The following is a 144,179-nucleotide window of genomic DNA, read 5'->3' as shown; positions in this document are numbered from 1 at the left end:
CAATACATTAAAGGCTACCTTAAGCACACATTTTGGATATTAAAACTGATCAGTTTGTTCATGATGCTATAAAATAGTTTCGTATTTGCAAGTTTTATTAAAGAGGATTTTCTATCTAGGAAATTTAATAGAAATGCTGCATAAAACATCCCCTAAAATCTGTAAGACTGATTATTTACTTATCCAGACTAGGAACCATAACAGATACATACTTTCCAGTTTTTTTCTTTTTTTTTTTCCTTCAACACAGGAAGAGACTATATAGGGAGAACAATCCTAAATCTTGTACTGGGTGGTCCTTATTTTTTCAGCTAGAGAACTTTCAGTCTACTCCTTTTATTTTTTAAGTACTAAAAAAATCCCAAAATCTAATTTCTTATTAATTGCCACAAACAAAATAAAGTACCTGCTTATCATGGTATATACTGAATGGTGCCTGTATTTTCTTATGCTTAAGTTTTATGTAATCCTGGAAAGTTTCATGACTGATTAGGTAAGTCATTTGCAAGAAATGCAGTTTCAGAAGACCTGCACACTGATCAATACATTAGGTAAGTTGCTTGGTGTTTTTTTACCCTCAGACCCAGCAGAACAGATAGGACAGATCATTTATGCATCTCAGATTGCTTTTCATTTTGCCACACAATGCCCCTGCCAGCTTATACTTAATTTGTGAGCCAGTTATAAAAATCAGATTATCCTTTCCCTCTACCCAGAAATTTATTATTAATACTCACAAGCAGCAAATAAAACAGCAGCTGGTGTAACCAGAATTGTAACAATAGGCTTATCTATTGCATTGCAAATACAACCACCACCATGACAGTGGTGTGAGCAATAATGGAACCTGTCAAGGAAACTTTTGAATACAGATCTACATAAGCTTCAATTAAAAATAACACCCTTTGCACAACTGGCAGGGGTTGTGCTTCAGCCTTCAGATGGATGGGATGCAAATACAATGCACATACCACTGAACACAAGGTAACAGAGTTAACAGAGCCTTAACCTGGAAGTACAGATAACATATCTTCCATTCCTCTCAAAGTATTACTGTTGAATTGACACATTCATCTAGAACACTTTTGAAGATTAAGGTAAACCTTGTGTTGACTGTCAAGATTCAGCCATCCTCCATGGTTGAACCATGTATCTGCAGCTGTGAAATACTTATTTGACAAAGTAATCCCAGCATCACCCTTTCCACAATGCAACAATTCTGGCAGACAAGGCAAATGTGTCCTCAACCTGGGGTACAAGATCTGTTTCTGTTTAGCTCACCATCAGCTCATTCTTGCTCCAATTTAATCTGCACATATTTTTAGACTGTTATGAAATGTGGTATTGCTTGATATGGAGTACAGTATCCAGCTTTAAAATCCAAAATGCTGCTGTTTCCTCAGCAGCACTGCCCCTGAAGGTACTCAGGAGGTGCTGGGATCTGAGACACAGCAATACTGATGGCAGGATGTGAGCTTTGCTGCCTGGGGGAGGCAGCAGCAGCATGCCTGAGGCAGGGTGGCATTGAGCCTCACAGTGGTACTGAAGCGCTCTGAAGTTCAACTCTGTTTCCATTTATCCTTCACTCTCCTTGGCCATCTGAGTATTCATAACAGGGATCACACAAAAGAACAAAGTCCTAGCAGAAAAGATATCACATTCTACATCAACTCAATACACATGGATTTCTGCATAATTGATCATTTTATTGGAATTTGTTAAAAGATGTTTGTTCAGATCACCTGTTCAGCAGGCAGTTATGCTGCTTCTGTTCACTGTATACATACTGAGCAAGTCTCCAAGCATACATAAATATGTCTGACAATACATAAATATTGTCTGACCCCATACTTAAGTATCATTACTACAAAAAGCAGCTTCTCCTCAACAAAAGTTGTATCCATGGGACCAATGTGCATTTCTTCTAGCTATGACTTGTACCAAATCCGTATCAACAATCGTAGGTTAAATACATCAATGCATGGTAACAGAGCTTTAACAGTAAAAAAAGTAAGAAAGTTAAATACTGCAACAGCTGAGATACATACTGCATTCAAATGATAGAACATAGTCTATTGACCTAGTTAATGACAGTCACCAAAACACAACATACAGAAGCAATGTCAACTGCCAGTACTTGTCTAAGCATTTTAGAGTTTCCCTTTTCCCTTCAAATAAAGAAGGGTTATGTACATCTTGAATGTGAACTTAGGCATCATTAACCTTACAGCAATATTGATGCTGACAGGTAAGGTTAGGTAGAGACATACTAAAGCTGCAGGCCACTGAGTACACACAGCATTAGTGAGTTTGAGGAGCCAATGTTTACTATAGCACAGGTTCATTGTTCAAACTAAGTGCACCCTACGGACAGCAGCATTATTTGGCAAGACATATTTAGTAAAAAATGCCACTTTAGAAACCTAGCATATTTCAGTTCAGTGTTGATTCAACAAGCTATGATGAGGGCTATAGAGATATTTTAACTGAAACACCTTGGTAAAGTGAAATAAGCTGACCTATCATTGTTCTCTAGAACCCAGGAATAAATGTGTTCTCTCAGTCATCAAGGACTAGTATTTCAGCAGGCATTTCAGGTTTTAACCTAAGAACAGGTTAAAATAAATCTGTACACAATGCAACATATCTCAAATTGATGCAATGATGACCAATTAGCTGTCAGTCTCTACTTTTACCATTACAAGCCCAACAATTTTGGCACACAAGTACAGCCAATCTTTTAAAGTTCAGATCCAACCATTCCAAGCCAGAGAGACCCATTTCAGAGACTGCTCTCCAATACTATTCTGGACTGTAAAAACATGCATATACCAGCTGCCCAGAAACACACAACTAAAGAAATTGCTAGAAATAGCCACTGAACATACACATGCATGCCAGTCAGCTTCCCAATTAAAATGCTATTTACAAGCCATACTTCAATTTTATTGTAATTTGTAGTTTTTCACCCAACTTACACATATGAGTTCAAGTTTAGGACATGTATTGTGACCTTTTGAAATATCCAAAGTGAAAATGAACGCAAGTTACAAAGCTATAGAGGTTAGCAATGATTTCCTGATCTTTTCAGGTGAAAAATTATTTAGTAGATAAGCAATACCAGGGAGAGGTGGCGTCCATGAAGGACATAACCTTTAGGAAAGCAAACACAGCCTTAACCAACAATACTGACTTTTCAAAAAAATCTGAAAGTTTCTTCATACTGAAAACTGAAGTCCTCCATGAAGAAATCTGCTATCTTGCTGCATGTTGTAATGTGTTATTGCCCTACAACTTGTGCAGAAAACCACAGCCAAGTATTAATGCATAAGAAATTTAGGAATTACGGTGCATAAGATATGATTAAACTGTAGCAGTATTGATTATGGCTTAGACCTGCCTTGAAAGTCAACACTTAGACAAATATCCTTATGTGAATGACACTGTCCATATGAAAGTGAGACAACTTTGTTACACTGAAGACTTACTTGGTTCAAGTGACCTTCTTAGAAGAAGCTTAGAAGAAACAATAGACAATATATTCACAGATAACCATTGCAAGAATAAGCCCTGTAAAAAAATTCAACAATACTTTTTACTTATCTTTTCCTTAAGTGTATATATTTGCAGATATTTTATAAGCAAGCTGTTTCTTGAACAGCCAGATCTTGGACAGTTAATTCTTTATCCTATTTTCTCCCTCATCCAAATTTGCCAAATTCAAGATATTGTTTTAGCAGCATTCATGCAATCAATAGTGCAAAGTTGTTATAAAAAGCTCTCTTTTCCCAAGCTAGGACATCCTCTTCAAGTTCTGTATTGGGTCAATAGCACTTCCCATGCTTCTAGATCTCTGGGGAAAAGCAGGAACAATAGATATGCTGAATCTAATAAATGAAAATCATTTGCCAAAGGCTTTTTTAAATTTTATTTTTGGGTGGATCTTTTAATTTGCTGCTCATACTGGCCCTTGTTACAACTTTAGTAACTAGTTCACTGCACTAAATTCACAATTCCTCATTTTGATATGCGCCAATAACATGTGAATTGAACTGCACCACAATAATTGTAATGTCATCTCTGTACATTCGAGCCAGCTCTTCTGGAAGACTAAGCATCTTGGACAGCCGCTCATGATCCACAGTTCCAAACTCATTGTTACCCACTGCATGACGGATCAGGTGAGTTGCTGCATTCTGATCTTCAAATACTGAAGAGATTCTTGCTCTCCTTTCTGTTAAGAGACCATGCATCTGTCCCAAAGTTACCTTATAGCCACCAACAGCTATTGGCTGCTGGTGGTGAACACCGGTGAGGTACTCCCCCACAATTCTAGCCACATCTTGCCTGTGCATTGTCTCCCACAGCCCATCTGTGGCCAAAACCAGGAACTTATCCTGTGGCCGTAACCTGTGATGTATGACTTCTGGTTCAGCTGTGAGGTATGGGGGAGTGTAATAGTTTGGAGGAATAAACTTTGTATACTCGTTCTCATTCAGCTGATCTGGGCCTGATTCCACTACTCTCTTCTGCAGTTCAATACTCCATTTAAACTTCACGTCACCAAAAGCTCTGAAAGGCATCAAGAGACCCAAGAGACGATCTTGTTTCACAAGACTTTTCTCTTCAGACTTTGGATGCTCCATTTTCACACGTTCCACTTCATGTTCATTTTGTGCATTGTGGTCATAGGACAAATTAACTGCAGACCAAGATCCATCTTCTTCCTGAACACCGAGCATTGCTCTGCTGTCACCTGTGTTAGCAACGTGCAAGTCGACACCATCCACATGGGCTACACAGGCAGTTGAGCCAGAAAATGCTACTCGCAGTACCAGGTAGTTGAGAAAAGAATTTGGATCTCCTACTTGAGCTTCCAAAGAAATATCATTATCAAGCCTCTTAAAGGCATTAACTAAAGCTTCTCTCACATCAGTAGTCTCTCCGCTGTTCAGATCAATCAGCTCCTGCCAGTAAGTTCTTAGACTGTTGAAGTAAAGTTTGGAAGCCTCTTTGCTAAAATAATCATTGGGATGCTTGTGCCACTGTAAAATGGGCAACAGAGCTCTGCCACTCTCCACAGCATTTTCTATTTCAAGTAAAGTTTCATGAGGTAACAAAGAGACAGCAATGTAGTAAAACAGTCTTTCACTAACAGCTTGAGCACAAGCACAGCCTGCATGGCCATCAAACACACCTAGAAGCATCCCTCTTGTCTGTAAACAAGTGGCAGCACTCCTCCGGTCCTCTATCGGAGCATTAGCAGGCAATTGGTTGCTGTCAAAGCCAAGAACAGAACTTACATTTTTACCATCAAATTCTGGGACTTTGAAACTGTATTCATTTGCCTTCAGGATGCTGTTAACCTGTGGAGGGGTGAGGTAAAACCTCTGTGGCGTAGAAGCATAATCCCTTGCGTGAATAAAGTGATTAAAGTGCTCCTTTGGCCTGTAAAGTGCCGCAAATTTCTTCTGTGGTGCATATCTGAAGTGACTGTGAGCAAAATGAGATGACAAACAACACAGATGTTTATGGTGGCAGTAACACGCAGTACTGCCTATTCTGCTAATCTCACAGTTACGAATCAATGGGAACAGATGAGCTGGTGCTGGCATGGCATCAGACAACAATGGCAGCCTGGAGCTTCGGACTGGAATTGCTGAAAGACAAGAGAACAACTATGCTTAGTGGGACAGCTAAGAGATTTTTTTCTCCCCAGAATTCTGCGTTAAGATGTTTACAGCTCCTAACCAAGTTGCTTATTATATGGAGTTCATAGCTTCAAAGGACTTGACAAAAAGGCATTGTGAGGTGCTTGTTTATAGACACTACATTAGGCTGTAACAAAAAAGCTAAACCATACTTCAGCACAGGTATTTTAGCTCTTATACCCACTCAGACAGCAGGCAGGAAGTAGAAGCATCACCCAGACAGTCAATGAACCTTCAAACAACTTAGCACAATAGTTAGCATGGAGCACTCTACAGAATTGCCACAGGACTTTTACAGCTATTTGTTTTCCTGGTGATTTCATAGCTGACAGAGACAGATGTGGCACACAAGGAAGAAAACTTTTTCTGTAAGGCTGAATAAGAGAAAGCATCTAACAGGGAGACTTCAGAAACAACTCTGAGATGACATACAATGAAGATTGTTTAGACAGCAGAAGAAAGAAGTAGGTGATAGAACTGATACTCTTTATGCAATCAGAAGTCGGTAGCAGGTTTTGTTTCTTTCCCTTCTTTCACATGTAAAGCCTAAAATTTGTGTTACATATATAAAACAGCTACAGCAATCTATGCAGCAATTTTCTAGCTTAAGACGTAAGTACCAGAGGTAGAATGGAAATACAGCTTTTGAACAGCTATTTCATCCCAGTACATTTTAAGATTATAAAACACCTTGAAAGGCTACTCAGTTGAAGGCCTATATGCGAATTGTTTGCCTCCTTGACTAGAACAGAGGCTTGCTTAATCCTCTAAAGCTAGTTTAGTGTTAAGATAAACCACTCGTATCTGAAAAAATATTCTACTGCTACTTGCCACACCTAAAAAGCTTTCTGTATTGTCCCCGTTTACATACCAAATCACAACATTAGTGAGAGTGCCTCTCAAAGGCCTTATTCACTCTGCCTCATTAGCAGGAAATCTTTTACAATGTAATACTTGAGAAGCAACTCCGGAGTGAAGATGGAATTGAACTGTGCCTTGTGTGAAGTACACACATTTAAGGCAAATTCAATTTTCTCTTTTATGATCAAGTTTCATTGCAAAAGCTTTTTCTCAGAAGAGGCCATTAGAAGGCTTACTGCAGTCATAACCACTAATCTATCAGCACTGCTAGATGTCAAATTGTTTTACTGAAGAAATGGATATTGCTGTGTTATGCAAGGTGCTTCAGTCAGTAAATGGATTTTTTTTTTGCCAAACAGGCATACCAGTATTTCAGAGGAGACTCAACCCCAATAAAATATGCAACAAGCCCCAATATGCCATCTAAATGATCATGCAATATAGGAGAAATTGCATTTTGCAATTTCTATTAGCTTTACATAGCTTCAGCCATGATCACCTGGGCCAGCTAAGAAGTGTCTGGAAACATAGGAAGCTTCAACCCATTCTCCTTGTTTCAAGAAAGGGAAGCAAGCCATATTTTCCCTTCAAGCTTGTTTGCTCTTTTTAAGTAAACCAGAGAAGAGCCCGTTTCTGTTACGTGACATCTAAGTACTGAAAGCAGAGTAGAATTCATGTTCCTGTCACTCCACTGACTCCCCAGTACTAACGAGTGACTGTTGTACATTGACAAAAACTCTCCTGAGTCCCCCACTGACAGCTGAAGATTGAAGTTTTCTGTTGTGCAGGTACCAGGAAGAGCCTGGGCTGTAGTCCAGACACCCAGAAGCAGTGAATTGGCTGAAGCTTCCAGATGCATACTGAATTTATGGTAGCCATTTGCTACTCCAGTCCAGGCTTCACATGCACACAGCATGACAGCAGTAGACTGTAACTCCAAATATAGATTTTAAATTCTATTCACTGCCTTCTAATTATATAGAAGCTATTTTGGTAACAGTTATGCATATTTCTTCACAAGACATTTAAAAGCAACAAATTTGCTTAAGGTTCTATGGATGTGCCCGGCCTACAGCAGCACCTCAGCTTCAGCACTGGTCTCCCATTAGACTCCACCTGGATCAAGCTGTCCTGACTGCTCTGCGTTTATGTTCAGTACTGACCCACAGTGGTGCCTCAACTACTAAGACACTTTTTTGCTTCATGATGAAGCAAAATTACAAATGTATTGCTGCTGTAACAGTTCTGCAGTGCCACCAGAGGATATTTTTATGATTTTTAATCATTAGCTTATCAAATGAAATCCAAGAGGAAGTAGTAAGAAGTTGACCTCACATTTTCCAAGGCTCATATCATTTACAGTAGATCTATGACAGCTTACAAGATCAGTCTGGTGCACATACCAGCTTCAATAATTCCAAGTTAATTAAGTAAATGCCTAATTCCAAGTGTCCAAACATTAATTGAAATTAAAGTCTCTCCCACTTATCCTTACAACAGAGCTGCCCCAAATATAACCAAACACTTCAGCTGCCCTTTAAATAATTAAGATCCCAAGATCATTATGGTTGATAAAAAAATGGCAGAGAAAAAGAAGTAGAAATGGTACCATTCAATCAAGACGTGTCAAGATATTAGAATCAATCCAGTGCAAATATCTCTCCAAGCCCGGAGCAGGGTACAAGTGCTATTTTTCAAAGCTGTAAATACGTTACAATCAATAGTGAGTCAGACAGTCAACTAAACAGGTTTTGTAGTACTACACTAAAAAAATAGAAAAACGTTCCACCTTTCTTTAAAAAAGGCTCTTTACAGCCATACTGTTAGGGCTAATTGACACGGCACAGACAGGTTCCTCCGAAACACTATGCCAAAGACACCCATGGCTTCAGGTAAAAACACTCAGGTGCCTTTCCTACACTTGACAAACCTGAATGAGGCAGCTGGAGAAGCCGGGGAGGTAGGGAGGAGGAATAAGAAGCATTCAACACAAGCAGCACCGTTAATCCTTCCTTCCGGCCTCAGCCCTCAGACACAGCCCAGCCTCGCAGCCCCTTCCCCGGGTCCCATCCGACCCCCGAGCCCGTCACTCCACGAAGGGAGATACATACCGATCCGCCTGGGCCCAGGACATACACACATTCTCCTGTCACAACATGAAGCCGCCAACATCCACAAAGCAGAAGCCCGGGGGGCGGGGGGAGAAGCAAGGCAGAGAGTTTGTTAGAGAAGACGTAGAGCTCCGGCACGGAGGTGGGACGGCAGACAGGAGGAGACAAGCACACACAGCCCTTCCGCGGGCGCACGGCGCCGCTGCTGCCGCTCGCCCAGCGATGGGACCGAACCAGCTCCGCAGGGACCGCCCGAACCCGCCGCCCGCCCGGGCACCGAGCCCCGCCGGCTCCGCTCTCCCTTCCGGCAGGGCGACAGGCAGGGCCCGCTCTCGCTGCGCGCCGCCGCGGAGGATACTGCTGTCCGCTCAGGCGCTGCGCGGCCCCGACATGGCCGCCCCTCCCCAGCCGCCCGCCCGCCTCCGGCACGACCACCTCCTCCTCCCTCCGCCCGTCCCGGGCACAGACCTGGGCCTTTCCCGGGCGGCTCAGGGAGACGGGTGGAAAGACCGTGCGGCACAGGAAGGGGAGCGGGTGGAAGGGCAGGACCGCGCCGCCCCGAACACACGCAACACTCCAAACCCCCCGACAACCACCGCCTCACGCCCGCGGCCGGCGCGCCTTTATAAAGGGCCCTGCGGCGCGCGGCGCGTCGCCCATTGGCTGCAGAGGAGGGCAAGGCGGGCACGTGATGCGGAGGCTGAGGGAGCGCGCGGGGGGCCGGGGAGAAGGAGGAGGCGGTGCGTGCGCGCGCACCGCGCAGGAGCGGGAGGGCGTGAAGGCGGCGGCGGCGGCGCGCGCTGTGTCCGGTCCCCTCCCCCCAGGGGTCCCTGAGGGCTGGGAGAGCTCGCGGAGCGCTTTTGGAGCGGGAAATGGGGCTGGGGCTGTTTGCCCTGGAATGTTCGTGAAGTGCCTTTAGCAGGTACGAGGCACGGTAACTCCGCAAGAGACCGCTACAGTCTATCCCCTAAGCCCTCTCTGCCTTGAGAAAAGCCCCCCATACTCCTTTGGTTAGGAGTCAGAGTCAAACAACTTCTAACTGTTATGGAGACCCAATATGGGAAAATGTCTAAGTTTTGTAGAGTGTATTGCCATTTACTCTGAATTCCTTTTAAAGAGTGGCGCTTTTTGGATTTTTTCCTCGAAATGTTCGAGTTGACTTGCAGTCACAAAGCTCGCTTACTCCGCGAGAGACCACTGAAGCTTGTAATGCAACATGGGGGGGTTATGTTTGGTTTTGTGGGGCGTTTTTGTTTTGTTTTGGTGATTTTTTTTTTGTTTTGTTGGTTTTTTATTTTGCGGTTTTTGTTTGTTTTTTTAATTATTTTGCCCCATGATGTTTTGTCTTCTCCAGGATCCTTCGGGTCAGAGCAGGCTGCTGTGCAATGGAGATCAGGGCCCTCTCTGCCCTCACATCGCCGCGTTGCTGCCCTCACATCGCCGCGTTGCTGCCCTCACATCGCCGCGTTGCTGCCCTCACTGCCAGCAAGGAACTGTTTGAGGGCAGTGGCTATGAAGAAGGAGCAGCCCTTCCCTAACAGGGCTACACGTTCCTGCAGGTGCAGCAGCAGCAGCCTCCCCTCCCTCCTTTCTCTCCCCTCTCTTAATTACTGTCCACATCTCTAGTGCAACACTCAATTTTGCATGTTCTTCTGAGGTACTCTGATCCAGACTTACTCTCCATGTACATTTCTGAATATGAAAAGTATGTAAGTTTGACAGTATTTTGATTTCTTTGATCATCTCTCTGTTTACAGGTGCCTGTGCTCTCACACCTTACTTTTTCAGGGTGTCTGGGATGCCACTTTGCTGTGTGTTGTTGGCAGCAGATGTTAGCAAGCTTTGGGGTGTTGCAATTAGCATTCCCTCAGCAGCTGTAACAAAACATAGATTTTTGACTATACTTTGGTCTTTACTCAGTTGGTAGGATGTGTATAGCTGTGTACCAAAACCAGGAGAAGAAACAAAGGAAAAACTGCACTTAGTGCCAAGAAGACTCAAGAGCTCTACTTGAAATGTAAGAGTATGGAAAGTACTGCTCTGTGACCCTCTGTGTGAAAATCAGCTAGAAAGATAAAATTATGCCATCATTAGAAATGCAAGTCTTTCATGGTAGTAGTTGAAAACACAGAGTATTAAAATTTTCATTTATTGGTGTTCTAGGTGATTTTTGAGACATTTATTTGTTTATCCAGAATGGTATGCCATTCTGGATAAACATTCTTCTTTTTGAGGCTTATTTTAGAAGTGGAAAAAAAAAGGTATCTGACAGACACCATTATACATTGAAAACTTCATTAAACAGCATGGAAAACAAATTATTTGCATTCCTTTTTAATGGTAGTATATGGTTAAAAATAGATTGCCAGCATGTGCTGAAATAACAACCATTTACACAATTTTCTACTTGAAGCAAGAGTGACTGTAAGGCCCGCAAGTTTAGAAATTTTCTTAGAGACTGTGTAAAGGTGCACTATCAAGCCTCCTTCTTAGCTGGTCAGAAGGAAGAAGGCTGTGGGAAGACAGACCTCTGCCTGGGTGAATTTGAGTCATCATTCTAGGAGTGGATACACAGAGATGGACTGGGATGAAATCACCACCGATCACCTAATATTCCGCTAAGTGAGGAGTTTGTAAAGTGGCTTCATGTATGACTTTCACAGAGAATGTTGCTGTCTAGAGTTGCCTACCTACAAAAAACATTCCACAAAATAGATTTAGCGCTTTTGGTCTTCACAACATCTTGTGCCCGTTAGTTCAATTCTCTGTAATTTGCTGTGAAATTGAAAGGTTAGTGATAAACAGCTCCCTGTTTATTGAATTAATTATCCATTTCTTCCTGATTTAAGGGCAGGAGAGGAACTGCTTTTAGAGCTGGTCTTGGAATTTGTAGCTCCCTATCTCACAGTATCCTACTGATATATCTGAACATTAGAGAAAATGAGAATTTTAAAATACTGAGTGAGAAAAGATTGTGGTCTTAGCAGCCACATATAAATCCCACCAATTACAGATAAAATGCTAAAATTTGGCTGACATTTTGCTCCTTGAGCTTATGTGAGTGTGCTGGTGTGCTGCCAGAAATTGGATGTTGCAATTTAACTGGAGAGTTAGATTTTCCTTCTCTTCATATTGCTGTTGCCAAGACCTTTCTGTGCAACTTTGAGCAACAGTCCGTTTTTGCTGATTCTAAAGAATAAAAAATATTCCAATGAATAAAAACATATTGTTCCACATTTAACATTTTACACCAGAGAGTGATGGAAAAGCAATTACTTGTAACTACTTCAAGGTATGCAAAGTCTCCCTGTTTCCCTGGATGAAAGGATTATCAACAGAGTGAAATAAGAGGCATCAGTTCTTGTCTTAATGTGCCTGTTGCCAGCAGTGGCTAATTTTGCACTGCAGAACCAACAGGCAGCTATGCATTATCACTGCAGCTAAAGTGCTGCAGTACTTACCCTAACACATATTTCCAGAGAAACTATTACAGATCATGAAAATCCATTTTCATTTGAAATCAAGTGTTTGCAATAACCTTCGAGTTTAAATAGGTTCTTGTGTCTGATGTATAAATATTTTATTGATTCATTTTTACTGACTCATTTTTACTGAAAGTAGTTCAGGAGCAGAGTTTTTCACCTGCTTTTGTATCCCTTGGCTCCTTAACATTCTTATGATATCCTTGCACACAATGTTACAGAAAGGCCCTGTTGCTCCTGTGCTTGTTGAAAAGAACAGTTGCTCATAAAACCAGTCTTAAAACTGAGTGCATGGATCAAACACTTCCACTTGGCAGGCTGCCATACCAACCTGTAGCAGGAGAAAAGGGCAGAAGAATCATAGAAGTTTTGAGAGCAGAAAGAAAAGCCTAACAAGGGAGAAAATAAAGGAGACAAAAAGGTATGGAATAAACAGGAAGGATTGGACAGGACTAAACTGTTTTCTTTCCTTTCCTGAGAGCATTACAGAAGCAATGGTAGCAATCTAAGTATGCTGTTGCACAGAGCAGCAATTTATTTTTTATTTTTAGCAGAAATCAGGAGCATTATGTGGCAAAAATAAATGTGTTAGTAGAGCTCAGAGCAGAGGGAGTACCTGCAAACAGCGGCGGCCTGTGCTCTTCAGTCTGTTTCAAAGGGAGAGTTGGGTTGCACATCCAAGTGTTCTGCTGCCCTCTCAGGGAGTGGTTGCTGGGGCTGGTGCATCCATCCTGCCTCAGCACAGCTGGGTTCCTGAGTACAGTGAACGTTTCTGAAGTTTTACAATGAGCCCTGCTAAAGGTGATTTTTAAAGAACACTTAAGAGTATCAGCATTAGAGTAAGCCAGGGGCACTGAGCCACATGATTCATCTCTCCCCTGTCCTTTCTAAAGGCAAGTCCAATGGCGAATCACAGACAATTGCTTTCAGTGGGTATTTTGCTTTCACTGTGGGATTCACGGATAGTTTAATTTATTTTGTCTCCCCTGGAGGCCCTTTGTATCTCCACTCTTAATTCCCTTCTGAAATTAAGCAATAGGTCTGACTCATTCAGCAGTTCAGATCCAGCTTCCTAGACTCAGAGAGTAATTGAGGTCAGACAGGACCTGCTGAAAGCAGGGCCACCTTCAAAGCTAGGTCAAGTTGTTCAGGGACTTGATCAGTCCTGTTGTGGACATCTTTGAGGACTGAGGTTCTCCAGTCTCCCTGGGCCCCAGTTCCAGTACTTCATCGCTAACATTTTGAAGATTTTTAATTTTTAGTTAATCAGAATCTTCTATCTTAAGCTTGTATCTGCTGCCTCTTACCCCTCAGGACTTCTTTGTACCATCCTATATGTTGATTCCCATCTCATTAGCAGAGAACTAAATGCATTTTTTTCATTTTATAGTAGTTGTGCACTAGTTTGCAGTCTTCACCTGGGCTGGTTTTTCAGGTCCAGTTTGGGGAATACAGCATTCTGACAGCTTGATGAAGTGAAGTAAATTCTGTAGAAAATAAGCTTTTGGCCAGCTTCAAGAATGATACTGAGGACATTATCAGTGTCTGACTATGCGGAAGTAGTTTCAGGATATCAGGAAGTTGGATCCAGCAACTACTTTGCTTCTGAAGGGTCTGATCCCTTTTCCATCTGTAGTTCATCATGTGCACTTTTCATATTTCTTTGTTTCAGTCATTTTCAAAAGTAACTACATTTACAATTATAATGGCTGCCTGCAAAAGATTCAATAGACTTCAGGGGAAATAGTGGAGATTAAAATTGGGAGGGAAATCTGCTCGCATTTTTCCATAAAGAGAATAGCTCACACTTTTCAACAGATAAAATATTGTTTCCCTAATGCTGCTGAAACAATTATATCCTGGGTTCATTTCATCAGATATAATGTCCTGAAATAAAAGATTGCTCAGATGCTGGTAATTGAATACAGCCTTTTGTCCTTACTTGAGGTCACTGGAGTCAAGAGATGGAAGCCAATGGTTGGTCTGTAGAAACAGCTGGCTTGAGATCTTTCTATGCAAATGTGAATGTTAAAAACTAGTAATTTCTCCAGCAATTAGGAAGAGCAACCAGTGCCAACTACTAGAAGTACCGGTGTTATTGTCTTAGCACGAGGGGGGTACTTTGAAGTAAAAAGTAGTTATGGAAGTACAACTAGAAAATGCAATTTAGAACCAAGAGTAGGCTCTGAACCAGTCCCTTAGGTGTCTACATTTCCACTTGTAACAAGGAAGTTTAGAAAGAATACCAAAGTGACCTCCTTCTCATTCCTCTTTGCCTTTCTCAGTTTAGCTTTACCTAAATGCTGGCTGGACCTTGTATCCTTTGGGGTTTGTATTTGACCAAAAAATAAGCATTTGGGTTTTTATCTGTAGAAAAAAAGATGAGTTAGGTTACTGGTTTCCTTAGCTGATAAATCAACTTACTATCTCAAGTAACCCCTTCTACAAAAATATTTACCATTTGCATTATACTATATATTTCATTTATATTTTTAACAACAAACCAAGCATGTAATTGTTCTAACCTCTTCCCTTCCCTGACTAGATCTAGTATTCTGTTCTTCCAGGCAGGTGTCTCAAACAGAAGGTTACAGAGTCTCATTTGCTGCCTCTGAGCCAAGGAGTGGTGGATTCCTCTGTGAGTGACCAGTCTTCACTGCACGGTAGGGCATTGCCCTCACCTCAGTTGACCTGCAGCCAGACAGTAACAGGACTCCCTGGAAAAAGAGGCAGTGTGGAATGAAGGTGACAATTATACCAGCCTTTTACAGTTAAAAGCTTTAGCCGTTAGGCTGTTACATGGTTAAGATAGGAACAAGCAAAAAGAGCAACACTGTGTCTTAAAAGTGGATCTGGAGCTTTGTTTATGGTATTCAGGAACTGGAGGCAGCCAACTCCCTCTGAGAGATCCTAGCCATGTCAGCAGAGCAAAGCTGTGGTCCTGTGCCAGGCTTTTAATCCAAAGAGAAGGCCTGACAGTGATAATTTCCAGCAGGCCTGCTTTAGGGGTGCCTTTCTTCCCCTGGGGAAGTTTTTATAAGGTCATTTAGAGATCCCCATTCTAATTTTGCCCTGCATTGGCACTGGGGTGCTTTCCTTGAATCTGGATTCCAGCCCAGGGCTGGATTTGGCTTGCAAGTCTGAATAACCTGCACGTTCAGTTGCATAGGTCAGTGATGTCCCTGCGGCAGAGGCCAGGGAGGTGGTGCAAGATCACATGTTCCCCCACAGATGGGCTGTGCCTCTGGGGAACCACCATGAAGATCTGAGAGCACTGGGAGGACATTCAGTAAGCACAAGATGACCACTACCCCACTGCTTCTCAGGACGCATGTTTCCTGCAAACCTTTGGGGCTTACAAGTTAGCAGTGCAGGCACCTTATTCCTTCCCCATGATCATTTTACTCAGTGTGTTTCAAATGCCCTGGAGCAAGTCCAGATTGCAAGCTAAGTGTTTTAGAGTAGTATTTTAAGAAGAAGGATTATTTTTTCTATTAGTGTTGACTAAACACTGGAGAGAAACACCAGCTGCATCAGGCTGTTTCTTTGAAACTTCTTTGAACTTTGGATGCATCTCTGCAGCCTGGAGCCTTGAGTAACTGCAGAGGTTTGTTCAATTTGTCTGGATGTTATATAAGCTGTCTTTTATTTTCCTTTTGCTTGTGATCATGTTATGTAGGCTGCCTTCTTAAATTTCAGAAACCCTAAGGCAGCCTGAGTCATATGTATGAGGCTCTTTTTGCACTGTTGTGTAAGGTAGTGAATTGCAAAGGTCATGGGAATGAGTTATTTAAAAACTGAAACATGCTGGGCTCTATCCAGCTCAGAATAGATGAACTCAGAAAGGCATTTACGTTTTAAATTACAGTTTGGGTTATCAAGGACTGATTCACCTAACTCACTATTTCAGTTTCTTTAGCAAACTGCTATAGCACACAATATTTTCGTTTCTTTTAAATGTGCTGCTAATATAATCATGCATTCCCATGAGATAGTGAATAAAATATTTACTTTCAATATTAGAAAACAAATGCATTCACAAATATTGTCATCATAGGCACAATCTTCACACTCATTCATTTTCGGTGCTCACAGCAATTAATCTCCCTTACCATTTGATCCCAATGAGAGGTTCACGTTCAAAGTGCACAGGGGGCTTGTCATGTGTCACTGAGCCCTTGTGTAAACTGGCTCAGTCATACTGATGCTATGCAGGTTAAAGGTACAAGAACAGATAAGCCTGGACTCTCTAAGGCAGATTGCTGTGTTTCTGTTCACTCTGTCTACTGTCTGGTTTAAGCCATCCAACTGTACCCTCATTTATAGAAAGACCTTTCTTGCTTCCTATTTTATGTCCCCTCTGAGGCCCTCCAAGTCATCATCCATAAAAAATGGATCCATGCAGTAATCTGTGTTTTTCCTGGGCCTTATATGAGTCCAATCCTGTTGGCTTAAGACTCTAGCCCAACGGACCCGCATAGACGAAAGTAAAAGACGAGAGGCGCTCTTCTCCGCGTGGGTGCAAGTATCCTGTTTACTGGCTTGGTGCAAGACACAGGTGATGGGGTCACCCAGGTAGAAAAAGAGGGCATGGAACTCTCACACAGGAGATTTTATACCCTAGGGGATGGGGGTGGGGGAGAGAGGACCGGAGCCAATGGGATGCCATTGGGGAGGGGCAAAGTACCTATGGGACAGACCAGGTGTGTATAACAGGGGGGTGTGGGGGGGGGACCATGTGATGAGGGAGGGGGAAAGCTTATCTACTTGACCCAACATGCTCAGTAGAAATTTCTCATCACCAGTGCAACAACAACAACTGAATAAACTATTTAGTGCAATACAACAGATCCAACCATACTTTAACGTAGAAGTGCTCTGAACTCTCCCAAAAACAGTTTTCAACCAACTGCTCAGCACACAGAGCAGGGCAGGCAGCAGTCTCTGGCAGCACAGGAGGACATTGCAGCGGGCGAGGGGAGCAGGAGGGAATACAAACCCACACCCTGGAAGTGATTTTTGTTCTCTCCATCAGCCTGTAGAGCTATCCCAGCATCATTCTGGCCATTTGCAAAATTAATGTGTGCAATTGTAATTTACTTCCCTTTTCATGCACTAAAATGTAATCAACTTGTGATCACATCAACTCTTGTTGAAAATAGTAAGAAAAAGCTATGTGATGAGAAAAAAATACATTAAATTGCTTTGGCATGAGGAAGCAGTTAAATGATTCTGATTACTGAAACACAAACCAGTACAACCCAGCTCCCCAAATATTGCACCAATATCACAAAATTAAGTAATAGCATGTCCCCATATAGGCTTGCAATGCAGTGTACTGGTAAATGATACACACAGAAAGTGGTTAACCCAGAAATTGTGGAGTCATATGTGTGCGTGTAGGAGAGGGGGGAAAAAAAACCTATTAAAAAAAAAGGGCTAGAAATGCAAAGAGCACAGTAGACTGTGTTCAGGGACATGATACTGAAAGGAAGGAGAACACTGGAGCAAAGAACTTCCTGGAAAGGGCTTGAATGTAAATACAAGTGAGCTCTTGCTGTTTGCCTGCTTTTTGCTGTGTTCAGAAAAACAAGAACTTTTTAAATACAGGAATTGTACATGTGAGTCTATTGCATTATATCCAGCATCATGACTCAAGGTGATTGCTAGGAACTGCTAAAAGAAGAGCTGGAATAAGGGAAGACAGGGTCTATGAAGTGTAAGGGTTTAAAGATTTTAGCAAAAAAAAAAAAAATCTCAGGTATTTTCCCATATTCAAGTCATTCTGGTTTGTGTTTGCATATATCAGTGGGTAAAATATATGAGTCACAGGGTGGGGTTTTTTTCTTGCATGTTAATAATGGACATCTTGCCCTGAGTCAAAAAGCAGTGCCTTAGGTTAATCCAGGAAACACTTCTTGAATCTGCCATCATGTGAAAACTGGAAATGAGCTCACTTTCCCCAGAAAAGAGGTATAAAACCAAGCAAGAGAAATTGCAAACATAAAGTCTGTTCACTTCTTTAACACTGCTCTTGACCTATTGGACTATCTTGGGTCGAGCAGCTGGAAGACAGCATGTTCTGTAGGCAGCCAGCTCCTGGCAGGCAGTCAGTACAGCTGCGAACACCACACTCTGTGCCAAACATGAGTCTGTAATTTCTCTCCAATGGTCAGCTTTTTGAGGATAGCATTTAGTCATTTCCTGGGAAGACAAAGGGTGCCCATCAGAGCTAATGATACTTTACTTGCTCATGCGTTGCCACGTGGGAGGTGGCTATAAAGCGCACTTGGAAAGTGAGCGCAACTGATTCCAAATTACAACAACGGTGTTGATGCAGGAATTCGCTGCCAGGCAGTTCTCAGAATCCCTGCACCCTTTGTCAGACAAGGAGGCATTTTCTTCTGACTTACTTTTCTCAGCCATCTGAATAGGAGAGCAAATGTGCCTCAGGAGAAGTAAGAAGTGTGTTAGTTTTCATTAACTTTTAATTTGAAGTCTGCATTAACTGAATGAAACCACTGTAGTAATCTGGAAAGGGTATCTGAAAGCCCTGTTGAATCAGAGATAATTCCTCCCTTCTCTCTGAAAAGTACATATTTAAAAGGTGCTTTGTTCAGAGGCATAGTATCCCTGCCAGTACTTGCAAAGAACTCAAACAGTGGGAGCAACTCTAGAAAGTCATTTCAGGCTGCTGCAGCATTCCCAGGGCTGTAGTAAAGGTCAGTGTGTGTGTGTGTCCTTCAGCCATGTGGAGTTTTGATTAGCAAATCTGCGTCGTTGACAACTCTGGACTGTTTCCAGACAGCCAAAATCAGAGCTCCCATGTGCACAAGAAGTGCACTCCCTGTGCCCAGCTTGTGCTCAAAGGCATGGGACTTGCTGCACAGTGTTTAGCCTGTAACACATACTGCAGCCAGGCTCACAGCCAAACATTCCAGTCATGTCAGTAAAGAAAAGTTTAAAAATGTTGTTTTGCTGATAGGTCTTTCTTAAAAAAAAAAAAAAAAACTTTCAAAGAAAGCTTAAGGGGAAAGGGACTATAGCATAACTGAGTCTCTCCCACATTGTACCATTTTCCACGGTTATTCCTTAAAGCCATCTTTACAGCACTCACAGTGCAGACTGTCTCATTTTCATGATTTCTTGCCTGCAGCAATTATAATTCTGCCAATGCTTTACTACCTGTGCCTTTTGTTTTTCTTACTGTGGCCAAACCTGTTCGGTCTTGCTACCAAGGCCAAATCACCAGATGTAGTGTGATATTGGGAAGCCAGATGTCCCTGACCCTGTTGGGATTCAGTGATGACTCCTGCCAGAAACATGCCCATCCCTGTAAACTAGAAATGCCTTGTTTGTTGCATCCAAGCACCACTGACCAAACTTGTGTGGCCATGGATTAGCTTGTTTGTCAAACACATGTATGGTGCATTTGCTCTACATGATGCACTGGTATAGTGAAGGTTAAAATACATACAGCATCCAGAGCATTCTCTGGCTTCTCTTGGACATCAATAAATAGCAAGCAAAGAATTGTTCCCTGACTGTCTCAAATAAAACACTTCTATTAACACTTCTATTAATTCACTTTCTATTAAGAAAGGTTTGTTTGAAAATTATTATTTTTCATCCTTTTGCTTTATCTTCTGTCAGTTACTTTCTGTACCAGAAGAATAGAGAAAAATGCTGTATGAAGCAGAGATGAACAACAGGCTTGTACCACCAGGGAGCAGCTGGTGAGTGAAGCACTCCCTGACAGCCCAGAACATCAGGGGAGCTGGATGTGGAGAGGAAATGTGCTATATTGATCCATTTATTCTGTTTTGTTTTGTTTTCTGTTAATACCACACTACTCCTTTATTTGAGCTTACATATGGGGAGCATTGGGAAATGTGACAGTGCAGCAAGCTGAGGCTGCTGATGCCAGTGAAGGTGGGAGGGAAAAACACACATATTAGTGAGAGAAGAATTTGGCCCAGTGTCCCCTTTTGACTTTATACAACCCCAGAAAGGTAAAATACTGTTGCTGACAATACCAGCTTTTTACAGCAATTGCACAGTAACAGATCATTATATTAGAATTTATGTTAATACTTAAATTTGGTTGGTTTGGGGATTTTTTTTTTTTTTTTGCCTGTCCTCTTGAAATGAATCTCCCTTAATGCTTGGCTATTCTGAAAAAACAAGTCCCTGTAGTGAACGTGAACAGGCAATGAAGACATAATGTCAAAATCTCTTATAAAGTTTTTTTTTTTTTTTTTGTAAAAGTTAATCTCTTTGAAATGTTTGTAAGCTGGTGAGGTAGTAATTTATTCAAGCTTGCTGAGTGCACTATTATTCTACAGTCTCAGTTAAATACTGTGAATGAAGATTGCCATAGTTACAGCTGAGTTCAGAAATTGCCACTATTGTATTGTAATTCTGGTTTCTTACCTTGCCTCTCTTGCTCTGGTACAGTGAGAGATGCATTTCCATCTCTGTAATTAACTGTGGTGTGAAAGATCCTGCACATTCACTTAAAAATACTTGAGAAAATGTGAGATGAGGGACATTTTCCATTGTCTTGTTTTCCCTAAAACCAGTGAGCAACATGGTACTTCCTGCATGCCTTCTGTGCATATCTTAGCCTAGTCCTTGAAATTCAGTTTGGCATTTTAATTCATTGCAAAAATATACACCGCCAAGTAAACAGGTACACCAACGTCTTCCTTTTATATAAGATATATTCCATGTAAAGAAATTGGCATTTATGATGATCTTGGCATTTATTTTGACAAAAAAACAGAGGTCCCGACATGACTGCAGCAGGCAGGTCTTTACACTGACTTCTGTGTGGTTTGGATAGGTCTCAGGATGGTGGCTGGTAAGCAGGAATTGTCAACGACTTCATGTAATATCCTCTGAAAATCAAATGCCTTCTCCCCTAGCTGAGGAACAATAGGGTATGTTTTAGTGTCAGAACAACTTGTCTCCATGAGCTGCTTTCCAACATATCAAAAATGACACATGAATAATTGGCAATGATTCAGGCGTTTTGTCAGGCTCCTGAGTCATTGCAAAGCAGACTGGGAGCTGGGTCGTACCGCCCTGCAGTAAGTACGCCAGAGCTGTCACATCTGGGTCTGCCCAGTGCTCACCGGAGAAAGCGACGCCTCCCCTGCTCACGGGCCCGAGCGGGGCAGGGGATCCGCGACACAGCAGCGACAATGGATCCTCACCGGTCCCGCATTCCTCACCTGCAGCCCAGCCCCCTTCCTTGTGCCGGCTGTCATGCTTCACAGATCCTTTGCCAGGACAATACAGCAATTTCCAAAGCTGGAAATGGATGACTATTCTTTTTTTTTTTTTCCTCTTCTTTTTTTTTCTTTTTTTTTTTTGTTTCATCCTGCGTTGTATGTTGCTGGCTCAGGTTCAATGAATTGATACTGCCCATAGAGGAGGCAGGGGGTGGCTGGGCTGGGGCGGGGGGAGCCATTGACCTGGGTCGAAGCAAAGGGGAGCAAGGAAAGCAGAAAAGCAGATCTGTTTGTCCTCTTGGCTCTTTTCCATCATCCAGCTGTGCCTTTTGAACTTAAAGGTATGTGTTATCATAGGATTTGTTAAACAATCAGCATCTCCTCTTTCATACAGTAGTGAGAATAAATATGCTTTACTCTCCTGAGATGGTGGGTGGGAGGGACCACTCACAGCACAAGCTGGGATAGGGCCAACTTTAGTCCTGTGACTATTTTCCTGTAATTTTTTCTCTGACAGGATCATGCAAGTATGTGCCTTACAATACGGATCCCCTGGTCATTTGGGACAAACCACTACAAACTGACATGAACAGAGCTTTGTTTTGAATAATTGATACAATACTGGTAGAACTTTAAGGAAAACCAGCGTTCACCATGCTTTCCTATTGTAATTGAGCCTTCTGAAGTTCTATGCCCAGCTCATCTGCATAGTGGACATAATAAAATATGCATTTCATATCCATAGTGAAATAAATCTTCAGTTTGCTTGCTACCTTTGATTGTGATGCCATATGCTTGGCTGAGCATTGCTCCTGATGGATCACTGTGCAAGGCTGCCTTACACTGGGGGCTGAGCTCCTTAGTGAGTCACTGCAGTAGAATGCACGGTGGAAAAGGCTCATTTCCCCAGTTACTCAGAGGTAAAATATTTCTGGATTCATGCCTGGTTTGTGCTAGGAATATTAAGGATGGTTTTGTTTTTCTGATAAAGTTCCATTAAGAGAGTGATTGATCATTGCTCCAGTTAGCACTGAATTGTCTCAAACTGCAGCTGAGTTCTCCTTTCCAAAACAGGTATGTGGCTGTGTCTGAAACATGCCTTGAAACAGTATGGCTGGTTTCTGTGTTGAACACACAGGATTGCATTTACTCTTTCATCTTTGCTTTTTCTTTAGTCCCCAGTGGCAAACTGGCATTGAGCCCTCATCTGAAACATGGACTGTAGCAAATCTATAATTTTCAAGCTTTGATGCAGTAATTAGAAGATGAAAAATCATGTTGTTGTTGTTTGGTTTTTTTTTAAGCTCTGTTTAAATTATCATAGTTCTTCAAAATTATGAGTAGAATTAAAGCTATGTTTTTAATCAAAATCAAAGCACTGGAACGATTGCCCAAATTTTCCTGTGGTGGAAATCTGATGAGGCACAGAGTGAAATAGAGCTGGACATGGAGGTCAGTCAGTAAAGGCGTGTTCTGTGCCCAGGTATCTGTGCAAGGTGTTGATCAGCTCTCATGACAACTGGCTGTGAGTGACTGAGTGCAAAACTTGCTCTGCCAGCAGCAAACACAGCAAAAGCAGACAACCAAAGAGAAAGTGGTGAAGGACTGAGCAGTCTTTTGTCTCTGAGTTCAGTAAACCTATGCCATCAGGATAGAATAAGGACAGGCCAGTCCCCAAATCAAAGTGTTTGTCTCTCCATTTATTGAATCCTAACTGCTTCTTAGCATTTTATTTTTTGCATTTTTTCTGTTTCTAAAGGGGTGACCACCTGGTTTCAGAGGGCAGCACTGTCATCTGAGCTGCCTGTGGTTCTGATATTTTCTTGATCAAAAAAAGCACCATGCTGGGCATGGTGAGGATTTCTGTTGGTGAAGATGCAATACTACAACCTTGATGCAGGTGCTTTTAATGCACAAGGTGATCTGGTAATCAAGTAATTGTAAGAAAGATAGGGTGATGCATGAGACCATGATTTATTTGACATCAGAATATTTGACATCTTTTCATAATTCCTGCTGTAGGCACAAAGCCTTGGTGGTGACAATGGGGAAGCCTTTTCTCTCCCCATCATCCTTCCTCATGTTCTCTTCTCTTGTTCCCTATGTCACTCGCTGCTTTTACTTCCCTCAAGCAAAAGAAACAGGATGTATTTAGTGTCTTTCCTCAAAACATTGTGGAACTATGGGACACCTTCTCTGCTCTCAGCTTGGGTCTGACACACTTTGCAGCTGGTGCTTCGTTATGCCCACCAGGACCATGTGAGGCTGAATGAGAGCTCTGGAGGAATCTGTGGATATCTGATATGGTTGTTAATGAGGAGTTCAAGCTGGTCCTTATAACTAAGCAGATGGTTAGGCACAGGTACTAATCCAGAAACAGCAATGGAACCACTAAAAGTTGTGAGGGAGGTTATAAGTGTGTGCCTTGTGCCTTTGTGATCTGGGAAGTGTGTCTGTCAGAGCTAGGCACCGGCATGTGTATGAAATGCCCTGAATGTCACCTTTAGTGTGAGCCCTGGGGACCAGTTTTCTCTGAGCCAAGACTGGAAAGGCATCCAAACAGCTCTGCACGGGTAAGACAGTGAGGGCTGTGGACTTGTCACCTTGCATGAACAGCCCATGGACTGCACACAGTAGCCTTTGCTCCCTCCAGCAGCATTAAATGACCCACCCAACTGGACATCCAGTCTCACCCTGGTCGTGGAAGGAAACATTTATCCAGAAGAAGAGACTATCATAGCCAGAGCAGTGCATCCCTTATCTGCCCTATCTCTGGATCTCATACGGGCAATTTCACTCTGTCATACATAAAGGAAGCAACACCTGCTATTAAAACACCTTGGAAATCATTGGCAAATAGCCGTTATAAACATCAAGCACAGGAGAGATAAGCACTTGGATAAAACAACAAATTATGTGCCCTCAATACCATGAAGGCAGCACTGAGGGAAATGTATTTTCCCATAAGAAATATTCAGGAAAACCTGCAGATACTGCAAGAAGTGAGAAGAAAGGATGGAGACTTACTTAGAAAGCACAAGCATTCCACTTTCTCAGGGGTGGGAGGACAGGTGGTGGGTCTGTTCCTCACAGACAACAAAGGAGATGTTCAATTTCAAAATGAAGTATTGATAGTATGGAATCTGAATGGAGATCCTGGGGTTTTAACTGGTTTAAGGTTTGGTGTTCCTATAAACTTCCTTTAGTCCAGGAATTTCATTGTGTATTATCCAAGTCTTTGTCAATGTGTCCAGGCTCCTTGTTCCCTGGGCACTTGAACCTTTATGTCCTTAGTGTGATAGGATGTCCAGACTTTGTCCTGTTCTGCAGGAACCTATAAGCCCTATTTGTGCTAGGCCTTTCTAGGCTTCTCATCCTTGGAAAATAAAAAGTCTGAAATATTAGCAGCCCTGTGAAGCTGTGGATGTGTGAGTCCTTGGCAACTGTGCAGCTCAAGAAATCAGAAAGGAATGAGGCAGGTCCTGAAAATAATCTGTTTAGTTAGGTTTTTTTTAGAAGTTCATTAGAAACTGCTCTGCTGGTTCAAAGCCTGCTGAATTTGATTAACTGGCATTTTCTGATAAAAACCTGTTGTTTTGACAAAAATTCCTGCCAGCTCATTATTGCCTGGTGGAGCAGCAGTGACCAGTGGGAGCCAGGCACACTCTGAGCTATAGGGTGCTGTGCAGGGAGCGCAGCCCTGCTCATTCTGCGCCTGGCCAGGTCCTCGAGCTGCCTTCCCGCCAGGCCAGCAGCAGGGAGGAGCAGCATTACAGGCAGCCAGGTCCCTCACAGCCCTGCAGCCGGTGCCTGGAAGGGCCTGGCCCTCCCCTCCTTTCTCTGTTGATATAATGGGGCTACCAGAGCTCTGTCTCTCCAGAGCAGTTTCTAATTTGTATATTGATGTTGACAAAAGCCCATTTTTACTTCTATCAGCAGAGGTGATGTGGCTGTAAATGAACAGGGTGCTCTGCCTCTGTCATTATCAGCAAAATTGCCAGCTAAGCACTAACTTCTGGACCCTCTGTGGCTGACACACAGAGCAGAGCAGCAAAACAAGTGGTCTATTTACATTTCACTATGCTAGGAATGAGAAAAAATGTGGCTTTAAGAATTGACTGAGCTTGTAACCAGGGAATGTCTGTGTGTGCAGGTGGCCCATAGTTTCATAGAAATGTATTTCTGGTCATAATTGATCTAAAATAACTGGGGCTTTGATAAGGCCTAGCTATTTTGTCTCAATTGATACTTTCTGAATAAAAGTCATAAGATACAGATGGGGATGACAACAAGCTGATAACCCTGAAGTGATTTGCATGTTGTTCCACATAACAATATATATAACATATACATAAAAGAGCGTTAACTCAGATTATTGTAGGTATGACATTACAAAATGACCATTAACTTGAGATAATTACAGGGTGACTGCTTTAATTAAGACTATACTTTCACAGTTGTGCTTCTCCCTTAATGAGATCCTATTCCTCTGCTGCTTTGATACATTTTATGCTTTTATTGGACATTTAAATAACTGGACTGGTTCAGTGGGGAGATTGTCACAAGCAGAAATGGAAGGCTGTTCCTTTGGCTTTGGTCTCGCGGCAGCCAGCAGAAAGAGAGTGACACATAGCTGATGGATAGGTGGTCAGGGGAGACTGTCACAGTTTTGTTCCCTTTGAAGAAGCATCAGCATTGAAACCCTGCTGGCAGCACTGGGATCGCTGTTGGAAAGGCAGCGTTTAGGCTAGAACTTGTCCTTGTGCAAGAACAGGCTGCACAGAGCGGGCTTGGGCCAGGGATATCCAAGTGCTTGGCAGATATTTGATGAAAAAGAGGTGATACAACATTTTGCAAAGTATTTGGGAGTATTCTGGAGTATTTCAACCACCATTCTCTGTGGGCATCCCCGACTCTCTGTGCTGCAGTTGTATCACATAAATTAAATTGCCACATCAAAACGTTCAGCATTCAACCTAGGTATTGTTTGAAAACAACAGCTAATTTCATCAAAAGGAATGTATCCAGATATTTTTACTCTCTTTGGCTCAGTCCTCTCTATCCCAGGAAACAAAATAATGTTCTGTATCAGTCCTGGATAGAGAATTTCCCTGGGCCAAGTGTAGTCTTGTAGTTCCTTTCTGTTCAAGAAAAAGCTTGGCTTTGTCTGGCCTGACTTCTGTCTTCTGGATAGGATGGTGGTGTTAGAACTGCCTGGTGGTCAGCCCTGCCCCGTGAAGAGACAGTAAGGCAGTGGCACTGCCTGCTGTGGGACACAAGGGCAGGGAGACACTTGGAGTGTTGCAGTGTGGTGGTAGTCAGAGACGTAGTGTTTGGAATAAGCAGATGCACAAGGTGAGGAACTCTCCTTAGAGAGGATGAACGAGTGGACTTGTGAGCTTAGAAGGGAAGAGGAGTTTGGGGCGACAGCCAAGCAACTCCCAGCAACATGTCCAGGACCAGCGCGACAACAGCTCCTCGTCCCTCGGGTGCCAGGCCAGCTGTCCAGAGCCTCTGCGGCTCCTCGTCCTGCAGCTGCGAGGAGTTTCTTGCTGAGCAGAGCTCGGCCTGGCGGCAGAGCCGCTGTGCGCAAGGGCCTCGATCCTAACGCGGCGCTTCCCTGCCAAAAAGGCCCTTTCGGCGGCGGCTGGGTGGCGCAGGGCTGTGCGAGCGCTGCTGCGGCTGCGCTGGGAGCAGCAGCTGGAGAGAGGAAGGGATGCCAGAAAACGCCCTTCCTCCTTCAGCCTCCACGGCTTGAACAAGTGTGTCTTTTGTCCCACGGCTTTACAGGCTCCTAAAGGTGTCCCTGCATACATCACCCCTTTCAGCTCTCTTCCGCGTTTTCGGAGTGCACTCCCTGACTCAGGAGCCAGCCCAACTCCAGCAGGGCTGCAGCACTGGCACAGCCTTCCAAGATCACTGCTGTGAAGCTGTATCTCATTTAAACCTGCATGCTCAGGTATAGGCTAAAGGGGAATTACCAGCTACTTTAATTTGCTGCTTTAATTTGTGCTTTTCCAGAGCCCTCCTTTTTTTCCTGTGATGGGCCAGTGCAGCCTTCCAGCAGAATTAATGAGCACAGACGGCTGCCTGGGGAGTGCCAACCCCTGCCACTGCCAGAATGAACCTTTACTAAGTGGCCCCCTTTTCTCTCCAGGTTGTGAAAGGAATTTAAACTTTTCCAACAGGTTACCATCAAGACAATATTCTTAAATCAACACTGATCTGGGACTGAGCAAACAAGAAGGAGGTTGTTTGAAACATTTCTGTTCCAGGTTTGACTTGAGTACAATCTTTTTATGTGTGTGTAAACCCAGAGGAAAATTGTGTTTAACAGTGTAGTTTGTTGGGAGCATGAATACCTTCTCCTGCTCAGAAATTAACCCTAAAAATAATTCTCTTGGGAGCAAACTCTGCAAGAACCTGTGCTATGACACAGCAAGGGGGAGTGGAGTTTCAGCATGTGCTCGATGGGTTTCTTTGAGAAAAACATTTTCAGAGAAACAAATGGGGCAATTTCCTCCTTCCTTTAGCTAAATCACTCCTTGGCAACAAAGGAGACACAGACCTGCAGCATCCCCAGATTTTGGACAGGGATATGACCTTTGGAGCATTTTATCATTACTTATAGCCCTCCTTTAAACTCTTAAGCAATGACTGGGGACCCGAAGGTCACTGGTCCCTACCAACTCTTGGGCTAATGGTTACAAGCAGCTGGGGGCCAGGTACCTTTAACCTGCCAGCGTGGCCACCTTGCTGGGAACCTGCTGGGAACCATCAGGTTTGTTTGCAGAGGTGGTTTGCAGGAAGTGCACTCTGGGGTTACCCAGACCCACTGCTGGGAGCCCTACAAGACATTGCTCTCTACACCCCACCTTGCTGATGTCTCCAGTCCTCCCACAGAGTTTAATTTGGTGCGTATTGCCTTCTGTACCATGGATCTCCTGTGCCTTTGTCATATGGAAAAGCTGGAAGATGGCAACTTCCTGGACTGTAGGCACTTTTCTCAAGAAATGCCTTTCTCATGTATTTGCTGGGACAATGGGAATCTGGCAATTCTTGGCTAAGGTCTGAATACAAAACCATACGAGAAGGTGTCATCACTGGGTGATTGTCTCTGCTGCATTGGCTCAGGCCCCTCACTGTAGTCCCAGCTCACCCCTGTTGGGTGTGTGGATTGTGGGCAGCCAGGGACAGGGCAGAACCACGTGTTCAGCATTCACATTTACTGCATGCTCTCCTTGTGGTAGAGGGGCTGCCGAAGAGCAGCACACAAGAATGGGCTGCCTTGTTCCTGTGCAGTGCCAAAAAACAGCTGAAAGAGCTCGTGGTCCTGGACTGGTGCCACGCTTTGCTCTGGTATCTCTGGGCAAAACCGAGGCCTGCTCCCCCGAGCACCTCTGCCCATGCCTGGCTCCTCTACTTTTTCCTCCCCTCACCTGGTGCCACCAGCACCATCCTGGCCCTGCAGGACAGCAGACCCTGCCAAGGGTCCTTTCTCACCAACAGCCCTCTGAGCCACTTGCCCAGCTAGATCCATTTCAGTGCCACTGCACAGATATTATCAGGGGCTGAGGCTGGTTCCCAGCTGTGAGCTGGGTTCTAGAGGCGTTTATTTCCAAGCACAAGCATCTGCAGAGCTGGCTTGTGCTCCTTGCAGATGTCTGTGATACTGTTCTTGAGCCGAGAGACTGACAAGGGGTCTGAAGAGCAGCCAGGCTTTTACTCTCCTGTATGTACACAGGCAGAGAATGTGAAAACATCCACCTCCTCTAATTATATACTGTGTCTTTCAGTACAGCTTTTATAGCTATGGATGGCATGGCAATCACTGGTGGGAGGTGGGAGTTTGAATTCTCTAACTTTTGCCCTTACCTACTGGATCTATTTCACGCTCTCCCAGGTAAAGCAGGAGACAGAAGTCATTCCCCAGAGCAGATAAACTCCTTTCTGTTCTCCCATCTAGATACATTTAAATGTCTGCTACTTAATTGATTCATAAAGAACCCCAGCCCTTCCCTGGCAATGGTTGCTGAGAAGGCAGCGGTTCCCTTGATGATAAGGGGTGGGGAATCAGTGTGACTGTAACAGAGGAGCTAAGAGCCCTGAGTGGCCACCAAGGGAGGTTCCATTACCTCATGGTCTCTTCTGGCTTCATGTCTGCTGAGCATGGGCAATGAAATAAATAGGGAGGGAGATCTTTCTCCTTTTTAATGACTTTGTTAAAAATCAACTCGGGTGGGAAGAATCTATGGGTCGTGCTCACGCTGCCGCTGCTTCCAAGAGTGGCACGGAGGAGAAGGAAAAGTGCAGCTTTGTCTGCTGGTCTGCAGGCAGAGCTGGGGGTTCCGATCTCACGAGAGCACCAGGAGATTCCATCTTTTTCAGTTTGACATTCAGGGTCCTCTCGCTGACGTCTTTGAGGTTATGGTGAAAGGTAAAAAAGGATTCAGTTCCTCACATCTAGACATCACTTCGATCTCTTAATTTCGTGTTGGCTCGTTGTTTTTAGGGGTTTTTGTTAGGTTTGGTGAAATATTTCCTCATTTGCATGCTAGTCACGGCGTCCCCTCTCCTTCACCTTTGGGGGGGGGGAGGGGGGTGCCATCCTCCAGGCAGCAGCAGGGTGGTACAAGAAAGGGGAATTCTCAACAAAAGGGAGTTAACGACCGACTATTAACAGGTGATTACAACATGAATGAAACTATCAACAACAAACAGTTAGAACTCCCCCCTAGCAGCAGCTGGCCCAACCTGTGAACTCTGCAACCTTTTAAAAAATGGTTAACTTTCCTACTCATAACAGGCAATGAATATTATTATTACAAAAAAGTGTGTCATCAAAGCATTTATCTGCATTTATTCAGACTGTCAGAAATAAACCACTGGAGAGCAGTGCTAGCTCTAAACAGCTAAAGAGATTGAGGAAATTGTGGTTTCTTCACAGTATTTGGGGTGAGGAAGCAAAACTTCCTCACTGAGAGCAGCCAACCTTTCCTTACAACACGTATAGAAGGGTTGTCACAGCTGCACAGTTGCAGCTGCAAACCAGACAGCATTGCTGTAGGATCCTGCTCTTCCTGTTGACAAACCAGATGGTCCTGATCCACAGGTCTCAGACCCAGCACTTTCCCTCACCATGCTCACAAATCCCTGACAGTCACCGCAGCATCTGCAACCTTCAGAGGAATTCATTTATGTTGCCTTCTGAAGGGCACAGTGCTGGGGTTTCTGCAGATGCAAAGACAGGGTGTCACCTAAGAGAAATAAGCAGTAGGGTCAGTGTTAGCCACCAGTGAGCTGCAGCTGCCTGTGCAAGCCAGGCAGCCACATTCTCTCTTTTTTTTTTTAGGAACTGTAACCATGTCTATACAGATGCATTTGTCAGGCTTTGCCTCCATCCTCATGAAAAGGTGTACCTCCCTGTCCCTGTGGATTTAGGGTGATGTGGGGAGAACCCAAAGTCTCATCAAGTTCTGCACTGAGCTTTTGGGTGCCCCATGTCACAACTCACTGCATTGTAATTGTAAAAAAAAAGAAAACATTGCAAATAGGAAATGCAGCCTTTTCCTTTCCTTTCCAGTCTCAGACTGTTGAAGTGACAGAAATACAGTTTCTGACTGTATGCTTTTAGGAGAAATGAGCACCTGAGGGGTCCCTGTCCCAGCATCATTGCTGCTCTGACCTTCTAGGATAGTGCAATAAATACCAAGCTTTCAGCACAGCTGTTATTAAACACAAAGATTTCAGCTTAACTCCTGCAATCCCCTTGGCAATGTTTCTGGGGCTTGGCTCTCTGCAGGCCTAGGTGAGCCTGAACAGGAGAAGGGCTGGTGCAGGTGGGGCAGCAGCCTGGGGGTGTGCCCCAAAGCCAGTGCCCAGATCCATCCTCCAAGAGGCTGTGGAGGGGGGATGCTGCCCCAACAGCTCCATGGAGGAGCTCATGTTTCCCCATCTAGCTCATGTGTAGCACATGAAAGTGCAAAATTTATTCATCCCAGGTTGGCTGCCAGTGGCAGGGCATGAATAGGAAGGGGAATCAGGCTCTGGGAGGTACTGAGCTGTTTGCTTGTGGAAGTCACTTGGTACAACTCTTCTTGTCCCAGGGATCAGGCAAAGCCAAAAGCAAATAACCCCATTCAGCATTTGCAGGAAGAACTGGAGACTTATTTCTTGTATGTTTTGAAGGGGATTATTTTCCTGCAGCTGTCAACCAGGATGAGAAGATTATGGCAACCATGGGGATACAGGTCATTTTATCCATTCCTGTTTCCTCCATACTGCATGAGCCTTTCTGCTACCCTGACATACAGACCTGTAAAATGGAAATTTGATAATTCCATAATGAAAGGCACTTACAGAAAAAACCCAACCAGTGAAATAAACCATCTAGATCTGTCTCTTAATTGCTGAGGTCACATCTCTCCTCATTTGCACAGGGAAGTGGAGAAAGGCAGCATCTGTCCCGGCAGAGCCTGGCTGCCAGACCTGCAGGAAGAGAGGGGCAGGATCTGCCTCTCAGTTGACAGTGATGAGGTGATGGAGGAGGTACCAGGCACTGCCTGAAGACAGTGGCTTGGGGCACAGTAGAGTTGAGAGCTTTTAATTAGTGAAAAGGTACAGGAGAAATGGGTGTGATACTGGGTAGAGAAAAAAAGTTAGGGCAAAGTAGGTAGTGTTGAGGGAGACCAGTTTTGAGAGGTTAGGCAGTTACTTCCCTCCATCATCCACTTACTTGTGATTTTCTTAGAAGTGTGTCACAATCTCACTGTCCCTTTCATCCACTGCTCAAACACTCCTGCTGAGCCTGAAGACAAACCAACACCCCTCAAGCTGGGCTTGGCTGGCATCACCATGCTGCAGCAGCTGATGGAAGGGTGGGAGCTGAGCTCCCTGCCAGCACCACTTCTCACCTCTGGTAGGGTTTACCTCAGTCACAGACCCACCTCTGCCATTCAAATGAACGTTGTAGTAAAATGGCAAGTCCTCACCACTAAATGAAAACTGTAAATGTTAACATATTTTTGAAGTTACTGTACTTAGTCTGTTCATACAAATTTTAATTATTGGTAGAAATAATTTGTTTGGTATCTAATTTGGCAAAAAACAACCATCTCATTCCATTAGTTTTGACTATCCAAAACCATGCCCTCCAGTGTTGCATGGACCACAAAACTCCTTTCTCACACTTGTTCTGACAGAGCTCCTCTGGACTGCAGAGTCAGCAGCAGCCTCTGGCCCTGCTCTCATGTGCATGGCCGAAGAAATGCTGTAGGTTTGGGTCAACTCAATTAACAAGTGGGAAAAATCCTGTCTCAAATCTTTGACCTTTTTTTATTGCTCAGAGAAACAGACAGGAGAGACTGAAATGCCATGTGGGCAAACAGAACATTTAGAAACCTCAAAGACACTCATCATATGAACAACACATCATAGATGCATATTAATGTTAAAAAAATAAAAACCATTAAGCTGGAACCACAAAGGATATTTCTTGAACAAATATCAAGCTTGATATTTCCTGAACAAATATCAAGGAATAGGGGAACAAAACTCAGCCATCCTGTTTCAAGTGTTCACTGGACAGCAAGAGTGAAGAAAAGCTTCTTTGAATTCCTGGAGCTTTTGACTCCTGTAATTATTTCCTAAATCATGTAGAGTGCTTATGTTAGGAATATTAACATTTTAGACAAATGATCTGGAAAAATAAAACAAAACATAGGACTTGCAAGTGACACAGGCTTTGCAACACCAAAAGCAAATGCAGTGAAGCAATAGCAACTGTGAGATTTATGCCCATGTTACTCTCAGTTTAGTATGATATGACATGGTACCAACATGAGAACATGTTCTTCTTTATGAAGCCAAAAATCATTTGAAATGCAATGCTGCTTCAATTCAGATAAGCATATCTGCACTGGAAATCTGCTAAGTTCAACTAGTCATGTCCTCAGTCTGTTTCAGAATAAACATGAGATGATAGTGACTGATATTTTTCTGGTATTTTGCTCCTGTAAGTCCCTTGTTGAAACATCTAAAGACAAATAACAGCTACAAACCCAGCAAATACTATTCATGTTTAACCATTTATTGAAAAAACATTAAGTATAAAAAGAGAGGGAGACTTTTCAGTGACAAGAATGGGAGGTAGACACCTCAGTTTAAGGTGATTTGAAGGCCATTCACAATCTCCCTTGGCACTTGAGTAATTATTAATCTGTCTAAATTCCAAAAATATGATGACAGTAAAATGATTATGTCTCTGTTATATATAAAGATAATAAAATCAGAAAATTAAGAGACCATGAGCATCTGTGAAAACAATTTTTAAAAATTGCTTCCATTTCACTTGTGTGGAAAAAGTGAACAGAATAATTTCTGCTGTTTCTCTGAACATCTTGCATCACAAGACAGATCAAGAACAAATCCCAAAAACTGATGACCATCTCCTCTGCTCTATCATAGCCTCTTTCTCTACATCACTGTAACACAACTGTACCTCAAATACGTGTTTGAGATGTCATGTGTAGGCCACACCCAAGAAAAACAATGATAAACTCCAAGAGAGGAGACAGTATTATACAATACTGTATGACACAAGACAGAAACATTAAAATTTCAAGTGAGAGTTGCTGCAAATAAGTGATCTTTAAAAATTCCCCCTGAAATACTAACTTAATTCAGAACAAATCCTGTGCTGTCACAGATTTGCTAAACATTACACATCAAAATAACTTAAAAAAGGTAGGTATTTTAAGGTATTTTCAGAGAATTTCAGAGTTGGCAAACTCTCCTGTCAATCAGATGCTCAAATTGTTGCCTCAAAGTCAGTGGTCCATATCTTATCAAAAGCCATAAAATAATTTTAATCTTATTCTAATAATAACAACAGTAAGTTTACTTCTTATTTGTATGTACCTTTCTTTTTAAAGGCCAATGGCTTAGTGTTCACAAATTAAAAAAACAACTATAAATACAGAAAAATAAAGCTTAATAGCACACAATATAAAATATGACAAGTTTAAAACCCATTACATTGTTATTGTTGAAAAGTGCACTACAAATTATCTGCAGGTCAGAGACGCTTTGATCATGTTCGTATTTTCCATGATTAAATCCTTAACAGTTTTTCATCTTCTCAATTAAATGAGAAATCTTTGATCCACCAAGGTTTTGGATGCCAAATTCTTCTGCCCAAGTGTAGTACGAATAAACCTAAATATCTAAGAACATTTTGGAAAACATGTATTAATGAAGAAATACTTACACTAATATGTTTCAGTATCTAACATAAACGGTAAATTCAGATCATCTTTAAATCCCAAATAATATTAATTAGGTGCTTAATTTCCTTTAGCATTTTTATAACATTTCCACTACCTTTCCACCCTAAATTATGATAGAATTATGTAAGATTAGTTTTAACAGATATTCCTGTTTTCTACTGAAAATTATTTGTAACCTCTTCATTCAGGATCACCATGTGAACAAAATTAATTTCTCACAAGTCTATTTGACAAAAGAAATAAAAAACTACTTCATAAGGTCTCAGTATAATATTCTCTCACTGCACACTGCTAACTCACTGCATTTATTATCTAGTTAACTATTTAAACTGCCATAGTGACTCCCATTTAAAAACCTTTGTTTTTAAATTGAAATTTACCTCTTGCTGCAAATATGTTAGAATAGCTGCTAAAACAAAACTTTGGGAAGCTAAATCCACAACTGAGAAAAACAGGATATCAAAGATGAGCAGTGTTGTTTCATTGCCGTAATAGAGAACGTCAGTGAAAGAGTGTCCTTCATCTATGGAAAGAGAACATTTTTTAAAAAATTAATATTTCTGTGAGTTGCAAATTTGTGGAGTTCATCAGTCCGTGTTAAGGAAGCTAATAAGAAAAAGGAAGATCAGAGACAGAGCAATTTATGACATTCTATGGCAACACAGAGATAGTCCTGTCATTCTACTGACAAATAATACAAACTTTTCACTTATAAAGTAGCATCATACCAATGAACACAATAGGTAAAACCCATGTGTCACACACAACTCTATTTACTCCTGAAATCTCAATCAGGTTAATTTTAAAAAGTTGTTTTAAATCAAGAAGCAGATGTAGCTTCCTTGTCACTGAAATTTTTAGTAGCTGTTAGCTCTAGCCCCAACTCAGCAAAATCATAAAAACATATGCTAAATGCCTTATTTAGGAGGAGGCTCAGAGCTTTGCATTATTTTTGTTTAATGGTTCTGCAGAAAATGGGTCTTTTAAGGTGAAAGTACCTTTTTCACAGCCAAAGTACTCTAGACCATTTATCTACCTCTTTATTTTATCAAAAAACATTTCTATAAGAGAAAAGAATATGTAAACAATTACAGAAAACATATCCTTTTCCCTTTTCCTACTTTTTCAAAAAATGTCCAATACAAGTTTGATTTGAAACAGTGTATTTTCATTATAAATTGTATTTCAGAGCCATGAAATCCTGATTTATATCTAAACTTCTGGGAACCATAGCAGTCTAGATTATCAAACAATGTATTTCTATCAATGTTTATGATTATGAACTTCATAAACATGTGCACATCTGTCACTTTCAACTGCCTCAAATAAAAAACATCACAGTCAAATGACAAATTATAAACAGGATTTCTATAACCTAAAGAACTTCTCTTAAATACCTCCCTCACAAGTAGTCATTCAATGATCTCTCCTGCTGTGAAGTCCATTTTAGATTGTAAGTCCTGGGAAAGAAATCTACACAGAAACCAGGATACTTAAAATAGTACAAATACCACACATCTTTTTACCATTATAAAAAATACTTTTCTCTATTGGTTCCATGAACTCCATGCCAAGAATTCGTTCAAGCAGCAACTTGTCTTTGACAATATAATCCATTTCTTTATGAACCTGTAAGAAAAAGAAAAACAACACTTCTTGTTTTATGATTTCAAATCTGCTACAAAGTGAGCACAGCTACTTAGACCTTTTTGAATGAAACAAAACCCACTGGTCTATTCCAAGACAAAAAAAAAGTACATAACAAAAAAGGATTTGTCATTTTTAAGTGCAGTCTGCACTGCTGGACAGCACTCCAATTCTTGTTTTTTTTTTTTTTTTTTTTTTTTTTTTGAATGAAGCACTGTTCTGGATGCCATAAAATCTTTAGCAAGAAATCTTAAAGCACATATGCTTAAAGAGGAACTACTGTCCTTTAGATTTACAATTTTTAGTCTGTACTTTAACTATATTTTCCTTAATATAGTAATGTCAATATACATACGTGATCAATAAAAGAACTGAGAAATTTGTTCATGGCGTTGTAGGCCCTTGTGCTTTGTTCAAAAGTATTTGCAGATGAGTCCAAAAGCCTGGCAGGACCACGTTTCTGAAATACAAGACCAAGATTTTACCAGAGAAATTTCAAATTTTAAATAAGATTTAAAGAATACCAATATCTCACTTACTCTTGTTAAGGTTTCATGAATCCAGTCATAGTTTAGTCGCATTTTTCTTGAAATGGAAATCTGAAATGTCTGGCCATCTGTGTTTGGTAACAAACCCCTCTGACTACACAGATTTTCCTATACAATTAAAGCAATTGTAAATTAACATTATTAATGTCATTCATAGACCCAAAATAGTCAAAAGCTTTTCATTTCCTCTCTTTCATGTACAGATAATAGTTAATATCTCTAAATATTTGAAATTACTGCACTCTTGTTCTACTGCAGCAAGATTTCTTTAGGACATGAAATCCTGACCCCTGCTGTCACAAAGTCATATTTCTCTTTTCACCTGTGTTCGGTTCATTACCTTCTAATAATACATATTCTGATATTTATTTGGAAGACCCTTCTTTAAGGTCTATAATTTCTTCTATATTTGTCTCACTTTTTTTTGTTTGGATTCCTGACTTTTTCCATGTTTTTTTCAGGTCACATTTAATAAATCTCAGAAACCGCAAGAAAATAAAAAATTTGACATCTCCACAGGGAAAACACCTTGTTTTTCTCAAAATCATAATAAAATAAGCAATTAGGAAAAAATTGTAGGAACACCTAAAAACATCAATTATAAGATTCTAAGATTCCTCTGTATTTCAGTGTTTGAGATTCAATTTTCACATGGCTATGTTTTTTTCCGTCCACTTAGCCTTGAAATAGCAATATCCTTATTTAAGGTACTTTCATAGCTGTCCCTAAAAATAAACAAGATGTCATGAAATTTAATGCAGTCCCTGATCTTGTTCTACACACTTTATATTTGCCTGATCTTGCAGCAAAGATATACAACATATGACAAATTAGAAAAAATACTTATGCAAATTAATTTCTATAAAGAATGGGTTGTATCACCATAGTAGAAGAGATGGAATAAAGGAATTGATTGGCAGATTACAAGTTTCTGTATTAGTGTTTCAGATCTGTCTCTTTATGAAAGCCTTTTGGCATGCATCTTTTTGAATGTGGCTGTGACCTTCTGAAAAGCTCAAATATTGAAAAGAGGGTTCTTAACTACATGAAAAAAACTTTTTAGATAAACAGGAATTTTATATCCTTGAAATGTGAAGAAGTAACAAGATGAAATAGTGAAGAAAAAAAAAACGATGAAGAGCTAGCTGAAAGAACTGCTGAGTCATATACTTACATACTAACAGCTGTTATCTTTAAGTAACGTGGTTCAGTGTAGTGCACAATTGCAAATCCATAATGCAAAGCTGTGTGGTCTTTATAGAAAATAAATAATTGAACAGACATAAACCTGAATACTTTTACTTACTGCTTCTCTCTTCAGGTTCATATTCATTTCTTCCATATTGGTATCTGCATGTCCATGCACTGAGCGACCATGGATATAATGACCAAAGCAGTTATGTGACAAGAGAAACACTGAAATCTAAGAGATGGGGGAAGAGAGAAAACTTTAATCAACAATTATAATTTTATTTTTGTTCTTCTGAATTCATAGTGAAGAAGAGACAAACTAGCCAGTCCTGCTACAAATACAAAGTAGGCAGGTACTGAAAAAATATGGGAGAAAAATATTTAGCAACTCTTTTACAAATTATTTTTTTCTATATGTAACAAGAAACACATACCAGCTTCAAGTTTAGTTTATCAACAGCAGGGATCTGCTGCTGCTTAATTCCATTGAGCCAAGAAATTAAAGCTATTAGATTTTTTTTATTCAAAGGTTATTTCTGTGCTACATAATACACATCATGATTCCAGCTGCACTTCTAAAAGATTGTATTTAACAGAACTTCATTCAGTATGATACAATGCTTATATATCACATAAACTCCAAAATTAATTCTTTTCTACAATTCAGGTACTACATAGGTGTTTCACAGAAGAGAAATAACCATGACTGGAAAGATTGATAAAAGAGGTAAATCAGTATTTTTAAGAAGTTCTGGACAAATGAGGTAATCCAGTCTGTTCTGACTGCCCTCTTCTTTGGTTAAAAGGAATTCCTGCAGTACAACGCTTCAAAACCCGTATGTAAAGAAGAGAAAGTTCAGATGTGAGTAAGAGAAAATGCATGCAAAAGGTGGTAATTGTTAAGAGGGACAAAGTGAAGTTCAGCAGTTGAGGAATAAGCACAAGACAGGAGCAAATCTGGACATATATCTATTAAATAAAACCAAGACAACTTGCAAGTCAGAAGGACTAAAACACAAACCAGTATACAGAATGGCAGTAAATGGTTCCATGCCTAATTTCTGTTACAACTTGTTATTTTTGAATTCTGTATCAGCACATGTAATCAATTTAAACTGAAAAAAGAGAAACAACCAAAAAACCTAAAAATCAAGTGTTTAAAAAAACATATTGAAACCTATGCTTCTGAAATAATTTTCCAATAAAGTTTAACTGAAATCTTGCAGAGTTCACCAATAAAATGAGCTGAAGGAAACATCAGCTTTGGCTGTTAGCTAGTAATCTAAATTAAATTAATAATTATTATTTAATATTGTTAACACTATCTTATGTACTGTTCTATTTAAAATGCCACAAATGAGACACAGAAATACTTACATTGCTCACACAACACAAATCAACAAATTGGCTTATCTTATCTTCAACAAATCTTTCATAAATCACAGCAAAAAATATAATCTGAAATAAATCAACCAAATTTTCTTTCATTAGTTCATCAAATTCAATGTTATTAAGCAATTAATTTCACTACTTAACACCCACAAACAACAGACTTCTGTAGTGGCCACTACAGAAGTTGCATTGGACTTAATGAAAAGGGATTGACATACTACTTCCTTTAAGAAGTAAAGTTCTGGTAAGAACCTGCTTTTTATTTTGAACTTGTCAGATGCTTCAAACTTGTTTAAAATAAAACAAAGTATGTGCATAAATTCACATCTCTGAGAAGATTAAAATTCTGATCCAAAGTCAGATGTCTCATATCTCAGAAGATTAATTTTAATTTCCAAAGGTGTGCTAAAACAACTAAACATAACAGTGAAGAACATACCCCATGCTATGATAAGCAGTTTGGACAGTCTAGAGATTTATTCTAGCTTCCAAGAACCAGCCTGAAATTGATAGTTCAGGATGTCATGTGTTTCACATACTTGTAGGATGGCAATGGCTACCCAGAGTGCAGCAGACACACCAAATCTTAAAATGCGGCTCCAAGGAGCAACATAGCTCTCACTGCTTCTTGTAAGACTGGAAGAAGCATCCATTAAGGCCAGGTTTGAAAATCCCACCACCTGAAGAGATAAGAAGGTCAATATAACAATAGCTGAGAATGAACAGTATTAATTAGGATCCTGCTGTTTACACCATAACAGGAAGTAAGACAAAATAATGAAAAACAGATCTGGGAATAGCAGCCTGCTCACTATGACAGAGCTCAATTGTGTGATGCAAAAGTCAATATTGGGTTCTACTGAAAAACTCCAAATGATTCTACTGCTGTACTGCATAGGTATATAACTTCTGCCAAATTTTAGCTCTTTGGTACTATATATTCCAGCGTTAAAGCAAATTTTCATGTGATTTGCAACTTTTAAAAGACTGATTTATTTTGTTTTTATTGTATAGAAATATATTTTCTTCCACCATCTGCATGGTCGAATCTATTTTAAACAAAAAAATCTAGAAAAAGTTCCAAAATAAAAAAGATGAGAGGAATACTATGTATTGAAATACTTAAGAGGTGAAAAATTAGTGAAAATCTTTCATAACAGAAGTTGCACCAATATATACTTGTGGTGGGCTGACTATTTCCTCACGTCCTAGAGCTTGTCACTTGGGAGGAGAGACACCCACCTCCACTACACCTTCCTTTCAGGTAGCTGCAGAGAGCAGTAAGAATAGGTGCTCTCTTTTCTCCCTCTCTTGTAACTGCACCTAAGTTGGTCCTGACCTGTATTTACCAACAGCAAAAATGCTTACATAGTGAATGAAGAAAATTTCTGGACTTTCATTATTTAATTTAAAGGAAAAATTTTAAAAGGACTATAAATTTGAATAAAAGTGTTAAAATATGTATAAGAACCTCACAAAAACAACTGTATGCTACACACTTTAAGAATACTTCCCAAGATAGAAAAAATTACTAAACTACAAAAGAAACAAGCCCAAACATTTTTTAAAAGCTAAAGCAGAGTTTCTCACACATCCTGAAGCTGTAACTGAAGGCATACTGCCATCGGGAACAGAACGGGCACATTTTATTTCCTGCATAATAAAAGGATGCTGCAGCAAATTAGCAGGAAGGAAGCTCAGTTCCTTCAAACAAATATGAAATAGACAAACAGACAAATATGAAATCAGAAATAAAGCTGTGGACTGTGGCAGGAGGGTGCCAGCAGGCAAATAAGGAATTGAGTGTGTACACAGATTTATCAGTCTCTTAAGCCCTTTAAGATAACTCATTACCTTAAAAAAATCCCCAAACACTACCTTAGAGATCTTTGTTAGATCTCTAAGGTAATTAAAGGTTGAATTTTTTTTTAATCTTTCTAAATTAAATATTGACCTATACATACATATAAACTAAAAAAAAAAAAAAAAGCATGAAAATAATTACTTTACTAAGTTACATGATTTCAAGTAAATTTAAAGGTGATTCACCATTACCACACAGAATGCAAGAATTAAACATCAGACCCTTATGTTACACTCTGGTTGTGAATTATAAATGATGATGATGATGATGATGATGATGATGATGATGATGATGATAATAATAATAACAACAATAACAGTAATATTACCTCTAGAAAAAAAAGAACTGCAAGCACTTGAAAGAGAGGATTTATTTTCCTCACTGTCTGAATTTCATTCCACTCATTTGCTATAAAGTATGTCCTCCATATGCTCACAGGTGCAGCAGCACTTTTAGTAACACCTTCACCTAAAAAGAGTACATACAGTAAAGCTCTAAAATTTAATATCTGAGAGTAATATCTAAATTTCACCAAAACTGCTTATACAAAAAAGCATAGTTTGAATTACCTTCAACTGCTTTAAGAACTTTGCCCTTAGGTCTTTCCCAGTCAATAAAGAAAATATCAATAGCAAGTTGTGAAACCAGCAAGTGTAAAAACTGCAGAGCCTAAGAGAGAAAAGTAAGGACAGAAACAGCATATACACAAAGATGGAGGAATAGTTATTGCATGGATTAGTCATTAAACATAACAAGCAATATCTTGATTATACTGCAGCTTTATGACCAACTTTTGATAATCTTTTGTTTGTTTAAAAGCCTGGAATAATGTTAAGTCCAAAATTATGAAGAAAATGTAGCAAAGTAAGAAATAAAAAAACCCTGACTATTTCTCCATAACATACTAACCTGGACATGAATTTCAATTCAGCATAGTACCCACAACTGATATAATATTTGTATGTGCCATGAAGACAGAGCAGTGATCTTACAATTCTACATATTTGAATGTAATTATTTGGATCTTTCTTCTTTCTAATCAGGAACTCACAGCACTGACATTCTGCTTTAAATGGAAGTACTTGCTTTCTTGATATAATGCTATTTTATTTGGGTTTCTTTATACTTTTATCCTTGAAAAAATGATTTCTCAATCTTTCTTTTGTGACCTTCTTGAGACTTTTATTTTCCTATAAAGACTCCACAAAATAAATTTCTATGGAAAAATTACTTAATTCTCAGAAGAACATAACTATTAGGATATAACATCCACACACTAGTAACTAATAACTGTACAAGATATTTAAAAACAAGCCTATTGAAAAGAGGATACATACATAGAAGCATGCTGACATGCATTTTATGGTGAGGAAAAAATTATTTACCTTTAAACTAAACGCACATGCTATGTATGTAACAAAATCTTCTTCTTGAGATGGAAGAGGTAAAAGGACAGATACAAACTGCTGAGCCTATAATTGAAAAGTTACATTGAAACAGTACACATGGCATATGTGACAACATAATTAAAAATACTTAAGTGTGAATAAACTTTTCCAGAAAGAGATCAATGAATGTGTAAAATATTTTAAGTGACTACTAAGCAGACTGCAAATACAACAAATCCTAAGGAAAAAGAAACAGATGAACACAAAATTTAAGCACACAAACCAGAATGTTACATAGAACTTGCCTCAATAGTCTGACAAGAAAAGAAAAAAAAAAGAAGAAAAAAGAAAATTAATGTCCATATAAAAATATATTTAATATTACTAGGTTTTCATACATCCAAATCTGGAAGAACACTTACTTTGAAGAATACAAGCCAATAAATCCCTGTGCCCACTGTGATGATAAAGAAAACGTTGGCAAGGTCTCCAGCATAAAACAGTAGGAACTTGAAAACTGTCTGCAATTATAAAAACACGCTGTAGACATCTGTAAAACTAATTAAGTAATGCATATGTTCACAATGCATTCATATAAAATGTTATGTAGCTCACACAGGAAACTCTAGTACTGCAAAGTAGCCCTGAACCAAAGCTTTCCACTGTGGTTATAAACGTACTGTTTTTTCACTAGTTTAAACTCCTACATGCTGGTTGTTGTTCAAGGAAGAATTAATCTCAAAACCAAGTCTACTCAACTGATCAGAATAGCCCTGTAAATACCTTTATTTTTAGAGCAGCATTTCCTGAATGACAATATCAGATTCAACTACTTCCTCAAGTGAGCCTAACTCTGGGGCACAGTTCTGTGCAGCTAGGCTAGAAATTATTTCAGTTACCTTAAGAAAATGAATTGCTATCATCATAGGGAATGTCAGCAAAGGTGCCCTTAGAGAAAGGAAGAGATGTCCCATTTCAGTTTGGCAGCTGTTCATACCTGCAAGTCAATTATAGAGCTTCCTGTCCGCCTCTTCCAGCCTGCAGTTTTGAGAAGAGACCATAACACTGCCAGTCCACCCAACACACCCAGTGCAATCTGAAAATAACAAAAAATGATTTGCAGATATTTTTAAAACACAAAATATAAAAGTAAATCATCATATCAACAAATTAAAGGGAATTACAACTTACATCAGTCTGAATCTGAGCCTCTCTCTGATTCATCTCATAGCTGACTGTGAAAGAAACCTGAATAGTAAAATACAAAAAGTAAATATGCATAGTAATTCTGAAGTGCTACAACCATTACAGATTGTGGTAGCTTTCAGTTTTAATTGGTGGGAATTCCCATCTAGGGCTACTATACAAGTACCACATACATGTTTTTTAGTGCATATGACCTGGTGTGCTCTGTTTCCAGGCTCAGTACCAGCATGTACTATGCAACTCTTACTGCAGATTTTACCAGCAGTAATGCTGGGCATGGGTGCCTGCCATCTGCAAGTTACCAGCTATAGCTATTTGTAGTTCTTTCAAATGTGCACTATTTTTTCCCTCCTGGAAGGAGACACTGAATGTTTGATACTTTCCCTTTTATCCCTGACTAAAGGTAACCTTGGTGTAGTTAGACCAACATGCAAAATCATTGTAAGCTTGCACAGCTCAGATACTGGGTTTTTTTCAGCTTGAATGAAATAAAAATTGTCATGCAGCATCAAAATTGTTCCCTCTAGCTTAAATTTAACCTAAGACCTCTTTTGACTTTGGTCTGAAAAATTTGTACATGGAAGGGAAAATGTCTTGGTTTTATAATATTCTGGCCTAAGTCTTTGTCACTGCACAGCTAAAATTACATAAGCATGATAATAAGCAGTATTTCTAATTAAGTTTAAAAGAAGCATCACCCCTACCCCCAAAACCAATCCCTCCTTCCCAACGTCTTGTGCTCCCCAAACATTTGCTCCTGTCAGACATCCTTCTATCACTGCACTTGGACTTAAATCGAAATATCCTCAGTTACTACAAGCTCAGTGCTTACAGAAACTGTAAACAAAACTCAATGTATGTTTTTAGTTGCATAAAATTTGTTAAATGCAACAAGACATCCAAATTGGTAATACCCAAATATATCTCACAGATCTAGATGTAAGGATGAAATAATGTGACAGAAAATTGAGGAACTGAAAACAATTGTTCCTACCATCACTATTTGAATGAATTACTTTCTAGCTACAGTGCTGTCTGCTTAAATAAAAGACATCACAGTGGTTACATAAAGACATCACTTAGGCAGGAAAAAAAGTCTTGATTTTTTCTATCTTTCTAATTCTCTTGCTTTCATGCAACTAATATGGAACTCAAGGAACTTCCAGCACCACAAATTTCTTCTAATCAGATGTCTATTTGTACTGGAAGTCTGAACAGTTGAAGGCTGACAAGCAGAAAATGCTAATAATATTTTTTTTTTTGTTCTACCATCCTAAGATCAGTATTTTTACTTTTTAAAGCAGTGTGATCTAACATACCAACAAGAGAGAAGAATGGGACATCTGTGCTGCTGCCCATGAAAGGGAAAGTAGGAAATGTCCCTTCTGCATCTGCTACAGCAGAATTGTGTGGCTTTCAATAAAGAAAGATGAAACACTAAAGGATGTTTTAAATATATAATCAATATTTTAACTTGAATTACAGGTGATCTGTAATGTTTGTGTTGTAACAACCTCCTCTAAATACATTGTTCTAAATAAAAATACTAATTCCTTGCATAAATTGCTTGCAGTGCTCCATAGAGTCCTTTATCTCTTATTTTGTGTGTATAATTTTATTTGAACTGTAGCCTAATTCAGCATTATAAAACTAATTTCAAATTCCAAGTGTTTTAAGTTAAAAAAGACTGAAAATAAACTGAAAAGAGAATACTTTTAACTGATTTGTTTTAAAAGGTTTTAGTGAAAACTTGTAACTTCAAAACTGATCAGAACTAGAGACTGCTCATTAGATTTTTATAACCTACTACCAAAAAATGGAATTCCAACAGAACTAAAAGTATAATTAAGGTGGCACAAAGATCTCACCATCACACTCTGGGTTTCAGGGTTTTGGATAAGCAAATCTGTGTAACCAACAGTAATTAGAGGAGGGTAGATGGTTCCTCTCTGTGTATGGGATACCAGACGGATACTGCAGAAATACAGAGTATGATTATTAATTAAAAAACAACTGGATGAGTGCTTGGGAAGCAATCATTGAATCATGTAAGAAAATACTAAATGAACAGAACAACCTGATCAATAAAATGTGAATTTCTAACTCAATGACATTGCACTTCACATTTTAAAAGTACAACTGGAGTGTACAAATGCATGTACAGAAATATAGTAAAAACGTCATGGGAAGGATTGTTTACTTGTAAGAAAATACCTGAATCAATCTTTACCTGTCTGCATCTTACACGAGGACATCACATAAAGAAGGAGAAAAAAAGTTTTTTCCAAAATGTATTCCAGCTGAGATGAGCAATCAGTACTGACCCTACAGGCAGTCTCTCAATTTTAGTTAAATGACTACAAGCCTATTCTGGATTGTATAACAGAATATACAATGGGTTGTAAAACTACTGTAAAAAAGAATATAGAGTATAAGATTCTTGCATAGTCAGCAACACACACATTGAAAAAGAATTAACAGAGGAGTTTTTAGGCCTTTCCAGACAAAACTTGCTTCTAAGAGGCAACTGAATACCTACTAACTTGCATTATGCAACCATGGTCTGATCCTTGTACCTGGGAGGGAATCATGGTGATTTTAACTCCCACAAGTCAAGGTTGTTTTCCTTCACTCATCAGAACAACCTATGGAAATTCATTCAATTTCCAAATATGCAATTGAAAAAGTGGAACATATTACATATTAGACATATTAGAAAATACATAACAAAACAACTTTAAGGCAATAAAATGCAGACTGTAAAACATTGGCTTTATTTTCTATGTACTGTATTTTATATGAATTAATCACCTTATTGTTATTTTGCTAGCAATCCGAATTACCCTTGGTGGTTTTCCCAAGTCATTCTCTTTTCCACTAAGTGCATCCACCAAAAAAAATCGACGAGTCAAAAGCCAGTTGTTCAAATTACTGCCTAGAAAACATGACAGTTTCACACACACAAAAAGAATGAAATGTATTAGAAATAACACATATAATTGTATAATACATAGTAACTACTGAGGATTTAAAATTGTTTATTTTCAACTTATACAAATATATAATGAAATGAGATTATTTTATTTGTGCATATTACTGATTAAAATGGTGTATGCAACCAAAGCTTGCACTGTAAGTTTAAGAACTTGCCCACAAATACTACATTTTTAAAATGGAAACAAGTTATGTTTGCTGTGGTATCTTTAAACACAACACAGTAACAGTAGTTACTGTGTACATAGTTTATTTGTATTTGAAGTTTTCAGATGGTTTAAATTCATAGAGATCTTACTATCACCATCTTACCTTGATTAACAAATTTTTCATTGTATTGAAGATTCAAATTTAAAACTGGCACGGCCCAAAGATGTTGCTGTCCATTGCCACCATTATATTCAAGGAACAGGTCATAAAAAACTGGATTAGCAAAATCCAATAAAATCTTAGAAACTGAAATTTTGCACTACAAGAAAAAAAAAGTGAAAATTAGAAGATTATTTTAACCTTTAAACATTTAGTTAGTTTGTCAAGCTGTGGATTGTTTCCCTACAAAATTGTTGTGGAATCTGCCCCACTTCTTCACAAAAGAAAGAATCACAGAATCATCAAGGTCTTGCTTGAGCCTCCATTTCTCTGGGCTAAACCCTCAGCTGCCTCATCTGCTCCTCACAGGACTTGTGCTCCAGACCCTTCACCAGCTCTGTTGCCCCTCTCTCCATGCTCCAGCACTCAATGTCCTTTTTAAGTGTGGGGCATTGGACACAGCACTCAAGGTTCAGCCTCACCAGTGCCAAGCACAGAGGGCAATCACTGCCCTGCTCCTGCTGGCCACACAATCCTGGTACAGGCCAGGATGCCATTGCCTTCTTGGCCAACAGGGCACATGCTGGCTCATGTTTGACCAGCTGGCTGTTGAACAATCTCAGGTCTTCTGCTGGGCAGCTTTCTCATCACCCTTCCCCACTTCTAAGCGCTGCATGAGGTGGTTGTGACTCAAGTGCAGGACCTGGCACCTGGCCTTGTTACCTCACACCACTGGCCTCAGCCCATTGACCCAGCCTGTCCAGATCCCTCTACAGAGTCTGCCTGCCCTCCAGCAGATCAACACTCCCACCCAATCTGGTGTCAGCTGCAAACTTGCTGAGGGGTGGTCTTGATCCCATTGTTGACATCATTGATAAAGATGTTAAACAGGACCAGCCTCAGTCCTGAGCCCTGGGGAACACCACCAGTGTCCAGCTGGATTTAGTTCCATCCACCACTCTCTGAGCCAGACATCCAGACACTTTTTCACCCTGTGAAGAGTGTACCTGTCCAAGCCTTGAGCAGAGAGTTTCTTGAGAATGCTGTGGGAAATGGTGTCAAATGCTTTACTTAAGTACTGATAGGTAAGGTGTTCCAGCCATCTGCAAGCATTTACAAATTACTAATGATCTTATGCAAACTTCTTGGAAATAACTGCAATTAACAAGAATGACTAATGTGGAGAACGAAGCTCTTGGAAAAAAAAAACAAATTTGGAAAAAATATCCTAGCAAACCTTACAGACATAAAATTTGAAACAGCGTAAACATTAAAGTCAAGAAACATAAATGCTGAAGTCATGAAATCTGCTTCTGGGCCCACCAGTACAAGAGAGAAATTAGACTACTTGATACAGTCCAGCACAGGCCACTGTGGTGGGGAAGAGACTGAAACATCTCTGCTACGAAGAGCTGAGGCTCTTTTGCCTGGAGGTAAGAAAGATCAGGGGATCTTATCAATCTGTACAAATACTGTACAAGGGAGGGTGTATGAGACAGAGCCAGGCTCTTTTCGGCAGTGCCCAGTAACAAGACCAGAGGCAATGGGCATAAACTGAAACAGGAGGTTCCCTCTGACCATCAGAACACAGGTTTTCACTGACACAGGTTGCCCAGGGAGGCTGTGGAGTCACTCCCTGGAGATAAGACCACATGGATATGGTGCTAGGCAACCTGCCCTACATGCCCCTGCCTGTCTTGTGGACAAGACAGCCTTCCGAGGTCCCTGACTACCTCAACCACTCTGTGATTGTGTGAAGAAGTTACATGTAAAAGCAGGTAACTTTTTGCAAATGTGAACAACCATGCATTTTCAATATTCATATAATTTGTTAACCACGTTTTCTCCAAAGATACATGGAATAAAAAAAAAAGTAATGCATATAATGGACGAAAACGACATTAAAAAATACTCAGTAAGTTACTGATGTATCTATTCAAACCTGACAATATTACTGTTATCAATACTTAACAACAGGTAATACAGAATCAACGTCAAATAGTCAAGATTTTAAAAAGAAAAAAAGCCCCATACTCAACTAGCTCAATGATCCTAAATAGAACATGTTTTCATTCTGTTTGAAATACAGAAATATGGATTAAACAACATTAAACAATATGAAAGATATTGCTGAATATCTTGATAAATAAAAATATTTTTAAAATACTTGTCACTGTTATTTGGTAAACACTTTAAATTTCCCAGAGTAAGCTTTAACAGCTATTGCTTTCCAAGACTTTCACACCACCTAAATAGCAGCCAGTTTTGTATTTTCACAATTCAACACATCATGTGGGGAATGGTTTTCAATGTTCGATGAGTTAATAAACAATATTAATATACAGGTATGAGATGCTGTGCACATATATGGAGGTGTATAAAGATGTTTCTTTCTCCACTCCATTGCCAAAGAGACTACCACCTTCCCATCTGACATATTAAGTGACAAAAATTAATGATGCGTTATCACTGGCAGAACCATTTCTGCAGCTGACATAATTTAGTGTTCTATTCCCTCTTCCTTTTCTGGTGTTTAGTAAAGTGTGAAAACCCCAACAGTGTTTTTTCACGGTTAAGACAGCTAAAGAATCTCCTTCCTCTGATGAGTCATCTGTTCAATTAAAATAGATTTTCAATCTCTTTACTGAATTCACTAAAATCAGGGCATACTATAAAGAGTAAATGGGAACAATATTCAGGCATGGCATGACTGGATTTGCCTTCTTTTCATATGAAAACTGGCCAAAGATGGTGGTAGGAAAATTTGGAGATAAGATACAACGCATATGGCTGTCATAATTCAGGAATTGTGTTCTTCCACTGCAAAGTCAGCAACTTCACAAATACAGATGCCAGTTTAATTTACTGTGATTATGCAATGTAGTAAACAAGTTTTGTGATGTAGTTAAATAATTTAAAAAACCCCACACTAAATTAATTCAATTTCCCAAGAAAGAACTCCATGTTGTAGCTTATGCCTAAACACCAAAGGTTCTTCAATATGCACTGAGTAACTAATGACATATAAGGTAGCTTAATTAAAATTTGAAAATAGCATTTTATATCTTACTTACATTTTGTTGGTAAGTTGTTCCAAAAACATAAGCTGCATTCAATTTAGTTTGGGTATCAGGACAAAGCTGAATAAAACATAGTTATAATTAGGTTAATTCAAAGGTATCATCTTCTCATGTGAAAAATATTTACAAGTAAGTACTTACGTATTAAGAGTTCTCATAAAAGATATTTTTAAATTTTTTTTTTTATTAAGAGAAGGATTTATTTTGGGGTAAACACCATTATTTTTTTCACTAACACTGATGTGCTTAAAATGCTGGTTTAGCTTATTCATACTTTCATAGGACTTTTCAGTTCCATCACTGAAATCTGTGGACAGCAGCATCCAAATAGGCAAGAATAATCTTTCTGTGGACTGAATATTCAGTGCACCGTATTGCCTCAAGTTCAATCAGAGGCTTCTGCTAAATTCAAGAATCCCATAAGAAAAGAAGTCCACATTCATACAGCCTTGTTTCTCTTAAGCTGGCATTCTCAGAGAATCAAAGTTATAGCAAGAAGCAAGATTTTTTTTCTTTTTTTAATACAGCACTTATATTTTCAGCAAAGAACAGCAGATTCAGCTGAATCCAGAAAAAAAGGGTCCAAAGTCTAATGTGGAGGCCAGAGCCATTTTCCCAAAACGAGAATGAAGTCTAAATTTGCATAAAACACTAATCTATTAGTGTGAAACTGAAATTCTGGGAATTGCTACAATTATGCACTGAGAACACTTTAGCACTGTGATGTCTTATCATCATGCACAGTCTATTACATTAAAGGAGGCTTTGAATGGAAATGCTATTCCTTTCCCATTGGCTCTTGATAGCTGTTAAAAGCTTTGCCCTAGAAAATAAATGTGCCCAAAGAAACCTAAACTTATATGTCAGAATATATAATTTTCTGTGCATAGTACCCATCTTAGTAACCTGTTCTCTTATACACCATCTTTCCTTAAAACTGGAGACACAGACACAAGATGGCTCATCCGGAGGCAATAACAAAGTAAATCCTGAATGTCAGTTGCTCTTCTATAGACACTAAAATGTTTGAAGTGATGCTCTCCAACAAAAAAGGAACCAACAATTCCCAATTGTTCTTGCTAGTGTTCCTATTGTTGTCTGTCTAGGGAAATAGTGAGAGTGCCTAGATCACCACTGGACTGCTAAATAAATTCTATTCTGTAACATGCTGCAGCTGCCCATTGTTCTCTCTGATAGACTAATTACTATTGCACTTTCTAATTGCTGCTTACTTGCATTTTTCACAGCCTAACTACACAGCGTGGTAGTGCTGAAGGAGAATGTGTGTCATAGTTTGCACTTTATATTTAAAACAAAAAGAAATAAGTAAGCAAAAAAATCCCAAGACAATGCAAAGAAAATGGTGTAGATCAGCCTTCCTACCTCCCTTGACAGTGACATAACCATTGATTTCACTGTCACCCCCATGATGGGTGCAAATAGTTGACAGCATTCAATGGGGACATACTCATAGCATCATCTATAAACACATGTGGACATAGAGCTAAAGAATACACTTTTCTCAACAAGAAAAAGAGGTTTTATAAGAAACTATACACAAGCAACTATGCTAAATGGAAGACAGAGATAGCTGGTTCTAAATGATTAACACTATTTTTCAGAACTTTCCAATATGCCAAATTTATACTGGTCCAAAGGATGAAGGCAGTGTTGATGATTTTATATTTCTGATTTTGTAGAGATCATTGTGAGCAAGAATAAAGAGCTGTTTTCCCTAACCTAGTGATACAGTTATGAACTGTCATTAGTGCAATAACAAAACTCTTGGCTTTTGTCTTAATTTGGCTAAAGGCACTCAGAACATTATCAAGAGAAGATAACTATAATCAAACATACTTGTAAGAGACCTCCTTCCAAACTTTGCCACTTAAGAAAGTTTCCTGCTGCATCAAATGAGGCTGCAATAAATTTCAGCTTTACATCCTGTTGATGGAAAAAAGATAAAGACCAATGAAACTGCCCTGAAGTGGACATACACATTTTAGAAACTGCTGTCTAATTGTTTGATGTTTCCTAAAACTTTCAGCACAATCCTTTATTTTTTTGCCCTTTTGATTTTGTTTTTAATTTTGGGTTTGGTAGTTTACTTTTTTACAAAAACATACCTTTCTTCTACAACTTCACTGGTGACATAGAAAAAATTCCAAAGGAACTTCTACATATATAGACATACCCTAACCTAATCAGGAATCTATGCAGATTTCTAATGTATACAGTGCTGGAATCTAGAGGGCTTCCAGGACCTTCAGTGTTAGGAGGAACAACAAGTATTTTAGTTATTAAAACCACTGCTACATTGCCACATTGTTTAATTTAAAACATAGCCTTGTAGAATATGGCTGAGAAAGGCATAACAATTTTATTTTTGAGTCAATAAGAAAACTCTAGATAAATTTGGCACTATAACTGACAAACAGGTTATCACTAGTACTATTTTCTGTGATTAGTTGAACTTGAATACCCTATTTCAGTTATTCGATTTTACAATGAATTTGGAAAAATAAATCACTTTACTGTTTGATTTACTACCTGATTTCTTCATAAAAATGTGCCAATTAACAAACTACTTAAGAAGTCTATCCATCCCAGGGACGTATATCTGGCTTTGTTAACCTTAAAATTATTTTGCTCACCTCACCTCACCTCATTTTTTTCCCATAATTCACTGCAGTAAGAGGAAAAGGCTGGAGTAATACACTGAATCCATCTCTGATACAATGAGCTTGTAGAGATTGTAACAGAAATATAACAAATGAATTGAGTAGGGGAGAAATGTGTGTGTAAGCAACAGAAAGCATTAAACACCACATAACAGTGATGAAGAACATTGTTCTCAGCTACAGAGCTGATAAATGGGGTGTGATAAAACCTGGCACAGACAACTTGTCAGCAAAAGACCCGGCACTTTGGCACAACAGGAGGGTGGCAGTAAAGATACAGCACATCACATTTACCCCTCTTTTTCACATGAGTTCACCATGAAATCTGACAAAAGGATGTACATATTTTAAAAAAAGACAAAGATCAACTTTGCCTCAGATTTATGAAGATGGAAGTAAACAAGACTCTAAAGCAAACGACAGTGCCAAAACAACTATGAACTCCTAAGGTGTCTAAAAGGTTTGTCTAATTACTAGTTTACCACTGCCAATCCAGATCCTTGAGGACACAATGAACAGTTAAAAGCTGGCATCCTTTGTTCCTTGTTCCCCGGTCAGACCACACAGCCAAGCACAACTTGGCCTTATGAGAATGTGGATATGAGAGTGTAACCAAATGAAGAGATCAGATATTATTTTAGGTAAATATCACCTTCCTCTGCTGTAAGATCTCACACTGAGTTTTGTTTCACTAACTGCCTAAACTTTACCTTTAGTCGTGTCACATCTATAATTAATCTAAGCCCTTTTATGTGATTATGTCCTTTTCCTAATGGATGCTTCCTTATGTCTACCACCCAACACCTACCTTATCTGCTCCCTTAAAAGTGAAGGTTGTAGGAAAATGATTTTTCTCAAGCACTTGGGATGCTAATCCTGGTTGGTCACCATAATACAGCCATGGAAGATTATGCCTCCTGAAAAGAATTACAATGTTTTCTCTAAAGAAACATAATATTTTTCATCAAAGAACATTTAGAATAATAATTTCCATACAAAGCTATTAAAGAGCAAAAGTTATGGAAAAGGCAACTTACCAGTAGGGTATTGAATGAATGACGCCTACCCTTGCTGTATTGACAAAAATATACTGAAACAAACCACAGGCATCAGTACTTGAAGAACTCAATGAATTCATATTCATAACACACATATTTCCAAGAGCTTGGCACGCTGTTAGATTAGAGTACAACTGCAGTGGAGAAACAAGAACACAGAAAAAAGTATTTAATTACTCCTTCCTTTTGTGAGGCAGTCATAAAATGTTTTAAGAAGCCACTCCTAAACCTTTGTGTTTGTTTGTAAGGAATTTTATTTTGTCAATACCTTTTCTTCCAGGTATTCAGGTACCATATTTTTATAGATCTGCAGATGGCAGCATGAAATCAATACTCTCACTTTTTCAGCTTATTTTAGCTGCATCCACTAGATGGTAAAAAGTGACAGAAATGTCAAAATCTGCACTTAGAAAACAAGGTAAGAATGAAAATGTTTAATACCACTTAGACTGTGTGGCAAAGATAACTCCTTTGAACACCTCAGACTGACAACTATAGATACATGTAGTATTTTCTCTTCAGTTTCATGTACCTTGTTCTGTCCTGGTAAACACACCAATGCCAAGTGGTATGCAGAGGTGATGCCTGGCATCTGTGTGTAGGGGTCATTGCACTGCTATTAACTTGCCACCTCCTTACCCCCATTTGTGTGGGTCAGACCAGCAGCTGCTCATCACATGCAGGCAGCACCTCTGAATGGCTGAGCAGGGTGAGGCAGACAAACAGGATAAACTGATGCCAGTGAGAATGAATGGGACCAGTGGGAGAATTCATCTCAGAGCTGTGTGTATGAGATGGTGATAGGAGCAGCTGCAAAGGTGATCTGGGAAAATTGTGAACAAAAGTCTGCTGAAATACTGACTGAGAGAACACCTGCCAGCCTGAGAACATGGCTTGGGAGTCTGAAACATCCTTGAGAAGTGCAGCTGGGTACCTGAACTTCAGTGACCTCCTGAGATACCATCAATAAGCATGAAGCCAAGGAATTGTAACATCTGGAAAGATGAAAGAGTCTAGACAAGGTTTAGGGTTTAGAAGAGGGAAAACATTCCAAAAGAGTAAGAACGGGCAACTGCTATTGATGGTTGTACATTAAAGAGTAGAAAACAGTCTGGAAAACATAAAATCTAGCTTGAGATATAAAATGTTGTCATCTCTTGGTTGTTTCAGATGGTGCTGCCCTACACCACCTTATATGTCTTTGATATAAAAATTACTTTTTACCCAAAATGGAGAGTGAATCTGTTCCTGCCTCTCATCTCTCTCTCTCTCTCAATCTCTACACACAGAGGAGGTCCCCTACACAAACTTTTCTATGAACTCCCCTAGGCAAGTTACCAGACTGTGGCTAGGGATGCCTGACTGCCTCCAGATTCTGCAATGCTGATCATCTTTGAAGTGAAACTTCATCTGTCATCAGCTTTGAGGCCTCACTCCTGGGAGTGGTTTCTTGAGTACTATACTGGTACTATTTGGAATAAAACTTGCACATATGGGTAATTAATCATAAGCACCTTTGCTGCTTTCCTAGTGATCATTTTGTAGCAACTTGTAACATTGAAATGCATGCCTGCTGCTACTATGGACTGCTGCTACCACTGGAGTACATATATACACTTGCTTTAGTAATCATAACTATATTCACTTTACCAGTAATAACTTGCAGTAATCTGTAATAAAAAAATACAGGAAATAAGACTCCATGTGGTTGTGTATTATGGAATCCTGCAAATCCATATTGTGATCTTTAGAGACTTCTTGACCAGGTAATCCTTTGGGTTGTGACAGATAGGGACAGATAGCAGAACCTGAGAAGTTAAAATCTGATCTTCAGGAGAGCAGTACAGAAGGAAAATGAGAATGTATGATGACAGAGTTGGTAAAAGGGAGGCAGAGGCACATGCCCTTCACAAGTCTCTGTAACACTGTTGCTGTAGCCATTCTTTAATCCATGTTTACAGTCACCCAGAGCAACACAGAGGTAAATAACACTTGCATATAGAAAGCAAAGCAAAGCTAAAAAGGATAGTTCCATGGTTATGAATATTTGAAAATCAACTAAGAGGTAAAGAGCATGTGCCAGTAAATACTGGATATGCTCATTTATATCCAAATACATGGATAGTAGGTCACATACTACCGAATATTGAAGGATTTTTTGTTTTACACCATTCATCTTGTGAAAATTCCAACACTATAGACTTGCATTAACATTGGCTAGCCCTCAATATTTCTAAGCATTCTGTATATATAGTTATTTCTTTTCTATTCTCATCTTAAAATAAAATTCTTCAAAAATAAACAAGGTAAGTTCCAAATATAAAAGTGACATGCTTTTATAGAGTACAATTCTGTATAAAAAAACAAACGGCAAACATTAATGAAACTCACCCAACAAGCAAAGGCTGAGGACTGGAGGTTTTTCAGAAACCATGCTGATGCCAGTGTTATACCCTGTAAATAAGGAACTTTTTCACTGTCTTTGTTCACAACAACTCCTACATAGTGTAACAGTCTGGAAAACTCTGTCAGCTAGACGATGCTACTTATTTTTTTCCAAGACCATTCTGTCATTTGTAAATATCTCAGTCTGACAATATTAGTTCAAAACACAACCATAATGCAATAATTTCTTTCATGTCACTAAATAAGACAAAGTAGGCAGGAAAAGAGCTGAACTACTTAAGCTTTGAATATGGATTCCATGATGGAGAAGTTTTTTTTACCACAGAAGGGAAGTACTAACAATTTCAAGGGTAAGATGTTGACTTGATGGAAAATCTAACTCAGGACCAAATTTGCCAAATTAATTAGCTTCTCCTTTTTATAATCTCCTTTTATTAACTACTCACATTTGAACTACACATAGCCTTCATGTGCTTACATACTGTAAGCAACTGAAAAGACATATTTTCCATCAAATATTACTTATAAGATAGCATTTTCGGGGAGAAAATGAATGTTTGATATCTGAAAAACTGAAGACTTCTTTTCACTTTCTTTCAAGTGGTAGCTTTTAACATTAGCTCGTTTAGGAGCATAATATATTTCTTAGCCACACAGCATTTCTTGAATTCAGAACTACTTGGAAAATGGTCCTAACTTTGATCAGATTTCACATTTAATGAAAGTTCATTAGCTAAAACAATGAAAACCCCTTCAAGCTTGTCAGTAGAATGTATTTTCAGCCATTAGCCAATTCAAGGAGTTCAGCAATTTTGCAGACAATCTCAAACTTTACAGTTGCTCATTTTCTTCTATAAGCTCTAAGATCAAGCAGTAAACACAAGCCTTGTATTTTTTTAAATGTTTCACACAAATACAAATTTTATATAGTAAAAAGGTCCAGAGGCATTCATGGACTCTTCAACACATTTCTGTGATACAAGAGTGTGCTTTAAATGCACACAATTAATACAAAAGGCCACATGCTACTAGTTTTGATACTAAAGTTATGTAAATTACTTCCCTTTTTCAGTCTCCAAAACGGCATGACTTTTTAAAAGCTTACTCCATTATAACAATGCTTGCTTGGTGTCCATACCTGCACTCTATCTTGATGCAAATGACCTTGCCATCACTGGGATCAGACAAAAAAAATGGGAATTTGAAATATTTACTGAAAGTAAGTAGTGAGAAAGCTTAGAAGTGTTTTAGAATAAATACACTTACTAGCTGTGCAAAACGAACAGCTGCAACTCCCTTCGGGGGTAAGCCTTCTTGAGCCAAAAAGCACAAGCCCCCAGTCTGAAAGAAATAGAAGAATAAAAAATTATTATTAAGATATTGATACACTTGTCAAAATAACTTTTCTTTTTCTGAACTTCAATAAAATAACCATTCTTCTACTTACTAGAATATTTGGGCTGTTGCAGTCACAAGACTTGCTTACTTGGATGAATGTCTTTTCACATCTTACACACCTATGGATCACAAACATGAAGAATGCACTTAAAATATAAATAAGTACGATATTTAGTCCTCAGAGAAAGTTGATTACATAGCATGCCCCTGAACAGCATCAGTAACATCACTAGTTTGAACTGAAATTCAAAAGCGATTACTGATTTGTTTCTACTATCAGTGAAGTAGAAAATAAATCAAATAATAGTTTATCAGAATAAGAATTCTCTTCTGCTTCCAATCCCAAGCCTGCTTTTTAGTCACACTAAAGCAAGACAAAAGAACCAAGCTGCTGGCCATATAAGGACTTCAGTGAGCACAAAACACGGTGGGTTTGATACACGGTTGAGGATTTCCAATTCCCTGCCTTCAAAACTGTCATCCCAAAGACACAGTCTGTTCCTCAGGAACACTCCATTTAAACTAGCATGACACATTTAAATGTATCATCACAAAAGGCAAAGAGCACCCACCTGCTTCCTGATGCATCTGAGGCAGAGAAGGACTGCTCACTTCCGTTACAATGTATGCACAATGCTTCATCAAGCAAAACACCATCCACGCTTCTTTCCACTAAGCAGAAAAGAAAAGCAACTTGATAAAACTGCTTGATGCAGTGTCACACAGTTCAAGATAAATGTGAAAAAATTCAGCATCTCTGCAGATCTAAAATAAATTCAAAGAGTTTATTTTGAAAAAAATCAAGAGCACAACATGCAAATAACATCCACTATAAATGCACATTTGTGCACGTATGTATGTGTGCACTGCTCAGAGCTGTGCACATGCAGTTTAAAGTGAGAAATGCAACATTTCCTGTCTACTTTGGCTGTTCCTCTGCTATTTATTCTGAATAAGATTCAAACAAAGCCCTCACTGCAAAGCAAAAATTCAAAACAACAAGTTTGCAAATTACTGGGGAAAAAAATTACATTTCATCTGAAATGATTCATGGAAATGTAACAATTTCCAAGTTTCAAAACTGCATCTTCCAGCAACTATATCATCTGGCAAGAGATTTCAAATCTAATTATTTTAAAAAAATCCAAAAAGAATTAAAAAATACAGTACTGATGTTCTTCCTCCACATCAAATTACAGAATCAGCTTTGCTGCCAATATTACCATAAAGGCCCAGAATGTATTTTGTAACTCTCATAAAGATTAAAGCAGAAGACTGGTATTCAGTGTTTTCCAGATTCCTAGGAAAATTTAAAATTATTGATCTGGAAAGCAGTGATTCTCCAATATACTCTGTTAGAAATATAACCAAAGTGGACATTTGTAATACTTTTTCAGAGAATTAGAGGCATTCCACGTCTTTGAAAATAAGGAAAACTAGAGGTCCCAAGAGCTTTTATGTTTTCACCACTGATGAAAATTGTACTTTGTTCTTATATTTCTATGTTCCATGCAAAATAAGCAAAAATTCATTTAACACAAACACTAAATTTATCATTATTTTTCTGTCTCCTGAATATCATCTGCAACTACTAGAGAGCATCAAGTAAGAAGCACAGGTATAGGGAAGCACATCTCAGAAAGTCACAGGTACAAGTGTCTCAGAGAGGCAGGAAATCCACTGACACTAATGCATAGCTGTTTGCTTGATCTGCTCAGCCCGTTCTCTTCCACCTACTCACATAGGTGTGATTCCTTTACTGCTGTTTATACTTCAAAACATTGTAATGTTTTTGTAGTCTGTATTGACATTGTTTTTATTCCAACTTTAATGACTCCATCCATTGCCAAAGAGCTTGAAGGAAGTGATACACCAGTATTCATTTATGGAATGTTTGCATAATAGTTTTTGTTGCAATGAGCAATGGTACAGATTTATCTGTTGTCTTTCATGACAGTTAAGATCAAAAGCAATGTTGAATTTTTACATTAGATAAGAAAACATATCTAACATTTTCTTTCTTACTGAACAGAAGAGCATATCTTAGCAAACTCAAATATCTAAAACAAGTGCTATCATCTCATAGTTGGCATATATTTTTTACCTAGAATTTCATTATTGGGGCATTTACAGTTTCCTTTTGAAGTCAGGCCTTTGGGGCAATTAATACAATTCCATCCATCTTGAGTAACTCCACTCTAAAATAAAATATAAAACATTAGAATTTTCAAAAATAGATCACCAAGTATCTGTGAAGAATGTGTTATCCAGCCTTTAGTTATCAAAAAATGTGTTCAGTTAAACCATCAATATTCATGAAGTGTTTAAAGATAAAAAAAAGGCTAAACAATCTGGCAAAAGTAATTTATAGCAGACACGCAAAAAAAAGTTAAGGTCTTCCGAACCTGTTAGCTTACATCCTCCAGGGAAAATTAAAAGTAGAATGTTTAAAAAGTGATACATTGAATAAACATAATAATGCATACATAGACATTTTGCATTTAAATTGCATATTGCAATTTCATATAAATATACAGAAGTAATAGAAATTGAAGAGTTCTAAGTGAAATAGTTTATATAATTGTTTGCAATTTTGTACCTACCCAGACAATTCATCCACACTTATTTTATACTATGAAGTAACTGCACTTCAGATAAAAACCACCAAGAAAAACAAAGACAACTGCTCATCCTCAAGTGCTACTGATGTTACTCCCTTCTCCACTATGACCATTTTATCTTTGCAAAAGCCTTGGCAGTAGATCAAAGGCAATGCCACCATTGCAGGAAAGACGAAAAGACAGCAAAAGACCACAAGACAAAAGGGTATGTGCCAAAGTCTTTGTCTAACACAGCAAGAAGATGGAAAGAAAAGGGAAACTACCTACATAGCCCATTAGCCACTGAACACCTAACTCAGGCAAGTAAGCTGCTCTCCTGAGAGATCTTCTATAGCTATTGAAGAGAAAGAAATATTTAGGAAGGCTTCACCCTCAAAAGTTAATTTGATGGAAAAATACATTTCTTTGCTGACTATAGTGGGAAAAATCTGGTTTAGCCTCTGTCTCTGGATCAATGCTGAGATTATGACACAAAATTATAACAATTTGTCACGGAAGGTCAGAAGAACTGATCAAACTATAATTATAATTAAAGTAACATAGTAGGAGCAGGTCATTTTGAAGAAATGAGATGAAATACTGTAAATAATGAAGATACAGCCTAAATATTACAATAATAGTATTTACATAAATAATCAGTTAAGACACTATGAGCTGAATAGCATCTTTAACATTGTACAGAGTTGTGCTCTCTGGACAAGGACAAAGCAGACAAGAAAAGCAGTGGAAGGAACTTAAACACTTTAAAAATTTTTATTTTGTCTCTAGGGTCAAATTTGTAATGAAAAAAAGCCTGCTAAATAATAGAAATAGACAATTCTAAATTGAAAAAAAATACTACATATTAGCATGGTCTTAAAAATTCCTAATCAAAGACTATTGTGCAAAAATATTTTAAATTAATGAAAAATAACTTGCAGTCAAGACAAAATTTAAATTAAAAAACCCCATAATGGTAATGATTTCTAATCTATCATTATGGCAAACATGAAACATTCAATACTTACCATATTTTCTGGGCATTTTTCACAAGTAACAGAGAACCCACTGTTACTAGAAACCATCCTGTATCCTGGCACACATTCACAGAAACTACCTGAAGAAAACAAAACAAATGCACTTTTAATCTATATAGAACTGACTGGTTGTAACAGAATACTAAGAACAACTACTATTGTTCTCAAGAGATCAAGATGGATTATTAGATAGACACATAAAACACTTGAGTGAGATGTGAATGAAAATCATCTTGCTTTTTAAAAAATGCCCATGTTACAGTTTGCACATAGATGTTTTAGGAGAATATTACAAGGCTGACTGATCTACCAGGGTGGAACAGGGACACAGAGATTGTATTTTGTGGGTTTTTTAGTTAAACCAAATTTTACCAGTAGGTCTGTAAGAGATATAATCTCTCCATCTAAATCTTGCCACAGCCTTTCCTCTCTACAACACCAGCATTATATGTTTGCATACAGGTTTTATTTTTTCAATTTGACGTCAGTCCTAAAACCAAAATGTGTTCCTATGAAAAGGTTTTTCAAAATATAACTGTTGTATGAAAAGCTGTTTTAAACTCAAGGCTTTTAAAATTGCATATGGGGATCAAGGTTTACAATGAATGGTGTTCAGTGAGTGAACACAACATATTTAACATTTTATATGAAATTAACCACTTTCATGGCACAGTATAATGCCCACCTGCTAGTGCTCAACAACTATTTTTTAAAGAAACTTTTCCTGTCTCAGTGTCATGAATTTCCCTCTGTACTTTTAAACACATACTGGAAACCAAAACTGATTATATGTACTAATAAACTGTTTTTATCGTTTCAGCTTATTGAACTGTGCAGGCAAAAATAATGTCAAATTCCGTGGAAAGTTTTATAACCTTAATGCACATTCTAATGAGACCAGTTTCTACTTTATTCAAAGAAGAAAAAGCCCAATTGGACTAGATCAATGAAAAGTTTGAGTTGTGACACTCACAGTGACAATACCTAGATTTTTAGGCATGTCACCTGAAAGCAGAATCCAGACTGATGAGCTAGCCAAGGAGTGCATGGGCAATCACAAGTGTAATTCAGCCAAGATGCAAACTGCACTGAGTGGCCCATACCTACACTGCTCCAGTTAGATCTGCAGGTAAAAATAAACCCTTGACCTCCCCTTGGAATTTTCCTCTCCTTGAAGCCCTTTATTTAGAGGAAGATTCAGCCTTAAAAGGAGTTATGGATCTAGACACCCACATTACCAGGAGATCTGAAAACAAATAGTGTATTTTTTTCCAGTAAGTGAACTATGGGATCACTCTTTAGTGATCACTCCATGGTGGTGGAGAAGGTGAGCAGCTTCCATGCAAGCAGCTGTGAACACAGCCCTCCACATACATCTCTGCTTCCCACGAAGTACCAGCTCTGAAGAGAGATGCTCTTGGGTCTCAGTCTCAAATTTGTACACACCCCAGGGAACTCCCACTCTTGTTGGACTGGGTATTTTATGAAAGATGGACGCTTTAATACCTCCTTATGCCCCAAAGAAAGCAGCCAACTATCTGTATTTTCCATTTAGTACTGTCAGGCTGTGCTGTATCTGCTCCAAGTTCCCGTGTGGACTTGGACTAGTACAGGCACAGCCTGAGGATCTCAGACACTTGGTATCTCAGACTTTCAAGTCTGACAAGGAGTTTCAAGTTACAGATGTGATCGAAAACATAAATTCAGGGTCCTGTAGAATTTTACGGATGAAAATGCAAATACAATATAATGCTTGAGGAAAAAAAGGTTATTGGAGAAAGGTCGAAAGTGATTTCTCTGAGCTGTGTCTCAGATCACAGCTGCGCTGGGGCCTCTCAGGTCTTTGCGGGATCCTGGACCATTCTCGGTTTTCCCAGGCCTGTTTCAGGCTGTGGCTATTTTACCGCCACAGCCTGAGCCCCGACTGCGCACCTCCCGCTGCTGGGGGCGGATTCAGCGCGGAGCCGCCCGAGCCCCGCCTCCCACATTGCTCACCGCCGGCGCTCTGCCGCTGGTGGGCCCCGCAGGGCGCGCAGGCCAGGCGGGAGCTATCGAAGTAGCGTTCGGAGCCGCAGTCGTCGGGACGCTGGAGCGGGACGGAGAAGCCGCGGGCGGGGGGCAGCGCCGCCGACACCGCCATGAGCAGCGCGGCGGCGGCGGCCCCGCGGCCCCGCGTCGCCATGGCCACCACGCGCTCCGCCCGCGCGCGCCCATTGGCCGGAGCCGCGCGGTACGGCGAGCGCAGGGGGCCCGCCGCCGCAACATGCGAATTGCCCGCGGGGCGGGGCGAGCTAGGGCGCAGTAGCCCGAGTTTGTGTTTGGTCTGTTGAGAGTTTTGTTCGTCTTGTGCGAGACCGGGAGCGAGAAACGAGAGGACACCGAGGCCCGGTTTGCACTTTCCGGTACCTCGTCTCTCGAGATGATGCAGAGCGTATCATCCAAATGGAACATGTGTTTGTAATTTCTCCCCAGAGAGGGAACTGGTGACAAGGTGAAATCACAAAATGCCTAGAGCAATGGGTGCTCAGCCACTGTTACTCTCCTTTACCTTTTACACCATTATCACACTCTTGTTCACATCGCACAGAAGCACAGAATGAGTCCGGTTGGAAAGGAACACAGTGGGTCATCTGGTGCAACCTCCCTGCTCAAGCAGGGCCATCCCAGAGCAGATGGCACATTGTGTCCAGAGACTTCTTGAGTATCTCCAGTGAGGGAGACTCCACAACCTCTCTGAGCAGCCTGTTCCAGTGCACCCGCACAGTAAAGTTCTTCATGCTCAGGTGGAACTTTCTGGGCCTGTTTTTGCCAGTTGCCTTTTGTCTCATTCCCTCAGATGTTACCAAAACTTTGCAAGACACCATGTCCTGGATTTTAGTTATTTCTTATTGTCCCTCTCCTGTGTGCTAATTGCTTAACTACTATAATTTTCAACATTAGCATGTTTTATTTGTCATTGGATTTATTTTGTTGGCTCAACAACTGTTAAAAGATTGAGTTTATGTTTTCAAGTCGAATTACTTGTCTCCAGGCTCAGGTTCATGTAAATTTGACTGTGTAAAGACTTAACTTTTTTACTGGTGTGCTTGATTTGTGGAAACTTCCACTTTGTACCCCGCACAGAAGAAGCAGTGTCTTTTTTTCTAAACAAGAAGCTATCTCTGTGTTGAGAGAGCTCCTAAAGTCGGCAGCACTGCTAGGTGAATCCATCATAAGTAGTACAGGGGTATTTTTCCTATGTAAAATGGAGCAGGTAAGCACTGGATATGCATAAAAATACGGGAGAACGTAAAGTCAGGGAAGACAGGTAGAATAAACATTAGGATAAATATACCTCGCTTGCATAACCAAAGTCCTCTGCCTCTGCCCTTCCCTTTACTTAATCTTGAGCCTTTCCTTCCTCTCCTCCATTCCTGCATCCCTGCCCTCCCCTCCTGTAGAGCCCAGGGCGGAGCCAGCCCCGAGCTGCGTTACAAACCGTGCCAAGGGCTCGGGCCCGCGGCAGTGAGCGGCGCCTGAGCCTCGGCACGCGCCGGCACCGACGGGAACGAGCCTGAGCGCAGCGGACAGCGCGGCAGCGGCGCTCGGTCACCGTGTGACCGATCTCTCTACACAGATCTGTCACGGTACAGGTCTATCACTACGCAGATCTACAATCAAACCGATCTATTATTACACAGCTCCCTCGCATCTTCTTAGGCAGAGACCGCACGCGCCTCCAGCGCAGAGAACGCATGCGCACTGCCTGCGGCGAGATGGGGCGCGCGGCCTGCGCACGCGCACGGCAGAGGGGAGGGCGGGGTCGCCCCGCCCGGAGGGTGCGCGCGCAGGTCCGCGCTCGCGCAGCGCAGCTTCCCCTCAGCGTTGGGGGGGTAGTGGAGGCGGCGCCATCTTGGCGGAGCCGTGCCGGGAGCTGCGGCGCTCGCTGAGCGGCGTGTCCGGTGGGTGCGTGGATGGATGGCGTGAGGGACAGAGCACGCCTCCCCTGGGTGCGGCGTGTGGCCCAGGGCGGCGCGAAGTTTGCCGGCTCTTGGTTATCCGGCCCACGCGGAGCCGCTGCGCGGCCGCTCCGTGTGCCCCGGCCTTCTCGTGTCCCTGGGCTTCCCACCCCACTTCCCCACTCCCGCTGCTTCCCTCAGCCCTGTCCTTGTATCGGGAAGCAGAGGAGCTTCTTCGTGGGGGCGCAGCACCGGTGGCTCTGGCGGGCCGCAGCGCGTGTGGCGGGGGGCGGCTTCCCCTCGCCCCGTGCCCCTCGCCCGTTCCCTGCCCTGCCGCCCGCGCGGGTCTCTCCAGCAGCGCTGGGGCTGGCGGGATGACTTGCTCGGAATCGGTTCCCTACTACATTCGAGCGTGTAGCGGGGCCAGCTGCAGAGCTCGCTCATGTTTTCCTTCAGCACTGTCCAAACTGCTATTCGGAGCAGTCTGCTTCCTCTATTGAGGCTTATTTTGAAGAACAGAATAAGAATCCTTCCCCTATTCCGCTGGTTATTCTATACCGGTCCAATTTCGTAGACGGGATGTTTCTGTGGGTGCTCTTTCTAGCTTGCAGACTATGTGTAATCTTTCAATGTTACAAAAATCCTAGTCTAGTGCAGATTTAGTTTCCTACTGCGTTTACAAGTTGTGGATTATTTTAATGGCTAATGTTTGGAATTTTCTGAGACTGTGGAAGAATAGGTATTTTACTGTTTTCTAGCCAATTTTGCTCATATATGAAATTTCATAAAACTGTACACTTCTCTGCTTTTAAGCTGTGGCATGAAGTTGTTTATTTATTCTCCAAATCCTTGCTCTCTGAAGTCCTTGTTCAGTTAATGAATTGCTCTTACTTTTCATGACAAGTCAGCTCTTTTTGGTTATGCACTTTAAATTTGGATGGCTTGTCTGTGCTTTCTACTTATGTGTGATGGTTTGCTATACAGTCAGTAGGAGCTATTATTTGAACTTGCACTTGTTTATGGACTTCTTAGAGATCCCGTTATGATCTGGAACCACTGGTCTGTTTTTCACCACTGAAGGTTGTGTATTGTATCCCTGGTGCATCGTGGAGAACTTGCTGTTTATCACCGAAGAATTATGGAGGAGAGCTGTTGAGAATGATGTTTAAAAATTGGGATAAGAAAGCGGAGTTGTGAATCCAGAAGTACTACAGATTAAATACATCATGAAGTAGCAGGGAAGCGGATTTGCTTTTTCAAGACATGAAGGTGCTGTATGAAAATTCTGCCCTTGAATTCTCCATGCTTTTTTGGCACTGTCATTGCATCTGTTGAGAAGACACGTTGTAAAGTATTCTGGGTCTGGCTGGGATGGAGTTAACGTTCTTCACAGCAGCCCATACAGTTGTTTGGATTTGTGGCTAAAAGAATGTTGGCAACACATCGGTGTTTTGGCTGTGGCTGAACAGCGCTTGCACAGTATCAAGGCTTTATCAATTTTCCCTGCTCTGTTCCTACAGTGAGTGCGCTCAGAGTAGGTGAGAAGCTGGGAGGGAACCTGGCTGGGACAGCTGACCCAAACTCAGCAAAGGGATATTCTGTGACATGTAACATCGTGCTGGGCAACAAAAACTGAGGTGGAGGAAGAAGTATTTTAATGGTTTTGGTTTCTTTGGGAGGATTTTTTCTTGGCTCCCCAGGCAGTTGTTATTTGGAGGAAGGCTGGACATCAGTCAGCCTGTGGGAGGTGATGAGTGATTTCCTTTGTTTTGTGTTTCTCTTTCCAGTGATGAAACTGTCTTTATCTTGACCCACAAGTTTTCTGGACTTTGTTCTTTCCCATCCCACTGATGGGGATTAGGAGTGAACAATCAGCTGTGTGGGTGCTTGGCTGCTGGCTGGGGTCACCACCACAAAAGTACAGAGAACAGATGGTCTTTAGTGAAGTTTCTGAATGGGCAGTTGTTTTCAGTTTGCTGTGCTTATGGAGTACTGGTGCAGAAGTGACATGGAGTCTGACAGAGTTTGGGCTTTGCTCTTGTTTTGCTGCGTTCAGGTGGAGTGGCAGTAATGGTTATTGGTAGGTAATTTATCAGGATCTAGTGCTTTTTAGAGCAAGGTTTGTAGAAGGAGTGTTTGCAAACACTTGAAGCATTGGGCTGTTGTGTTTTTTTTAAAGGGATGTGGTCATTTGCTACAGAGGCTTGTGTTCTGAGAATATTGTCCTATTTGTTGTGTGATGTTAGAAAGTGTTGAAAATCAGGGCATGTCAGTGTATTCAAGGTTTTCTTGTCCTTATGCTGGAAAGGCAGTAGAGTAAGGATTTAGGGAAAATACTGAAGTTGGCTTTGTAAATTCAGGTACTTTCTGAAGTTTCTCCTTGTTGGATATTTTTGCTCTTTCATTTGATGGGCTTCACTCTGTATGTTAAGTGCAGTGCTGGACTGGTGAGTAGCATACTCTTGTGAAGTTTGAAACCAGGTGGATTTCAGAAGAATGGACATGTCATGTAATCCTGAGATGGACCTAAGCACCTTTCAAGAACTCAGTTGAGAACTGTTCCCTCGATACACTGTCAGTCTGTTTCATTGCAACAGTTCATTATGGCACAATTGATGACCAAGTAATCTCATCGTATTTTCATCGTTTCCAGAAGTCAACTTAAATTTTGAATTTCTTTTGCTTCTAAAATGGAAACAGAAAGATGCGGTGCATGGCATCTTGGAACATGGAAGGAGTTCTTCACACGGGTTCATAACATGCTTGGCTTTAGTATTAGCCACTGCTATGGATGGGCTGCAGCAGTGTAGCACAGTGTGTAAAGCAAAGTACAGGTATCAGCCATTAATTATGTTTCGTTTTCTTTCCACAGTTAAGTTGATTTTACAGAATTTATCAGGTCTCCAAAGCAGAAACAGGTAAGCTGTCAAAAGCTTAACACTTCTCACTGAGTATTGTGACAAGATCATACACAGCCTTTTTTCCTCACAGACTTGTGGCTGGCAACTAGGAAATGCTTGTGGCCACTGCAGTTAATACTCTGACTACGCCAAAGAAACAACATTTTTGAATGCTGAGAAAACATACATTATTGAACAGAACTGATCACTGGGTAGAGCAACTTGTCAAAGCAGTAAAGTCATCACTGTTTGTGAGTTACTTCATTTTCCAGTGACATAGTTATTCTTTTTCCTTTCTCCTTTTATCAATTAGTGTCCTGTTCAAAAGTAAACCGGATTTTTTTTGTTCCTTAGGAGTGGGCAGAGATCTCTGGCACATAGTAACTATGCCGTGAAAGACTTGAGGTGTTCTTTAGGTATTGTGGATGGTGAGGAGTGACTTAGGTGGATTTTGTTGCCCTTAGGGTAGGGAATATTGATAGATTTGTGCATGAGTGCCGGTGGAGTAGCTAATTGTTCTGACTAATCAACATTTGGTGAATTGTTTTAATCTCATTCTTGTGAACTTGTGGGTTTTTTTGATACCTTCTCTCTTGATGAGACAAGGGCATTCATTAAAAAGGCTCTAGCTTCTTAAGTGATAAGATACTGTAATAGCTGAGTACTAAAGACGTGCTATCATGTGTACCTTTTTGTCTGCAGGTGATTTTTGCTGTGGGTTGAGCTCAGCATGGCTGTAGTCATCCGTTTACAGGGGCTTCCTGTTGTTGCGGGTCCTCCAGATATTCGTCGTTTCTTCTTGGGATTGAATATTCCTGATGGAGGTGTGCATATTATTGGAGGAGAGATTGGGGAGGCTTTTATTATATTTGCAACAGATGAAGATGCACGGCGTGCCATGAGCTGTTCGGGAGGGTTTATCAAGGACTCGCGCATAGAGCTCTTTCTCAGCAGCAAGGCAGAGATGCAGAATACCATAGAAATGAGCCGGAAACGATTTGACCGTGGGGGACGAGAAACTATGTCTGGCTCTAGAAGAACAGGTACTAATGGTTCTAGTACATCAAGTATTGGAGATATACCACATTTAGTTACAGCTTCCCCAAAAGGAATAAGGAAACCTAGTTACGGGCCACCAAATCGCTTGGAGGCTGGTTTCCATACCAATGGCACAAGATACGGTGATATGGGTATACCTAAGTCAAACTATCATTTAAGAAAGGATTCCCACCCGTTTAACCCAGATGATAGTTACCTATTTCTACGTGGTATACCTTACTCTGCAACAGAAGTTGAAGTACGTGCTTTCCTTTCGGGGATTCGCGTGGATGGAGTGATTCTGATAAAGCACCGCAATGGTTTAAACAATGGTGATTGCTTGGTAAAATGTGCTACACCTGGCGATGCCTTAGAAGGACTTAAACGTCATAGACAATATATGGGTCAAAGGTTTATAGAAGTTAGTCCAACTACAGAGGAACGGTGGATTGAATGTGGTGGGCGGATAGACATGCCAGATGAAATGGATCACTTTTTGTGTGAAGACCATTCTCCAAGAAGTTCAGGCTACGTGCATTCAAGCAAGCATTCTCGTTCAAGATCACCAAGGAGACAAAGAACACATTCTCGTTCATCTCCTACCCAGGAATATTACATACACTTAAGAAATCTATCTTTTAATGTGGAAAAGAGAGATTTGAGAGATTTTTTTCCTGAACTGGATATACACAGCAAACAGATCAAAATTCTAACAGATAAGCATCAGAAAAGGACTAGAGATGCCTTTGTGGTCTTAAGGAGTGAGAGAGAATATCAGGCTGCTTTGGAATGTCACAGAAAGGTTCTTCTCAATCGTCCTGTGTACATTTTTCCAATTTCAAGAAAGTCAATGTTGAAAATAATTGACTCTTGTGAGCGGAAAAGATCACCAGACAGAGATCATCTTGGACAGGCCATATCAGAAAAAAGTTACCGAGAAAGTCATTCCAGCCCTAAAAATTGTGTTTATGTAAGGAATTTTCCGTTTGATGTGTCAAAAATTGAAGTGCAGAAGTTCTTTTCAAGATTTGATATTGACGAAGATGATATTTACTTGCTCTATGATGAAAAAGGAGTTGGACTGGGAGAAGCACTAGTGAAGTTTAAATCTGAAGAACAAGCTATGAAAGCAGAAAATTTAAATCGTCAAACGTTTTTGGGAACCGAAGTGTTAATAAGACTCATATCTCAAGATCAGATGCAGAAGTTTGGTGTTGCTGCATCGTTATCTGCACCAAATGAAATGCATGGTCATTCACATCCGTATGACAGAGGTGACCTCTCCCGTCCAGTTGGTTCACCATCTGGGCCACCACAAGGGCCACCCATGCATTCTTTTGGTCCTCCTGGGAACTTCAGGCATCATTCTGAATTTAGACACCCCCCTGAGGACTTCATGTGCCCTCCTAAGGATTTTAGGGGTCCACCACCCCTCATGGATTTTGGTGGTGACAGTGAACCTTTTGGTAGAATGGAGTTTGGGAATAATAAAATGGGAAATTTTCCTGAAGGAAGATTTATGCCAGATCCAAATTTCAGTGGTGGTTCTGAACGTGTTGTTCCTATTCTGTTGAAAAATTTACCTTTTAAAGCTACTCCTAATGAGATTCTGGATTTTTTCTATGGCTATAGAGTGATACCGGAGTCAGTTTCTGTGCAGTACAATGAACAAGGATTACCTTCTGGTGATGCCATTGTTGCTATGACAAACTATGAGGAAGCTATGGCTGCTATTAATGAACTGAATGATAGGCCCATTGGTCCACGGAAAGTTAAGTTGAGTTTGCTGTAAAGGAGGAAAAGATGCTCTAATAACACGTTCTAGGTTTGACAGTATTGACAGTTATTTTAACTTTTAATTACTGGAAGATGCAAAGCAATTTCCATCAACGGTTGTAAATACCTAGTTCAGTTGTTTAGCTCTTGGTTGAAATACGTGTAGGACATTGAATGTCTTACATCAAGGTATAAGATGATGGAGTTGTAATGCTTTGGGTTTTTTTTTTTTTAGATTAATTCCAGTCTTATGTCTTTGCACCAAATAAAAACATAAGTGCTGGTTGACTGACCACACAAACGGTTCAAATAGAAGATTTTCAGTGCTACCTGCATTAATAAATGACACTTCTTATTGAGGTTAGCTTAATAAAATTTAAAAATTACTGATTTTTTTTTTTGTTTCTTTTTGTGTAAACTTTTCAGGTTTTATTCGGTTTCATATGTTTGCAGGCATTCCTGTTTAAGAGCTTGCTGTTCTTATTAGCTGGCTTTGCAACTTTTTTAAAATAAAAAGGAAATTGCCATTTAAATGTGTGTCTTATATTTAAAACCTGTTTAGTTAATGATCTCAATTATTATGCTCAGCAGATATGGGTCTTCATGAGAACGATGCTGGCTGCTTCATCTGGAAAGAGTGAACTGGTAGTTTGTCAACACAGCAAAGGATGGGTAGTTGACAGAGCTTGCAGAGGCTGTATTCATCAGTTAGGCTTTTTTCTCACTCACTGTAGTACCTTGAGGCAGAAAACAAATGTTGGAATTAGATCAAGAATTCTGACTTCAGTGGTTTGGTTTTATCTTCACATGCTGCATAATATGAATACTAACTGGCTAATGATGTCTGGATGCATTCCAGGTCAATCTGTGATTAGTTTTTACTAACATCTGTCACTGGCAACCAAGCTGACAAGCGTTATTTTCTTATGTAATAAAAGAAATGCCTATGTCAGCATTTAGAACATGTTGTTTACATTGGTTTGTTACCAGCATGTTTAAATTTTAGGAAGAAATAAAAGCTTGGAAAAGCTGTGTCTTCAAAATTAAGGCTTAGTAGAAAACTTTGATTGTGTGGGCAAGGACTTTCATTGACATTACAGCTGTGCAAGATAGTATCTGTAGTACTAAAGGATTAAGTCTCAGTCTCCTCAAACTGAGACAACAGAGTTGCAACTTGGCAGTGAAAACTTCTAACCTTTGCTTGTTCAATAACCAGAATTCCTAAATTCATGAAGTAGGGAGGTTTCTATTCCAGTTCACTCCCCAGAGCAAGTTTTGGCTTGAATGGGCTACTCAAGGCCTTGTTTTTAATAAAAGCATCTGTAATAGCTTTTAAATATAGTTATTAAAGCATCTTTAACTTTTTTTAAAGATGCTCTAATAGCTTTAAGGACAGAGCTGTCCAGGCAGCCTTTCTAGTGAATGATCCCCCCTCACTGGTGGTCAAATCTTTATTACTTCATGTGAAGTCATCCTTGTGATTGAAGAACTTCCATGCCAACTGTTTGATATAAGAAAGCAAAAAGAATGGGATTTTTTTGTTCTGTAATATTGAAAAGGTTAGTGTAGCTTTATTTCTTCTGCATATTATTTATTCTGTGTTTTAAGTGCCAAGAAAAAAACTTTTTGAATGATATGCAAGGTCTGTATAAGTTGATTCCTCTGAGCAAAGAAACATAATGGCCAAGTTTTCAACTTTGAACAGATCCAGTTTTTTTGCTTTCTGGTAGGAATTAGCTTCAGAATTACAGAGTTTTGAATCCTCCTCTGAACTTAAAAGGAATTAAAACCCAACAATTTTGTGCTTTATTTAATAGCTACTTTAAAAGAGATCAAGGAGCCAGAAGATGCTGCAGGAAAAATACAGACATGAGAATTCTCAAAATAAACTTCCCTGACCATCATGTTGAAAACTTCATTGTGACTGTTTTTGTAAACTACCATCTTTTACTACTAAGCTGTGTTGAAAATGCGAATACAACAAACTTCTCCAGTTAATCAGTTTTAGATGATTTGTTGATTTTTAAAGTGCTTCTAGTTACTACACAGTAGATTTCAAACTTGGAGGTTGGAAAGCTAAGAGAATTTAATAGGTTTCTTTGCCAGTAAAGTGTGAGATTATCTTTTAGAAAAAAACCTGCCTGCAGGTTTTTCAGAAAAGTTTAAGAGTAATTGCTGATAAGATACCATTAGTTTTTCAGATGGTAAACCTTCCCCTTCCTGCCCCCCCCAGTGAACATATAAAAAGTATTATAAAGCTTGTAATGGCAGAGGTCATAATTAAGACATTACAAAATGGTCTTTTGTTTGTCCTGTAGCTGATTTGTATTTAATTTAAAGCCAGATTAGAGTTTATGACTACTTTAGGTTAATCTGAAATGTTTGATTGATAAACTAAAGAAAAATTCCTTTTTCACAGTCTGTAAAGGGCTGTATCTCCAAGTACGTACAGATGCACTGAAGGATAGGAAACTTGGGAAGGGATGCCAGTACATCAGCTAAATAACAAGGTTCATAGGACAGCTGGTGCTTAGTTTATAGCTGTTATCTAGTTGGTGTTTTGGGTCTGTGTGTGTCCATATGCCTCTGTTCCCCCTGCCTCTCCAGACGGGGCATTATATTCTGATTCTGCCTGAATAGATGGTACAGGTGCATGATGTGATGACAGCATTTCCTGATTGCAGGGTTTTATAATATCAGATGTTTAGTGGTTTGGAGGCTCTGTATTTCCAGTACAAAGGACAAATCAGAGACTGCCTATAATTACATGGCTTGAAATTCTGGGCTTCTTTTTTAAGTACCATAGATATAGTAAGAAGTAATAAATGAAATGCTATATTTGGTGATAGCTATATAAAACACGGGAAGTTTCCTTAGTTATGTTTTCTCTGAAGTTGCTTTTGCTACCATTGTCCAAAAATTCTGATGTAAAAGAGAGCAGTTTCTGTTGTTAACAACTAGAAATAGTGATCACCTAGGAAAGCAGCTTGAGGCATTTAGGGAAGGTCTAACAGGACAGTCTGATGAGTACCCTTAATCCCTAAGGAATGTGCCAGTGTGTTCAACAGAGAGGCAAAACAGTCTAGGCAAGAATGGATACAAGTCTGCATCATCAAGGCCAGTAATAAAAAATACAAATGAGCAAATAGAGTAACTGCAAGTCAGCTTTGCAGCATGCACTTGTACAATGAGAAAATTCTTTCAGAAGGATCTTTAGGTAATATTTAATTCTTTACTAACATCCTAAATTGTTATTCTGGCTTCTACTTCTGATGAAGTATTTTAGTCAGGGACTTTTCATCTGTAATTTTGAGGTTACAATTTCTGTGCAACATGCAAAGTTAAGACATCATGCACACAGGACAAAGTTGCCCAACACTGTACTTTTCTGGAAGTTTTTCTGTGATTCCTGGAGTTGACTTCTTTGTGATGTAGGGAGAATGAATTTTATGCTTGTGAACTGCATAATCTTTTAGAGGGCAATTTATCTAAACAAAACTGCCTTTTTTTTCAGAATTGCTTTCTGAAGGCATAGTACACAAATACTTGCTATTTGTATCTATGTATATGATATGAAAACCTGATTGTAATGAAGTTAGCCATCTGTTTTGGAGATGGACTACTTCATTGTGTATGAAATGGTAAAGTGGTGAGCACCAGAATACTGATGTGATATTACTATTTATTGAAGAGCCTTGGTTGCTGAAATAGATGGGAATTAATTACACAGATACTTTAAAAAGTTTTGCTCATTGGTATTTACTCCTTGCCAGCAGTAATCCAATGTCAATGGTATGTAGTGCTGGTGTAAAATTATTTTTTGGGTTTAAAATAAGCCTATATTGCGAACTTTTCATTTATTTTCATCTCATTAATTTTTGGCAAAACCTGTTTTTTCACATCAAAACAGGTATGCATTGCATACTTTGCATTGGTGGACAAAAAGTAGCATCAATATTATAAATGTACTTCCTTTTTTTTTCTGTAACTGAAAGGAAGATTTTGTTATAACTTAAAATTGTTTTCCCAGTCAAGTTTAAATTCTTCTGCATTTGTTCTTTAGCAGATACTAAAGCTGGAGGTGAACTGTGGGGTAAACTTTCTGGCAGACAACCATGCACTGTTAGAAAATGAACACATGTAACCTGTATCTCCAAACAGGATAAGAAACTACACCTGAAATGTGTAATTTCTTGTGTGTTTGATGGAGCCAGTAACTGAATCATGTAGCTAAACACGTGAAATTTTAACTCTGTACAGCATGTCAACTAATATAACAAACATCAACTACATAAAATATCCACTAGTTTTATCATGAAGGCACTTTTATTTAAAAGCAAAGCAGCATTGAACATAAGATACTGGGCCAGGTCCATATTTGTGACTGTTCATTCTGTATATGTAAAGGAATCAAAAGTCATCTGTACCTGATGAAAGCCTGAGAAAAATGAAAATAAGAAAAAAAGTACACCTCACCATGCCTTCTGCCATCCAGGGTGGATAGCAACATGAAATCTTAACAGGTTGTTGCTGCAAACAGTTTTGTAATTACCACAGTTACTTTAGGATGTATAAACCCAATTATAACAGTTACAGCTAGAATACTTGAAAAATTCAAGAGGTGTATAGCTAGAGAGGTAATACATTGGCAAAATAAGGAGAAAACAATGTTCATAACTGCTTGAAAGCTTAATGCAGTTTTTGGACACTGTTCATCACGTAAGTTTAAGCAAATGTGATTACAATATAACATCTATGCAAATATAATACAGGCATCTATTTAAATATTTAATTTTCTAGCTACTGAAATTGCCCACTTTCAATGGATTTTTTCCCATTCTTTGAAACCGGTCATTTGTTGTCTGGCACTCAAGAATCAGCACTGATTCTTGCTCCTGCTAGAATTCTAAATATATAGCCCTAGTGAAATTTTAGATCCAACATACAAAAGCCTTTAGGTAAAGGGGTTCTTTTTCCCCTTAATAAAAAAACCCCTCTTAGAACAGCTTTGTTATCTCACTTCCTTAGTTGTATCTAATTCATCCTCCTCATCGTCCTCTTCATCATCTTCATCTTCCTCCTCGTCCTCTTCTTCATCTTTTCTTAGCATTCTGCGGGAAATCTGATAAAAATCCAAGAGAAGGGTATCAACTGTTTGTTTTCTGCAAACAAAAAATAATTCTCCATTGGCATTTTCAGCCTAAATGGTTGTAGCGTTTTCCTTTAGGGGAAGGGGTAAGTTGTTTATTTATTAACTCTTCATAATATGCACACCAATGGAAAGACACATGACACAGAATAAAAATACTACAATGATTTCTAAAAGCTAAAAAAATCCATGTAGTCCTTTAGAACTATTATAGGATAGGGAAAATGGTATTTTTTACAAAATTAATGCTAAAAATCAAGAAGATGCAAATCACTTTTCCTGGGTTGGCTGCTGAAGCAGCAGGCTGAAGAGGAGTATTAGGGCCTAATCTTATCTTTAAGACATCAGACCTCATCAGTTAAAAGCTCCAAACAATGTGCTCTAAGCTTTTTACCTTTTTTCCCCCCAGAATTAATTAGACAAACTTAGAATCTTGATTCATAGATGAACTTCTTTCCCTGCCCCTCAGTGCTTGCCTTTACAGTGACTCCTCTTTTTGGTTCATCAAACATTAAAAACAAGTGCCAGCTGCCAAGCTTTCATCTCATTTGACAGATTCTGCAGTCTGTACTTTTTTTTAATGAGGGCTCAATCTGATTCCTATTGAAGACAGATTCTTCACAGACAATGCAACATTTACACTTTAAAGAAGGTTACATGTTTTTTTTCTCTTTCCCCATAAGAAAGAGAACATTGAAGAATACAAGTCATCTGGAATGCTTTTGAAAAATTTCAGGTTCAGTAGTTCTATAAGGGCATCTGCAGCTCTAATTTTGGTCATATTTTCTGTGTCTTCTCACATACAGTGACATAATAAAAACTTCTGCACTGAAGACAGGCTGCCTTTTCTTTTAAGCAGCCCCTTATTTTAAAGGTCCTTAAATGCTCATTAATAAATTAACTCCTGACATGTTATAATTCATACAGCCATGTATGTAATGTTAATTTTTTGTGTGTGCAAAAAGCAAACTGTAGTCACTGAACTTCTGAAAGAAGAAAAATCCTGAAATCTTGTTCACGCTCACCAAGTACATAATTTAGCTCAAAGCAAATAGTTGCTTACAAATTCCTTACACAACAGAAAATGGAGTTAATCATTGGGTGAAGCTGGGTTAACTTGAGCTGAAATGCCTAAAGCAGCAGTCTCTCATTCCGTGAAAGAAGAAAAAGACAATGGCAGTGATCTGTAATTGGAGTTTAAAGAATGCTGCAGATTGAGCCTATTAAGGTATAATGAATTTCACTGGGACAGACTAATTTTCTCAGTTTTTTCCTAGTTCAGAGCATCTGAAATTCTTCAGTAGAACTTGCATCATATTTCTGAAGAAAAGCTCCCTCCTTTCCTGAAATAGGAACTTTATGGCTTCTTTCCAGTCACTACTCAAATACCTCTGACCATGCAGCAATTAACTAAATAGTATGTTATATATTATTGCTGGTGGTTGTAAGATGGCTATCCCTAAGAACCAAACTGGATCAGGGAAGGAAGGTGAGAAAAGAAAATATGCACTTTAAATCCAAGTTATTGTGCCAAAGAACTAAAACATACCACTATTGAAATGTAATTTTTCATAACTTAATGAAACAAAAATATGATAATTTTTGGACCATAAATAATTTTATGTAAAAATTAATTCTATGAGTTGCATGCAGGTGATGACAGTCCTTGCTGTCACTTCCATCTTTCACTGCAGATGCCACTTCAGAAACATGGCAGTTCTCTTCATGTCAGTGCTGGAACATTTGGATGCAGACATTTTCAATAATGGTTAAAATGATACTTTGCTGTCCTACAGAGTGTCAGTGCAAAAGTTTGTTGTTTTTAATGCATGTAGATAAAACTTGTGTAATTAAACCTGATTTAAAATACCTGGAAAAGGTCATTCTGTTTTGCTGTAGTTCTAAAATATAAGCTATACCAATCTGAATTGGTAAATCAAAACATTGAGGATAAATTGCCAAGTGAAGTGTTGTAAAATGAATTGTGAGAAAATTAATCAAGCTCAAGTAGTACTTTAGATTTTTAACATTTAGACAATACAGAAAGTTAGTCCACAGAGCCAGAAATAAATTCAAGGATGGTATGTGATAAATCCTCTGAAAAGACCTGAATTATGTTACTGGCACACTTTATTCCATCTGGTATGCAGTGACTTCTCACACTGTCCCCCGTCTACAGTTTAGTGTTTGTGTGTGTGTGTCTGTCCTCCCTTGCCTCACAGACTTGGGCCGTGTGATTCCGTGAACTGCTTCCCACATCATTTATAATGCTTTACACTGGAAATTGCAAAGTACTACATTACAGACAGTAAAGGATTACTGTGCAGCAGGAAACGAGATGTGTCAAAAATTTCAGAGTGAAAGATCCAGAGAAAAGATAAAACAAGTCACCTGCAGGTTTTTCTGAATACAGCTTTTTTTTTTTTTCCTCAAGAGATGTTTGGTGGTTCCAAAGATTGGAACCCTTAGTGTAATTCTGCACCATGCTATTTACAGAATCAGAAAGGGCTGCCCTTTCTTCACTGCCCTATAGTGACTGCATTAGTAGGGTGTTCCACCCCTTTTTTCTGCCATATGATCCTCCTCTGCAGACACACTGCACAGCCAAGTAAGATGACCTTATTTTGAATTGCACTGCAGTTTCCCGCTAGGTCTAGATGACTTCCTGTTCTTTTCAGTTACGTTAGAGGTTATGAGAACACTAACATCCAAAGTTATAATTAAGAGCAGTCTAGGAAGTGAGAAAGGTTAACCTGCAAATTAGAATGGAGTTCCACTCCACCTCTGGGAGAAATCACAATGTACTCTCAGTTTTCTCGTTTTGTGTTTTTCTCTCATATTTTCTGAAGTAGCTTGAAGATGAAATTTGCTTGAGTGAGAGAAAGGACCGGCAAGTTACTCAGTCAAAATAGTACTTCAGGCACTGAATCACTAGGTTGTATCTCTTCAGATGACAAAATTAATAATTTCAACAGAAGAGCTCAACTGTAATAATTGATCCGTTCTGTGTTTAGAGCAGAGAAGGGGTTAAGTGTGTAAGAAGTCAAGAAAAGTTTTCCTTACTACAATATTAACACCTGATTCTATTCAAAGAAGAAAGGTAAGATACATGCATCTTAAATATGGGTTTGACTTTATCTGAAACACCGGTAAGAATCATTGTACTTACAGGATTACAGTTGCAAGCAATTAAAAATAATGTAACAATTTTTGCAATGTCTGCAAGTTTGCTGCTGTAAAAGTGGCAGAGATATTTGCAAGGTAGCTGGTCCAAAAGGAGTGGCACTGTCTTCAACTGTTTCACTCATTTTTATCATCCTTTTCCTCACCTGCTGTGAATTTTCAGAGTATGAAAGGAGAGGTCTGTTGGTCATGGGTTTGCTCTGCTGCTAGAAGCTATCACTAGTCTGGATTAGGATCTGGTAGAGAGGCCACACTCTAGAATCTGAGTACTAAAAATATCCAAGTACTTAAAGAATGTCACTACTCTTTCAAATAAGCTCCTAGATCTCTTCTCTGCACGATGCCACAGTTTGTTGATGGAAGACCAAGTTCTGCTGGAAATGGCATTTGTGAAAAGTAAGCAACACAGCTTTAAAAGCTCAGGGTTTTTTCCCTTCAATGATAAAGATGCATTATCAAGAGCCTATTATGATATTTATGCCATTGAAAGTTTCTTTACATTTCTGATGGTCCTGAACTGAATGAAGACAGTGGATCCATGTGCATGAGCTAAAAGATTATCTTAAGTAGAGCTTTAATATAGTGATTTAGTATGTAATTTTTTTCTTACCTGTGCTGTTCTCAGTGAAGATTTTGAGGAGCCAGTTCTTTGCAAGGGGGACTTGGAATTTGCACGAACTATGTCTAAGCGAGATTGATAGTCTGGTGGATAAAGTGAGCTCCGAAAAACCTAATCAAATGGAGAAAGCTGTGACTTAGATGCTTGCAAACCAAGAATCACCGCGACTGAAGCTTGCAGAAATGCAGCATTAGAGAATGAAACTTGATATAGAGATGTGCATCAACTGTAGTTTGGACTGATCACTTTTAGCTGAAACAAAGTCCTTGTTAACACATCAACATACTTATGTGGTCAAGGTAAACATTCTTCAGTGCTTTGGGGAAGTTTTCCTTACACAGGGAAAACTGCAATGGTTTCCCACCAACATATGTAGCTGAGTTTCAGGCTAAGCTAGAGGTGTGAACCCCAACAACTCCTTCAGGCTCTCCATTTCTTGCAAAGATGATCACAAGCAAATCCCTGCTGTCAGACACAAATGCATCAGAAAGATGTTACTTGAATTGTAAAGACTCAAGAAAAATTTGGGAAACCTCTTAGATTGTAGGGGAGACCATGACATCCATTATATTTTCAAGTTATTTCAATAACCAATACAGCTATTTGTGCAAGACTTTAAGTCAAGAAGATGGTATATTATGGTCAGTATTTTTATGAAAAATAAATAATTGTCCAATTAACAGAAAATTTAAAATGAGATTAAAAATTTGGTTGTGAAAGACAAAGTACTGACTGCAAAGAGATTTTTGAATTAGTGTCATGTGACATTAAAATTGTGAAATTAAAATACAAAATTGCCATGGCATAGTTTAAATAAAGTAAAATTATCAAGTAGTCTCAAGTATGACTGAAGACTCATGGTTTTTTAAGTCTTGACTCAAGTCACTGAAGACTCATGGTTTTTTAAGTCTTGTGCTAACTTAGTTCTGAGCTATGTCCTAGACAGAATAAAATTATGATGGTAGGATTTACAAAAAAAGACTGAAAATGATCCAACTTTTTTGACAAACCAAACACATACACAACACACACTTCCGGGGTATTAAGTTTAAAGACCCAACATCCAGAAGAACTGCAAGAAGGAATAAAGGACTGAAAAGCCTTTCTTGGGAAAGAGAGAAAGAAAAGAAAGGGTGACTTGAAGCTGGTTACTGCTACAAGGCAAAAACCCCAATGTAGTAAATAGCAAATGTCTCTTAATTCTAAAACAACCTAATAAAAATGATTAAAAGATGAAAACAAACAAAATTCAGGTTAGAGGGAGATCTTTAATGTAGTAGTTAGTCTTTACATCATCTTATCACAGCAGTATAAGACTTTTTCTATGTGCATCTTTAGAACAAGACTCACTGCAGAAGTGTTCTTTAGAAACTGTTTTATGTTTAGCTGAGCTTGGAGTGGCAGGTAATTTTGTGAGTCTCTTTTCTGTGTTTTGTGGGAAAGATTAGATTGCCACTGCAGTTGCTCTCTGTGTTCTCTAAGATTATAAACCTGCATGCTCTTGCTGAAGAAGTGCAAAAAAAAAAGCTTGGTATACATGAGTTTCTTCTGGGAACCTGAAATATTTGTTGCATTTTTCTGTGTAGGACATGTGTAGCCCAACTGTGAAAACTGTTTTTATATAGGAAGTAAACAGAAAAGCAAATCTCAATCACTCTTACCTCCAAATCTTCATTTTCATCAATATTTTGGATATTTTGATAGGCAGCAGTATATATCTCTAAAGCTTTCCCATGGAACAACATTTCAATAGTTATAAATTCAGAAAATATGTTCTGTAAGCAAATGAAAAGAAAGGTTTTCTTAATGCAGTATATTTGCACTTCAAAAAATTACTGTATTCTGTGTTTGGTATTTATATGATATAAATAACTGCATGATACTTAGTACTTTTAAATAGTCAGATTGAATGAATATAAATGAACTTTAGACATTAAAAATAAATTCTGGCTGGGCTATCACTTATGTAATTATTATTTAATAATAAATTCCAAATAAATACTTCAAAAGTAAAGAGGAAATGTATTAGGAATAACAGATCTTACTGAAAAGCCACTTGGTAATCTCCAGTATGTATCCCCAAGATATTGTCTGTCAGAAGTTTTGCTATTTTGAAGATTGTCTTTTACAGTAGGTTGAGGTTAAGTTATCTGTAGATTCTATATCTATAATTTACAAATCTGTGAAATATTAATGAATAACACGAGATTTGCATTTCAGTGAACACTAGAATGTTGCTAATCTTGCCCCCAACTAACTATAGTAATTTTATTATGCAAGATGAAATGTGAACACACATACTTTGATGTCCCTTATCTTCTGTTTCTCAAAATTATCAATGGTTTCCTCTAAGTGCCGAGTTGTTCGAGTAGCATCCATTGTCGCTCTCTGCAGTTCATTTTCAGCCTGGTAAAGTAACACAAAGGTGAAATTAGTCTAGCATTTGATAGACTATTTGCTGTAATTGCCATTATTTAAATAATTATTTAAATAATTGTCCAATTAACAGAAATTTGAGTTTGCAAGACAATACATATCTGTGTTACAGTATTTTAAATCTGTAGCTTAATGAACATATAAAGGTGCCTTCTACACTGTTGTGACTTTGATGTGAAACATGAAGAATGACCAGCTGCAGCCAGTCAGGAAAGTCCCTCTGCCTTGATTCATTTTCTGTAATAATCATGAGATAGTTTTACTGAGCCAGTCCTGACAGCACAGTGACTGGGTTTAGGTACTTAACCCAGCCCAGGCCAGAGTGGTTGGAGAGCAGGAAAGATCACCCCTTGTTTTGGACTGCTGATCAACCTGGTGCATCCAGAAAGATTCTTTTCCAGTACAGTGTGCTGAACCTCATCTTAGTAAATTCTTAAAAATTATTTAAATAGGCAATTATAGCAATAGCTGGAACTAATGTACTTATCTTGAAAATATCTCAATCTTGCAGGCTAGAGTTATTGTAATTTTTAGATTCAAATGCATTTCAGGTATTTTATGTTTTTAATATTTTTGCATTATTAAAATATCTTATAAAAAACATCTTCAACAGGGCACTGGGAAGGGGACACATCCACCAATTATTAACACACAAATCCACAGTTTTTCTTATTTTGTTACTACAAGAAACATTTTAGACAGCTATTTTAATTAGATATAATTATAAACTTTATAGAAACTTCACTACCATTCAATGAAAGATATTGAAACTATTCTGATTAAGTCAAGTCTGAGAACTGTGTACTATTACAAACTAACAATATAAGAGTTCGCACTTGAAATCTACAAGATTTGGCTCTAAACTTCTGTTATTTTCCATACATTATTGGTCAAACATCATACACTAGTGATACTAGCAGGCTCAGTAAGTAAGTATCATCAGAAATGTATTTTGTCATGAGATTTGAAAGTAGTATATGCATCAAGTACTGTATCCTATGATCAAGTTGTAAGGTTCTTCCCATTTCTACAAAACTGCAACTTGAGAGGATTTTTTTTTAATGGAAAAAGACACCACAGGTCCAGTTCTTGTGATCTAGCTTTTAGTGTTACATATACGGAAACCTAAGGAATAAGGCATACTCTATTCACTTCTTTGATTGTAATCTGCTAACCTTATTTTACAGGATTAGCAATTTGAAACTATCTCCTTTCAAAAACAGCCTAAAATCATAGACACAATTCTGCCTTTTCGGGGCAAACAAAATTGGTAATGATCTTTAGTAGTACATAAGGTCACATGTTCATCTCTCTTTCTTGATTTTGCCCAAACCACAGGAGCGAAGAAAAGACATTTTGTATATTTTCAATTACTTCATTCAGTCAGTCTGTAAGTGATGGCAGCTATTATGCATATGCAGGCCTTACACATACAAATACAGTATGTTATTGCTATGGTAATCACATACACCTCCTCAATAAATCTTAGATTGGACATAATTTGTGCACGTATGCTTTGGGAGAGGAATTCTGGTTGTTTTAGAGTGAAGTGTCCCAAGTTGCAGAGCCTGCATAGTTTGGACAGCAGCAGTTTGGTATTTTCTGAACACTCACCTGTGACTGGAAATATTAGTAAAGGAAAAAATGGCAATGTAACAATCAATATTCATGGACGTGTTCATTTCCACTTCTACTTTTAATATACTGTGAACTATTTACCATAGTTATTTCAAAACATCTATATATTTAGTACTATTTTTACGTTGTCTGAAGCCTCTGGCTGTAAGATGTAAAGTTTGTTAGAGCTTTGCTAAAATTCAAGTATCCAGGCCAAAACATTTCAGGACAGCTGTCTGTTTTGGACTGAGAGCTTGGTTATTTATTTTTAAAAGAATAAAATAAAAAGCAGGCAATCTACAGTTTAGCAGACTTCTTCAGGGGAAAAAAAAATCTATTTTGATTTATGGAAGTTTTTTTTAAAAATCTGGTAATGTTTTCCTTTCAAAGCTATGGTAACACACCATTTGTAAGATGGCAGTGAGTACAGATTCTCTGCTATGTGTGGCCAGAGTTGTTCACTGCTGCAACATCACAGTTGCTCAAGAATGAGAGAACTCCTGCAGGAGCCCAGCTGCTGTGCTCTAAAGTGGTAAAGCCTCTCTCAGACCTGAAAGCTGACCTGCATACATCCTCAAAAGCAAATGAACACATTCCTGCTCCTAATACCTTTTTATGTGTTTTAAGCGTCAATCTGACCTTTTTAAGTGTCAATCAATTTAAAAGGCTAATAGGCAGCATTTGGTGCCTTTGCCATGTGCAGAATCAGACTGTACTGAGATTTTGTAACTCTTCAGGCAAAGCCTTAAGTGGAGAAAACAAGTGCTATATACAAGAAGCTAAATCACAGAGGAGTATTTGGGAGAAGCTTAGAAAAGAAACAAGAAGAAATGAACTAGGTGCCAGTGACATACCCATGACATGAAATGAAATGGGAATTAGCTCGAGGGAGAAAAATGGGACCAGTCTCCCTTTGGGGAAAAAACCAGCTTACTGTTATAATTTACTCCCTTAATTCCAACAGAGAACTTTGCAACACAGCTCAAGTTCTAACCCTATGGCTAACAAATGTCTGTCTTTATTACATGAGGAATTCTAATTAGTCATGACTTGATTTCACTTATTTGATTAATATTAAATAGAAATTCTTTGGCAAAGACAAAAATAAAATGTAGTTCTCCTGTGTACACTTTGACCAACGCAGTAACTTTCACTCTTTCTACTGTCTCATGCCCCAGTCACTACAAAGATCCTGAAGATTCTAAAACAGAGTTGGTAAAATCCAACAATGAATAGGACTCCCAAGTCAAACACTAAAATGTAATAAAAATTAAACAGCCCATCATGAACCTAGATCCTATATCATAATATGTAAGCATAAAGGGACTGACATCAGATTGCCTTGATCCCATTTATTTTGGCACTCCCTAGATTCTGATTGCTTCAAAATTTGAAACTTCAATGAGACTTCAATGGAAATTCTAATTCAGTTTGATGGGAGGCTTAATTTCTCCCACTGTGATACAGAATAGTATACTGGGAAGTGTGACTGGTCTTTGGAAAGGAAGAGTAGTCTAGATGAGTATTCTACTAGCAGAATAACAACTTATCCTTTCACGCAGCTGGAGGAAACTCATATCCCATCTAGGTACCAGGAAGCACAATACCCAAAATGGCAGGGAGAAAAACAGTAAATCCACAGAAATAAAAAATAAATTGTCTGATTACACTTACTTTCAAAAACTTCCAAATTCCTGGATGTAATCTATGCCTACCTCTCCTGCATAAACATATCAAATAATTCATACTTTCTTTTCAATTCAAAAGTAACTACTGCTCTGTAGCAGCTGTAACTCTTCATTAAGTTTAAGAAAAGATTCAACATTGGGAACAGTTCCTCTAAGGAGCATTATTGTAATTACTACTTCCTAACATAACAGTTTAATTCCCAAAAAATTCTAAAAATATTTCTCATAGTGACTAGAAACACAGGATACGATAACGTGTAGATCTGATGGATTCCGCTGACGTGTCTTTTCCAGTTGAGATAATTGCTTGGCTTCTCGGCTCTTTGCTGTTAAAGTTGCTCTAAGATCATCCTGGAAATAAAATGTTTTAGACATGTTTGAAATACATCTAGGATAACACAAAATATGCTCTCCTTCATACATGCACTGCCTAGAAAACATGGACAAAACTTCTGCTTCAAATAAAAAACAGATTTTAGAGATCTGTTAATTGATCCAATGAAAGAGAAGTCAGTGGGCACTGAGAGAGTTCAGCACCTTGTGCAACTCCCTATAGCACATGTTATAATTGAAAATGTGGGGAAGGAGAGAAAAAGATATTCACAGCTTTACATAAAAAGTATAGCAGATGGTCACAAGCTGAGATCCCCAAAGCGTTAAGAAGGCAGACTCATTCCTGACTTAGCAATAGAATAAATGTGGTACTTAGAAATAAAAAGCAGCATCAAATAAAATGGCATCATTAAAAAAAAAAAAAACCAAAGCAGGCAGCAGTCAGTACGATGGAGAGTTTATGAAGAAAATGTAACTGCTGTCGCCTGTCCACTGCCAACTGCTGTCACTGCTGACAGTGGAGCTGCTGAAGGGGCTGGAGCAGAAGTCTGATGAGGAGTGGCTGAGGGAACTGGGAGTGTTTAGCCTGGAGGAGGCTCAGGGGGAACCTTATCACTCTCTACAGCCCCCTGAAAGGAGACTGTAGTCAGGTGCGGGTCAGTCTCTTCTCCCAGGCAACCAGTGACAGGATGAGGACATAAAAGCTGCACCAGGGGAGGTTAAATGAAATATTAGGAAATTTTTTCTGCCACAGGAGGGGTGGTCAGGCATTGGAATAGGCTGCCCAGGAAACTGATGGAATCACCATTCTGGAAGTGTTCAAAAAAAGTGTCAATATGGCACTCAGGGACAAAGTTTACTGGTGAACATGGTGGTGCTGAGCTAATGGTTGGACTCAATGATTACAGAGGTCTTTTTCAACCTAAACAATTCTGTGCTACAAGGTACCATAGGAATTCTATGGCTGAAAGGGTTAAACTGCAGATTTATATATATGCATTTAGTAAGGTGTTTAAAACCATTTGAAACAAAATACATCCAAGTAATGATGGAGCTGTAGAAGATAAAACTTAACTGATCTAGAAAAAGCAGAAACTGTTAACAACTGGTTTTGCTCCATTTTCAAAGGAGAAGTAGTATGTACTTCTAGGAAGACCTGAGACAATTTAAGAATGTTCATCTACCAGTTTTCTCAAATTTTTGTTCGCGCTGTAAAACTGTTTTGCAAACTGTTTGACATTCATAGAATGTAAGATTATCAGTCAAGTATTTATCACTCCATTGATGCTGGTATGGAAAAGGACATTAATTTTGATGGTTCCAGTTTAAAGGAGCAGTAATTTAGAACAAGCAGAAATACAGTCTAAAGTCTAACAAAATCTGAGGTACAATTGGGCATGCATTTCAATTGACCTTTCACTTAAAAATACCACTTCCACTTTTATTTACTACTCCAGAATGAGTCAGAGCTATAAGAAACTATCATAGTGGGAAGTTGTCTGTGTCCTTCCTTGGATTTCACAATTTTAATGCTTGTATGTCGCTGTGACAGAAGGATACGCAACTAGGAATATGTCTTTCAGTAAGTTTTGTGATCCTGTGACCAGGTCACTACTCAGTGACAAGCACAAGATTGCCAAGTTTCACAATGCTGTGTGTTCCTTCAATACCGAGGCTGCACAGGAGAACAGGGTCAAAACATGCAATTTCTTCCTTGTTTCTATCCTTACTGTCTGTATGTCCTTGTATATAATTGTCATTTTGCTTCATCTCCAGGGATACAGAGCTGGCTTCTGATAATAAAAACTACTTCATCTTCAGTCCATCAATGCTGGTTTTACTGCTGTTCTTTCAGAAGGGAATTTACACAACCTCTAAGGTCAAAGACTATTGAAAAGGCCTTTATGCTTTTATGAGAACCATGTGGCTACAAGAAAAGCAATAATAGAAATTTTTAAATTGTTTCTTCCAGTTTTAAATTTTAAAGGTAGAGAAAGAGAAAAGAATGTATTTATTTCTGAAAAAACAAAGTTTTCCATCTAATGGTCACAGCTACAGGTTTAATGCTATTTAATGACTGAGCCCTGTTAATAGCACTGACTTTCTAGGCCCATTTAAAACAGTCAATCAGATTTAACACCGTGGCTTCAAAGGCTGCTGACTTTCACACAAAGTGTACTTGAGGGTGCAAAGTTCTAAAGTCACCATTATTAAATTCAGTGGTTTTTTTCTAGCACATAGTAACTTTGGAAATATCTACAGAGACTGAGCTGTTCCCTCCTCTACCTCTGTTTTCTGTAGCAACAGCCACCATGAAACATACTTCTCTTCTAGCTGAAGTGTGACAAAGAATTAGGGCTACTGTGGCCGTAGTGGAGAAGCTGTGTACAAGTTTTGGATGTAAGAAAGTAGGGCACAGTTACATACATATTTTGTCCAAGAAAACGGTGCAGAAAAAAACCAATAAAAATATTAAAAAGCTGAGGAAATTGTAATTTATGGTGAAAGAATCAAGGTGTACATTACCTAACAGAAAAAAAAAAAAAGAAAAATTTGTTTTACTAGCATCTAAATACCTTCATCCAGAAAAAAACCCAGAGCATTACAGAGCTCTTTCATCTCAGTGGAGCATGTAACAAGAACCAAAGATTAGGTGAAGTCTTTCATTTAAAACAAAACATCACAAACATCAACTAACCACTAACTACCACCAACAGTCCTACATTCACCTCCAGTGTCTTTAGACCAAGTTTTGACATGTTTTTGGAAAATATGCTTTAGTTACACTCAAGGAAAAGTGGAATAAGAATAGGCACTGAGATAAAACTACAAAGAATATAAAATTATTCATAGTCCCTCTAGGTTTTAACTATGAATTCAAGTGACACATAAGAACTCTGGTCACCCATCTATTTTCAAATCATACAGAAGTACAGCTATAGTTCATCCACCAGATAATGAGCTGGCAGAGCCTCATCACTGTACTGTTACCTGCTTTAGTCACTGAAGTTATTAAAGCAAATCAATCCTTTCTTCTGCATGTGGATCACCTTGGTTTTATGATGTCCTGTTTTACAGGAAGAAAAGGAACCAGGAACAGAGGTACCAAAAAGCAGAAAAGTGAAGATTGATAAATAGAACAATGAAACAGAAAGAAATCCTCAAATCCTACATTTAAGCTGTGTTACAGGACAAAAATATTGTTTTAGCTTCCACTGAAGCTATTCAGCATCATAAACCAGAACAAGTAAATGAAACAGTTTACTGCATTAGCAGATCAAGGACAACACTACTCTGATTGACCTGGGCCTCTTTAAAGCATTTAGTAGTGCAGGACATTGATGTCTTAGACCACAGGCAAAACACCAGTTGTTTTTAGATAAAGCACAAAAAAACTGCTGCGTACTTCCTGGAACAGATCCAGTAAGTAAGCAGCAGGGAGAACATCCTCTCTATAGAAAGCAGCTACAATGACATACTCTGCCTGATTTTACTTAGTCAGCTAATGTAGTTACAGCTAAAGCAGTCCTAGAACTAGCAGCTTGTGCTAGATTTACATGAGTGACAAAATTTCCTTTGCCACTAAATACGTCCCAGTGATTACAGATGATAACTGAAGACCAGGTAGTTGAAATTTTAACCAAGGTTTATGGTCAACGTGCAAAGGGAAAAAATAACCATTTAATGGCCTACATCTTTAGTGAACTCTATCTTAGTTCAAAGGTAAAGTGGTAAAATAAATGATCTCATCTGTGGTTTAAAAATGCTCACTGTAGCTAAAATAAACATTATGCAATGCTTTCTGGCATTCTGAAAGGCAAAGACCACAGGAAATTCAATTCACTGTTGCAAGCAATGACTTGATTTCAGTTGCTTCTGTCCTCAGCACTACTGGCTATCAGTGGCAGTGCACCTCAAGACAGTCTCTTCAATGCTTTGGAAGCCTCAGGCATTGCTGTAATGTTTTGTGTTTCCTCAGCAACCCTACTGCCACAAACACATGAAACTTGTCTTCCACCCCCAGCATTTATACCCTACAAAGTACCCAGTTCTAGATCTCACAAACTGGTGACCATTAAGATACCAGGTTTTAGGCACTACAGTCTACAGCTCTGCTAAGGACTACTGTGGCTAGTCCTACCCAAGTGCAGAATGCATTTCCTTTGCAGTCGTTTCTCTAACCACCAAGTGAGGTAACTGTGCAGGAAGTCCCAAACACTACTTGATTCTTCACCATATGGAAAAAACCCCACAAAAAAACCCATAGGAAAGCTGCTTGCTTGAGGTGCAGTGCCACCATCTACTCAAATTAATGATGATGAACACACCACAAGATTTTTGTTTCAGTATTTTTGTAAAATACCATCAGTTAATAATAATAATTTAAGCTTTTGATTTATATAATTATGGTACAGATATCTACATCAATTACAGATTTGAGTTTGCAGGATTAAGGTATTCTCTGTATAAGATACAAGTATTATGAAGATCTAATTTTAGTATCTGCTTATTAAATTCCTTGCTCAAGCTTATCTTTCCTAGAGGAAAGAAACTTACAGGTATTTTAAGGGAAGATTTCAAACCCTTATAAACATTGTTTCGAAAATATAGTGAATGAAGAGACCTCAGATTTTTGTGTATCTTCATGTCAACGTGAAGATTTAATGGAGAGGGATCTAGGCACTACCTACTTATCAGGTTCAAATGTGTTTTCTACGTTATGAACTTTAATGCAGAACATAATTCTGAGTTAGAAAAGCTGTTAAAGGCAGCATATTGATGACTAAGAGCCAAAGCAGTAATAATAATAATAGTAATAATATCATCACCATCATCATCAAAATCACAATAATAAATGACATTATTTATAAATAAAAAGTCCTGAATTTACACTACCCAGGGAATTTCATACTAATGCTTTTTCGGAGCATTTGTTTGTGCATGAAGAGTCTTCATATCAAAGCTCTTTCCTCTAACATATATATAGCTTCAGTTCAGATGTCTAATTATATAATTAAGTTAAACTGATTACTGAAATATGAAAAATCAGAACCATTTTCCCCATAAACAAAACGTTTTTAACTGTCCAGTGGCCAGGACACTGAAATGTACCTTGTGAGAAAACACATATTTAACCTACCCTTTTAAGTTTCACTATGGTCCCATAACATTTCAGAGGTTCAACAACCTTGGCTTCCAGCCTGTCAACCTACAAAAAGAAATCACAAGTTGCTAAAATTATCCATATCCATGGTGTGCAGAAATGGGAAACAATTACTTTAATAGTGACTCATCTTATTACAAATTAAATCCATATATGCTGAAAAAATATTAGGATAAGGGTTTTTTAAAATTTTGTACAAACTACAGTCAAGTACATTAACCAAAAAGAAATTTATTTTCTGAAGAGTTCAAGCTGATTTCTTGTGGAATTCCTTTTTTCTTAATTAGATCAGGATAAATGAAACATGGAAAATTATGAATACATCCAGCATTGCATCTTGGAGTTCTGTAGTTTTCTGTCTAAAGATGCTCTACACTTAATGATAAGGTTACAGACTAAGCAATCTTTGCTATCAAATACACTGTGCAGAATGGAACACTTCTTAAAAACAATGGAAACAGCATCACTGGTACTGAGTGCACTAAAAATACCAATACCAGGGTATGTAGAATGCATAAATGCTCTTACAGATGAGTGGTTCTGAATTTTTGTTTCAATTCTCCTAGTCAGAAAAACAGCTACATATGGTCAGACAGGCAATAGGATAAGACCTGCTTGTCAAATCTGACAGAACTGTCTGAGTGGCCCCAGCGTAATCTGCCAATGACTTATGGACCGTGAGCGAGTCCTGTGGCCCATTGCTGCTGCATCCAGATTAGGACAAGGTGCATACCTCTACTGGGAAGGGACAGTTCCCCCTATACTGGCAGTCACCAGTCAGCCAAAATCTAGGCCAGATGAGCAAACACTTCTCCTTGATACCATCTACCAGTGCACTGTCAAACAATTTCACTTGGATTGCCAATAAGGAATAATAATAAGAAATGAGTAAGGAATAGGCCAGTAAGACTCTAAACAACAGACTTAGTACAGATGAACCAAATAAGCTGCCAATCTTACCTACCCTACCACGTGTTGTGGTACCTCACACCTCAGTATTTATTTATCTAGCACTGCAGCTAAAGACCAGAAATTGATAATCCTTACAAGCTAATTTTCTCTTGCCCACTTTGTGGGCATACAGGAAAACTGTTAAGTGACTTCATCAAGTCCAGAAGAAATAAAGCCGAAATAATACATAATATATTTTGTTTTCAGGAGCAAAGGAGAACTTCATTTAAAGACTAAAAGCTTCTCTTTTCCTTTGCTGCTTCTGCCTTTTTTCTTTCACAGGGCAATGTTGGTTTACAGACAGGTATGGCAGCAGGATGAAGCCAAATGTCAAGTTTTTAAAAACACGTTTAAAATCAACAAAAGCATAACTCAAGGTGTTACATATGTACCTCAAAATTACAGGTTCACAGTTTAATGATGAAAACAGAGAGATCATGCAGTCTGAGTTTATGTTCACCTTTGGCCATAATATAAATGCAATAGCAAAGAATAATTTGCTATTACATCAACTGAAGCAGAAGGCTCTACATGTAGCTCAGCTGGAGCCAGACGTATAAGGGCTTATGGAAAATAAAAATCGCAGATGCCCTAAGGTTTCTTATTACTTCTTAAAAATCCCTCCATAAATAGATTGTTAAAGATCCACAATATTCCTTGTATTTCAAACTCTCTGCTTCCCATATCAAATACTTTTAAAAGGTTTTCTTTTTCCACTTGGTTATTATAAAGAGGTGTCTTGCAATGCTCTCCAAAATAAAAACGTCCTCTCTGAAGACATAAAGAATGTCAACTACTTCAGTCTCTTTTTTGAATTATAATGGATCTCAGCTGTTCAGAACTATAAATGGGAATTTTCTATGTTCTACTTAAATAATAGATACATACTCCAAAAACTAGTTTGAGTACATGTGAGTGATTTTTTTTAATTTCAGTATTTGGAATTCTGCATCATAAGTTACAGTTTGACTGGCACCACACATAAATGTGTAAGTGGCATAAACACCTTTCTTTGCACTCTCACTCATCTAGCAGAAATGTGACTATATAGTCACATAGGGTCCAAATCAATTTTCACTTTTAATGTTGAACTACAAACTTAGGAAATCTACAGTGGTCCCTGACCGTACCTCTTCAATACTATTTCTGATAATGCTCAGCAAAAGGAAAATGACTGATTTTGCCTTAGCTGCTGCTAGACAACTCAAGTCACACAACTAAAAAGAATATTTTATTAACTATTAATCATAATCTAAAGTATACCACCAAGAAAAAAAAACTTGCTCTTTTTCAAATACTTCAAGTGTTCATATGGATAGTTTTCCTGACTTCAACAGTACCAATTTTAGGCAGTTTTCCCTGAAGTGATTATGAGTGTAAATGATGAATGCTTTGGCAGCCTACCCTGCTCAGACATTAGTATATTTAGACGTGTTTTCTCCTGTTTCTCTTCTGATTGCAGAGTATATGATTTCCCTTTTAATCACAGATAACTAACTGAAAAGTTCAGATGGCAAACACAACATGTACAGCTTTAATTTTGTACCTCTGCCTGGCGATAATCTTGAAGTCTGGAGAATTCATCTGCAAAGTTTTTCAGTCCAACTTTTAAGTTCGGTGTCTCTGTAGCTGCATATGCATATATTTCATTTACTAGAAGATCTGCTTTGTCTCGTAGTCTGGCAGTTTTACGTACATATCCAGCAAATATTTGGCACAATTCACCAAAATGTTTTTCCACATTTGAAACAGCATCTTGCATTTGTCTAGTCTGATTGTCCCTGGATACCAAAGAAAAATAAGAAAGGCAGAAATGTTTACAACACATACAGAAGAAAAATGATATAATAATACTACTAATAATTTGGATAGTTCATTTCAGTGCAAAGCAGAAATTTATTCTGAGAAAGACAATGTTGTAACTGATGTAATATGTGCTTATTTATGAATGAATAACAAACAAACAAAAAAGCAGATTTACACTTTAAGATCCAATAGATGAAAATCCAAATCACAAAAATCTTCTTGGAAGTTTTCCTCCTGAATTTAAGCAAATGCTCACTATTACTAATGTAACTAGTTATTAACATTAGTGGTAACACCTGCTGTCTCAAACAAGACTTCTGCAAGACCACCCCTTCCTGCTATGGCCTGCAATCTAAACAAGCAAGGCAATGGCTGGAGAAATTAGGCAGTAGAGGACAAACTGCTAAATGTATTAAATGTTCTTTAAATTGCAAACAATTACCAAACTGCACTACAGAGGATAAAAACCACTGAGAATCAAAGAAGAAAGGTGAATGGACACAAGAGGTGAAAATTGTACTAGCACATTCATCACACTATTAAATTACTTTCTTTTAAACTACCTAAATCTAATTAATTTATTTCATCCAATGCCTGTATGTTTCATTATTAATGATTTAGATAACTCATTCTAGTAACTCGCAGATTTCACTTTGTATTTTACTTTCATATTCCTATATTATTTAATGGCCATGTGAACTCATGCCCGTTGTTGATCTGAGTGAATCAGCTGTAAGACAATTAACCTAACAGTACCTGCCAGATACTGGGTCCCAAGAAGTCTCTACGGTCCAACACAAGGTTATTGATGTGAAGTGATAGAATTCTCTGCAAGAGAATTCACCTCTACCACTATCTCGGCAAGGGACAGAAACAAAAACTTCCTTCATATCTGTAAGGTATCCCAATACTGCTGATCAATATTTAAACAGTGACTTTATATCAGGATATATGATCATCAGAAAAATTTGAAGAAATGTGGTACTTTGAGACTAAACAACAATACAATCAATTCAAATGAGGAACACCTTCAGGAAAAGTACTTCATGCCAAAGTTCTGCCAAAACCCAGTTGGGGTGCCTCATGGCAAGCCGTCTGGAAGACTGTTCAAAAGAGATTCCGTTAAGGTTCAAAAAACCCAAGGAAGTTATTCAGTCCTCCAGGACACGCTGGAGCACAGAACCGCTTGAATAGGGAGGGTTTCATCTGGTGAGTAGGCAAGTAAATATTTCATTAAGTACTAATAAAGCTGTTTTTCAAAATTATATTCCCTGACAAGATCTTCAGTAAAAGGTATATATTTCTTATTTTCTTGAAAGATCTTCATGTCAGAAAGTTTTTCCTTCCCGGAGGAAGACGTAATCACCCACTTTACAATTCAGATCTTACAGTACACCCACGCAACCAGTATTTAATTTTGGGACGCGAAACACTACGGTTTCTTATGTGGGAGTGTAAAAGTTTTTATTCCACCCTCATTATCGCGACCGCATAGAACTGTCCACAGAATTATTCGCGAGAGGTCCAAATAAATATCGGCAGCACGTCTTTACTCCATCTCTGCACAGCTCGCTAGGCCTGGAAAAGTTTTGCGGCCTTTACCGGAGGAAGGCAGAGGCGGCCCCATCTCCTCGGGAGGCAGATGCGCTAAGAAGGACCGGGCCGGCATCGCTCCCCGAGCCCCGCGCCTCCCTCGGGCACGCTGCTGGAAGCGGGGTCTCCTCCCCGGCAGCAGCCCGGGGCTCCCCCGGCCCTCCGCGCCCCCGTACCTGGCGTCCAGCCCGCGGCCCAGCAGCATCATGGTGACGATCACGGCGGCGTCCGGCGGGAAGCAGGGAAGGAGGGCGGCGCTCCGCGTGCGCTCCGTTTCCATGGACACCCGGCCGGCCCCGCCCCCCGGCCTGCGGGACGGGCCGCTGCAGCTCTGCGGGCGGGAGGCGCCGTGAGGGGAGCGAGCGATCCCCGAAAAGCAGAGTCCGTGCGGTTGGAAAGGAGCGCTGGGATCGTCGAGTCCAACCTCCGGCCGAGCACCGCCGTGTCAGCCAGAACACGGCACGGGGTGCCGCGTCCGGTCTGTCCTTAAACACCTCCAGGGACGCTGACTCCACCACCTCCCTGGGCGGCCCGTTCCACTGTCTAATCACCCTTTCTGTGAAGAAATTCCTCCTTATGTCCAACATAAACTTCCTCTGGCTCAGCTTAAGATTATGTCTTCTTGTCCTGTAGAAGAGGCCGAGCCTTGCCTGGCTACAGCCTCCTTTCAGGGAGCTGTCCAGGGCGATAAGGTCTCCATGAGCTCCTTTTCTCCAGGCTAAACACCTTCGGCTCCCTCAGCCGCTCCTCACAGGACTTGTGCTCCAGCCCCTTCCCCAGCTCTGTTTCCCTTCTCTGAACAAGCTCCAGCCCCTCAATGTCCTTCCTGAATTGAGGGGCCCAGAACTGGACACAGCACTCGAGGTGTGGCCTCAGCAGTGACCAGAACAGGGGACAATCCTTGCCCTGCTCCCACTGGCCACACTATTGCTGACACAGGCCATGATGCCATTGGCCTTCTTGGCCACCTGGGCACTGCTGGCTCATGCTCAGCCACTGGCAACCAGCCCCCAGGTCCATTCCCACGGGGCAGCTTTTCAGTCCCTCTTCCCCCAGCCTGTAGCACTGCAGGGCATTGTTGTGACCCAAGTGCAGGACCTGGCATTTCGCCTTTTTGAACCTCGTGCAGTCAGTCTTGGCCCATTGATCCAGCCTGTCCAGGTTCTTCTGCAGATCCTTTCAACACTGCTGCCCAGCTTGCTGTCATCTGCAAATTTATTAAGTGTGCATTTGATTCCGTCATCCAGGTCATCATTAAAGATGCTGACTAGGACAGGGATCAATACTGCTCCCTGGGGGACACCAGCAGTGACTGGTGCTCCCCACACATGAGCCTGCCCAAGGCAGGGGCAGGGTCTGTTCAAGGGCAAGTGCAGTGTCAAGGCCTGGGCTGGTACAGGAGCAAAAAGCCAGAAAGCTGAAGCTTTTCCCCTTACCCTAAATAAAAAAAAAATTCAAAAAGGCCAACTCTTCTTCACCTAAGAGGGAGATGTTGAGGTTGGGCAGTCATGGGAAAAATCCCATGGAGAACCAGAAAAAAATCTTAAAAAAAAAAGAACAAAACAAAAAAACCCCGAAAACATAAAAAACCCCTAACCCCATCTCTGCAGTAGTAACGTATTGGGAATGTGGCTTCAGAACTGTGTGGTCATGATCCTGTCAGAGTCCCTGCACATACTGTATGAGACTAATGCAGAAAAGACTCTTACAGGAGGAGAGTGGGAATTGTGCTGTGTCCAACACAAGCCCCTCTGATATTACAGTGGTCCATGAGAGCTAAGGACTCAGACAACTGGCGGCATGCTGGCACAGAGGTACATGGCAACAACTTCATGCAGATAATAAACTTTAATTTCCAACTAAAACCAATGGCCAAAAAGTAATGAACAAGGTCGATAATGGAGATGCTTCCATGGCATTTAGCAGGTTACAGGTTTGGTGTACCCCTTGGGATTATGTTTCTACACAAAATTGTACATGTGCACACACACACACACACACACACTCACAAAGAGGTCTCCCACTCAAGGGTACCCAGAAGATCTAAGGGTCAAAGGATCACTCAGGGATATCCAGTCTGAAAATAGTCACTGCTGTGGGAGAGAGTGGTGAGGGGCACTCAGATCAGGGAAGTCTCTCTGGATGGAGGTCATGGTGCAGAAATGTCTCTGGCCTGTTGGCTGGGGACCAAGGGGTTCTGCCTCTTCCCATTCCCACCTTGGGTTGTGAAAGGTTGGTTGTCCCCATGTGCCAGGGAGAAGGTGAGTGCTACTACCACACATGTATGAAAAGAATTTTATAAACTTGTGTGAGTATGGGAATAGAAACTGATTTAGTTAAAGTTTGATTTTCAACTTCTTATCTTGGTTTTTCTCTTGAAAGAAGATAATTCAGATCACTTCAATGAAAACTTTAATTCCATAAAGCAAAATATTCTTCAAATAATGAGGCTCTAATTAGTGGTTTGGACCAACTTAAGCTAAAACAAAATGTTGCCAATTTTTCTTAAGGCAGGTTTGTGAAACCAGTGGTAAAACTCACTCCAAAGGTTTGCAGCCTTTAAGGACTTGGTAGGCTAATATGTCTAAATGGAAAATGTCTTTCAGAGGATGCAAGGGTGAGAGGGCGGCAGTTATCTGGAAGTCTTAATTTCTCAACTGCAGGCCTGAGAGGAGAGGCTTCAATGTTTATTGTGGAATCTACCCCCTATTAATAATCTAATAAATCAGCTAAATGACCTAGCAAATAATGATGTCACTATTATTACTGTGCAGTCCTGTAGTTCCTTATACTGTAGCAAGATCCATGTTTATCACTCTTGGATCGTATTCATTACACGCTACCACTGAATTACAACTCTATCACCCCTCTCTTGACTGTGCCACACTACTTGTTATCAAGCTGTAGTACAATCCCTCTCTGGATGGATTTCCAAATTCTCCTTCAGTTATGTAGTTTTTACTGTCTGCATGTTGTTTATGTGGCACACTCTCTGAGACGTACTATCCCATTTTATTCCTTCCTTCACCTAACTCCACGTACATCTAGACACTTTATCCTATATGCAGACAATTGACATACCAGAGCAAGGCTTATCCTCTTAATTTATTTTTTCCTCACTATTTTTGTGCTCAGAAAGCATCTTGCTCTCAAGTGCTTAATTATGTCATTGCCCTTGACATGTTCTTTGGACAATCTCCTGGTCTCCTGAGGTACTCTTGTCCCTTTCACAAGGGCCTGTACTCCAGCAGAACCTCCCACTCAAATTTTAAGAGCTCTGAGGGTTGAAAACATCTGTTCTACTACTGAGGGCATGTTTGGACTTTATCACCCAGGAATGGTCAAGCAAAGCAAGTTCCAGAATACCCAGAAATTCATAATAAACAGCAGAATGGTGCTATATGAGGTACTGTACAAACAGTAAAAAGAAGTAGAAGTCTATTTGCTTCAAGTTATGGGTAAATGAGAAACAGAAACTGCACTTAATGAGAGGGTAAAAGACTGAAAATAAGGAAAAGTTACTTGTGATTAAAATTGAACAAGTACTTGTCATTGGAGTAAGACATGAAAGAGGAATCACAGCTCATCTTTAGTTATTGCAAACAAATTCTGCTTCAGTCCTGAGGTATAGTACTTGGCATAGACATTAAAAAACTTAATTTATATATGCTGATTTCACACATGGTTTGACTTAATAGTTCTTAATAGGATGCTGTAGATAGTCCTGGAATATATGGCCCACCAGCTCCAGCTGCACATAGAAAGTTGAAAATAATGTCATGAGGGCCTGTTGAAATTTTGAGTCATCAGAGTGTACAAGAGCACAAGCTGCATAAATCATGGAGTGGAAAAATATTTTTGTATGATGATTTAGAAATAATTACGGAGAATTATGTTGAAAGTAATGCCAAATTTCCTGCTCATTACCTCTAAGTAAGTTTCCAGAATAACATACTAAAGATGATGACATCTTATAAATGACAATTTCTGCAGATAAGGAAGCTCTGAAATATCCAGTTGACAATGTTTTCCAATATTCCTCCAGAGGATAAGCAACAGACTCCTCCTGACTTAAATCAGCTTGAGTAAATTCTCTGTACTGGTTTATTGAACAACAGTATTTAATTCCAGCAGTGTTCAGCAGCAGTGAAGAATTGCCTGTCATTACTGCATAGAAAAAACAGGGTATGCATAAGTCTGTGGAAACTTCAGCAACATTAATCGGGATAAAATTTCTTCCATCATATTTAGGGAATGCCTTAGCTATTAGTAAGGTAAAGCCACATTTCTGGTTTGGAATTTAATCAATGAGTGTGTTCTAGATGTATATAAAATACCCACAGAATGTTCAGTCAACTTTTGTTTTTGCTAACTGATGTTAATTTATATGGTATAGTAATTACAGAGTGATCCATACAGGTCCAGAGGTTCATCTGTGCACTGTGGTTGATTAAGTCTGTATGTATTGATGAGCTGCCTATATTCATGTTACTACTTCTTTTCTCACAGTGTGTTCAAAACTTTAAAATGTTTTTTTTTTTAATCTTTAAACTTTTATGTAATGCTCCATTTTCCTGTTCACCTATGCTAGTAATTCTTCTTATATGTATTGAAGCATTATTTTAGCAGAGAAGTTTAGCTCCTAGTGGATTTGGAATTATATAGATTTATTAATTTCAAGTGTTTTCTCCTTCTGTAACTGTTTCTTTCTTCGTGCTATTTCACTTCTTTGGGCCTGCAGCTCCCTTGCTTGATGCAGGAACTAGACCACCTCTTATTCCTAGCTCCGTGTTTTCCCAGGAACGAGAGGCAGCTTTTGCAAAACATCCTTTTCTGATGCACAACCTTACAATACCGAGTTTCAGACATCTTAATTAAAAATCAGTTAGTTTGTTAGAGAAAAAGTTGTCAACATAATTAGAAAAGCAGTAAAACATTGTTTCCTCAGGCTAATACCCGCAGGCCGGTATAACCTTCTGTCATCCATTTTGTCAGCCTTGGTGAAAGCACAGCAACCTCTTGATGATTTATGCATTTGCCTGTTGTTTTCTTACTTCTGCAGTAGAGCTTTAGCTGCTGTCAGAGGCAGGATGCTGGGCTAGCAGGGTCTTTGTTCAGCAATGGCACTCATGTTTTGAAGGTGTTATTTTTTTATAAACAAAGAGGAGTCCTTTTGTTTGCTTGAGTTCCTTGTTTACTTCTGTGTAAGTATTTCTGCTCCTGTGCTTCTCTTTATGAAAACTAAGTTCAAAGGTGAAATGCAAAATATGTCTGGAACATGCTGCTGTACTAATTTTTGTTTGTGTCTCCCTTTCATTGATTTGTCAGGCAGTAAGGTTTTGTTCAGTGTTACTGCCACTTTTTTCTACCATGTAAACTTTCAGACTTGCTTCTCCCAAACTCTTATTCATGTAGTAGGACCCTGAGTCCTTGGCTTGCTTCCTCAGCCTGACTAATCCATGTTGTTTCTGGTTTATCATTAAGACCTACTGTTCAAATATGGACAGATGAAGATGTTGTTGACACTGGTTTATGATGTTTGATACTCTGTTTCAGGTAATCGTATTTGTTGTGATGCAGACCATGATCTCAGTAATGTTTGGTGAGTGCTGATTCAAATTCCAGGGAAGAAATTGGCAAACATCTGTTTCTTGGATTCACTGTCTACATGATTCTGAGTGTTCTTATTCATAAGTATCAGTAAAGAATGCTCTGATTTTTGTTAGTTGCACTGTAGAAATCCAAGATTAGGCTGTCAGAATGCTTCATCTGAAGCCTGTTCATGGTTCCTGAGCTGTGCGGGCACATTGTGAACATTGCCGAGGACAAAGGGCCTGTGCCAATCTACTTCTGTTCTTGGAAAGACAGGGCAGAGGGCACTTTTGGAAAGAGACTATTACAACACATCTCCATGGAAATCTTTAGTAAAAAGCAAAGTATTTATTTGAACTTAGTGTATAGATGGTGAGGAAAAGCAGTTTTGGTTAGCAGGTCTGTGACTCTTTCTGCAGTAGTGTCTCTCCTTTCTTCAGTGGCAGGAGCACTGTCACAGCCTGCTCAGCTTTCCAGGGCTCTGATTGATGAAGGTGGGCAGTGGAGCCAGGCTGTTCTGCCATTCCCCTCAGGCTAGTGCCAGAAGCAATCTAATCTGCCTTTTGTTTTCAGATAACTGTGTTAATAAACACATTAATTAAATAGACACTGTTATTATTAACATAGTACATAAGTTTAATTAGAAAATAGTTTTTTTCCAGACATACTTTATTATTGAAATGAGTATGAGTCAACAAGAACAAGCAAGTCAGAGTTATTCACTTTTAATTTGGTATTTATTAAACTACAAAACTGGGGGCAAGTCACTTGGCTGCGTGAAGGTAAAGCAGAGGGTTCAGAGTTCTTTGATTGCCTCATTCAGCAGGCAGGTAATTTCTCCTAGGTCCTTCACAACTGAAGTGAGTGAGATTGGAAGAGTGATGATATGGATGGAGCTCATGCATTTGTACCAGGAATCTCCAACATGTACGAGGTGCAATGCCTTTGATGGAAGGTTCTTCATGTCTTCTATGCAGACTTATGCTTGTACTGGAGGCAGAATTCCTGAAGGATGTCTATAATGCTCTCCAAGAATGAGATCATAGACAGGGAGTGTTTCTAAATTGCTTCTCACATAAGAAACTTCTTCCCTGAAATCCCAACAAGTGGCAGGGGTTGTCTTACACCCTTGATGTAGTTCCTGGCTCAGGAGAGGTAGAGGCTGCCCACCCCTGTGCTGTGTGCCTAGATGGATGCTGTGGGCCTTTTGCTGAGCCACTGTGGCTGGAATAATGCAAAGGCATGAAATGGCCCTCATGAGTGCTCTTAGGGCCTGGGACTGAGGCTGTATATGTCCTGAGATGTGGTTTATGAGATATTTGCAAACCTTGCTGCAATAATGTTGAATGATGGCAGAGAATGCAGGGGGTTAATTGCAGAGCAAATGGGCATGGCAAACCCAGAGCAGTTTCAGCCAACTGGCTTTTGTGATCATTCCCTGGAGGAAATTATTCCCAGCACTATGCTTATACATCGTCTGAGAGAGAACAATTTGCATCTGACAAAAATAGGGTAGTGATAAGACAATTAAGCAATACTAGGATTTGTCTCCTGGTGCTATGACATTTAACAGTACCAAAGAACCATACAACACCCAAAGAATCAGTTGCACACAGGGTCTCTTCCAGGTACACCTGGGATCTCTCTGCAGGTCTGAACTGCAGATCTGGTCTTTTGATCAACCTTGAATTTGCTCTCAGAAGATTATAAGTATTTTATAAGATTTCAAAAGGAAGTTGGTATTGGTCTCATTTAAGTCTGTGACTGTCATTAGTAGTAGGAATATTTTTTTTTTGTTAGACAATTCTTTTCCTCTTTTTGCAGTAGTAATATTCCATTCCTGGCAAATGCCTGTACCAGGAATATTTTCTGCAACTGAAGTGTTAGCCTAGAGTAAGGCCATGATGAAGACACTGGTATGTGATAGCAGCTACCACTTGGTGGCATCCACACCATACTTTATTTAGCTGAAAACTCCACAGCCAGCAGTCTGAGAAAACTTTGGGAGTACCTGGCTTGACATTCTCTCCTGAAGGGTGTTTAAAATACTTAACCTTACACTGGTCTGGATTGGTCAGGGCCTGACATGCATGACCCAGTTTCTGTTTGTATTTTAGTGTTTGAGTATACACATTTATTAACTTTGCAGTTGACTCAAATAATCAAAGTGATTAAACTCTATCTTGCTGCCCTTCTTTGGAAGACTGTTCAACTATTTTTTATTCACAGGAAACATGCTTAAGCTCTTGGATCCTTGGTCTTGACCTTGCTGCTTACCTTACCTGAGTTTAAAGTAATGTTTGATTTTAGACAAGTCATTTAGAAGCAAAAATAGCATAGACCTGGTTAAGGGTAGAGTGTACTTAGAAAGACTTCTTGAATCTCTGATTTACACTTCAAAGGAAAAATATTCAGACTCATTCTGGAAAGTGTGAAGCATTGGCATTACTGAAGAATGTTTATTAGCAGATATAAGCAGCTACAGATAAACTTTACCTAAATTTTGACAGTTAAATGAGACATCAGAAATATAATTCACCTGTCAAAATCTTAATTTGAAGGTCTTTGTCTGTCTCTGAAATGGCATATGGCACAACAGTCGCTTAAGTTTGAATCTTACGAGTACCTAACTTCAGATTTAAAGTTGCAAGCCTGTCCTGCTTGTATTTGTTGTCAAAGTACTGAGAAGAGAAGCAAACATGGGGTAAATGACTGGACTTGACAGGTTGAAAAAGTCTTTTCCAATGTAAACAGTTTGGTGATTCTAAGACTTTTTTTTTTTAATGGCTGCTAATTGTAAATTGATTTTTGGTTGATTAGTGCATATATCCTTATGTGGGCAATTTTTCTGATAGTAAGGTGTAAGGAGAATCAAGAAGTTTTGAGCTATTCAAGACTTGGTCTGCAAGTCCTTAGTCACTTCAGGGAACACAGTATAGCAATGAGCATGGTGTGAGATTTAACTTGATGGCCTTTGGCTCCTTGTGAACTGGTACTAGAACAATATTTCTACTTTTATATTTTTCACACATAAAATCCACTTGTGGTGGAAATGAAGTAATAAATTAATGAATAAATAAAAATCTAAGAAAACTGTATATTTGTAACTTGTAATCTAATTGCATTACACAATTATAACTGACTGATATCTTGAATTTGAGTGCTATTTATTAATTGCTTTCATGCTTAGGTTCTTTAACCTCTTGGAACTGAAGTTAGAAGGTTTGGGGGTTATCTCTTATTTTCTTTTTTTTAAAATTAAAATAAATTTCATTCCTAATTTTCATTCATTGGGGAGTTTGTGGAAATCAGGCACTTCCCAGTGTTTTTTAGCCTTTTTTCCCCCTACTAATAAAACCAAAATAACATTGAAAAAAAATTCTAAACAGTTGATAAATGATCATTATTAATAGATGAGATTGCTACTGCTTTTGGAGGCAATGAAAGATTTAACTATCAATTGAAACTCACTGAATTATTTTGTAGTTCTTTCATCCTAACCTGATGAATCTCCCATTTTTCTCAGTGTCCTGTGTCACTGTGGTGAGGGTTGGGCTTTAAATAATGCACTCATGATTCTATTCTATTAATTTTTGGTTTTATTAAGCAGAATAAAGCAATAATTGGAATTAATTTCTTCTTGAAAGTTTGATAATCCCAGGAGGAATATGTGACACTGTTCCATGTTTCAAACAGAATAACCGGTGTTGTTATCAAATAACTGAATTTAGAGAACACTTCAAAATTGTCACTACCTCCTAGTTCCTCACATCCCTCTAGTCCTTTGCTCTTCATTGTTGCTAGGTGCATTTTTAAAATTACAGTAAGAAGGACTGAATTGAAGTAAACCAAAGTGCATGTGTCAGTCTACTTCTAGAGGGCAGCAAATGACTGTGTTTTAGCCACAAGAGAAACAAGAAGTCACCTACAGTTCTGCCAGCAAAACTAAAGGCACAATTCAGCATTTTGTAGTCAACAGGAAAACTTCCTGTTGTCTTTGATGGGAGTAGGGTCAGGCCCCTGGTGCTTTCCTTGCTTTCTTCCCAACCCTACTTTTTCAGTGGATAATGTGCTTAAAATGCATTGGACCCTTGTTATCAATTGTAAGTTTTTTAAACTATGAACTATGGATGCAAACATTATGGTTTTTATTAACATTCTGAGGCTACAGATCATCGGGTATAAAAAGTACATGACACAAATGTAATAGTATTTATATAAATATGAACTCATTGTGGTTTTTTATCTGTTTTGTTTTGTGGTATTTAAAGGAATGTGAATGAATTCTTTGCTCTGTCCACACATGGTAGAGAACATGGGGGAGTGCCCTTCTTTTGGAAAAAAACCCACCACTGGTAAATTCAATGTTAAGTGTTAAATTAAGTGTTAAATTAAGTGTTGCTTAATACAATCAAAAGAAAGAAAGAAATATTGTAAATAAAATATTCATTTTAAATGTATTTCAATTTTTTATTTACATAGGTCTACATAACATAGGTTTTTCTATAGCCCTCCTTATCACTGGTATCTTCACAAAAGCTTATACCAATGTAGTGTAATCTAAATGGTGATGAATTGACTAAACATTTCATAACTACTATATTTTTCTCAGTTGGTGATCTATCTCCACAGACACTGTTCTAACTTTGTAGCCCCCAGGATCCCTTCCTCTTCCTTTTTTTTTTCCCCCAGAAAAAATACACAGTTCCTTTTCAAAATTTCATTAGTTGAATTTGTGCAGAGCTAGAAGAATGGGAACAGGTCAGAAAATAACTTCTTTAGCAAGCCTGTTATGACTCTTTATCTCTTTGGCTCTTTGCTTAGAATGAGCTGAAGTTTTGTGTTCCCCATACCTAGGGGACAACCTGGCTCCAGATACAAGGTGGTGAAATTGTTGAGCTTCTCTAAGGTGTGGTTCATTCCTCATGACTACCTATGATTGTAGAAGACTGAAGGCAGCCACAGTTCAGTACATTCTGCTCATGCAAACTCTGTGTTGTTGGCTGGGAACATGGGTTGTACATCCTCTAACCTAGAGGACATTTTTACCAAGTATCAAATATCAGAAATAGGCTGTATTCATGTCAGTGCTATGCAGGTCAGGAAAGGGGATTGTTCCAGTAGAGATGGAGAAACTCTCTTTCAGCTGTGGAACATACCAGAGCATTAGATTGGATGACTCTGGTTGAGGGAGAACCACCATGGATTTTGTTTGCTTCACTCTTGCCACTGGTGACCTTTCTGGGTAGAGTTGGTTCCCTCAAGGGTGCTCAGAGTCCAGAGCTGTGGCAGGAGGATGTGTATGATAAAACACTTCTCTTCTGGAGTCCAGTGAAACCTGCCGCTGTTATTTTTTGCCTCAGAGATAGCCCTTACTTCTTTCACTAGAGAATGATTCTGGTGGCAATCCTGGTGCAAATCAGGTCTCTTTTCAGTTGCATTTTAAAACATTGCACTGGAACTGCCTTTTCCAGGTCTGCATTAGTTTTTGCTCTGTTTCTAGTGCTGGTCCTGGGTATCTGTGTCTGAAACCATTTACAGTTCTGATTCAATTTTCTAATAGAAAAATCTAAAGAGTGACTCACACCAGAGTTTTGATTTTTCTTTTCAATGATTATGAATAAAACATAGCATAAAGGAAAAAAAAGCTTTTGTTGTCTACTTCTGAGGGTACAAAGGAAACATAGAATATTCTGTGTGACTTAGTGCCTGAAAAAATCACAGCAAGGCTTCTAGAAAAGTCAAGAGGTGAAATACTTTAGCTAGATATGTTATCTTTGAGATGCCTCAAACAGGTCACTGTAGAATTTTGCACCCATAAAAAGACAGGGTTTGTTCTCCAAAGTTTAGGTTTAGGTTTTGGCAGTTTGCATATCTAGAAATGATGATGTTAGCAGTCACATACTTGTTTCTCAGAATAGACTAGTTATTCATTACTCATTTCTGAAATATTTGCACAGATACTGGCCCACAACATACTGTAGTTAAGGCTACTAAGTGTATTACTTCTTGCCTGCTGGCTTCTCCAGCATATGGTACTTTATTTTGTTGGCCACAGAAATGCTCTATAGCCTTGCAGTAGCTTTGAGTGTGGTTCATGGCTTTCAACTTTAATTATGCTTAATAACATAATACATATACAGCAAATAACATTTCCCATATTAAAGTGTGGTTCTACTCTGAAATGTGATGATTTAAAGATAATTCAACAAATAAGTTCCTTGTGCTAGTCAAATCATAACTTACTACTAAACCCAATAAATTTCCATATCTGCCTTTCCCTTATGTAGTGGGGTTGTTGCTGGCCAGACTCCAGGCACCCACCAAAGCCTCTCTATCCCTCCCCTCCACAGCTGGACAGGGGAGAGAAAATATAATGAAGGATTCATGAGCTGAGATAAGGACTGGAAGAGATCACTCACCAAATACCAACATAAGCAAAACAGGCTTGAATTAGAGACATCAATTGAATTTATTACTAAAAAAATCAGAGAAGCATAAAGGGAAGTAAAATAAGACCTTAAAAAACACCTTCCCCTCATCTCCTCCCTCTTTACCAGCTCTGTCTCCTCCCCACAGCAGTGCAGGGAGACGAGGAGTGGGGCTTATGGTCAGTTCATCGTGGTTTCTCCTGCTGCTCAGGGAAAGGAGCCCTTCCCCTGCTCTACTGTGGGGTCCCTCCCATGGGAGACAGTTCTCCATGAACTTCTCTGATGTGGCTCCATCCCAGGAACAGCAGGTCTCCGCAAGCTGCTGCAGTGTGAGTCCATCCCATGGGCAGGTCCCCTCAAACTGCTGCACTGTGGGTCACTTGCCCACGGGGTGCAGTCCTTCAAGAACAGGCTGCTCCAGCCTCTCTCCACATGCCCACAGGGTCACAGACTGCTCCAGGCATCCACTCCCTCTGGTGTGGGTCTTCTCCATGGATTGCAGGTGGATTCTGCACCCCCATGGACCTCCATGGGCTGCAGGGGCACAGCTTCACCATGGTCTTCCCCATGGTCTGCAGGGGAATCCCAGCTCCAGTGCCTGGCATCTCCTCCCCCTTCTTCTTCACTGAGCTTGGTGTCTGCAGAGTTGTTCCTGTCACATTCTCACCTCACTCTTCTCTGGCCTCAATTACAACTGTGCAATAATTTGGTGGGTTTTTTCTTAAACATGTTATTGAAGAGGTGTTACTGCCATTTCTAGTTGGCCCAGCTTTGGCCAGTGGCACGTGCACTTTTGGAGCTACCAGGGATTGGCTCTGATGGACAAAGAGGAAGCTTTTAGCAGCTTCTCATAGAAGCTGCCCCTGTAGGTCCCTGGCTACCAAAGTGTGGCCATGCAAACCTAATACACTGTAGCAGGGCAGAACCAGCAGAATCGATGCCCATGCTGGTACTGCACCCTTCAACCTCCATGTAGAAATGCATCTGGTGTATTCAAGGGTGAGTCTACTGCCCTGTGGCAGCTCTGTGAACTCTTCCCTTATTATAAAGATATTCTTTAGGATCTCTACCTCCACCCAGCTGAATTTTTTATACAGTTATTATTGGTTAAGTTATCAGAAAAGTCTTGAATAGAACTCAGTAAACGACTCAATCTTTTGTTCACATTTCAGCAAGGACATCAATGAGAATCAATAAAAATAATTTAAAAATCTACGGATTGCTGTCACTTTTTTCTTTCTCATGCTGTAGAGAGATGATTATGCTGAGGTAGGGCTTTTGTTTTGTTTTGCTTTCTTTAATTTAGACTAGAGGATTTTGTTGTCAGCCCTTTTAAACTAGCCATGCTTTCATTTTGATGCAGAAGATGACAAGTAAGCCAGCTTGACAGGCACAAGCTCAAACACAAAGCGATCAGGAAGTTAAGGACTGAGATAACAAAAGAAAAGTTGAGACAGCTTAGAGCTGTCAGTACCTTCTTAGTGTATATCTAACCTTATATGAGGGCATAAATATGCTGTGGGCACATGGCACAGCAGGGCTGTGTGCTGCCCTTGGAGCTGGAGGTCCAGCAAGGGATGGGGAGGTTGGTGCTGGCTCCGAGAGCCATGCAGGTGCAGTGTGTGCTGGCTGTGGGCTGATGGATGTGAACTGGTGTCTCTGCACAGCAGTGAGCTGTGCACAGGCCAGCTCACCTGGAGCTCCTTGCAACAGGCTTCCTTCTTTCCGCATGAGATGGCTTAATTTTCCTACAGAGAAATGGTTATGAACAGTTCCTAGTTTTTTGCACAAAACTGAAAAAAAACAGGAATTTGGTCCTTTTACTTTAATAAGTATGACCACCTTTACAAGCCAATAAAAAACTCCAAACCACCTCAGACTGACAGCAGTGAAATAAGCAAAATAAGCCTTTGTTGCTGCTTTGAATTTCCTAAAAATCCATCTAATATCTTACTGTGGAGGCAGTCTGTACAGTAACATGAACTGCAATAAACTTATCCCATTATATGCTGAAGTTTTATGTACACACACACACACACACACACAAATAAACCCTTTAACTTAATGAGAAACAAATAGAAAATGGAGATTTTTTTTTTCTTAATTACATTGAAAATAACTTTATTTTAAAAGGTGTTACCAGTTTTCATTTCAAATTCTAGAGATGGTGATATTAGATGAAGAATTCATGCTACACTTTTTCAGTATTCAGTATAAGTTTCTGGTTTGTTATATGGGTGAGGTAAAAGCTGATTTGAAAAGTAACACTGAGCAACTGTTGCTTAGACTTTGTTTCAGAGATCAAGGCAGCCCAGGGAAACAAAGTCTTTCAGCAAAACCTAAACTTTAAGCTAAGAAGAAAATGCCATACCCTAAAAATAATTTCATAAAATATTTTCCTTGTGTCTCTAGCCAAGGTTGCAATTAAGTCCACACAGAAAAAAGATAAATCATTGATCATTTTCGTCCTTTAAAAAGTTGCATTAACCCTGGCCTCTCTGCAGTTTTAAGCTTAGATAAGACACTGGCACTCAAGAATACCCCTGGAAAGGTGTGCTAATGGCTTTGTGAGTAGGGATGTTCTCCGCAGAGGGGCAGCTAGTGCTTGCCACAAAGCTTGGAAATGTAGTGCCAAGGGCTGTTCTGACTGGGCCTGGCCACTCTGAGGTCATGTTCTTCCCATGGAGTTTGTCATCCTGGCTGCACAGCTGGCAGCTAGGGAGCACTTTGGCAAGTCACCTTCTTGCTGCGATACCGAGTGTTCAACCCTTAACACGTTCCATGTGGAGAGGAGAAATGGGATGCTTGGTTCAGTGAAGACAATTATGGAATGTGCCTCTTCAGACTTGCTGTAGCTTATGCAGAAATTTTGCAGCTGATCAGAGTGGATTGCCTGATACAAGGCAAAAGCAGGTCTGAAAAGTTTCAGCATGGCTTCAAATAAAACACACAGAATTTTTTTCTAACATCTATAAAAATAAAATTCCTTAAGAGTGAACAAAAGTGCACAATAGAATTTATGCCGGCCTCCAAAGCATGAGTAATGACAATGACAAATTAGTGTTGTTTTCTAAGGTTCTCTTTGATAAAATGACAGAAGATATTGCATCTGTTAACAATATATTATATTCTTTTTTTCATGTCAGAAAATGAAGAATTTGAAATGGGCATGTGTTTATTTTGGACTCAAATAATGGAAATATTAACATGTTTCCCATAATTGTTTTTAGCTACACAGTTTAAAGCAGGATCATCCACCATTTGCATGATTTTTTTCAAGACATTAATAATAGCCCATTACAAGTGTCTCCAGCTCGTAGAGACTCCAGCTTTGAACTTTGATAATGCATCATCATGATGTTGTATCATTTGTAACAGATAATGCTGAAGGAGAGTGTATACAACTTAATGAAAAATGGAAAAGTTATTTGTTTTCAACTGATTGTAGAGTTCCTTTGCTACATAATACATAATAAGTGTAATAGCTACATTATTATTTCTTCTTGAGGTTGTGTGTAGACACTGCATCCTGTCTGTCAAAGAGTTTAAAAATTACAAGGGAGATTTAATGTTGTCAGCCTTGAAGATGAGAAAATAATGAAGCATGTCCCCACAAGGTGGTTAATTCTATATTGTACATTTGAAAGAACCTTAAAATGTTATCTCATATACATTACTGTTAGGTATGAACTGCATTATTGCAATTTTATATTCTACCAGGAAAATGAAAATATAGAAAACATAGAAATATTTCCAGTGACAGTTTACAATGTGCTAGAAGATTTCTATGGATACACTTTTAAAACTAAAACAGTTTGGGTTTGTGTGTGCTGAAGCTTAAAACATAATTTGCTAATTGAATGGTGAATTACAACAAAAAGCTTGTGACAAATTTTGGCCATAGGCATTTTTACATACAGCATGCTTCATGGAAAAAGGGGAGAAAATGGAAAGTGATGGTGAAAAAAATTCTGGTAATTTAATAAATTAGAAGCATGGTTGGAAAACTAGCATGTCTGAGGGATTCAGCTAAGTGTTTGGTCTTGTTTTGGAAGTTAGAAAGTCCCTTCTAATCTCTAGTATGGCAGCAGGACGATATATTCCTGGTGCAGACATACTTGAGAGAGTTTGCAGAAATTTGCTGAAGACTGATTGTGCTAAAGGTGAATGTCAATTAAATTTATTTTGGTTTTACATGCAAAAAGGTAAGAAATTATTAGAAAACCAAAACAGAGTGAATGGTATTACAAATGTTAAATATAATTTAAATAATGACATTTTTTTCATTTATTGTTAATTTAACCTTTTATTTCTTGGTAATAGGAATGCATACTTAACAGGAAAGTGAATGATATACTAAAAATAACTGTATTTTTATAATATTTTCTTTAAAGTGAAGTATTATTCCTTATATTTTAAAAGAGCTAATACTGGTTTAATCAGTTGGGTGGGTTTTTTTAAGCATCTCTGTTCACAAGTTCTTGTTTTTCCTTCTAAAAATTCAATATCTTATTTCAGGATAACAGCAAATAAAAGTAGAGAGGATACTTACTTGAATAGTTAAATTATAGTAAATTACACTTGTTGCACTGGTTCTACACTTCCACTAGAGAAAATGCAAACAGAACGAAGCAGGATTTTCTCTTCTGTGAACCTTGTGCTCTCTGAGTAGGAGCTTGATATTTTTACTCTGGTTTTGAATTAAACTAACTGCCTGTTTCATCACCTCACTTGGTTTGTTGGGGGCACATTTTTTTGTTCTATTTTGAAATTGCAGCTATATGACCACTTACAGATATCTGTCTTTGTGGATGGAAAGCAACTTCAATGAGAAGGTGCAATGAAGTGCTCGTGAGTTGCGCTGTAATGGAGCAAGGGGCTTGGATAGGAAAGAGAGGTTAAAGTCTTAGCTGGATGTTGAGGTCTGGAGGCATTGGAGAGTTCCAGTAAGCAGCTTGGTCCTTGGAGAGCCATGTACCGTGCAAGGCTGGGAAACTTCCACCAGTTGCCTTTCAGTCAACTCCTTTTTGTCTCCTGCTCCACAGGCAATCAGTCACCACCTTTCTGAGAAGGTTCATTAAGGTGTTAGGCTGCAGCTCCGGCTGGCCAGGGATGCAGGAGGAGAGCTGTGTCCAGCTGTGTCCAGCTGTGTCCAGCTGTGTCCAGCTGTGTCCAGCAGCTTGTGGGGGTCCTCTTGGTTCCTTCAAGGGCCCTGGCTAGGCCTCAGTGTGTTGCACCTCCTGAGCATTGTCTTTGTGCAGGGATGGCCTTCCAGAGGAGAGGGGAAGCTGTGAATGTTGTTCTCACTGGCTACAAGTTGTCTGTGCTGGCACAAATTGAAGTCAAGACCTCATGGCAGCTGCTGGCTTTGCATCACCTGAGTGAAGTACAGGGTATGCATGCTGGGTAGCAAAAGAAAGCTGAGGGTTGAAATTACAGTGGAAAGCATGCACAAAAATTCATCCAGCTCCTGGGAACTCTTTTGAAGGCAACAAGGTGAAGGATAACTTCGAAATTGAAAGTTGACATTTTACTTTTCATTGAGTTTCTGGTGTATCACTGTCGTTGGTCACAGTTTTGCAGCAGTGAGAAGGTGTGACCAGAGACCCCACCCCTGGCACTGGGCATCCTACTGAGGCACACAGGTCCTCTGAGCTGTGGTGTCTGTAGCAGACTTTTAAGTTTGCAGGAAACCCCCACGGCTTTTATGAGATGCAGGTAGAGCAGCAAGCCTGGTTGCTACTAGTGACAGAATCAGGCCTTTATGTGGTTAATAATATGCTCTGTGCAGCTTTAGTAATCAGTTGAGAGAAATTTTGTCTTCTTTTGAAAAATCAAAGTGATCATTAACTTACACTGAGCTGACACCAGAAATGAGTCAGAAAGGATCTTGATCTGAAAGCTTCCCTGTAGGGCACATATATGCATCCTCAAGCTTTTCTCTTCTTTCCCTGGGAGGGCTTGCCCTCATCCAGTTCATAACTCTTTGACTTTCTGCCTGCTATTGGTAACTTCTGAAAAGTTGCCAAGGGGCAGATTTATCTGATTCACAGGAACATTTGCACGTTCTCCAAAAATCCATTTTATTTCTCAGTAAGAGATTTTTGTGAAATCTTATAGGAGAGTGATCATCATTTCCTGCTCAGACCATGGGGAAAGAGGCAATTGAAGCACTTAGCCTGTCTATAATCATGATTTGTCATACTGTCTGGAATTTTTTGTTGAAGTGGATGAATGGAGCAATACTGAATAAACAAAAATTTGAGCATAGGGCTATCGAATCTGGATTGATCTATTTATGCTCACACTTCATAGACTTTAACAGGTATGCTAGGCTAATATTTGCTTCCTCACATTTCTGTAGGATTGTTGTATGTAGTAATAACCCAGACCGAGGGCCGAAAAAATTATGAGGCCATTTTTGCAGTGGAAATTATTTTGCTGCAATGATTGTTAACAAGAAGGAGAGCAAAATGGATGAAATAAATTGCTGGTTTCTCCCATAAATGCCAGAGTGTTACTTCTTCTAACATCATCAGGAGCTGTAAGGAACAAAAGTTACATTTGAAGACCCTCCAAGGTTTCCAGAAAAAACTCTGGGGGACGAGGGGAGGGATAGTTCCTGGTTCATGCTCCTCTCCATATTTGACCTGTGAAATATTTGAGGGAAAAATGAACTTTGCAGGCAATATGAAAATAAATCACAGGAAGGCAAGACTTCACCTTTTATTTTAGTTTGTGAGCTGCCAGAACCAGATTTTTGATGTTTCCTGTGTAAATGGCCTCTCAGCTTCCTGAGAAGGGATAGTCTACAGTTCACTGTCTCATTTCCTCGGAAGGAAGAACCTGAGTCTTATCACCACGTGAGAGCTTCTCTCTTCCCGTCCTCCTGGTTGTCAGCATCTGTGAGCAGATGTCAGAGGCTCTCCCCAGGGTGGGCAGGCTTACTGCTCCCGTCCTTTCACAAGAGGATACTTCCTGACACTGTTTCTGCATGTGTGCGCACATGCCTTCTCTCTAAACCCTCTCAAGAGCTATTAAAAAGCAGTTAAACAAAGTTCTCCAGCTGAGACCAAACGGATCTGTTGCTGAATAGAATTCCTTAGCATTTCTTTCACAGACAGAAAGAGAGGAACAAGTTCAGGGCAGATACAGACAACAGCAATTTTGCAGATTTGATAGCTCTATAACCCTAAAGCTAAAAGTATCCATCTTGGTTTAGATCATTTGTATCTTTGTGTAATCTTTTATGGGAGTGATAATCTTCTCACTCTCTAGTTTCTGGGGTTTTAGAGGTTTATTATTTGCCAAGACCTCTTTTTGAGACCAGTTCCTCCAGCAGAAACCTGTTTGGCTGCTAAACAGTGTCAAGTTTTGGTTGTTACGATAAAGGGACAAGGTGCTAGGCTGTCCCCAGCTGGAAAAGGTGGTTGCTCTTGGGAACCATTCAAGTAAGTCTGCACGATCTAGGAGAGACTGAGCAATTTTTAATAACTGGCTGAACATTAAATCCTCCTGTAGCAACCCACTGCCCTCATTCTTCTGGTTCTGGTCTTCAATTTCTGATGTAAATTTATTCATGGCCATTTGCATTGGTGTTTTGCTTTGATTTATGTAGCTCTTTCCAGCCCTGATGTTGCTCCTTTTATATTCCTAGAGAGAAATTGTATCTCATCTGAGACTTGCTTTTGCTGGGTTAATAACCTGAGCTCTTTGACTCTTCCTCCTCCCCCCACCCCCACCCCACCCCCCAATAATTCTTTTAGATCATTGCAGCATTTTCCCCCCCCTTTTTTTTTTTTTGTGGAAATTGGTCGCCAGGCTTATGAACAGCATTCCAAATTAGAATTTACTTTTGACAGTACTGCCAATGGCAGTAATGACAATCCTCTTTTTGCATTACCCAGTTAATCCTAAATTGCATAATTTGTCATGCCAAAATCACCTCCAGTGTTGATACCTTTGCTTGGGATCAACCATATAACCAGTTAAATTTTTTTTTTTTTAAAAATCTCTGGGTATTAGTAAACCAACTGTTAATAAAAATTGTTGATATTAGCCCCAGAGGGCAGTAATTCAGATTTAATACTATACCTGCTATTCTCATTCCTGCCTATCAGGCCTACAGGATGCTCAAGAGTATTATGGGCACATCATAATAAAATAGAAGAATTATTTAAAGCGTGACACTATGTAATGATATCAAAATTGAAAGAGGGTAGTCTTACATTAGATATTAGGAAGAAATTCTTTACTGTGAGGGTGGTGAAGCACTGGAACAAGTTGCCCAGAACAGTTGTGGATGCCCCATCCCTGGAGGTGTTCAAGGCCAGGCTGGATGGAGCTCTGAGTAACCTGGTTGAGTGAAAACTGTCCCTGCCAGTGGCAGAAGGGTTGGAACTAGGAGATCTTTAAGGTCCTTTCCAATCCAAACCATCCTATGAATTTATGACTGAGGCTGAGGTAAGTAAATGAGCTTGCAGTGTAGCTCAGAAAGAGCTACATGGCATGATGGGATTTTTAATTTTTAATTTCATCACTAAACCAAGTAGAATTTTTTATTGATGTGAAGCAGCAAACATAGCTGACAGAACGTTGGAAATCATGAGAAAAGGTATCCAGAATAAGGCAGGGGATCCTGAATGCCATTTTGGTCTCTGCATATCAAGGACAGTGTGGAAAAGGTACAAAGACAGATAAGATGATTAAGAGGATGGAGCAGTTTCCTTATGAGGAGAAACTATAAAGGCTGATACACTTCAAACAGTAGACAAGAAGGCTGGAGTTGCAGTGTGATTAAACTTTTGGAAATTGTGGAGATATTGGATAAGCTGAAAACAGAATGGCTTCTTAACAAATTTCTGGGTATTAGTTATAGAGGGAGCTTGGTGAAGCCAGTAGAGGACTGGTTTAAAACATGAAACAATACTCTTTTTATCTCAAAGACAGGTAATTGCTGGATTTAGCTACTACAGAAGTCTGTACACAGTATACACAGTGTCAGCAGGCTCAAAATAGATCTGTTTGTGGACATCAGGTCCAATTAGATCAAATTACTTAGAGCCATATACACTCAAATTGTGAACAGCTCCAAATACAGAGGATCCATAACTTCTCAGGGCTCCCTGGTCCACTGCTTACCACCCTTGCAGTGAAAGAGTCTTTAATGGAAATTTTGCATGTTTCAGCTTGTGTCTGTTGCCTCTGCTTGCATCACTGTGCACCTCTGAGAAGAGAGTGACTCCATCTTCTCAGTACTCTTCCATCAGGTAGCTGAAGACAGCAGTGTGATTCTCCACTGAGCCTTCTTCCTGCATGTATAACAAATTCAGGTTTCTCATCCTGTCTTTGTACCAGCTCCCAGACATACTGATGACTCTTCATTGGTCTTGCTGCAGATACTGGTCTTGCTCCATATTTTTCCATTGTTTATTTCAAAGAAATGTATTAATTTGAAGCAATAGCATTTTGAACTAATACCATCCTTTTTAAAACACTTATAAAACTCATCTTAAGGAGTTTTTAAATCTGGAGAGACACTAATATCATGCTCATCCCCAGCACTGAAGTATATGACATCTGGTCACTGATATTTCTGATCCTACAATTTGGGTTTTCAACTTGAGAGTGCGATAAACCTCCAAATATTCAAAGTGACATTTGAAAAAATATTCTTCTTCCACCTTCTAGAAATAATATCATAAGCATTGTCAAAATTAATTAAGTTTAAAGGGCTGGAAGGTCTAATCTCTGCATAAGGGACAGGATGAAAGCCACATACTCCAGAATTTTTATGAGAATTCCTCAGTTAAGCTGGCTGTTCCAGTAATGGTAAAGTTCCAGGTATTATCTGCATCTCCTGTAGAGACTTTTCTCCTTTTACCTGTGAGGTAAACAATAAGTTCAAGCTACAAAATTTTTTCAACAATAATAACAAATGAGCAATACTTCTGGTGTTAAGGCTGCAATAATGATGTCATTCCACTGAATAAAAAAAACCATTTAATTCTCCTATGAAATTTCAGAGCCAAATGTAGTTCCTAAGGTTCATATCTGTATTGTACACAACTAAAAGAATGTAGCAGCTTATGGGTCTCCCTCCCTGTAAACCAGCAATAAAAGTCAGATATCTGCTATGTATTGATTTACTCCACTGCTCCTAGACTGAATTGGGTAATAGCTTGCCATTAGCTCGCAGTTCATCATCTTGTGGCATCTAATCAATAGATCAAGTGGTAGCTGCACTTAATCTTATTTCTACATATCAATGCACAGATCAGCACAGATTTTTGTTTGTTTCTCTTCATCCTCTTCAAGACTGATCCAGAAATTCCCATTCTTGATGGCATCATGGATGCCATCAAGAATGGGAATGGATCAAAAAAACTACTGGATTCCCTCCTTTCCCTTCTGTAATTTCCCTATAACCAGACTTGAGCAGTTCACATCACTATCTAAACTCAAATTTAATCTTAATCTAAATTTAGACACTCAGTCTTCTATTTCTTCCATCCTTTCCATCTTTACACATTTCAGGCATATCATCAGCTCTTTCTGTACGTCATTGGCATTTGGTTTCCTCTGCACAGCTCTTTCCTGGAGCCCCCTTTGCAGTCTTCTCTCTTACAGTTTCCCACAAACGTTTACTTGGGCAGTTTGTTTGTCCTTTCTTTCATGAAAACAGCAGGCATTCTCTTATAATAATCTTTGTTCTGTGCTGCTTTTTGATGTTCCTGACTTTCTGGTTGAGATACCTGTACAAGACTTAATCCACAGAATCATAGAATCATAGAATGATTTGGGTTAGAAACCATCCTTCCTCTAGACCAGCTTGCTTTGAACTCCCAAACCTGGCCTTCAACATTTTCAGGGATGGCACATCCACAGCTTCTCTGGTCAGCCTCACCACACTCACAGTAATGAATTTTCATGGAACAGATCCTCTGAGAAGCTGTGCTAAGGCACACGGAGAACAGGGAAGTGACTTGAGACATCCAGCTATGCTTCACCAGGGGCAAGTCCTGCCTGATCAAACTACTGGCCTTCTATGATGGAGTGACCACATTAGTGCAAAAGGGGAAGGTTCAAATGTCATTTGTCTGGATGTCTGTAAAACCATTGACACAGTCCCCCACAACATCCTTCTCTCTAAACTGCTTTGGTGGGTGGACTGTTTGGTGAATGGGGAAGTGGTCAAAGAGTCACATACAAAACAAAGGGTAGTGATCAGCAGCTCAAATTCCGGTGGATATCAGTGACAAGTGGTGACCCTCAGGAGACCATATTAGGAAAAGTGTTATTTAATATCACTGTTAATGACATAGATGAAGGGATTGAGTGTAGCCTCAGCAAATTTGCAGATGACCAAGCTGAGTGGTGCAGTTGACACACCTGAAGGAGGGGATGCTGTCCAGAGGGACCTGGACAAGTTCAACAAGTGGGCCTATGGGAATCTCATGAAGTCTAACAAGACTAGGAGCAAGGTTCTGGGGATGGACAGGTGGAGGGCAGCCCTGCTGAGAAGGACTTGAGGTTACTGGCGGGTGAGAGGCTGGATGTACCTGGCATTGTGCTCTTGCAGCCTGGGAAGGCAAACGTGTCCTGGGCTGCAGCAGAAGAGGTGTGTACGTGAGGTCGAGGGAGGGGAGGCTGCCCCTCTACCCTCTGCTGTGAGACCTCATCTGGAGTGCTGCATCCACCTCTGGGTCCCAGCACAGGAAAGACATCAATCTGTTGGAGCAAGTCCAGAGGAGGCCACCAAGATGATTGGAGGGATGGAGCACCTCTCCTATGAGGAAATGCTGAGAGAATTGGGATATTTCAGCCTGGATAAGGGACAGCTTCAAGTTGACCCGATCCCAGCCTTTTAGTACTTGAAGGAAGCCTACAAGAAAGACAGAGAGGAACTTTTAACAAGAGCATGTAGTGTAGGACAAGGGGGAATATCTCATATGGTCCAATAATTTTGTTTATTTTTCTAATGTCATGTGTAAATGAATTGGTGCATGTGGTACAGCAGCATCCCTGCAGCCACAGTCCCCTGAAGGTTCAGGTCATGGGTAGCTCTGACTCATGTGTTCTGGCTTTCACTCCAGGGAAAACAGGCTCCTTCAGGGTGGAGGAGCTGGTGTGTGTGCCTGCCTTTTGCCCAAGTCCAAATTTCTGGAGTGCATATTACAGTCCAAGGAGATTGGAAGCGCTCCAAGGTACCCCAGCTTGGACACAGCCTAAAAGATAAGAACACTCAGAGATTTTGTTATTTTATTTTCATTACTTATCTATTTTTTGACCCAATTCAGACAAAAATAGAAAGAAAATGCAAGCCTGCATTTGAGTTACCTGCTTTCCAAGTCACTGCTTTTAGTAAAAATACATTCAGGTGTATTACAAAAGCAAAGAAATAATGTTCCTAGAAATAACTGTAAGGCCTCTTTTTGAAAATATCAATAAAGATATAAACAAATTAAAATTTAAACAAAGACATATCTGATCTAAATTTGACATTTATGAGCCATTGGCTTCAGATGCACATTTGACAGGTCTGTATGGATCCATCAGAAACAAAAAGCGCCTTCACTCTGGAGGAATAGAGATGAAAAAGTATTATAAGAGAGCATGTGAGTCACATGAAATGGCACTTAGACCCACAAATGAGTAGTGTGGGCAAATTAACTGAGGACATGTGGCGCAAGTTATGAAATGACAGCAAGAAAAAAAGGATGAGATGAGAGGGATGCAGTGAAAAGAAGGAACTGAACAGCTATGGTTGTGCTTGCTTTGGATGGGCTGATAGCTGGTGGGAAAAATAATGCATACAGCTGGATAAATTATTGAGTTTTGGATGAATTTTGCAGCTGGGTTGGTGACATAAACTACTTGTCCTCACAGCTATTTTCCTTCGTTTATAACCTGGTCAGCCATCCATCTCTAAGCATCACTTTCTTTATCGTGTACACTTCAGAAATTGTGCCCCTCAAAATTGGGGAAGTCATTGGAACAATAAAGAAAAATATAGAGTTCTTTCAAGAACTAATAGTTTTGTTATCATGTGTGAGTCAGCTTGTGTGGGAGTTGAAGAGCTTTGTAGCACATTTGTTAACTCTGTGCAGCTAGTGAAGTTTAGTGTTTAAATGAATGCCTGTGAAAGTCGTCTCATCCAACTAAATCAATTTATTTTAAGTCTTTGCAACAAATCTGTTTTTACAATCTCTTTGGTATTGGGTTAAATTCCTCAGTGTAAAATGAATTGCATATCAAATTTTGCATATTATGAAAGCTGTACCCACAGTGTTTCCAGGCTTGAGAATATTAATTGGTGGAATTTAAAGATGAATACAGATGGCAAGCCTATTAATAAATGATGGGTAGGGAAGTACACACCAATTCTTAGAAAAATATTGTATGTGGAGTGTATGGTGTAGTTTAGATAAGCATGATTTTCATCCCTAAAGAACTTTTACATATATTTGCAAATTAGATCTAATATATGTATGTAATAGAAAAGGATAACTCTACAGCAGGTTGAAATTGCTCACTTTTAGTGAAAAATAAAAATATTCTCATTAAGACAGAATATTTAACAACTGGCAGAGTGAACATCTCTTGGCTGAGTAAAAGAAAAAAAAATAAATACAGCATCTCTCTGTGCAGTGTAACACTGTGAGGAGGCAGTCCTGTGACATCCGAGTGTGTACTCTTAGAGCTCAGTGCAGATGTTCCTGTGCTTTTGAAGGATTTACGGGCTGTGACGGAGACAGTGCAACATTTTATGAGAATATTGTGAGTGCTGGGATCACTGACCAACCAAATGCTGCTGCTGCAGTGTCCTACCTGGTGGTAACCTTGGTCATGGCTGGGGTGCATGGGGATGAGAAGCTGATGGCAAAATGGCACTCAGGGAGGTCTGCTTTGGAGTACAATATGTGTGTGTAGTCCAGGGAAAGTAAAAAGCTGCTGTGTCACTGAGGTGATGCAAGTATGTGCAGAGCCTCCTGGCACAGCCTCAAGAGAAGAGCACCCTGTGGGTAACTTGGTGTGGACCTGCATTGCTCTCCTGGCACTACAGGGAAACCTTAAGAGTCATGCAGTGAGTTTTGCTTCTGTGACACAGACAACAGTAAGGACTTGAGTTTAGCTGCTTAAAAAGAAACCTTTCCTTACTGAAATGTCCTGCAGAAGTTCATCTGGGAAATGAAATTACTAAATTCAAACTAGTCAAATAGTAGTTTTATAAAAGCAGTTCTTAACTTTTCATCAATAACTTGGATCAAGGGGCAGAGGCCTCCTCAGCAAGTTCCCTGACAACACAAAGCTGGGAGGAGTCGCCGATACCCCAGACTGCTGAGCAGCCCTTTGGAAGGATCTCAAAAGGCTTCAGAGATGGGCAGAGAAGAAAAATCTGAAATTCAACAAAGGTGAATGCAGGGTCCTGCACCTCGGGGAGAAACAACCCCAGGCACCAGTACAGGCTGGGAACCAACCTGCTGGAAGCAGCTCTGCAGAGAAGGACCTGGAGGGCAACAAGCCATCCATAAGGCAGCAGTGCCCTTGTGGCAATAAGGCCAAAGGTATTCTGGGGTGCACTAGGAAGAGCATTGCCAGCAGGTCCAGGGAGGTGACCCTGCCCCTCTGCTCAGCCCAAGAAGAGGCATCTGAGTGGGGACCTCATCAGTGTCTATCAGTTTCTGAAGGGAGGGTGTCAAGAGGATGGAGCCAGGCTCCGCTCAGTGGGACTGAGCAATGGGTTGAAAATGATGCACAGGAAATTCCACTTGAACATGAGGAAGAACTTTACTGTGCAGGTGACTGAGTACTGGAACAGGATGCCCAGAGAGGTGGTGAAGTCTCCTTCACTGGAGATATTCAAGAACCATCTGGTCACAGTGCTGTGCCATGTGCTCTGGGATGGCCCTGCTTGAGCAGGGAGGTTGAACAAGATGACCCTCTGTGCTCCCTTCCCATCTGACCATTCTGTGATTTTGTGAAATTTTGGTATTGACCAAAATACCAAAATAATTGAGGGGGAAGGAGCTGATGGATAGAAGGAAGGTTGGAGATAAAACACCCTTCATGCTATGAAGTTACAGAAAAACAGATAAAAATAAGTTAAATTTGATATATACTTCTTTCATCCTGAATGCCAGTGTGAAAATTTCCCTTTATATTATAAATGTAGAACATTTCTTGCAACACTTAAGTTACCAAGCTCCCATTGGCATAACTTCAGCCTGAATTTTACTCATTTTCTTCACGGGTTTAAAATCTCTTGCTCAAATCCAAATCACCTTTATAAGACTCTGGCATAATCCTTCAGGAATACTTTCAGTGGTTCAGGGCTTTAGTTTGTGCTGCTTTATGATCAGTCTTTTGTATTTCCTGTACCTAATTATGCATTTTAATGAAGCTTGCCTCTATAACTTTCATCTCCCATAGAGATGATAATTTTCACTTAGAATAATTTTCGAATTCTTTCAGATGATTAGTACTCTTTAGAATATATAATTTTTTTACTCTGGCAGTTGGAAAGATCATACTAGTAATTTATGCCTGTTCTAGGCTCAAAACCTACCTGAGTTTAACCAAGCCAGTTTTAAGTCACACTTGGAAATCCACCTGCAAATATCCTTTCACATTGACTGAATCTTGGGTTGGACTGATAGATATCAGCACAAACAAAGAGATGCAGCCTGGGTTTAAGTGGATCTGACAGAGTACACATTTGCAGTGATTCCCCTGTATTGCTTTGTACATCAGTTTAAGTTTTAGTACTGGAATGGGCTTCAGGGCCTTCAGCTTTTTCCATTTTGTAGGGAGAGAAGCTGACCTTCCAGCAGCAGTAAGCCTGGTTCATGGATGTCACTCCCCACAGTCCCCACTAAGGCGGACGGTCCCACGGCAGCAGCAGCAAAAGGTTGGGGCAGCAAGCAGGGGGTGGGGAAGGTGTGGTGGTGGCTGGGTGTGATGGGCACAGAGAAGACTGGAAATTACTGAGTGAAAACACAGCCAGCTTCAGAAACCTCCCATGAATTTTTTACTTTGAGCTGTCAGTGTTTCCAGCTATTTTTAAGATTTGCCTTGCAGGCAGAGATAAAAGTATGAGTTTGAAAGCAGGCACAGGTGGTGCCATGGCCCATCCTTTATTGTCCTTGGTCATGGAGGTAGAGGAGGATATCACCACCTGAAGTCCTCTTCAGCCAGGTGGGGAGCTGCAAGTGGGGGTGATTGTAAGGAACATTCCTTAATTGAGACTCTATGTGTTTGTTGGGGAAGGCTGGAACAGCTGGAAGTGTTGACACAGACCCTTTGTAATCCTGCTGGGATCATCATCCCTAAAATGGATTTTCATAATTGGAAGAGTATGAATAGCATAAATAAAAGGTGGTTATTTGCCTTGTTTTTATTCCTTTTTGTTTTTTCTGGAGTTTTATACTATAGTTGCGAGCCATCTCTGTTAGTAGTTGGTTGGTAGACTGCTCTAATAAATTATTAATGATTGTTCTTTAATTGTTGCTTGAAAAAAACCCTTTTATAATAAAAGTACTGAGGATGAATGTTATTCTTACGGCTTTTTTTTTGCATTTTTTCTCTGAAGATATCTGTATTTTGCTTGCTTAAGGAAATAAGACTTATTGTGGTAATGGGAATATGCATGTATGTGAATTATGTTTGTGAAGGTGTATGAATATAGCTGCCTTACTGCCTTAATGTTTGTCTGAACAATTTCTACAAAATTTAATGAAGGGATAGAAGTCTTACAGTCACTGTGTTCTTAAACATTCAGTGAAAAAATAGGAATTCTTGTAGAGGGAAGAAGCCCTTTTAAGGACTTTGCCAAAGGGAAGTCTGCTGTCTTTAAAAGACATCAAAGAATCCCAGTGGATGGCTTTCCCCTTGAGATGTAAACCAGCAGGGTGTTTTTGGCTCCACTGCAGAGAAAGCTACTTGTTTACTCTATTTGGATAACTCCTTTTCCTTCTTCAAGTCAGGAGACAGTTTTTTTAGTTAATTGTAATGTTAACTTAAAGGAGACGTGAGGAATTTTTTTTTTGTTTGGTTTTGTTTTGGACAATACAGAAGTCTAAGTATAAATGGCAAATCTACTTATTTTCCTTCAAAAATGTAGCTGAATCAACAGGTGTTGTGTTAGTATAATTTATTCTGGAGAAAAAAACCCAGCCTAACTTGTGCAAATAATAGGGGCTACTGTTGTAGTGTTGCTGTCTCCTCTCATAAAGGCAGAGGGAGAATGGATGGAATACAACAGTCAATGTTCTCAGTTACCAAAGTGGAAATTCAGTCACTCAGCACTAGGGCTGCCTGAGAGAAAAATTTCAAATGACAAGAGGAGATCTGAATGTGATCTGATCTGTGGGAAGGAGAACTCCTAAAACTGTGTCACTATCTCACTACCCTGAGAGTGGATTTTCTCTACTAATCCTGCTACTGATTACTAATAACGGGAGAGAATGGCGGTTAAGCTTAAATATCAGCTATGAAATATGAATTTTTTTGGGAAGACATACCTGAACCATCTTTACCTTAGGTACCATATACATGGGTGCTACATATAACAACCAGCTGCTGCTAAGTGCCCATCTTCTGACCCAGAGAAATCACCGATTCACAGAAGCTGTTGATTCCTGTTAATGGGGTGCACTCTCTCAGCCCTTCCAGTTTGTTTCTAGCACAGCTCTCAAAGCAAAAAAATACCATGTTGCAGGAATAGGAGTAATTTGGGAACGTTTTTATTGCAAAGAAAATTCTCAGAGAAAGTGGAAGCAGTCTGGGACTTACCAAGGTGAAGGTATAATATTTACAGATGGAGGTTGGCATGAAGTCTTGAAGGAGGCCCAAATAGATAAACTTATTTAGCTATGTCTCATTAAGTTTTGAACATCTCCAAAGATGGGGGATCCATAAACCCTTAGGGTCCAGTGTTTCACTGCCCTTGTAGTAGAAAAGGTTATCCTAATATTTAATAGGATTTTGTATGTTCCAACTTGTGTCTTCTGCCTTTGGTCACCTCTCTGTTCACCTCTGGGAGCAGAGTTTCTGCATCTCCTTTGTACTCTCAATCAGGTAGCTGAAGATAGCAGTAAAATGCTCCAGTGTGCCTTTGTCCAGGAGATTGAAGTCAGGTTTTTCATCCTGTTCTCATGTCTCTTGTGCTCCAGCCCTGACCATATTGACTGCCCTTTACTGGCCTTGCTCACTATGTCCGTGTTTTTCTTGGACTGGCAACACCTCCTGGATATAGTCCTCCAGACTTAGTAGTGCCAAACAGAGGAAGAACCACTTGATTCAACCTGCTGGCTACACTCCTGTTAGAACAGACTAATGTGTTGATGGTGTTCATTGTACTGCTTACCAAAACAGCAAAGTCCTTGGTCAAACTTCAGGTTTTATACCAATTTATTTACCCAGCTTGTACTCTTGCTTAGTATTGTTACATATACATTGAAGGATTTGGCATTTGGCTTCTATGAACTTCATAAGATTCCTGCCAGCCCTTTTCTCAAAGCTGTTGAAGTCTCTGCATAGCAGCTCTACCTGCAGCATATTAACTGCTCTACTCAGTTTGATCATCTCTGCATTTACTGAGAATCTTCTGGGCCTTTCATGGGCACTAGTGGTCCCAGTATCAATCTCTAAGGGATGACACTGGTAATGAGCTGCTGGCTGGGCTTCGTACCACCAATCACAACCCTCTTAGTCTGGATCACCAGACTATTTTCTCTTCATGATCTGCTTTTCCAGCTGATATCTCACCAACTTGGCCACAGATGACCATAAGAGGAAGACTTTGGTTAAGTTTGTTGTGTAAATTATCCTACTACCTTCTTCTTGCCCACTGTGCCAATCATTTCACCATACAAAGTGATCATGTTAGGCAGAATTTGCCTTTGATAAATCCATGCCAACTGTTTCTAATCATGTTCCTTTTTTCCATGTTTTTTAACATGTGTTTACGTGTTTGAATTGTTTCCTTGTGTTGTCTGGAGTACATACTAATTAAAGTCTCATTTTTTTCTCCGAATTAGATGGGATATAGTGAATCATTTTATGGAGACATTAGCAAAAACAACAAGGAACTTTTAAGTATATCAAGAACAGCAAACCCATGAAGGAAGTGATGATTTTTGCAAGCTTTTGAAGAATAACAAATGGTTATGACAAATGCGCAGTCCGCCAAGGACCAAATAATTTAGGTCCGCCAAAGACCTGAATAATTTCTTTGTATAGGTCCCCTCTTCAGAAGGTGTCAGGGAGTTCACCACGTTGATCTTACTTGTGTCAGGTAAAGATGGAATGATGAGAAGGAACAATTTTTTAAAGGCAATGGCAAAATATCTCCAGGACTCTGGGGGAGCACCCAGGAAATGCCAAGACACCCAGTAATGAGAATATGGTTAAAGCTTCCTGCAATAACACGTGACCTGGATTGTAACTGCAACTGATTAAAACCACCACACTATGAAAGAGGTTAGTAGCAAGTTTGGGGATGATCCTAGAAAAGTCAATAAAACTCATAGTAGTTAAAATGAGTGAAATAGCTAGAAATAGTTATAAAGCATCCAGATGACATGATATGACACAGCATGAATGACAGTTATATAAAGGAAAATCTTGCATCAGTAGGGCAAGAATATTGTAAATACCTCAACAGAAAAACAGATAAGCAGAATTCATAGCCACCATTTGCTTGGATTTTAAAAGGCATTGATATATGTTGAAATACTGAGGAGGTAAAGAATTAGTAGTGATGAGTTAATGGGACTAGATTTAAACAATTAAAAGCTAAATTTAAATTAATCTATAATTTATTTTAAGTCAGTAGACTGCAGGCCAAGTAGCCAGCACAAGTAACAGCTGACATAATCGTTTAATGGTTGAACCCTCCCTCCTCCCTCCCTCTCTCCTCAGGAACAAGAGTAGCTGTTGCCATTGCATTTTCTAAGACTCCATAAGCAAAACAGGAGATAAGGAAAGCAAAAAAAAAGCCTCCTTGGAAAGATAAAGAAAGGAATGCAACAGCTCAGGGAGGAAAAGTGACTGCTGAGGTAAGATGAGGAATTACCAGCTTTAAAGAAAGAAATGGAAAAAAATTGTGAAAGGTGAACAGAACAGAGGAGTTGTGAATGCTTTGAACTTGTGAATGCTTTGAACTTTAAGGAGTTGAATCTGCATGATCTCTGCTGTAGAGCATCTCCAGTCTCATGACTCACAGGACATCTGGCCAACAGATTGGTGGGAGTTTATTAACAGAGGCTACATGTCAGTGCTTAGCTCTGCATGGTTGTGTATGTTCCAGTAAAGCTTATCTGTTGGAGGATGGACTTTTTATTCTCAGCTCTTGATTACCCACTACCCACATTTATCACTCTGGCATCAGATTTGGCTTTTCTGGGTGGGCTTGTAAGTTAAGTGAAGTGAGAAAGATAGGCTCCCAGGTGGGACTAGGGGTTTGAAGGATCACAGTTTCCTTCTCTGAATGCAAGGAAGGTGGAAGTGCCAAGATAACTTTGTTTTGAAACAGGAGCAGTTATCTCCTCATTCCTATAAAATAGATTGGAAATAACTGGAAGTTAGCAATTCACACTTCAAATGTATGTGCCTCCCACCCAGTCAGCTATGGCATGCAAAGAGGCACCTGTGACACACCTGGTGATGCATCTGCTGTCAGGAAAGGCTTGTAAGAGTCACATCAGACCCTGGGATAACCAAGTGGCCACTGCCTCAGATAAACAAAGTGGAAGCGGTCAAGATCTGTCTCCATCGCTGTCTCTGTTTTTGATTTGTTAATAGAAGAAGAAAAAGCAATGTAAGGCTATGAGGGCTTCCTGCCCAAACCAAAACCACAGAAACCAGTCTTTTTGGATGGTACTTAAAAGTGACAAAGCCAAGAAATTGGGTATTTTGGTTGGTTTGTAGGTGGCCCAAATTATGATGGAGGGGAAACCTCATGTGGGGTGTGTGATGGGGGACTGTAAATATTAGCAAAATGATCCAGGAAATGTTGCTGTTACTTTATGTTCAGGTTGACAGATGGCAGCATTAACAGACACCTTGGTGGATCAGCCACTGCTAGGATCCTGTTTCAGACTGTGCAGTGAGGCACCAGCTCTTGCTCTGCAGGAAAAGGGCGTGCAGTCAGCAAATAGCACCCCTCTTTCAGCTTCAGCATTCAAGGCTCTAAGTCTTTAAGAGATAGCCTGCTCTATCATCTCGAGGAAGGACAGAGAGTTTTGGCAAGATAGTATTGCAAACACCATATCTAACCCTCTCTGTTTTGGTGGGATAGTTTGGGATGGAAGGTGGTGTGGTGTCACAAGCATATCAACTTAGTTAAAAACTTGATAGTGCCTAAACACACAAATCAGGTTGTTAACATGTGCTAACCCTCAGGGAAATTCAGGAAAGAATAAAACCTTGAGGAGATTATGAAGTGGTGCCTGATGGTCTAAGATAAGTGAAGATGTAGTGATGTGTGTTAGGATTATAACATTTATGACCACCAGTTACACGCAAAAGTAATAAACTCACAAGAGGGTGTCTAGACTATAGAGCAGGTTGTGAAATGGACCCTTCTTATCCCAAACTTATGATATTTTCACCAGTTGACTGAAGTATTTCCAACTTACAGGAAGAGAGCCAGCACAGCTGCTCAGACAATGAAAGGACAGATGTTTCTCTGACAGAAGCTGGCTATGACTTGGGCCTGTATGTCACAGGAAAAATTATAAATGATTATGTCTGGCATTAGGGTTTGCACAAAGGCTTTGCATTGCTGGACATCCCCAGGGAGAGCTGCTGAATGCTGAGGACGGCTCTGAAAGAGGTTGTAAAGCAGCAAGGGAAGGTCTGAGAAATGAATCTCCCAATAATCCTAATGCTGGAATGAGGAACTAGTGCATCTCCTGGAATAGAAGAGACTTGAGGATGCTCCATTTGTGATTAGGAGTGTGGCTGCCAAATAAATTACAACCATATGGTCCAACAGACAGATGGATTCAAGGCATGTTAAAGACAGTGTCAGCTACACACCACCAGGTAGCTGAGCATGCATTAGAAGCAAATGTTCAAAAGATGGATAAAGTAGCATGCTTGTTGCACCTGGCAGAATGAAAATTGGAGACTGAGTAACAGAGAGTCAAAGGGAAAAAAACACATGCTGACACTTCAGGGGATGAGACTTCTTAGAAGTGTCAAGTAGGCCAGCCCCACCAGCTAAATCTAAAGAAGGGGAAGAAAGGCCAGAAAAACATGTTCTATTTTTCAAATTCAAATGCATGGAAAAGATCATGAAGCTGAGGATTTGACTTTCATTTTGCAGAAAAATCAAAATGTAGCCTGACTGGGACAGAAAAATGATAAGTATCACAGCATCTCTGGCCTTGTTTGAGTGCAAGTACTTTCAAATTTGTGATTTCAGGATTTCCCCTGGTTGCTGGTACATGTATACCTGACAATACTAACACATCTATAAGAAGTTTGGCAGGAGAGGTAATCATTCCCAGTTGAAAAGACACTCTAACAGAGGAGTTGGAATCCAGGACATATTTAAATAAAAGACAGATAAAGAGTAGCACATATTGGTCAAGGTATAAAGGCTACATGAAAACATACTGGAAAAATGAAAATAAAATTTTAAAAAGTGTGCTTAAACTTGTCCAGTATTTAACACTCAGACTACATGACACCTTTTCTGTCTACCCTGAGCACAGCTGCTTCATATATGAAGTCTGATCCTACTTGTTTGCCATGGCACTGAGAGGAGCAGGAAACAGGGAAGTCAGGCAGATCATTAGCATGAATGCTGGGGCCCCTACAGTGTTGTACAAGATATCTAGGTCCTCCTAGCTGAAGAGAAGCCAGCCACAGTACTGGAACAGTGATTCATAGGAGATGTGTTGCCTGTTCAGAAAAAAAAATTCAGTCCACAAATGAAAAGATCTAATGTTATCGAAAGTACTGAAAGGATGGAAAGTAAAAACAAAAACACAAACCAAAGTCTCTTGTTCTTGGTTGCAAACAGCCCTTGAAGCAGATGCGCTGAGATGGAGACTGTCCTTCCCACTGAGATCAGAAGGATTGTGCTGGATTCAGCTATGGATAAAGAGTAGCAAGCACAGACTTGATGGATACTATTCACTTTTATCCAGGATCAAGTTCTCAGTTTAATGATTGCCTGGTGTGTCATTTCAAGATCACTCTGCAGAAGTAGAAGAAAACAGCATTAGATTATATATGAAAAGAATGCATGTGAAAAAGATGTGTGTGTTTCAGAACAATGTGTGAATCTGATTTAATTAATGACAACTCCAATCAAACTGTGTTTACTGACTCAAATGTAGCAGTTATTGGATGCTTTTTTTGTATAAACCACCTGTGTTTTCTGGTGGATTACTCATTAAATATTGTACCCAGCATCAAAATATAACCCCAAAGGCAAATAATATGAAATTGCTGGATGTAAAAGAAGAATTAAAACACACAGATTTTCAATAACTATTAGAAATGCTATGGAAGCAGACAGAATGGTCTTGATAGTTGTGTACCACAGTGGTAGATACTGGAATGGATTGGAAGAAGGAAGAATATCAATGGTATGGTTTCTTTGGCTGGTCAGTCACGCACAGTTGCTGGAGTAATGAATGCCTCTGTCTTGGCCACCAAGAAGTATTGGCTGCATTACTGGGCACCTCCCAGTAAGCCTGAAATGCCACAGACACCTGCTATGCCAGGCCTTGGTGCTTATAATAGCCTCATTTATTAAAGGAGGGCTTTCAAGGAAGGTGGGACAAACAGATGGTGGCTGACATGGGTTGTAGTTAGTGTAGTAATCTTTTTCTTGAGAATTTTTCTCTTGCAAGGTCAAGCATAGGTGCTGCCATGTGCTGCATATGTGACACAAGGAACAGAACAGGAAATCTGGGGAAAATGTCCCTAGAAAGACAGAGAAAGTAGTGTAACAGCTGAGAGAGGAAAAACAACTCTAAAGCAAGCCTCAAAAACAAATATGGGAACAAAGTCAAAAGATCCAGAAGAAAGAAGCAGTGAACACTTTGAACTCAAAGAGCTGAATCCACTTACATCCCTGCAGGTGACCATTGCCAGGCCCCCAGTCCTCCCAGGATATTTGAGTAAGAGATTGGTGAGATCTGCTACAAAACAGAGCTTGGGTTATTACAGTTGTGGAGGTGTTTTGTGAACTCAGTCTGTCTCTGTCTCAGGTGTGTAGTGCCTGCCATGCAGATTTACCATTTTAGAAACAAAGGCTGATTCTGCTCTCAAAGCCACTTGAGTCTCTGGAATAATAAAAAGACAAAGGAGAGTAATTAATATCAGAACCTGTGCTGCATCAGTTCTTCTAACTTCAGTGAAATAAAGAGAATGTTGAAGTGTCATGAGTTTTCAGCACAGAATGTGTTCATTTAAACTGATATACTACGAAGGGCCAGTTGTTACCAAAAACCTACTTATTAATTACTGGATGCAAAAATAACCTATTGTATTGTGTTGTACTTAATTCTCTTCTGTCTGCTATCATTTTCAAAGTCCCTGAATAACTCTTCGGGTTATGGTTCTTCTCAAACACCTTTGATATTACATTCATGACTGTATTTTTCTCTTTGTTTAACTCGTTAACTTTCTGTTTTGCCTTTTAGATCAATTTTTTTTCCCTGAGATTCTTCCAGTATGGCTTTTCTGCAGGTTTTGTCTTTGGAAGATAATTTAGGGTTTTCAGAGTGAAAATTCAGTTTCATTGCTTAAAGAAGCCTTCTTATACAAGAAAAAAAAAAGTGATTGATATACTAACCCTATTTTCATCCTCTTTGGTTATTAAACAAGTCTTCTGGGGATTATATAAATTCAGAGATTCTTGAACTTCTGCCAGAGCCATGGTACACTTCCAGTGGGTATATATAACTCTTTAATGCCTAGAATGCAGCTGGGTGTGTTGGGTTTACAGATACCCAGAGTCTAATGCACATTGTCTGCTCCAACACCGATTTGTTCTTTTGCCATAACTCTTACTAGACTATTATACAATAAAGAGCCAGGTGCCAACAATCTCAGCGATGATGCCCCAGCTAAATCTGCTTTAGATGAAAGTGCACCTGCTAGAAGTATTTCCCAGGACATGCAATCATTTAGCCTATAAATTCAAATAATGCTTATTCTCTTGGTTAAATTACACCTAGCAGTTTAGTCAGATACATAAAGAAAAGTTGGTACATATGCCAAAAATTAATAAATTTGAGTCTCTTGTCACTGATACAGATTTTACAGCCCTGGAACTCCATGAATTCCAGTGGAGTTACTTCAGATTTATACCATTTAAGCATGAAAAGGTTTGGAATCGCTTGTAAGGATTTTCTATCATTATCTGGAAAAATATTTACAAAGATGTGTTCTCCTGCTGTTTTATTGAATTGTATGCAGTAGTAATGGATACGTGGCTTCTGTCTCGAGCCCTAGTTTTCAGATTTTAGGGCTGCATAACTTTCTAACCATGAACTGTTTCAAAACTAACCAAGTGAAAGGCTCTTGGTGCTGTAGGGAAATTTTATTGCCTTTAACAGAGGCAGAATTTCTGCATTGACTTCACTGAGCAACAGCACAGCTACAAATCACCATAGGTAGTCTACCTTTTGTAAGAGCTTTTGTTGAATAGTTACAACTTAGGTCTGGAGTACAGCATTTAAAGTCTAAATACTTCTTCTTGTGACCTGGTACAACTCATATGTTGTTCTTTAGAAATCACCCCCTTAAAAAGCTTGTTTCTTTCCACTGGATATATAGTCCTAAATTAAATTTATGTGGTGAAAGTACCCACTTGTGTTAAAAGTGGCTGGGGGTGTAGGTGCCTTAGAGAATTTAAGGATTACAAAGGACTTTGTTTACAGATCTGTTCAAATCCATATTCTGGATGACTGAAACTTATTGTTGTCACATGCCCATGAACATTATATCATCTTATGTCACTGCCTGCAAAGTCTTATGCTAACCAGGGTTGCCTAACTAGTACTCCTGCTGGGATGTCCAGGAGAAAAGAGGAGCTGGATGGTTGACAGAGTGGTTTATTGTCTCATTGCTATCATAATGTCTCTGATTAAAAGTAGTCCAACTCTCACAAGCAGTCTTTTTCTATCTGAGTTTGATAGTTTTGTTTTTAAACTGAAATCCAGTTTTATGCTGTGTGCACAGTAGGAAATAATAGGTCTTCTGGAATGGTCTTAAGTTATCTAATGACATAATTAGAATTTTAAATACAAAGGTTTCTTTTTCAAACCATTACAGAGTCTTCAAAAGTCTCTCCTTGCTTTATTACATTATGAGCAAAACTTCTGTGTGAGGATGAAATAACAGCACATTTTCAGAAGCTGTGAACAGAGTTTCTGAATAAAAGAGAATATAATGGTATTTTTGATGATACAGAACTAATTAAAAAATTAATAAATGGTTTTATTCACATAATTTTAAGTAAGTGTAGCATGCCTTGCTCTGTTAATCAGCAGAGACTGTGCTCTAGAGACATACAACTTCTTCTGCTGAAGTGTTGGACCACTCTGGCTTCTAATTAGTTTTACCATGGTCTTTGTTTCCAATGTCTGCAGGATTATGGGGGTCTGCTATGCCTAAAGAGGCTTTTCTGTGTGGGGGTTGTCCTTTAAGAGCAGATGTTCCTTTAGGTTTTAGGCCAGCAAATATAAAATCTGAATGGCACAAAGTATCTTTTTAACAGTACTGGAACTAGAAGTGGAGAAGTAGATCCAGAGTGAGGGAGTCAAACACAACTCTGTGCAGCAGCTTTTCCTAAGCTATATCCAGCAGATCCTGGGCAGAGTTCAGATTTAAAAAAAAAAAAAAAAAGCTATAAACATGTTAATACTGGTATTATTGCCTGTTCTTTTGGCACTTAGCTTTCCTCTTGGAGAAAAGCCAGCTCATCTTCTGTTTTTTTCAGTGTTATTGATTCTCTTGAGATGCTACATACTCAGGTCAGGCTTTGTGATTTGTGTTAAAGTGGTGGAGCTGAGAGTAAATCTATTAATTTATTTCAGTGTAGGAAGTAAGAATCTGAACACTTACTGCTGTTGCTGAATCAGTAAACAGAGGTTAATAAATGGTGCCACTCTGCAGATCTTTTTTTGCAGACAGCCCCTGGAATAATCTTACAGTATTTGTAGGACATTAAGTATGAGTGAATTCAATGTAATTTCAAACTTGCAGACTTTCAGGTAACAGTGTGGAAGAAAACCTATATTACAGGGCTTTTTATTATCGTTCTGAAGCTGGAGACTTGAAACCATTTTGGAGTGACTAAGCTTTGCTGTGAAAATAAACGTTTCAATTGCAGATCAGGGTGATTTTGAGAACCAAATTTAGCTGCTGCACAAAGGTTATATCTGCAAAAGTTATAAAAAATACATCATATACAGGAGACCAGAAGTGAAGTGTTACAAAGGCAAGAAATAAAATGAGTAAGCCAGGAATGAAAAAGGTTATAGCCTGTCTGGAAGGTAAGTGCTGAGTGGTCTAGGCACCTGCACAGTGCAGATGGGACTGATGTATTGTAAGCTTTTGTACATCTTGAGAACTAAAGATCACAACGTTTATTGCTATATAATTTTTTTTGGGTGAGTACTGTTAGCAAAATTCACAGATGGATTCAAGAGAGAAGTAGATTTGTTCAGAGAGATAGATGTGATGGTGATGGGCTGAAAATTGTCAGTAAGGGAAAAACTGGGAGGAAGGACAACTTACTGAGTGCTGCAGGAGAGACCAGTAATTGGAAGGCTGTCAGTGACTGAGGGTTAGAAGAGTGAAGCTAAGCACAGTAGGACTCCTTGGGAAAACCAGTAGTGACACCATTCCATATTTAAACCTGGGAGACTTCAACACTGTCCATCAGAACAAGTGCTAATTAACAGCTCCCACCTTGCTCTAACTGGAGCAATGTAGAATTCACCCATTTCTTGTCTCCTGAGCCTGAACACCACACAGGTGACTGTGACTGCAGTGATATCAGTTATTAGCTGGTACAGCTGGTACAGCTTCAGACAGTAGCTCTGGTGCATGTGATGAGTCCTGATTAGGTCATGCTTGAAAGAGGTGATGAGGGAAAGAACCTGGGTACTATTACCGGTTTTCTCTAATAAAATAAAGCTGATATAAGTGCAATCTGTCTTGACTACTCACATAATCTGAGTTTTGTATGATTTGATTTTGAAAGCAGAAATGAAAGGAACAGGAAAAATTAAAGGGGAAAAAGCATGAGCAATTCAAAATGTGGCTCTAGCATTTTTACTGGAAAATGAAGTAAATGAAATCTCAGTCTGGAAGGGGTTCAGAGACCTCACAAAGTTGCAGAAAGGAAGGGTTTTTATTAAGGTAATGGGAATCATTGTAGTGTGGTTTTGGGAAGCATTGCTGAGTTTGCTTAAGTGCAAACTGGATAAGAGAGGATGTATATAAGTGTTTAAAGAGATCAAGCAGTGATATAGGTGGGTGTTTTGGCTATCAAAATTATTTAGGAGTGTCCAGCTTTTCCAAATACTCCTTGTGACTAAAAGGAAAATGAGGAGGAGCAATACAACCAGTTAGTATGGTCTTATTAATCAAATCACTAAAAGTAGAAGCATCTGTTTGGAATGGGAAATACACTTGGAATGACAGAGTTGTATTTTAATAATATATCAGCTGGAAGGTGGAGTTATCATGGCTGAGGTTTAGCAGGTGGAAGGACAAAACAAGGTGGGGTAAAAAGGTGGCTATTCTACACCAATAGGTCTTGATGAAATTCCATTAGGGTGTTATTTAACTAAAATAAAAAACTATGCATAGGGTGCTTTGTAATTCTGGCCTATTTCAGGATTTTATTACCAAAACCAAAAGTTAATCTCTTTAAGCTACTGTTTTTCATCCCAGTTCATAGACAAGCAAAAAACTTTTGTGTTAGTGACTTCCTTGTCCAAAGGTAGATAAAACTGTAACAACTAACTTAAATGCAGACAAGCCAGGAACTTTGTTGTGCAGGAACATTATTTATATTTACTTCTTTGTTAAAAATACCTTAAATGTATGACAAATTGTCAATATCAAAAATCATTAAGGGAATTAGCAGGTTATGTATCTGTTCTGTACACAAATCTGTCTCTTTTGTTGTCACCATACTTTAGGATAGTCTAGACATCAGAGAAATATTTTACCTCTTAAATATTACCTGACCCAGTAGGAAACATGGAGAGAGAAAATTCTCACTGTTTGGATGGTGTTTGCTGCTTGAACTTCCATCTCTGTCTTGCCTAGGAAAGATACAGTATGTTGGATGGAAACCATCTGTGGGCAGGACCTGAGCCACAGGCAGCTAATTGGACCCTAGGGACTGGATTATTGAGAATGGCAAGTGATGGGAAGTGAAGAATGTGGATAATTTCAGGAGAGTGCTCGGTGGGACAGAGGAAAGTTAAATTCATGATGAAGGTGTAATGATGTTGAACAAATACAGTGTGAGGTTGTGTGAAGATACCAGGTGTTCTTGTCCTCAAAAAGGAAACATTTCTGAAGCATTCTCACTTAGATAAGCTGTTTATTAAATGTGGTGGGTGCAGCTTGGGAAATACACTGTAAGAAATACTTCTGTACTTAGTGAGATCATTCCCTTATTGTTCCCTAACCTGTTGTCATCACTACAAGCTCTGACCTGGAACTCTCATTAATCATGGCTGAGGAGTTTTGCAGTTCTCACACCAGGGAAGGAAGTCAGGGGTTCAGTTCCCAACAATCTTCTCTTGTTCATAAATATTTTTTTTATTTTCATGGGGAAAAAGAAAATTAATTTTCTGCTCCTTGGCTAAGCTTGTTCCTTTTGGTGGAATGCAAATATCAGCAATAGTAATGGGAAAAGAAAGTTCAACAGTCGTGTTACTCAAATTTCTTTCAACAATTGTGTTACTCAAAGAAAAAATTAATAACCAAATGTTTACAAAGCAGAACAGTAAAAAAATGCTAAAAAAATCATCAATCATGAGACAAGGTAATATGTGGAAATAGGTACATTCTGCTTTTGATTGCACTGAAAGTTCTGGATGATGAAACTAATTTCAGGTTACTCTGGATTTTTCTTGTTATAAGAAAGAATAAACTCTAGCACATTTATTAAATCAGTTGCCTTCCTTATGATATCAAAATTCAAAGACTAAAATGCTCTGGTGTTAGGTCATATAAATTCCTGATTGTAGAGAATTCAACACACTGAGCTAGACCTTAGAGTATGACAGGTACAGATTTATGAATCTAATAGTATTGTGATCTTAGATTTAGTTTTTGCTGTAGATTGAACTAAATACTATTAAAATATTGTATTGTTATTTATATAAGAATGGTTCTTTAAACTATTTTGTGCTGCTGAGCTGACAGGTACTTAGCATATCAAAGCAGAAGTATGATGGTAATACTCTGTTTAAATTAAACTGGGACATAAACAGAAAATAAAATAAACCATGTATTTTTCTGAAAAGGTCTGCATTTTTTAAATCTCAGATCTAGAAAGTATTTCCAAAGCCAGTGGTAAATTGAAGATATTCTGTGCTATAAGAGGTCATTTTTTTGGTTGCATGACTCTTCATCCAAAAACTTTTTGAAGTTTCACATTGAACTCCATCAAGAGGCTTTTCTATTGAAATCTAATGCATTCTGTCACATCTTTTGCCTAAAGACTGAGAACTTGGCTAAGCATAGCCAGAGGCAGGGCAGCAGGAGACGTGTACAGTGACTCTAAGTGGAAGTGAATGATTACTGACTGCCCAGGCATGGGATGGAAAGGAGAGCTCAGCTCAGGCTGAGGCACGCTAGCAGGGTTGGCTCGTTCCCTGAAGATGTCCTTTGTGACCCTTCTCCTTTTCTCTCCCTTTTCCTGGGGCAAGAAGCCCCAGCAGGCAGGAGCAAGAACAGGGGAAGATGGCAGATCTGGAGGCAGGGGCTTAAACAGGGCTGTCTGTGCTTCCCCAGCAGCAATGGGGGACAGAGCAAAAGCCTTGGCTTGCATCTGCTCCTGAAGGGGGGCTGCTGTCAGCACACCCCTGTGCATGCTGAGCAAAGAAATGCCCTCATGTGCAGATGAAGATGGCAGAGAGCACTTCTGCTGTGGTTCCTGGATCCTCTGCCATTCCACAAAAAACCCACAATTTGGCTGTTCTCCAGAAATTTATTTTTTTGGGTGGAGAAGAGGGATGAGCACTCACAGGGCAGCAAAGCAGAGAAATTAACAGGATGCTTAGAGAACTAATAACGTCATGTGGAACTACTCCTCATTTAGTTACCAGATAAAAGGTGGCTGAATCAATCAAACAGCCATCAAACCATCGAGTTCCTGGCTGGCCTCAGTGGCTATAGTTTGCATGAAATCCAGTTTTGAATGCATAGACATCACTCTTGTCAAGATCATTTACCCAGTTAGTGCAAACTGGAGCTCATGTTGTCCCTCTTAAGAATTAGACTAACAATGAAATAGCACCAAAGACTTTTCTGCCCAGGCATCATCCCATTTAGTTCAGTTTTTGGATTTCAGTCCTTTCTAAAAATTCTGGAAGATGCCTACATTTTAATGCTGCACATTTCCTCCTGAGAGGAGAGATGGGGATTTGCAGGTGCACATTGTGTGCACATGTCAGCGAGAGAGGCGGCTGGTTCACCGCACAGGTGTCTGTGCAGTGCAGCAAACCTCTCAAGTTGGTGGAATCAAATTACATTCAGCATTGTGCAGTGCAAATGAGCTTTCTTTTCTGGGCAAATGAGAGGTTTTTTAATACATAGATATTTAAGTGGGATTTTTTTGGAAGTCAAACCAACAGGCTGTGTGAGGACAGGCTGAAAAAGGGATGTGCGGTGCAGGCAGCAGCTGCATCTATACTGTTGTCATTGCTCAGCCTTTCACCTTGCACGTGCTTCCTACATTGTAAAAATAATTGTAAAATAGTAACAATTTCTTCCATCGTTCTTCCCCTGTAAAATGCTGAGTGACAAAGTAGTGTCTGGAGAGCGGTCATTTTTGAGGTTGAGGAGAAGAAAGGAAGATAAGACCTGGGAAAGCTCTGATAAAGGCGCATTATCCTTTTTTCACCTTGGTGTTAACAAAAGCCTTAACAAGCCTGGCGGCTGAGTGCAGAAAATGTGCTGGTACGTGTGTGACCAGCCCATGCACACCTGCTGCTGCAGCTGGGTGGGAGAGCAGGAGCTGCTGGAGATTCCAGTGCTTCCCCTGTAATGGCTCAAGTTGCTGAGGCTGTTGCACTCAGAGCAACAGCAGAGCACGGCTGGGGAGAGAGCAGGGCAGCAGCAAGGGTCAAAGCCCTGGGATGGTTCTGTGGCTTAACCCCAGCAGACAGCAAAACAACACACAGCTGCTTGCTCACTCCCCCACCCCGTGGGATGTAGAGGAGAATCAGAAAGGTAAAGTAGAAAATCTGTGGATTGGGAGAGTTAAGGCAGTTAAATAATATTTAACACCACCTCACCGCCCCCCACTCCCACAAGAAAAAAAAAAGTAAAAAACAACAAAGAGGAACGACCCTCCCTCTCTCTCTCTCTCCCCCCACCACCAAGAAACACAAATGACGCAAAAGCAAACAATTTCTCACTATAAACAGGTTAGTGCCCAGAGCAACATCAGTCTCAACCAACCTCCACTTCTGCCCAGTTTTATTGCTGAGCACGATCCTACATGGTTTGAAAATTTCTCTCTGGTCAGCTGGGGTCAGCTGTACCAGCTGTATCCCCTCCCAGCCCCTTGTGCATCCCCATGCTCCTCACTGGGGAGGAGGGGTGAGAAGCAGAAAAGGCCCTGCCTCTGTGTAAGCCCCACTCTGCCACAGCTAAAATATCCCCGTGTAGTCAACGCTGTTCATCACCTATCCAAAACACTGCCCCACACCATCCACTGTTAAGAAAATTAACTCTACCCCAGCCAAAACCAGTGCAAATTGTTAGGGATGTGGAACCATTGCTCTGGGCCCTGTCAGTGTTCCTGTGTTCAAGGGACAGGTTTCAATCTCTGGTGCTTTGTTGTGTTGGACAAAGAATGAATCAGTGCTTGCTCCTGCACTGGTCCTGATCCTTCAGCCAGGCCTTGCACAAATCTCTCCCCTGCAGGTGGTGATGTTTTTTGATGTATACAAGCAAGGGGAGGGGAGTAATTAGAAGAAAAAAAAGCTGAAGGAGAACTAATTAATGCAGTAATTTTTTTTCTGGCTTTGTTAATGAGGAAATGGAATCGGGAAACAGAGATACTGTATATGAAACACTTTGACAGTTTAAAAACTGTTAGCCATATCTAGTGAGACTGCTTAATTTTTAGTACTAATAGCAAAGCAATTCCCAGAACAACAGTTCTCTGAGCTGCAGTGGTACTCTGGGGATGCTGCTGCTGTTTATAACAATATTATTCCTCTTTTTTTTGGTTTTAGTTTTCTTGTTGTTGTTGTTTTATTTTAATCGCATCACTCCCCATTGATTGTGTTACTTTCTGTGTGTGATGAGAACAAGGGAGGTTGCCATTTGAAGTGGCTCCTGAATGTCTTGCCACATCTCAGCCAGTTCTCCCAAGGAACAGCTGCCTCCTCCAACCCCTCTTGTGCTGATAATTCAACAGTCACCAACTTTCACCCAGCATCAAAGGCAGGTGAGGGGCAGATCACTGATGACTTTTTTTGCAATGAAAGACACCTAAGAAAGGAAAGTGACTAAATGACTATCCTTTCCCAGGATTTTACACAATGCTCCATACAATAGTTGATAACATGAGGTGAAAGTAGCACAATTTGAAAGGAAAGCACCTAGTTTTTGTAGCATTGACCTTTTCTGCTGTAGTACAGGATTTTGTAGAAAGTTGGTTGAAGAAAACCATATATCTGCCTCTTACCCTGAAGCAAAAATGGACAGAAGAGTTAGTACATTACTTTTATTTTACCTTTATACTTTGTTATCAAAATGCTATAATACAGCATGCACTCACATTTTTTAATGCAGGCATCTTGGCATGGATCCATTTATAAATACTGTTTGTAAATGCCAAGCTCACACTGAAGGCAATGGGGTTTGAGATGTCTAGGATCAGGCACACTCAGCTCTTGAGTAGATTTGCTGATTTGTATGAGAACTCACATTTGTTTGTGTGCCCAACCGCTGCATTTTTTGCACAAAAATAAATTATTTCTTAAGCACATATTTTATCTTCTTTCACAAATCTATAGCTGTCAGAATCCAGGCTGCACTCTAATGTGGTCCTCACTGTGTCAGTCTTTCCTGAGGACTAACGTGTACATGAGCATCCACAGAAGGAGAAACCCCAGAATTTTCTGCTCTCCCACATTTACTTGCTACAACTGAGTACTGACCCTAAAAGGTTCTGTACTGGACAGCAGCTTTGATTACAAACATGAACATTTGAATCTGTTCCACACTGGGCCAAATTCAGAACCAGTATCAAGTCCAATTTGTCTGTTGGGTTTGGGAAGAAGGTGGTTTCTTCCTTTTCTCAAGAGAAGTGGATTTGCTTTCAGTGTAAAAATGTGCAGTGGTACAAACATTGCTTGAGCTGCGCTTCTTGCAACAGATCTGAATTTGGCCCAGTATGCAAACACAGTGTCCTGGTTCAGGGCAGATTTTGGAGAGAACCCCCAAAGGGGTTCCTCTAGAAAAGCAGATTCAATCGGCCCCTCCCCCCAACTGGTCCGGGAGAAAATACATCCTTGGAGAAAAGTGGGAAAACCTGTTTATTAAACAATAAAACCTAAACAATTTTAAACAGTAAAACCCCTTGCTGCTCCAAAAGAGATGACAAACTGAGAAAGTCCCCTCCCTGGGTGTCAGTTCAGCTCACTCAGTCTCTGATCAGCCCCTCCGGCCGCGGCTCAGGCCCGGCCCGGGGGCCACAGGTGAGAGGTGCTGGTGCTCCCCTGGGTGTTCAGTCCAGAGCAGGTTTAAACAGGTCCAAAGAAAAGGGGAAAAAACACAGTCCAGGGAACTTCTTTGCCTCAGCTAGCTAAAACCCACTAATACAAAGGAGAGCTCTGTCCTGCTTTCTGTCCATCCACAGACAACACAGTCCAGGAGCAGGAATGTGGAGGAGTGAGTGCAGTGTCTGAAAACAAACTGCACGCTTCTTCTCTGCCCCCTTCAATCTCTGGAACAAGTCTTAAAGGTGCAAAACTTATTATTCAGCATAAACAGAACAGATGAAGCATCATATAGTCAACCCAGGACACACAGTTTTAGACTGAATGGGAAATCCTTGATTACTGTATGCAATTCCTTGCTCTCAGATGAAAACAGGCTATAGAATGTATTTAATAAGCTTCAATTTACCCCACTTATGCAATTTCCCCCCCTCTCTAATATTAGGAACCCTTTCTTCTAATGGCTCAAACTGTTCTTCTAAATCAAATTTTACGTGTTCAAGAACAATTTATACCCATTTGTTCTCATGCCACCATTTTCCTTTAGCTTGAATAGCTCTTTCTTCTCCGTGTGTTTACCTCCCCACAACATATTTATAGGCAGCAATCATAACCTTCATTGTTTATCACATCTCTATTTGCTACTTTAATTAGAAATAGCAGCCCTAATTTCTTCCTTTTTCTTTTCTTTATAAAATAAAAGATTGATTATTGGATTTTTGATGCCACCAATTCTCTTTCTTTTTTTCCATGTTAATTTTAAATGGCATCAATTTGTTTAACTTGCTGCTCATACGGAAAAAAGAATTTTATGCCTAATTGGCTGCATTTTCATAGCTACACAAAGGGGACATTGCATAAAGGCAAAGCAATTGGATCCCCTGTCAAAACAAATTAGAAAGTATATTTTTGGTTCTTGTTAGGGTAACAAAAATACTTGAATCCTTCACAAGCTGTATAATCATTTGACCTGTTTATGACCTCAGGTGCACTTGGTTCACCTCCAAAGACCAAATGAAGTGATAAGTGTAGCTAGTCAATAATCCAGGACTTAGCTGGCCCAGGAGACATTAGTGTTAGTGTCCTATGGGTGATGTCTAAATTAGATGGCAGTCAGGTATGTGTACACTAGAGTGGTCATTAGAGTGGGCAGATGTGCACAGCTAATGGCTTACAGTGGGGATTGCTGCAGGGGGAATTCCTTGAGAAAAAAGTGAGTTAATGTGAGACAATAGGCTTATACAAAAGGGTGCTTTTCTGTGGCAAATATTTTCAATATACAGACTAGTTATGAGTCATTGATGGGCAAAATATGTGAATTATTAATTTAACATAAAACCTGAAACTAATTGGGTGCATACAAAGGAATGTTTCATTCAAAGGAAGCTTTTATTTCTAAATATGTAAAAAGCAGGAATGCAGCACAGAGCCTTATGTATAACAGAATAAAGCTCCACACATGTAAGCAAATATTGTCTGTGATCTCACTGCAGCATTGAGAGCTAACCAGCATTAGTC

General features: G+C 39.6%; 4 protein-coding genes across 13 annotated transcripts; 1 reads left to right on the top strand and 3 right to left on the bottom strand.

The window, feature by feature from the left end:
* Window positions 1–1,685: 1,685 nt before the first annotated feature.
* On the bottom strand, window positions 1,686–9,354 carry PDP1 (pyruvate dehydrogenase phosphatase catalytic subunit 1). Of its 6 annotated transcripts, XM_030233484.2 has the most exons (4): window positions 9,152–9,352; window positions 8,684–8,718; window positions 8,182–8,272; window positions 1,686–5,659 (listed from the first exon to the last, which is right to left on the bottom strand). In XM_030233484.2, the coding sequence occupies exon 4, from the start codon at window positions 5,613–5,615 to the stop codon at window positions 4,008–4,010; it is 1,608 nt and encodes a 535-aa protein (XP_030089344.1). In that variant the 5' UTR covers window positions 5,616–5,659; window positions 8,182–8,272; window positions 8,684–8,718; window positions 9,152–9,352; the 3' UTR covers window positions 1,686–4,007. The 6 variants fall into 6 exon arrangements, with proteins under 6 accessions (XP_030089344.1, XP_030089329.1, XP_030089349.1 ...); XM_030233469.2 differs by lacking the exon at window positions 8,182–8,272 and having other exon boundaries at window positions 9,152–9,354; XM_030233489.2 differs by lacking the exon at window positions 8,684–8,718.
* A 23,360-nt stretch (window positions 9,355–32,714) lies between these two features.
* On the bottom strand, window positions 32,715–63,683 carry TMEM67 (transmembrane protein 67). Its single transcript, XM_030233897.2, has 28 exons — window positions 63,482–63,683; window positions 61,478–61,566; window positions 59,954–60,047; window positions 58,422–58,521; window positions 57,899–57,968; window positions 57,718–57,792; window positions 56,437–56,499; window positions 54,025–54,179; window positions 53,796–53,904; window positions 52,164–52,250; window positions 50,301–50,366; window positions 47,230–47,386; window positions 46,735–46,858; window positions 45,792–45,897; window positions 43,909–43,965; window positions 43,715–43,813; window positions 43,140–43,238; window positions 42,715–42,801; window positions 41,899–41,998; window positions 41,658–41,797; window positions 40,005–40,145; window positions 39,451–39,531; window positions 38,189–38,305; window positions 36,874–36,990; window positions 36,690–36,794; window positions 36,214–36,316; window positions 35,068–35,210; window positions 32,715–34,624 (listed from the first exon to the last, which is right to left on the bottom strand). Exons 1-28 carry the CDS (start codon window positions 63,666–63,668, stop codon window positions 34,544–34,546), a joined length of 2,952 nt encoding a protein of 983 aa, XP_030089757.2. The 5' UTR covers window positions 63,669–63,683; the 3' UTR covers window positions 32,715–34,543.
* A 1,642-nt stretch (window positions 63,684–65,325) lies between these two features.
* RBM12B (RNA binding motif protein 12B) lies at window positions 65,326–75,125 on the top strand. Of its 4 annotated transcripts, none has more exons than XM_009086840.4 (3): window positions 65,326–65,427; window positions 68,297–68,342; window positions 69,027–72,054. In XM_009086840.4, exon 3 carries the CDS (start codon window positions 69,055–69,057, stop codon window positions 71,152–71,154), a length of 2,100 nt encoding a protein of 699 aa, XP_009085088.1. In that variant the 5' UTR covers window positions 65,326–65,427; window positions 68,297–68,342; window positions 69,027–69,054; the 3' UTR covers window positions 71,155–72,054. The 4 variants fall into 4 exon arrangements, with proteins under 4 accessions (XP_009085088.1, XP_018767486.1, XP_018767490.1 ...); XM_018911941.3 differs by having other exon boundaries at window positions 65,336–65,431; window positions 69,027–72,056; XM_050970531.1 differs by having other exon boundaries at window positions 65,375–66,693; window positions 69,027–72,056.
* A 317-nt stretch (window positions 75,126–75,442) lies between these two features.
* CIBAR1 (CBY1 interacting BAR domain containing 1) lies at window positions 75,443–95,969 on the bottom strand. 2 transcript variants are annotated; one of them, XM_050970532.1, is made up of 8 exons: window positions 95,854–95,969; window positions 93,825–94,059; window positions 91,304–91,372; window positions 86,080–86,181; window positions 82,391–82,495; window positions 81,751–81,864; window positions 80,081–80,200; window positions 75,443–76,260 (listed from the first exon to the last, which is right to left on the bottom strand). In XM_050970532.1, exons 1-8 carry the CDS (start codon window positions 95,955–95,957, stop codon window positions 76,150–76,152), a joined length of 960 nt encoding a protein of 319 aa, XP_050826489.1. In that variant the 5' UTR covers window positions 95,958–95,969; the 3' UTR covers window positions 75,443–76,149. The 2 variants fall into 2 exon arrangements, with proteins under 2 accessions (XP_050826489.1, XP_018767509.2); XM_018911964.3 differs by lacking the exon at window positions 86,080–86,181.
* Between the last annotated feature and the right edge of the window lie 48,210 nt (window positions 95,970–144,179).

Source organism: Serinus canaria, chromosome 2, assembly GCF_022539315.1.
Source record: "Serinus canaria isolate serCan28SL12 chromosome 2, serCan2020, whole genome shotgun sequence".
In the NCBI taxonomy this organism is placed as follows: Eukaryota; Metazoa; Chordata; class Aves; order Passeriformes; family Fringillidae; genus Serinus; species Serinus canaria.
Note: the sequence above shows the minus strand (reverse complement) of the source record. Positions and strands in the feature narration are given on the sequence as shown.

Excerpts from the sequence above, each read along its gene's own strand:
- PDP1 (XM_009086851.4), bottom strand. The coding sequence starts at position 8,744 with ATGTTGGCGGCTTCATGTTGTGACAGGAGAATGTGTGTATGTCCTGGG. Across the intron at positions 5,660-8,683 it reads TCCTGGGCCCAGGCGGATCG|CAATTCCAGTCCGAAGCTCC; the intron begins GTATGTATCTCC and ends CTTGTCTTTCAG.
- TMEM67 (XM_030233897.2), bottom strand. The coding sequence starts at position 63,668 with ATGGCGACGCGGGGCCGCGGGGCCGCCGCCGCCGCGCTGCTCATGGCG. Across the intron at positions 57,793-57,898 it reads GCAACAGCCCAAATATTCTA|ACTGGGGGCTTGTGCTTTTT; the intron begins GTAAGTAGAAGA and ends TATTTCTTTCAG. Across the intron at positions 43,239-43,714 it reads GCTCTATAATTGACTTGCAG|ACAGTTTTCAAGTTCCTACT; the intron begins GTATGAACAGCT and ends TTATAATTGCAG.
- RBM12B (XM_018911945.3), top strand. The coding sequence starts at position 69,055 with ATGGCTGTAGTCATCCGTTTACAGGGGCTTCCTGTTGTTGCGGGTCCT.
- CIBAR1 (XM_050970532.1), bottom strand. The coding sequence starts at position 95,957 with ATGGAAACGGAGCGCACGCGGAGCGCCGCCCTCCTTCCCTGCTTCCCG. Across the intron at positions 81,865-82,390 it reads AGAAGATAAGGGACATCAAA|AACATATTTTCTGAATTTAT; the intron begins GTATGTGTGTTC and ends ATTTGCTTACAG. Across the intron at positions 76,261-80,080 it reads CTTCACTGAGAACAGCACAG|ATTTCCCGCAGAATGCTAAG; the intron begins GTAAGAAAAAAA and ends GATTTTTATCAG.